This window comes from Schistocerca nitens, chromosome 5, assembly GCF_023898315.1.
Source record: "Schistocerca nitens isolate TAMUIC-IGC-003100 chromosome 5, iqSchNite1.1, whole genome shotgun sequence".
Taxonomy (NCBI): domain Eukaryota; kingdom Metazoa; phylum Arthropoda; class Insecta; order Orthoptera; family Acrididae; genus Schistocerca; species Schistocerca nitens.
This window is the reverse complement of record NC_064618.1, coordinates 95,400,011-95,544,189: the sequence shown is the minus strand read 5'-3', so window position 1 is coordinate 95,544,189 and position 144,179 is coordinate 95,400,011. Positions and strand designations below refer to the sequence as shown.

Below are 144,179 nucleotides of genomic sequence, written 5' to 3'. Positions count from 1 at the left end.
CACGCATCTTGGTTTGTATCGATTCAAACGACTGCCATTCGGGTGTGCATCCGCCCCTGCATTGTTTCAGCAATATCTGCAAACTGTTTGCGCGTCGGTCACTACTGCAGCAAACTATCTGGACGATATTGTGATCTCCGGAAAGACGGAAGAAGAACATTTAGCCAATCTCAGAACATTATTTCAGGTCTTGCGCCAAAATGGTCTTCGCTTGTGGAAGGATAAATGTGTGTTTTTTGCTCTTGCAATGTTAACCACTTCATTGTGTTACCTAGACAAATGTATTCCCGAAATTTCATTATTCAACATTAATTACACAGCTCTACAAAATAAAATTTTTTTTTCGTTGCCAGGGAAGTTTGAACGAAAATGGGATATTGTTATGATACTCATTCCGAGTATATTTGTACTTTTTCCAAATTGGCTCTGGTTTTTGAGATATAGGTTATTTGTGGAAATGAGAGTTTCATGTGGATAATATCGACTGCAGGGTCCATATATGGTGTAATTTATTTGCTACCTGTTTTTTAATTAGTGATATTGTACTATCTTTATTAAACAATTGTGCTCAGGGAGTGCATCTGTGTGGTTGAGGATTACATCATGCAAACATCACACTGTCAGCATGTGTTCAGTCCTGTTGTGCGGTGCGTGTGTTGAAGATATTGAGGGTTGTGCAGATTTGAATTCGGCGGTACTCGACATTCATTTGTTGGCCGAGGTAATCCCCGCAACAGCCGATAGGTAGCGTTCAGTGTAAACAAGAAAAATGGCGATGGTCGAAAGTCACACACATGTGCAGTGCAGCTTCAAGGAGATAGAACCTTTTCATCGTGACGTAGCAAATAAGAGGTGAGTATTCATTTCACACAAAACAATTAATGATGTTTGTTAGATGTGATTGACATGCAAATACAAGAAAGTTCTGCATAATATGTAGTATTTGTGCAATTTTGTTTTAGGAAAACATGAGTTCTTCACGCCGTCTTTGCGTGAACCATCCAGATGAGTTCTGCTACATTTGTGGTGAATACGTTCTTCAAAAGAACAGGAAGAATATCACTCCTTTTGTGAAGGAAGCGTATCTGGCATATTTCGGAATTAAACTTGGAGATCAAGACAAGGCGTGGGCACCCCATAATGTTTGTAAATGCTGTGTGGAGTGCTTACGGCAGTGGACAAAACGAAAAAGGAAAAGCTTAAACTTCGGATTGCCTATGGTATGGCGAGAGCAGAAGAACCATACAGATGATTGCTATTTTTGCATTGTTAATGTGAAAGGTTTTAATAGGTTCAAAAAACGAAAGTGGGAATATCCCGATTTGGAGTCAGCAAGAAGACCGGTGGTGCACAGCAACGATGTTCCTGTACCAACCTTCACAACATTACCCACGCTAACATCATCAGATGACGATGTGCACGGCGAGGAATGTACAAGTAGTGGTTCGGAATACGAAGGACGTGAGACACAACCCCAGTAGTTCGACCAGAAGGAGCTCAGTGACTTGATACGAGAACTCAATCTTTCAAAGCAAGCATCAGAACTCTTAGCATCCAGGCTTAAGGAAAAGAACTGTCTTCATCCAAGTGTTAAAATAACAGCTTACCGGACGAGAGAAGAAAACCTTCTTCCATACTTCAACCAAGAAGAGGTTATAGTGTATTGCAGCAATATACCTGGACTTTTACTTGAATTGGGGCTGCCGGAATATAGACCAGAGGACTGGCGTCTCTTCATAGACAGTTCCACTAGAAGTTTAAAATGTGTTCTCCTACACAATGGCAATCGTTACGCATCTATTCCAATTGCCCACTCAACAAAACTTTGTGAAGCGTATGCCAACATCAAGATGGTTCTGCAGAAAATTCAGTATATGCAGCACCAGTGGTTGATTTGTGTTGATTTGAAAATGGCGAACTTCTTGCTTGGACAACAAAGTGGATACACAAAGCACCCATGTTTTATCTGCATGTGGGATAGTAGGGCAAAGCACGAACATTGGAAGCAGAAAACATGGCCTCCAAGGGAACATATGGCTGTTGGTGAAGCAAACATCATTAATGAACCTCTGGTTAGTAGGGAAAATTCGCAGGCTCATCAACGATACCAATTTTACAAGTGTCATGACTGTCACTGAAGCATCGGCCTGGAACAGTTTTGTCGCTGTTGTAAAATGTTTTTTGGGCAATCATAAAGCTCCCAATTACGAGGAACTGGTCAAAAACATGCTCACTAACTTTCAAAACTTAGGAGCTAACCTGAGCATAAAATTGCACTTCCTTCACAGCCACTTGGATCGATTTCCTCGTAATCTAGGTGATTTCAGTGAGGAACAAGGAGAGCGGTTCCATCAAGATATGAAAGGAATAGAGGAAAGATATAAAGGAAGATGGGACAGGCAGATGATGGCAGATTATTGCTGGAATCTGCAACGTGACTGTTCTGAAGAGACCTATAAAAGGAAAGCGTGCAGGAAGCGGTTCGTCATGGACGGAAAATGATATACTTATAGATAAACTTTTCAATTATGTTTTATACGTGGACAAATGCCTATCAGGTTTTCATAGAAGCTATTTATAAAGATTATTTTCTTTTTTCATTGTAGTTTGTAGCGCTCGAGTTCAGTATTAGCAATTTTTTCTAATTTTTTGAATAAATTATGCATTACCTCCAAAACTAGAGCCAAACTGCATAAATGGTTGCTATATTCGTCCTCAGCACCACTAACCCATCCTAAAGCCACTCAAATATCCACGGCAAGAAAATGAGTGTTGACAAGTGTTATTTTTTGCTGTTGCGATTTTTTCCCGTAAGTGTAGTTCTGTCCAACACTACGTGCTGTATGAATGTGAGATTTTATTTAAACCCCTCCAGTTTAGTGTGTAAGTTCGGAAACTCAGTGATACGACCTCTAAACCCGCTGGGCAGAACAGGTGATCCGGATTGTGGAAAGGGCCAAATAAGGTGTCGGTCAGTTTCACTTCAAAATTGTGATTTATTGTATTTTAATAACACCTTTAAATCAAAACGCCACCGACAGTTTACAACTACGAGTTTCAAAATGCAATTTTTCATGGCTGAATGCCTCCAAACAAGAAATCATAAAAAGCAACAATTTCAAGTGACTGAAGACATGCAGTTAAAATTGTAGGTGCAAAGACTCAGGGAAAAAGTGAATAGAACAAACATATACAAGGTGCAATACAAACGTCTGAAGGGCACAATTAAATTTCAAAATTTTAAAATATATTACCATAATCTTTTAAGGCAGAAGGCAGCAATGTTAAGGGGAAATTTTGAGAATATGGCTTTAAGCGGCTGGAAAGCAACACAATGACAAAAACTAAATTTAAGAATAAGGCTTTAAGCGGCTGAAGGCCCACAACAGATTTACATAAATTGATTTACATAAAACACAATAAAAAATCTTTCCTTTTAAAGCATTGGCTATAATAGATTACCAACAGACCATTAAACACCCATGAAAAGGACAGTATAGACAAAGGCACTCAGACGTCTCCGGGGGGGGGGGGGGGGGGGGGGCTGCCCTCGAAACATTAACGTTCACTTAAGCGAGACAGGTGGTGGGCCCAACTACACTTGATTCGTCGGTAACCCAACCAACCAAGAGACAGTCACGGACCGACTGACCATACGACTTGCTAGCCACCCATCGGTACATAACAACTGAAAAAAAATTGTTCAAATGGCTCTGAGCACTATGGGACTCAACTGCTGAGGTCATTAGTCCCCTAGAACTTAGAACTAGTTAAACGTAACTAACCTAAGGACATCACAAACAACCATGCCCGAGGCAGGATTCGAACCTGCGACCGTAGCGGTCTTGCGGTTCCAGACTGCAGCGCCTTTAACCGTACGGCCACTTCGGCCGGCTAACAACTGAAAGACCAAATTGTCACAGGCGTGATTATCCAGAATGAAATATGTATTAAACTGTCAAAACTACACACAACATGTGAGGAAAGGACACTGCCTGAAATTACGTTACTGGCCAGGGCAGGTAACCGGAACACTAACGGCCACAAGGCAGAAAATTCCGCTGGTGCACTTGAATTGTAGTAAACCAATATATTTAATTCCACGGCATGGTGTCTCGATTTCGCCATTACAAACAGTGCTGCTCACAGGAAAAGCTCAACAGCGGACCACTGAAACGAACGACACAACAAGAACGGACGCGGCTTGGGTACTTAACACACCATTCAACTTTGACGTCCTGGGTCGGTGAGCCACGAAGCTCATAGCACAGCTCCAGACACGCTCTGACACTGCACGGAGACCGCCAGCAGACCCAGCCGACTGCACTGCACGGAGATATCCTCCCTGGTCTGCACCATCCGACCGACTCACTGCTAGTACGCAGTCAACATTTAAATCAAGTTGTCAGTGGAAATGACACCAACTACACACACAGTTTGACAAACACTTGCACGAAGACTTGAACGACACTAAGCAGTGGCTGTGCAATCACGAAGACAAATCGGGAGTCGATTCACACAAACAGCCAACCCATAAGCGATCGGCGAGCCAATTCACGTCGTCCGGTAGGACGACCGACCGATAATCGACGGTCGACGATGACCGTCCCCGGCTCAAGTGATGCGCGGCGGCAACGGTCGGGCGAGCCATGGACATGCGGGCCTCATTGCTGCTCCAACCCGACTGAACTAGTGCCGCGTTCCAACTCCCCGACTGGCAGGTCCGAACTGCACTCATGGCACATTCCAACTGGCTCCACGACAGACGACAGCCAGGAAGTAATTGCAGTGCAGCAAGGATAACACGTGAGGGCTATATCGACAGGCCTTGCTGCTGCCGCTGACGGGAAGAGAAAGCAGCAACTCAGTGACAACAGAAATTGAAACTAACATAACGAGGTGGCAACACGAAAAAAAAAAAAAAAAAAACAGGATGTAAAATAAGAGATGGCACGAGCGCGAGCCACGCACGGCTCACTCATTGTCACAGTTGGCGGAGTTTGATGCAGATAAATAAATATGATGTATTGTGCATAAATAGGTGAAGAGATCCATTACTAGCCGACTTATTATTTGCAATAAACCGCTGGAAACAGAAACAACTGTCAGTACGTGGAGTAACCGTCTGCCACTACCTGAAGTGGAAAGACCACATAAAACTGATTATTGAAAAACCATATGGCAGAATGGATTATTAGGTAAAAATCTTAAGGAAGTGTACGAAGCGGGGCTGAAAACTAATGCTTCCGAATTTTTTATTCTCGAAACAGTTGGGGTATCATATCAAATGGTTCAAATGGCTCTGAGCACTATGGGACTTAACATCTGAGGTCATCAGTCCCCTAGAACTTAGAACTACTTAAACCTAACTAACCTAAGGACATCACACACATCCATACCCGAGGAAGGATTCTAACCTGCGACCGTAGCGGTCGCGCGGTTCCAGACTGAAGCGCCTAGAACCGCTCGGCCACACCGGCCGGCTGTATCATATCTCAAGCACATTACTGGGTGGACTTTCTGATTTTGTTGATGCAAGTTGCAACCTCCTGCCGAGGACTTCGGCCTGTAGCGTGTAACGTGACGGTGCGTATAACGTAACTATGCCAGTGCGTGAGAAACAGAGTACTCTAATCAAGTTTCCAATTCGAAGAGTTCCTCCACTTGGGGAGCACCCTCTCTTTCAGCATGACAACACACGGGAGATGCTACGTCTGTAACAATCCGACACCTTGCTTCACTGTCATCTCTCATCCTCCATACAGTCCACACCTGGACCAACCCGATTTTTATGTGTTTTCAAAACTTATAAAACACCTTCAAGGACTTCACTTTCATAATGATGAAGCAGCGCAAGCAGAGGCGAGGTTGTGGCTACATCAACAGAATCAAACATTCTATGGTGACGGTACCAACAACTGGTCTCTCGTTGGGAGAAATGTGTTTATAGCCAGGGTGATTGTGTTGAAAAATAAAAGAGTCGACATGAAGAATAAAGATGTAGAGTGTTAATAAAGTTGCAAGCCGCCAGTCGCTTTAATCATAAATATATGTCAGAGAGATGCTAAATGTTATTATCTTTCCATTAAGTAAAGTATTATCTTCTCAATAATCTTCAAATCGTGATCTACATCTACAGTTTTTACATATGAAATTAGTGAATTTACTCATGGTACTTTTGTTGCCTATATCTGCGGTGACTTTCAGAACTCCAATTAATAATTAAATTAAGTAATTTAATGAGATTGAGCTTTGAATTGCTGATGTGCTCATATATCACCACAATTAAAAAATTCAGGCGGCAGCAGAAAATGGCGCGCTGTGGGCGAGGAGCGGAGTGTTGTGGCAACTGTAACGTTCTGACGCATCCACGAAAATTTGCTAACTACGTGGGCTGGCTTTCTGATTATTAGCACGCGGCAAACTTCCCTAGCAGAGCCCTGAAATCTCGGCAGATTTCAGTGTGAGCTGCCCCCGTTCACTGGTCTGGCAAAACCAATTTGACTCACAGGCACGACGATGCTTGCTGGAATTGTCAAACGTCAGACAGATGATCAGGACAATTAAGTTGACCCTCGTGACACACGATATGCCCGAAACGATATGCAGTTCCACTGTCGGTACAGTTGGAAACTGCCACTAGCACTTAGTCCCCCACAAATTAGAGCCCACAAGTCTCTCCCATTAGGAAAAGATATGAAGTTATCCATCGGAGGAGGACCAGAGGACAAAGGAAACAAACAATCACAATCAGTTTCCACCAAGCCTCGGTCCACGAGACTCAGAGGGCCATAGACACAGGTTCCCAGGTAGATGCCGTGTTTCTTGACTTCCGCAAGGCGTTCGATACAGCTCCCCACAGTCGTTTAACGAACAAAGTAAGAGCATATGGACTATCAGACCAATTGTGTGATTGGATTGAAGAGTTCCTAGATAAGAGAACGCAGTATGTCATTCTCAGTGGAGAGAAGTCTTCCGAAGTAAGAGTGATTTCAGGTGTGCCGCAGAGGAGTGTCGTAGGACCGTTGCTATTCGCAATATACATAAATGACCTCGTGGATGACATCGGAAGTTCACTGAGGCTTTTTGCGGACGATGTCGAGAGGTTGTAACAATGGAAAATTGTACTGAAATGCAGGAGGATCTGCAGCGAATTGACGCATGGTGCAGGGAATGGCAATTGAATCTCAATGTAGACAAGTGTAATGTGCTGCGAATATCCTTTATCATTTACCTACAATATAGCAGGTCAGCAACTGGAAGCAGTTAATTCCATAAATTATCTGGGAGTACGCATTAGGAGTGATTTAAAATGGAATGATCATATAAAGTTGATCGTCGGTAAAGCAGATGCCAGACTGAGACTCGTTGGAAGAATCCTAAGGAAATGCAATAAGAAAACAAAGAAGTTCGCCCACTGCTTGAATACTGCTCAGAAGTGTGGGATTCGTACCAGACAGGATTGATAGAAGAGATAGAGAAGATCAAACTGAGAGCAGCGCGCTTCGTTACAGGATCATTTAGTAATCGCGAAAGCGTTACGGAGATGATAGATAAACTCCAGTGGAACACTCTGCAGGAGAGACGCTCAGTAGCTCGGTACGGGCTTTTGTTGAAGTTTCGAGAACGTACCTTCACCGAGGAGTCAAGCAGTATATTGCTCCCTCCTACGTATATCTCGCGAAGAGACCATGAGGATAAAATCACAGAGATTAGAGCCCACACAGAGGCACATCGACAATCCTTCTTTCCACGAACAATACGAGACTGGAATAGAAGGGAGAACCGATAGAGGTACTCAAGGTACTCTCCGCCACACACCGTCAGGTGGCTTGCGTAGTATAGATGTAGATGTAGATGTAGAATTAGCAAAACCGAAACCGCCTCCACATTGTACAAACCAATCAAATTATCATCTCCACATTGAATCTCCCCTCTTGACTTTTCTTATGGTCTGGTAGCCAATCCAGACACAGCACCGGGGTTCCCACGCTGTGGAGCAAGCCTCTGCTTTCCATATCCTGATAGGAGGCCATCAGTGACAAATCTTGTTTGAAAAAAGAAGATTTTAGACTAGGTAGACGTCGTTCTCACGGCAAGCATGGCCAAGTTTTGCAAAAATGTCTACCTAGATGGAACCAAAGTCCCTCATATATGGAGAAATCTATTGTTTCCAGGCCGATTATTTCCAATTTCTGAAAGAAGGATGTTAAGCTTCCCAGACAGTCACGCCCATGAAATAATTGTTTTGCAACTTGCTAAAAGAACCTGGCGGCCTTCTGACATCAGGGGAGTTACAGCTGTCCTCCACTAAACATGTGCATAAGCTACTCTGTCCATATTGTCCCAACTTGTAACATGAGAATGTTTGCAGTTTTATGACCTTCCCACCATTTGCACAAAAGCTCAGATTGCAGCAGTCTCTGATAAGTGGTTTCCTCCACCCACTTTTCACCAACTGGCAACCTTTGCGATGGACTGCCACCTGGTCCAGATAAAATGTTTCGCAAGCCAGCGTCATCCCGCCCTTACCCTAAGTGGAAAGAGGGGAATGCCACAGCCCAAAGTCCCTCTGTAGGTACAATACACAGAACGCTGCTTCCCAGCTTCCCACAGCACAGTCACTGGACTCAGTGTTTATGGCCTGCAATCCATCTCTCTCCCTATTCTCCATCGCCTCCAACATGGCCCCTCGGGTACAAGTTCTCTACAGCCTACACATGCAGTTATATGGACATTATGTCCACAATTTCCTCATGTAAAATGTCAGAAACCACACATACCAACTGTAGTACTGGGGAACACCGAGATCATGACCTACAATATTAATATTAATCTGAATGACAGTGTTGTTAAAGTGAGAGACTGGCATGCCAGCTCTCAAAGTTCGTTTTATTTAAAAAGCTAGCAAAACGTTCAGGTCGAGTTTTGATAATGTGGATACCACTCTTTATTTCTATCGGTCAGGTTGCAACGTAACCATCCTACCTAATAGTACTGATAAAATTCGACTGGGTAGGATGTTTACAGTCGCTTATCGTGTCCTACTGCTTCTGCAAGTTACTCTCTGTACTACTGTTTTACCAAATTCGTGTGCTCCACGAAATTACAGGCCCCTGCGAGTTACTAATGGGGTATTAATAATTTCTAGCGGACGGGTTTAACCTACCGGTAAAAATTTGAAGGCAACGGATAACGCACCTGTGATTGTGGTCTTCAGTCCAGAGACTGGTTTGATGCAGATCTCCATGCTACTATATCGTGTGCAAGCTTCTTCATCCCCCAGTACCTACTGCAACCTACATCATTCTGAATCTGCTTAGTGTATTCATCTCTTGGTCTCCCTCTACGATTTTTACCCTCTACGCTGCCGTCCAACACTAAACTGATGATCCCTTGGTGCCTCAGAACAAGTTCTACCAACCGATCCCTTCTTCTAGTCAAGTTGTGCCACAAACTCCTCTTCTCCCCAATTCTATTCAATACCTCCTCATTAGTTATGTGATCAACCCATCTAATCTTCAGCATTCTTCTGTAGCACCACATTTTGAAACCTTCTATTCTCTTCTTGTCTAAAGGATTTACCGTCCGTGTTTCACATCCATATATGGCTACACTCCATACAAATACTTTGAGAAAAGACTTCCTGACACATAAATCTATGCTCGATGTTAACAAATTTCTCTTCTTCAGAAACGCTTTCCTTGCCATTGCCAGTCTACATTTAATTTCCTCTCTACTTCGACCATTGTCGGTTATTTTGCTCCCCAAATTGCAAAACTCATCTACTACGTTAAGTATCTTATTTCCCAATCTAATTCCCTCAGCATCACCCAATTTAATTGGACTACATTCCATTATCCTCGTTTTGCTTTCGTTGATGTTCATCTTATATCCTCCTTTCAAGACACTGTCCATTGCGTTCAACTGCTCTTTTAGGTCCATTGCTGTCTCTGACAGAATTGCAATGTCATCAGCAAACCTCAAAGTTTTTATATCTTCTACATGGATTTTAATACCTACTCCGGATTTTTCTTTTGTTTCCGTTACTGCTTGCTCAATGTACAGATTGAATAACATCGGAGATAAGCAAAAATCCTGTCTCACTCCCTTCCCAACCACTGCTTCCCTCTCATGGTCCTCGACTCTTATAACTGCCACCTGGTTTCTGTACAAATTGTAAATAGCCTTTCGCTCCCTGTATTTGACCCCTGCCACCTTCAGAATTTAAAAGAGGGTATTCCAGTCAACATTGTCAAAAGCTTTCTCTAAGTCTACAAATGCTAGAAACGTAGGTTTGCCTTTCCTTAATCTTTCTTCTAAGATAAGTCGTAGGGTCAGTATTGCCTCACGTGTTCCAACATTTCTACGGAATCCAAACTGATCTTCCCCGAGGTCGGCTCCTACCAGTTTTGCCATTCGTTTGTAAAAAATACTGATAGTCCGGTAATTTTCACATCCTTCAACACCTGCTGTCTTTGGGATTGGAATTATTATATTCTTCTTAATGTTTGAGGGTATTTCGCCTGTCTCATACATCTTGCTCACCAGATGGTAGAGTTTTGTCAGGACTGGCTCTCCCAAGGCTATCTGTAGTCCTAGTGGAATGTTAACACCAGGGCCTTGTTTCGACTTAGGTCTTTCAATATTCTTAAATTCTTCATGCAGTATCGTATCTCCCATTTCATCTTCATCTACGTTCTCTTCCATTTCCATAATATTGTCCTCAAGTACAACACCCTTGTATAAACCATCTATATACTCCCATCTCTCTGTTTTCCCTTCTTTGCCTAGAACTGGGTTTCCATCTGAGCTCTTGATATTCATACAGGTGGTACTCTTTTCTCCAAAGGTCTCTTTAATTTTCCTGCGGGCAGTATCTGTCTTACCCCTAGTGATATTGTCCTCTAGCCATCCCTGCTTAGCCACTTTGCACGTCCTGTCGATCTCATTTTTGAAACTTTTGTATTCCTTTTTGCGTGCGTCATTCACTGCATTTTTATATTTTTTCCTTTCATCGATTAAATTCAATATTTCTTCTGTTATACAAGTATTTCCACTAGCCCTCGACTTTTTACCAACTTGATCCTCTGGTGCCTTCACTGTTTCATCTCTCAAAGCTACCCACTATTCTTCTACTGTATTTCTTTCCCCTGTCGTTCCCTAATGCTCTCCCTGAAACTTTCTACAACCTGTGGTTCTTTCAGTTTATCCAGGTCCATATCCTTAAATTCCCCACCTTTTTGCAATTTCTTTCGTTTTAATATACAGTTCATAACCAATAGATTGTGATCAGTGTCCACATCTGCCTCTGGAAATGTATTACAATTTAAAACCTTGTTCCTATATCTCTGTCTTACCATTCCATAACCTATCTGAAACCTTCCAGTGTCTCCAGGCATCTTCCATGTATACAACCTTCTTTCATGATTGTTGAACCAAGTGTTAGCTAGGATTAAGTTATGCTCTGTGCAAAATTCTACCCGGTGGCTCCCTCTTTCATTCCTTTCCCCCATTACATATTCACCCACTACTTTTCCTTCTCTTCCTTTTCCTACTATCGAATGCGAGTCACCTATGACTATTAAATTTTCGTCTCCCTTCACTATCTGAATAATTTCTTTTATCTCATCATATATTTCATCAATCTCTTCATCATCTGCGGAGCTAGTCGGCATATAAACCTGTACTACTGTGGTAGGCGTTGGCTTCGTGTCTATATGGCTACAATACTGCATTCACTATGCTGTTCATAGTACCTTACCTGCACTCCTAATTTTTGTTCATTGTTAAACCTACTCCTGCATTACCTCTACCTGATTTTGTATTTGTAGCCCTGTATTCACCTGACCGGAAATCTTGTTCCTCCTGCCACCGAACTTCACTAATTCCCACTATTTCTAACTTTAACCTATCCATTTTCTGACCTACCTAGCCGATTAAGGGATCTGACATTCCACGCTCCGATACGTAGAACGCCAGTTTTCTTTCTCCTGATAACGACGTCCTCCTAAGTAGTTTCCGCCCGGAAATCCGAATGGGGAATTATTTCACCTCCAGAGGAGGCCAACATCATTTAACCATACAGTAAAGCTGCATGCCCTCGGGAAAAATTATGGCTGTAGTTTCCCCTTGCTTTCAGCCGTTCGCAGTACCAGCATATCAAGGCCATTTTGGTTAATGTTACAAGGCCAGATCAGTCAATCATCGAGACTGTTGCCCCTGCAACTACTGAAAAGGCTGCTGCCCCTCTTCAGGAGCCACACATTTGTCCAATGGCAAGGTCCATGGTTCATGAGGGGGGAGGAGAAGGCACCTGTGCAGGGCTTAATCGAGAGCATAGCGCTTTTATTTATTTTATTTGTTGACCCAGAAAGCGACTGAAGTAGGCACTAATTTGTCGGGGTTCGCCTATTATCTCTTAGTGATGTTCTATCAATCCTATTTTCCATTTTGTAGGGACGTTCGGATACTTTAGTTTTCACCTATTCTTGAAGTTGGTAATGATAAGGGAGGAAACAGTCAGTAGAGGATTTAGATTAATTGATATTTATTGACTACCTATAGCATTTGTACAGTTAGCCATGCATCTTCTGGAATAGTTACTGCCCATTCTTACGTAACAGCAGGAGCTCTCATATAATACATCATGCCAAATGGTCTCTCTAATTCAAAATGGTTCAAATGGCTCTGAGCACTATGGGACTTAACATCTAATGTCATCAGTCCCCTAGAAGTTAGAACTACGTAAACCTAACTAACCTAAGGACACCTCACACATCCATGACCGAGGCAGGATTCGAACCTGCGACCGTAGCAGTCGCGCGGTTCCGGGCTGAAGCGGCCGGCAGGTCTCTCTAGTCAACGGGATTTACTTTAATCACATAATTATGGAAAGGGAGAGGGGAGCACAGACCTGGCTTATGTAAGCACACAATTGTGCCTAAACCTTCTATTGACGTTACATGGCCGGCCGAAGTGGCCGTGCGGTTAAAGGCGCTGCAGTCTGGAACCGCAAGACCGCTACGGTCGCAGGTTCGAATCCTGCCTCGGGCATGGATGTTTGTGGTGTCCTTAGGTTAGTTAGGTTTAACTAGTTCTAAGTTCTAGGGGACTAATGACCTCAGCAGTTGAGTCCCATAGTGCTCAGAGCCATTTGAACCATTTTTGACGTTACATGTAAATACTATAGGTCACACAGAACAAGTTCAGCAAAAGACACTACAAGTGAACTCGGTCAGGGCGGAAGAATATCTGCCTAAATATTTCAAATTTCATTAAAACGTGAGCCGAAGAGGGGTAGCAAGTGGTCCATTTGAGTATGACTGCCAATTTTGTTTTAATCCTGCGTTCCGAAACGACACCACGTTCCTGAGCTGGGGGCGCAAGAACACTTACTATCATATGGCGGGAAAATTTTGCAAGTCTCCATCCCAACTATATGCATTAAAATCTGAACTTTTCATAGATACAAGAGTTTAGCCCGTATATTTCATGTAACGCACTTCACTATAATCAAATCAAATAGTTATGGGGGGGGGGGGCACAAGAAACATTTACTAATTATCACATTGATACTAGTTCACACACGTGGCCAAGTTGGGGTAGCCAACAGAAATGCAAGAATTCTGACACACGAGATTATTTCTTCCCTATCTGACACTCACGCACTATCGTATAATTATTTACTCGTACCTTGTATCTATTGATGTGCCTACCTGTCTATTAAGGACCGTTGAAACAGTTTCGCGCCAAAGTGATTCAGGGTTCTTATTCTCCGCAAAAATTTACTATTTCGAAATTGAACTATGCGAAACTGTAGTGAAACTACTGTACATTTTTGGAACGAAACTGCACTTTACTAATGTGGCGGTGGCTCCAACCGAAAACGTGGTGCGAAACCAAGTACACAAAGAAAACATATCAGAAATTTAAAAAAATCCCCAAAATATCACTGTGAAAGAAACACCACATTAAAATACATTAAATGAGTTAACTTCTGTTACCTTAGTAACGAACAGATTTGAAACATTCTAATACCTTAGATAATATTACTATAAAATCTAGAGGTAAGTCTTCAACGTCTGCACAACGCCGCTACCCAGGAACGAGTGACCTGTGGGCCACATCGCCTAACCGTTGCACCTTCAAAAGCGGTGGTGGAGGGGGTGGTTCGCCAACCTGACATAGCCAATACTCGTGCCTTCGTGACCTCTCTGACCTGATTTGCTCACTTTGTCCTTGCCAAAGTTGTTCGCGTTTAGGGGTTGGTACTACCCTACCACAAAAACAATCTACTCATGCAGTGCTACAACTTCTGACTAAAGCTTTGTGTTACTTCACATAGTTTCTCATTCATACAGCCCAGGTCTCACAAGGGAAAGAATGCAGGGAAACGTGGAACATACAAAATAAAATAAATAAATAAACAAATGCCGTTTGGTCCTTTCTCTCGTGCTTGTTACCAAGTGATTTATTTCTGCAGAGTGAAAACCTCTAGCTATTAATTCTCTTGTACCGGAAATTTATTGAGAAAAATATGGAATGGTACAACAAGTTCGATTTCAAGGTAAAACACTGCATGATAGAACCAGCTTTCAGCTACACCATTACCAAACACTATAAAGTGGATATCAGACTATGTTGGCCCTAATCGTAAGAGAGAAGTGGACGTAATGTAATAGATTCTCAGCTGCTCTAAGTTCTTAACACATAAATTAATTTAGAAAAGGTTATAGGGTCTGCCTTCTACTGAAATTAACGGTGTTCAGTGTGATTACACAGATTTATTGTCGAAAAAACAGGAGGATGAAATTCAATCAACAAACACAAATAACTAAAATTACAAGGTATACTAAAAGGGCTGCAGTGCAGTTGACAAAGTTAGGAATGGGGGAGTCCCACTTGGAATGTGTATATCGCTATAACATATAGTTCTGTAAATACAGTTCCAATACTTTTGCTAAATATGTACCAGGATTGTCACTGACAAAGATGTAAACTCTTTGCTTTGTATAGCATCTCTGTTCTTATTCATTGTGTGGAGACTTATTGGGAAGTGATGGTAAATGGAAGTCGAGTCGTTTCGTGATCCTGCAGAAAGCAGATGTATTTTTGTTATATTTGTTCAAATTGCGCTGCCGTAATATGTGAAATGTTGCCATATAAAAACGTTTAAAATTTCAGACCCTTCAATTACAAAGAACCCCTTGAGTGAGAGATCTTATCTACAAAGTTTCAGGCCGATTCCGCAGTTTACTGTGCAGCGCCAAGTTGGTGCTTTGTATTAAATTTCGCTATCGTACGTATTCAAATTCTGTAGTACTGTTTGAAGTTATGCTCCCATCTACTGTTTCCCTGGATGACCCTGTAACCTATGCTGTGCGAAATACAATACTGGCCATTAAAATTGCTACACCACGAAGATGACGTGCTACAGACGCGAAATTTAACCGACAGGAAGAAGATGCTATGATATGGAAATGATTAGCCTTTCAGAGCATTCACACAAGGTTGGCGCCGGTGGCGACACCTACAACGTGCTGACATTAGGAAAGTTTCCAACCGATTTCTCAAACAGCAGTTGACCGGCGTTGCCTTGTGAAACGTTGTCGTGATGCCTCGTGTAAGGAGGAGAAATGCGTACCGTCACGTTTCCGACTTTGATAAAGGTCGGATTGTAGCCTATGGCGATTGCTCTTTATCGTATCGCGACATTGCTGCTGGCGTTGGTCGAGATCCAATGACTGTTAGCAGAATATGGAATCGATGGGGTCAGGAGGGTAATACGGAACGCCGTGCTAGCAGTCGAGATGACAGGCATCTTATCCGCATGGCTGCAACGGATCGTGCAGCCACGTCTCGCTCCCTTAGTCAACAGATGGGGACGTTTGCAGGACAACAACCATCTGCACGAACAGTTCGACGACGATTGCAACAGCATGGACTATCAGCTCGGAGACCATGGTTGCGGTTTCCCTTGACGCTGCATCACAGACAGAAGCGCCTCCGATGATGTACTCAACGACGAACCTGGGTGCACGAATGGCAAAACGTCATTTTTTCGGATGAATCCAGGTTCTGTTTACAGCATCATGATGGTCGCATCCGTGTTTGGCGACATCGCGGTGAACGCACATTGGAAGCGTGTATTCGTCATGGCCATACTGGCGTATCACCCGGCGTGATGGTTTGGGGTGCCATTGGTTACACGTCTCGGTCACCTCTTGTTCGCATTGACAGCATTTTGAACAGTGGACGTTACATTTCAGATGTGTTGCGACCCGTGGCTCAACCCTTCATTCGATCCCTGCGAAACTCTACATTTCAACAGAATAATGCACGACCGCATGTTGCAGGTCCTGTACAGGTCTTTCCGGATACAGAAAATGTTCGACTGCTGACCTGGCCAGCACATTCTCCAGATCTGTCATCAACTGAAAACGTCTGGTCAATGGTGGCCGAGCAACTGGCTCGTCACAATACACCAGTCGCAACTTTTCATGAACTGTGGTATCGTGTTGAAGCTGCATGGGCAGCTATACCTGTACACGCCATCCAAGCTCTGTTTGACTCAATGCCCAGGCGTATCAAGGCCGTTATTGCGGCCAGAGGTGGTTGTTCTTGGTACTGATTTCTCAGGATCTATGCATCCAAATTGCGTGAAAATGTAATCACATGTCAGTTCTAGTATAATATATTTGTCCAATGAATACCCGTTCATCCGCATTTCTTCTTGGTGTAGCAATTTGAATGGCCAGTAGTGTATGATGTGAATAACGTAGTAGCTCAGTATCATGCTTGTTCTGTAAATTGCATGAGCGCCCTTGAAATGCGAAAACACTGCTCTTTGTAACAGGTACGCTTCGTCCTGACTTGAATATCCGTAGTTTTTCTTATACACTATGCGGTCTTATTGTAACGTACTTATTCGAAATTGGTTCGCAAATTTTTTTTTTACTAAGCTGCGAATGATCTTCCATGTACTTAATCATGTTTAGTACCCTCTCCTTGGAAAACAATTAACCTTTAGTGTGTTTCACTGGAGATGGGATTTGTGGCTCCCTCTCATACAGGGATGAACTACATGGCTCGACACCTATTTCAGATATTAAACATGTATCGTTGTCATTGTCCGCACAGTCGAGCGTATACGACATGAAACATTCACTGACCCGTCTTGAAGAAACGCTTATATTTCATCTGCCACTTATTTCTCACTCTGCGAAATTCCTTCCGTTCCTTTACGACGAAATGTCAACTTCGGCAACTTGTTGTTGTAGATATAATGCAATGTTTGCTTTGGTTATCGCTGCCATTGCTCTGCTTTGTATCAGCACCTCCAGAACTGGTCTCTGTTGTGATTTATTCGTTTACTAAGGTGTTCAACTACGCTCCGTAGCATCAATCTGCGCTCACCACTGAATACCTCCAGTCCCATCCCATGTTTCCATTAGCAGTCAATATTTTGGTTGCATGGTAGACTATAAGTGGGTTGTCGAACACCGTAAACATCACTGGATTTTAGTGATCTCACACTCGAGGGGTTCCTTGTTAGTATTTCAACAAACATCCGATTTTCACAATCCTTTCATCACATAATTTTCTCTGTACTAGAACAAAACCTGCAGACGTTATCACGGCTCCAAAGAAAAAAACGAAGCCAACATTAATATAATCAGGTAATTAAAATTTCATATTTTCTTATATGGATGTGCTCTTCGATGCAACGCACTTCAGAATGATGAACAACGACCGGTCTGCGGACAATTCACTGACTATGCAGCACTGAAGAGGCCCATTACACTAACGCCTTCTCTGAAGACAATGTGAACGCTGCATGGGGCACACAGAGCAGCCAGAATAGCGTATCCGTCGTGTATTGCTGTAAAATGGTGTAAACAGAAACAATGGGGTGAATAGAATCTAATCTTCCAACGAAGTTCTACGCTATCGCGCATATCACTCAAAGATTTGTTTATCTAGGTTGGTAGTGAACCATTATAACGAGGTAATTATTAATTTCAAAGTTGGTGACACTGTCAGTTGATGTGTTGTTCACTCTATGACAAACGTAGGATATGGTGCTGAATTTGCTTACTTCAGACTTCATCTGTATGTACCATTCTAATCTTTATTGTTTTAATTGAAGTACCTGTAAATTTGCAATTCCATTTCAGTAGCCGAAAGTTTGGTATTAAAGTATATTTTAATCTGACTTGTATTTCGATTGATTGAAAAACGTAACGTTATGTTTTAGGTATTTGTGAGATGGATAGAAACAGTAATCGTCATTGTTACTTCAGAAGACCAAAAATTTGACGGAAATGAAGAACAACCTGGCATTGTCCTCATCTCAGGAGATTTTGCTGTGATTCAAGTACATGAAAAAGTAAGCAGTCTTTTAGAGTGTATGCATGCAAAAATTGTTGTTTAGAAGCCAAAGGTTATATAATGTTTTTTTTTTCGAAGATATCGTGGCCGATTAAACACATTTATTTTGACAGATCACTAGTCATTTTTTAGCCAAGGAGATGTTCGAAAGCTCTCTGATCCTTCTGAGAGTACCTACAACTTGTAGATTGAAAGACATGACCATTTTTAATAACGATGTCTGTAATTTAATGCTTTAATAAACATATCAAGATTATCAGTTTAAAGTTAAAATAATGTAATTCAAGATACAACACTGTTTATTTGCAAAACTGAATTTAAAAATCATAATTCATACAGAGTTCTTACTTTTGTACCACATGAAACTTTTTTTGAACCAAATAAATTTTGTTTCTTACTCTCCTAGAACATAAAAGATTTTGAACTAGCCTTGTTCACCCAAAGAACCAATAAACAGAAACAATGTCTGCCTCTCTTCGTGGTGAATAGAAGTTTTTATTCTTTCTATGCTATAAAATCACGACGTATAAGTTTAAAATTAGACGCAAGACCCATATTCCATTCTGTTTTTAAAGTAATTAATTATTTACTTATAAGTTGACCAGCGGTATCAATTTGCACCTCTTGGAATTTATGCCATGAGATCACATATGAATAATGTATACTTCTATTTCCAACAGAAATTCTTTTATTTTCAACAGAAATCTATGGAAACAAATAAACCGAAAAGCTTTTCACAAATTTTCGGAATTTAAGGAAATGTTTTTTATTGCCATGTCATAGCACACTTTTAAAGTAGGAATTTTCAGTAATATTGTGTTTCATTTCTAATTTTACATATCTGCCTGTCATTAGTTTCTGGATGTGCCCAGTTCATTCTGATGTAATTATGAGTATACAACGTTTAGAAGTAAGAGAGTAGCTGTTATAAAGGAAATAACTGCTGATGTGAAGAGTAATAGATGTCATCAGGAGACAGAGAGTGTCCTAAGATAAGCTCCACCACTTGGTAGTACATTGCAATTGTGTGTACTTCCAATTTATCTTGAATTTTGGTGAATTGTGTGTTTATTAAAGGTTATATCAACGTTTCTGCTCGTGTACATTTCAATTGCCTGTACATCCAACTTATCGTGAATTTTGGGCAACTGTATATTTATTAAGCGTGATTGTTAATGTTTGGTTGGAATATATGAGTGGGCATTTATGTTTAAACTTTATACCTTCCTAGTTGGTCCGTTTGAGGGACTGTGTATTTTGTTGCTTAAAGGATTTTCTTGTTAAGAGGCTTATTAAGGGCATTGCTAAGTGGCTTTCCAACAGCTACAATCATTGGCGTGTCTTGTGATCATTCCTGTATTTGGAGGAATGTTGCCCAATTGTGTAATGGTTACTTAAGATTGCAATTTGTTAGTACATTTATCAGCTGTTACTGTAAGTCATTGAGTTGGTACAACTGTTTGTTGAACCTGCTAGCAGCCATGCCCAGTTGATGTGACTTTTCTTGTTTTTGGGAGCTCTGTACTTCCGATTTTCAAGTCCTGCTCTTAATGGTACAATTGTTAAGGTTTTTTTTAATGTTTTGAGCCTGGTCAAGTTTCGATGAAAATTCTGATTCCGTTAATAAGTTTTTAAGTTGTAATCCTAATGTTGTTGTTAAATATTAAATTGTGTTACATGATTCAATAAATCACAGAACATGTGGGTCCACCATCCATGTTTTTTCCCTTAAAGCTATCGAAAACCTAGTTGTGAGGTATCAGTGCGTTTCCACATGTTGTTATTATAACACTATTCAGCTTCCACATGGCACCCTTCCCTACAAGACGACGTAATAGGCAAACGCACTTACCTATGGTATCATCTCTGTCACTGGAAATTTCTATTTCTTACCTATACAGTTTCCATTTATTAGTTATTATCGCTAACACACCTTCAACAGCTCTTCTTGTTCCAGAGTGTATATAATTGTATAGACCTTTTCCTTTGTACAAATCTTTATAAGGAAATGGTAGCTTCAGTTTCTCCAAAAATAAAGGGTATCGTTCACCTTACAAAATTACCTGTGACAGCTCATTATGCATTCCTTGAAATTTTGTACGTGTTGGCAGTCAAAGTTCCGTACTTTAAAGTTTCCTATGCAGCATATTTTAAAAAAGGCTAATATCAGACTATTTACCACAGACCTCTATCTTTATTACTACCAATTTGTGGTTGACGTTAACAGCTGCTCGGAGTTCAATAGAATAAGACTGCCCATTATTTTAGAACACACTGACCGAATTCTTAGTAAATAGGGGAAGGCGGGGCAAGATGGGGAATCTAACTTTAAACCCTTACAGAAGGGACAAAAATAAACAAATTCAAGTAGGTTTGTTCCATTAAGTTTCGGGTGTGCAGCCGCAAGAAATCTCCTTCTTCTTCTAATATTTCGGCTGTATACCGTCCAGCCATCTTCAGAGTGAGTCGCAAGACTGCCGCTCCAGTCGCGCGGTACACGAGTATAAAGGGACGAAGCGAGCACTAGAGCGGCAGTCTTGCGGCTCACTCTGAAGATGGCTGAACGTTATACAGCCGAAATATTAGAAGAAGCAGGAGATTTCTTGTGACTGCACACCCGAAACTTAATCAAACAGTCTTTGCGCCGCCAAAACCTGAAGATTCACATAAAGTAGGTTTGATTATCATTTGTTTACTTAACCATTGAGTTACAATAGCATGCAAAGAAACCTGCAAACTTGTTACATTTAGTTAGAAATATCTCGATTTGAAACATAAACTACCAATTCCCCGTCTTGCCCCATATGCGGGGTAAGATGGGGAACTAGCATGAATTCATCTCTAAAGCTTAAATAAGGACTGGAATAACGAAACCATGTGACGATAAGGTTTCAAAACATGGTTCTGCGAATTGTAGAATCAGGTATTACGTTTTATTTAGGCCTCTTACTTTCACATAGTACACAAGTGTGGACAGCCTCGTCATCATCGCTTTCTATCCCTGCACAAGTGACGTGGGCCCAGCGTTCGCAGCTAACACACCGTATTCAGCTTCCTTCAGAGAAGTTGTAAGTAGGCTGTTTCTGTTTTCTTATTGGTAACGCCACGTAGCGCTCTGTATGAAAATCACTGGCTGTGCTGTGTGCAGTCTGTGGCTAGTTTGCATTGTTGTCTGCCATTGTAGTGTTGGGCAGCTGGATGTGAACAGCGTGTAGCGTTGCGCAGTTGGAGGTGAGCCGCCAGCAGTGGTGGATGTGTGGAGAGAAATGGCGGAGTTTTGAAATTTGTAAGACTGGATGGCATGAACTGCTATATATATCATGACTATTAAGGTAAATACATTGTTTGTTCTCTATTACAATTTTTCATTTGCTAACTATGCCTATCAGTAGTTAGTGCCGTCCGTAGTTTGAATCTTTTATTTAGCTGGCAGTAGTGGCGCTCGCTGTATTGCAGTTGTTCGAATAACGAAGAGTTTTGGTGAGGTAAGTGATTTGTGAAAGGTATAGGTTAATGTTAGCAAGGGCCATTCTTTTGTAGGGATTTTTGAAAGTCAGATTGCGTTGCGCTAAAAATATTGTGTGTCAGTTTAAGCATAGTCTTGTATAATTGTTCAGAGGGTACGTTTCAAAGTCATAGCAGTATAAACATTCTTCACTCTCTTCCTCGTTGTCATTCGACCTCAGTTTATTATCCCTTGAGCATGAAGGGGTGGTTCAGACGTCAGTAATGTTCGTCACTTTTTCGTTGTCATTACGTCCTTTTGGTGGTATCCCAGGTTTATTAAACCTCTTTGAGAAAAGTTTTCGTTTACATGCAGCACATTTGGGGCCTCCTTTTCGTTTAGTGTCTTCAGACAGTTCACTCCTATAAGGAGATTCGGTTAAAACAACGGGTTTTCCACACCTGTTAGATGGTTTCCTTTTGGTTTTTTTATCGACCTTTGGAATAGCTAACACCATTTCAGGGCTGGTAACCTGAAAGTTAGAGGCTTGATCGTCAGTTGTTAATTGTTCAGGTGTTTTTACGTCTTGACAACATCTCTGGTATTTGGTCTTCCGTTTCTGTAACGTCAGATGTGTGAGCTTGATGAATGTCTGTAGTTGAACAGGGAAGGTTATCACACGTTTCTGTTTACAGGCCAAATGCCTGTTTTCCGAAACCCGTTCACTGCTGTGGACATTGTAGCTGAATCAATGAAGGCTTTGCCGAATAAACTTGCGATCTGATGCAGCGTAACAACTTTTCCAGGATGGGTGCGAATTCACGATCTTACTTCATCTTCGTAAAATTTACTGAGAGGTTTCATAAATGCCACGTCCAATGGTTGAAGACGGTGTGAGCAGTGTGGTGGCAAACACAGCAAGACAATCCCATTTTCGCAGGCCACATCTGTCAGTTCTAAATTCTTGGTGTGCGTTTTGTGGCCGACCAATATGAGAATTATTCGTCTTTCCTTTGACGGTCCAGTAAATACAATAAACTTCTTAACCCAAGTCAAAAATAGTTCTTTCGTCATCCAACCAGTTTCTTGGACTTCTGCCCAGGCACCAGGGGGCAGGCCAGTCTCAAACGCTTGTTGCATTCGTTTTCGAGGATAAATTAACATAGGTGGTACGCCCCGACGCTGAAACACAGATTTCTGCAGTCACAGTCTGGCCTCTTTCTGCTGAAGTAACTGCTCCCACCTGTCTGCGCCCTTTCAAAGCAACCACCTTTGTGTGACCTTTTGCAATGACTGTTAAACCAGTTTTATCGCAATTGAAAATTCTGTCTCCCGTAAACTTGAATGTGTCTAATTGACTTTCCAACAGATCGAAAAACCGATCTACAGCAACTCGATTAAACCCCATTGCTCGTGCGACTGACGTTGCCTCTGGTTTTCGTATTGTTAAAGTAGGATTTCGTGCAAGAAACCCATTTAATCAATCTTTTCCAGCAGATTTGGCTGCAGTATTAAATGGATGTTTGATGTTGTTTCGTTCAGCTAGCTGAAAAGCAAGTTCACGAAGTTCTATAAGTGTTAGGCCAAAATACTGTCCTTCCATCTGTGTTAAGTAGTCGTTAAGTTCTGCCTCTTGTTCTGGGGTAAACACACTAGTGATTGGTCCTAACCTTTTCACAACTGTATAGCCAGGATTAGCACGTTTCTTTGCCACATGTCGTTCAATCGTTGTCTGTGGCACGTGGAACTGTCGAGCAGCCCTGAAAGAACCCATATGACCTTCTATAACAGCATTTACAGAGCCTTTCATTGACTCCAATGACCAATCTTGCCTAGACGTTAGTCGCCGATACTTGTGAACCATCTGAAATAAAGCACGTAGAACGTACTATTGAGTCAGATCATTCCTGGTAATCTATATTATATAGTAAATACCATATTTCCTAATAGTCAGTCGTTAAAGCATAGCAGGAATACTGACTTTGCACGTTTTGTGTATTTGTATTCATCATATAGCCTAAGACATACTCTGTAATTAATTAGGAAACGTTGGAATAACGAATACCATTGTATTTACAATTGTATTCAACTTATAATGTACGTGTTCAAAACCCGCAGCGAGGTAAACACATGAGACGATAAGAACGTAATGGTTGGACAAATAGTAGGGGCAAGACGGGGAAGCTCCCCATATTGCCCCACCCCGTCTTGCCCCCTACCATGCTGTCAGGTTATGTTACGCCTACATGAACACTATTTAGTGAACATTGACTACTGACACAGCAGTTTACTGTTAATGAGACGTACTATTCAGTGCTATATACACAGTCTGGACAAATGTTCACGAAACACTTGTTTTAGGACCTCGAAAGATGTAAAACATTGTAAAACAGTATAACAATTGTACGTACCTTGCAAAGCTCACAGAAACCGCCGCGAAACTAAGGTTCAGCAATGTCAACACACTAGCTTACAGCCCTTCCCTGTCTTACCCCACCTCCCCGTCTTGCCCCGCCTTCCCCTACATATGTTTTTCAGTCTATACGTCCTACACAGTTTGGCGACCTCTATTTCACATGCACTTTACTGGTAAATACTTGAAATCAAGAAACAGTGAGCGTTATTAAACGAACTGGAGTAAGTGATTCCCATCTATGATACTATCGAACCCTTAGTCACAATGAGGTTTCTAGAGCATGTTATGACACATCAGTAGATAGATGCCTGAGAAAAATTTCATTTGATTTACATCTCGAAGAAGGTGGTGTCGATTATTTTAAAGTTAAATCGGTGCAAATTTTTACTTAGTGCATCTGTTTTCATCAGGCTGCACCAATAGCCAAATAAAGGACCATTTTCTGCTATGCCCTTTTATTAATTTTTCAATACAGTAGAAAATCGTTGGGAAACACTTTAGAGACATTTTAGGCAAGGTGAGATCATGTAATTGAACTGCAATTAAAGTTGAACTTAGTTTCACCACACGAATCTCTTATAATACTTTATCTCCATGAGCTATGCACAGTTTCTATGCAGTCGAGACAGGATGTAATCATTCACAACCTTTGAAAGTAGGTCCTTCCAGAAAGATTAAATTGAAAACTACAGAAGGAAACTATTATATCTCAGTAATCTGACAGCGAGGTCAGTATCCTGTGATATCTGCTATCAACGGCTCCTCTAGCCACTGACATCTACACTGGAACCAGCCAGCTGCAGGACACTTCGAATCATACTGTACTGAAGTCTCTACCTTGTTTATACCGTTCTTTTGTGACGTGGCTATTTAATGTAATTCAACTGGACTATGTTTCGGAGTTGTGTTATTACTGATGGTTTTACTCGACCCTAAAATATCGGGATATTTCTCATGGTGTCTTCTCAATTTATGATAAATGGCGCAACAGTAAACTGTCAAGTGATTACAGTCGATATAGTGTCTGTAAAATGCGTTTCTCGTAGTGGTGATCAATACATTCCGTATGAGATTGCCGTAATTAAAGATGCTCTCTTATAAGCAGCCTGTTACACTGTAGCAGGTGTAATGGGAACAAGCAACTTACTTTGTTTTTGACATCAGCTGTTTTTCATCTCTAAGTGGAAAGCAGTTACAGAGGACAATGGATACGGTCCATCCACTGTAAAGTTCTAAAGAACCTCTCTCTGATTTGTCTGCTCTTGATAAAATGAGCATTAAATTGTAACTTCCCATCCTGACTGTGACCTAGGTATAGTGCAGACACATTAGCGCGGCAGTCGATCATAATAGTAAACAAACCAGACACCTCCTTCATGGGGCACTGGCTCTCTGCATCTGTGACTCGTACCTCGACGATCCCTTCTGTACACGAATTAAGACCAATTTTGCATCCAAATTCTCAGCCAGAACCACGAGAAACAGTCTACTGGAGGCTGGGCAACGTCTCACACTTCATCAACATACAGTGCTCTCTGAAGATTCCATCGTAGGTGTTTATCTTGGCAAATTATTAGCAACGAGATTCTCCCTATTTTTAGTGCTCATCTTGTTCGAGTTCAGCATCAACCAGAACATCAACAACTACTTCCAGAGCTTGTCTGGCAGTGATGTGCTTCAGAGCTGTGTAGTCACTGGGATCTATGTTAATCGCTGAGTGGGAAGCCCCAGATCACAATAGCTGCATGACTGATGTCTGTGGAGGAAGCAGTGGGCAATGCACAAAATTTACATATCCATGTAATTTTGCTGCCTTTTCTACAACGTTGGTGAGATGAGATGTTAAAGCAGGACAGTCATCTTGCACACAGACCTCTTTCACTACCGAAAACACTCATCAATATTTTCGACCTCTGCTGTCGGCACTGTGTTCACTAGAGCTGTACCCCTTGCTGAATAAATGTGTAATGCTAGATTAAGTGTTTTAAGTCAGTTGAGGGGTGAAGAAATGGAAGCTGTCGGGAAACGGTGGCGTTACAATATAAGTAATTCAACCTGGGGGAAAAGCAACTTCCAAAATTATTTACCGAATTTTTGGGAAAAATCTTTAAAACTAGAACAGTTTTGAAGTTGTTCTTCTTCATCAAAAAGAGTACAGACAAGACATAAAAAACTATAGATCGTTGGTCTACCTTCCGTAATATAGACTGTCTTCACTACAATTTTCACCAGCTGCAAAGAAAAAAATATCAGAAGAAGATACAGAAGAAAATAGACCATATGAAGTCACAACCGGAATTATATAACGGTGCAATGAATATAGTAAGCTGGCTTCAGAAAAAGTTACAGAACACAATGGACCCTATGAAAGTCACAAACGGAATTACATAGTGGTGCAATGAATATAGTAACTACATTGTCTGAGATCACAGATTTCAAGAAAGTGCTTCACTCGATTGTTGTGCAAAAATAGTGCAAAATTAAACAACAATCATTATTCAGAGTGAAATTTAGGGTGTCATCAGAAGTGGCAGGTACCATAGGTTAGTAGGTTTTGCAGAAAAGAACAGTGTACATCTGCTTAACACATTTTATCCATAGGAAGACAAATAAACACCTGACTTAGAAAGAGCCAATTAAATTAAAGCTGAAAATGAAGTTGAGTACCTTTCATCGAACAATAAAAAAATTAAATTTACAGGATGTAAAGACAGTACTTGTAAAAGTTGTAGTCTACATTTTGGCAGATACATAATGGTCATATTTGTAATTTATGGAAGTTATGGCATTTCACTGATGATTTATCTGAATACTCTCATTCATGGTGAAGGAGACTTGAATTAATATGAACCATTATGGACATAAAGAGTTGAATGAACTATATAAACAGCTGCTCTAGCATGTTGCAGCAGTAGGCCGTTTCTAAAGCAGTCTTACATGATATCTTAGTGAGCATAGAAATAGTGTGACAAAAAATTTTAATGAACGGGTCATAACTGTAAGAGGCATTTCCTCAAATTCAATCGAAACTAATTTATATACTTTAGCCACTAAACATCAATTATTAAAAACTATTTTAACTGTAATCTGCTACATTCTTGATCTTTGACTGCAGCACATTGAATCCTTTCGTTTATGCCACTGTTTTTAAATTCAGTGCAACTACATTGTACATTCAGTAGCATTCATTGTCACTTCCACATTTTAATATGATATATGCATTTTTGGTGTGTACAGATATTTATTTCATTGATTGGAATTATTTGCATAATTTCTGTTTTTCAGATGGGTTAATAAAGTTCCCCCAACTATTTAGTGAGTATTACACAGTGACACTGTGATGATAGAGGATAAATCAAGTAATATTTAACACTGTATAGGGTCTCATGATGACAGAAGTGAAGGAAAGGTACCTAAGTGTAGCAAAAATAAAAACGAGGGCAGTGCTGTTTCATCTCTCACTGCATAAAGCGATATAATAATTGGAATTTAAGACACAAGTGGTTGACTGTAAATAACATAAGGCACACGAGCTGCTAACAGAGATCTTTGGAAGTGCCTGTCATTGAAGTGGAAAATACTCTGATGTACTGACACTTGTCATTAACAGCTTAAGTTTAATGTGCTTATAATTATTTTGATAGATTTTTATTGCATTTTGCTTAATATTCATATACTTCAAATTTACATTTTTTTTATTCCTACATTAGGTATATATCATTTGATGATTGCCACTATTGCTTATTTCTGTTTTTGTGTTCGATGTTTTTAAGGAAAAATTTGCAATTTTTATTATATACCTCTCATCACTTCATATTACTTCTACCAATATACAGTTAAAATTTCACTTGTACATTGGCAACTGTTGCTCTTAAGGTCTGCCTCATTATTGATTTTCTGTTCAGATTACCTAAACTAATATTTTACTCACTATTATTTGCAGTTCCAGAGTAATATTGCATATACCAATATTATAATACCTTTAGGTAGAATATAATAAGCATTATTGTTAGAAAAAACGTCATTACACCATTGTTCAGCAAAGCTAAGTTATAACATTTCGTTTTATTAAAATAATAATAAGTTTGTGCAGTTAATAGTTTTGAGTAAATTCAACAGTTTACTAAGCTTGTTGCTTATAATTTAAATGAAAAACCATAACAGTTTATTTAATTTGTGTAGTGTCTGTGAACAAATCTAGCCTCCATTTCTAGAGATATAACATCCATCATAAAAATCTTCATCACTCAACACATGAGATCAAATAAATTGCTATCCACAAATCGTATGAACACAGTCATTGACTGTGATTCTTTTTCATAAATAAAGTTGTCTTACATGAATAATTTCATTTTCCTTTGTAAGTCAGTTTTATTACACTAAGTAATTAAAAGCTACATTTAAATAATGTAACTTAATTGTCCCAAAGTAATTATCGCATTCAACCAACTTTCTGTAAAAAAAAATCAACTTTGGTAGGTGTTATCTTTCTTTGAACAAGGTGTTTTAACTAAATTTAACAACTGCTACAATGGACAGGGGTACAAAATGTCGAAGAATAGTAAGGATTGACACATAGTGTGAGAAATAACAGTGTTATTTTCATGTGGAATTTTGTAATACTACCAGCATGAGGAATGATGTTGGTTGCTTCCAGAGATGCAGTGAATGTCACTGCTCCTACACAGTACTGGGAAGAACAGTTTTTCTTGAAACTACGAGCTCGTTTTACAGTGGTGCAAAATGAGTTAGCAGTTTTGTGTGATGCAATCTACAGCAGTAATGTTAAATCAAAACCAAAACACTGGATTACAGGTCAACTAGCACTTTTAAGCCAAGCATATGGCTCAGCGATGTAACATATAATTAAGACTTTTTGGGGAATTTTAAAAAGAAGAACAGGAACTAACAGTACAGGTGCAGATAACATTTTTCACTGTAATCTTAATTATTCAAGTGAGGATGACATCAGACACATTGCTGTGAATGTTCCTCATCCTACTGAAAGAGCATTTCAGTCCTTGAACAGTATAATACGACTGTCAAATATTTTAACGCAGAGCTTTGAATACTACTCAGGAGAGAGAAATGTTTACACAGTGGTGTGATAGATGCATCACACCTCGTTCATTTGCATCAAAAGTGGCATGGTTTTGCACTTCTGGTAAGAGAGTGTGTGCACAGCTAAGTACCAGAAGCGCCCAGCTGACCAAAGCAGTATCCATTCTATCCCAGTGGTTTCTAATATGTTATCTACATCTTTCTTGAGGTAGATTCATCTGAGAGCAAAGTGCAGAATTAACACAGTTACAGTTGATTCTTTTACTAACATATCCAAAACCTGCAGCTTGGTGCAAAGCCAAAGGTGCTAAAGAAAATTCATTTGCTGTCTTCCTTCACAAAATCAGAAGCTTCAAAAATAAAAAGGATAAACTTCTCATATTTCTTTGGAAAAATGAAATAATAAATGGAATAATGGCAGACTTGTTGTACATCGCAGAACATGCACTTGGAAATCACTGAAATTGAACAAATTCATCTTGATTGATTCAGGCTGATGTATACTGCTCTAGAACCAATAAGAAGGAAGAGGCAGTATATGCAGAAAATGGAGTTAAGTGTCAGGTTCCTCTGTTTATCAGACATACTGTTGAACAAATTTTTGAATTATATGCCACAATAATAGATCAGGAAACACACAAGTTCGCAGCACAGAATGTTTATAGGTCACCAGCAGGAAGTGTCTCAGATTTCATAAAGCATCTAGACTCCGTTTTAACAGGATTACACAGACTTAATCGAGAATCATATTCAGTGAAAACACTAATTTCGATTTTCTGTTAGATAGTTCTGCCTGTGGACACCAAGAAATTTTTATTTCCATTTTTTTAATATTTTGGTTCGTTGGTTTGGAGAGGAAGGTTGAATATTTTCCACAGAAAAACTTCCATTGAGGGTTTATTGACATTACAGTTTTAGTCCTATCAATCTGCACTGATGTGAATGTAACACAGATTTATCTGACCATTATGGTCAAATGATAACAATAAAATTTACTAACCTATTTGGTACAGACAATAGAAGAAATGTATTGTATTGCAGAATCATAAACTCGATCACAGCGTTTAATACAAACTGTGAGAAGAACGCTAGGGAGACAGTTATAAAGCAGACAGAATTGATGGAAAATCTAACTCATTCTTAAACATATTTCTACAGCACTTTGAATATTGCGTCCCTAAAACAAATAAGTGCAAAATTGAATGGAATCAAGGCTGAAGTGAGGATAGCTTCTGGGATTTAAGTATCTTGTGCTGGGAAGAGAGGGCTCTACATAATTCAGAGAATAAGTTTTAGTCAAGATTTGAAACCCCATTACAAACAATATGATAAAATCCTCCAATCCATCATTTAGAAAGCAAAACTCTTGTACTGTGAGCAAAAAAATAAAATGAACCGAAATATAATTGCCTTACGTTCTTTAGGACACAATTCAAGCAATAATTTTAATAAGGAAGCCTCTACACTTGTCTATTTCGATCTTATAACTTGTAATTTCAAAGTATTGGCAATAATGTACAATTTCTAACATTTTTGTTCAATAATTTGTATATTTTATTTTGTCAAACCATAAAACATCATTGTTTGTGTAATTTTCAATCAATCAATCAATCAATCAATCAATAATAATAATAATAATGTGTGTCATAGGTACCTCATTGATTTATGTCAATGAGACCAAATACAGATGCATTATGTTTATTTGTGCATATGCTTCATGTACCATCAGAAGTCAGTAGTTTCAAAAATACAATTACAGAATCATTAGATCACAAAAATTTCCTGACAGCCCTAAATATGCTCTAGTAGCATCCATCTACAAAACTGGTGATAATGAAGCCACCACAAATTACTTACATATTCCACTCCTTCCAGTGTTTTTAAAGGTCATACAGAGTAGATTGCTTTACTAAGCAGAACTTGTTAGCCACCTCCGTATTTGGCTCTCACAATTTGCCTTTTTTAAATATTCTTTTGTCATCTTTGTGTGTCTAAAGATTACTTCAATCCCATATCTAGTCAGTAATTCACTGATGTGATCTGTAATCTTTTTTATAAATGGGAGAAAAGCTTCCTCAGTTAGTGGTCAATGTTTCTAATTACTCATGGCTTTCTCTCTTCTTAGATAAAGTGCCTGATTCGCTCACTTACTGAAGTAACTATTTGTCTTGAAAGTGATTCAGTGATTCAGCTGAGCTTCTAAATTAACTGGCTCCCAAATATTATTAGCATGTCCACCAAGGTCTTAATGACATCTATTTTCTGTTTCAGGTGCTGGTAGGATCCCTTATTGAGATATCAATCAGCTGTGTACCTTTGTTGTGAAGCGTGTGGGCCAAAGTCCCTTTCACATATTTGGTCACTGGTGCACCCAGAAAATTAAGTTGTCCATTGTTTTCTTTCTCTATCCAGCACTACAGTATGTAGTTTAATCAATATTTCAATTGTATGTACATACTTACAGATGAATAATACATAGGAAAATAAGTCATGAATCCCTCAGTTTACCATGTCATATTTCTATATTTTCATGAGCAGAGTGAAAGATGATACTTGTCTTACTTGGTTCCTTATTTACTGAAACCATTTAATACATATTTTTTTGTAATATGGCAGACAACCAATGCAGAGGTTCAGTTTTCATATGAAGGTTGAGCTCTACTTATGTAAATTTTGTAACATTTGATCAAACACCTGTTAATTGATACCCAGGTCCACAAGTTACCTTTGTTGATGTGGCTTTGTGCAGGGTTACAGATACCTAGCTTTATTTGATGATACAGAGATTTGAATAACAAACACAAACTTTACCAAATGTTTGTTTATTAAGAACACTCAGCACCAACAAAATCATGAATCTTATCCACTCCATTCCATCTTTCATCAGTGTTATCACTACACCATTACTAATAACGAAAATGCAGTGTCATCTAAAGTGATACACCGTGTAAGCTGTCACACCAACCACTACTTTTCATTCCCAGTACTCTAGTGATACTCTCTGACACTCTGCAACTTTAACTGATGTAGCTACTTCTCAAATGGTGGCTTGTGACACTATTTTTATGGCATAAGTCAAGCTAATATCGTAGTTAAAAGGTCTGTCGAATTCAAATTACACTGAAGGCAAATTTTATAAAGATTAAGTGCATCAAAATGAGAATTAGAGTGCCTCACAGATTGTCATTTCTGCACATATTCAAACATGATGTCTAAACTGGGCTGTTATGAGGACAGAAAAGATAAAACCATACAGAACAAAAAAAAATTCAATAGAATATTGTTGATATGCATATCAGATCATTACATTTGCTTGGGATAGTACAAATCTGAAATCAAATTCTATCCAGACAGAGTATTTTGAAAGGAAATGATACTTTCTTTCTGAAGTTTTAATTAACTAATGTCAATTAAAACACCGTCTTTCAGACAAAATTCGCTATCTTAGTCGAGGTATTTTGAAAAAAAGCTTATAAAAATATGTCAAAAACAAGTAGAACGGTGGCGAAATTAGTTCCTTCACAAAACTAATTATGTCACTGTGGAGAAGAAGTGATCTAACTTTCAGTGTATTTTACCTGTATTGGGTACCATTTATAAAAAGGAAACCAAAACCAAAAATATGAAATCACATGTTGAGAGCTGATAAAGTAAGTATAAGTATAATGACTGGTATAAGAAGAGACAGACAATCTCAAGCAACTTTATGTTGTAGCCAAGAGTCTCTGGTATAAAACATCACAACAAACTTTGCCAGTGGCAAAATTTATTTGTAGATTATAGTGAACAAATAGGTTCTAGTCTGAAGTTAACGATTAGATTTATGTAATAATTATTTCTACTTCAGCTACTTTTTACCTCTATTTACCAGCATAACACATTTAATAGCATGCTGCTATCATCAGGTATTTTACAGTTACACGTAGATTACTCAGAAGAGTGATTAGTTTTATTTGTTGGGTGTGGGAACGAGGTTATGTATTAAAATTTAACCCTCTACAGAAAGAATCGTTTCATTCAGTGTAGACTTTGATGTTGTAATCACCTCATTTATGATATTACTCAGACACAGAGCACAACAATAAAAATAACACCATCACTTGACAGGTTCATATTCAGTTGTTTACATCCCAAAGGTTCGGGACCGTCCTGCAGTGTATTCGAAGGGAAGTGTTTGATCATACGCCATAAAGCCTGGACATGACTCCCTCTGTTTCTCATCTCTTCTAAAATGAGCCGCTGGCTGTGAAGACAACATTTTGGCACTGACAATGTACTGCAGACAAGCGTAGAAAATTTTCAGAAAGCTCAGGAGGCTGTCTTCTATGACAAGGGCATTGAAAAGTTGGTACTACGCCACGACAGGTGTCTAAGCCTGAGCGGCGACTATGTAGAGAAGTAGTTGGAGGTGTAGCTAACAGTAGCAAATCAAACAGTTTTGATTTTCACTGTGGTTTTCATTTCGTGACCCATCGTTCCTTACTTTCCGAATAGCTCTCGTATATACTCGAGACGATTGATGATGAAATTGAAAAACAACATTTTAGATACACTGTATAATTTCAAATAAATGCAGCAAAACAGCCATAAGTCAATTAACCTTAAATGACTGTCGTTTAGTGTATATAACATGAAGTTTGCAATGAAATACTCTGAATACCTAAAACACTGAAAAGCATTAAAACAAACACCACATCTGAAAACTACCTCACATAACATAATTATCACCCTAGTGGGATAAAATAAAAGTAAGCAGTGATAAAAATTCGTAGATCGCTAATGCCCACTCACCAGAAGCCAAAAAATATCCACAACAGGAACTTTAGCCATAAGATATATCACCGTTCGCAACTGTAAAAATTGTTTTTTGAGATAATAATTTACGCCTAAAATTTCCGGTAGTGGTAGTGACAGTCCATACACAGCTAAGTGGGACATCTTTCACAGTCCAAAAAAGATCCACAGCAGTAACTTTAAGTGTAAGATGCGCCATTCTTCTAACATTAACAAATTGTTTTCTTGAGGTTATAATTTTCGCTAAAATTTCCCATAAAAACTTTACCTCCCTGTAGTTTCCAACAAAGCAGCGATTTCAGTCCATAGAGTCCGACCTACATTGCGATCTATGATATTTTTCATCCTCAGGAGTCCACATACTGCTTCTTTCTTTGTATGAACCTGTGACTCTCTCACAGTATATACTTCGTGTGTGAAAACATTGAAAACATTGGCCGATTCTACTGAAGAAAATAAACTGATTTGAATTTAATTGATTGTCTTCGAAGTCTATGGACTTTGATGAAATCTACTGCATTGTGGTCGAGCACGTTGTGGCATAACGAGTTTTTTGTTTTTTTGTTGTTTTGTTTTTGTAATCCACTTTCTGAAGACCTGTGCAAGTGTGTAGCTTTTATTTGGTGTGAACTGACAACCTAAATGTGCTTCTGAGCATCAGAGTCACATCACTTACATGAAATTGAGAAGTCTTGTGCGCGTGAAAACTGATCTCATTCATAAGCATATAAATAAACAAACCGATAATTTCATGCTCAGTAGACTTGGTCACTGCGAACTGTTTCACGAAAACGTAACTGTATTTTAAAAAAATGTAATGTCGATGTATATAAGAATGTACCCTGAAACTCACGAAAATTTCTGCGCTGACATATGGCCTTGGTGAAATAAAGAAACTGGCAGAACTTACATTGCTTAAAGAAAACGAAACGATCACGTATTGTGAATCTCACCTGCTAAACGAAGTACTGGCAGAAGCAGCAAAACACAGCAAGATTCCCAAACTGCTAAAAAAATTCTGCTGAAAACTAACGACAGTTGGTCCAGGGAAACTAGGTTCATAATTGGCACAGAATGCCAATGAAACACATGACTCAACCTTTAAGTTCTGAAATTTTGGTTAGGAAGGAACTTATCAAAGAAAAAAGTTGTAGACCCTAATACGAAAATTCAACTAACCTAATCACTTCCATTGTACAGTAAATTAACTGAGAAGATCAATCAATAGAATAATTATCAAAAACTCGATTGTTATGAGGATGAAGTGGACCAACAGTACAAGTCTACAAAAATAAAATTTTTAACTCATCAGATAATACAGTGTTCTTCATTTTAAGACCTTTTTCATCTCCTTATGCTATCCCACCATTGTTCTGAAGCATCATTTCTCCTTATAATAAATCTACATCTCATATAGATGTAAGAGTGCGTCAAGTACTACACAGAAAACACAACGAATTACCGCCTGCTTTCCACTACTGACTGTCAAAGATTCTACGACTCCATAGTGCGACCATTGCAGACACAGATACTGTTGCCTAACAACAGCCTTTTCAGTAGCAGGGGCAACAGTCTGGATGATTGACTGATCTGGCCTTGTAACACTAACGAAAACGGCCTTGCTGTGCTGGTACTGAGAACGGCTGAAAGCAAGGGGAAACTACAGCCATAATTTTGCCCGAGGGCATGCAGCTTTACTATACGGTTAAACGATGAAGGCTTCCTCTTGGGTAAAATACTCACCCATACACATCTCCAGGCGGGGACTGCTCAGGAGGACATTGTTATCAGGAGAAAGAAAACTGACGTTCTACAGGTCGGAGCGTGGAATGTCAGATCCCTTAACTGGGCAGGTAGGTTAGAAAATTTAAAAAGGGAAATGGATAGGTTAAAGTTAGATATAGTGGGAATTAGTGAAGTTCGGTGGCAGGAGGAACAAGACTTCTGGTCAGGTGAATACAGGGTTATAAATACAAAATCAAATAGGGGTAATGCAGGAGTAGGTTTACTAACGAATAAAAAATAGGAGTGGGGGTAAGCTACTACAAACAGCATAGTGAACGCATTACTGTGGCCAAGATAGACAGGAAGCCCACGCCTACTACAGTAGTACAAATTTATATGCCAACTAGCTCTGCAGATGACGAAGAAATTGAAGAAAAGTATGATAAGATAAAAGAAATTATTCAGGTAGTGAAGGGAGACGAAAATTTAATAGTCATGGGTGACTGGAATTCGAGAGTAGGAAAAGGGAGAGAAGGAAACATAGTAGGTGAATATTGATTGGGGCAAAGAAATGAAAGAGGAAGCCGTCTGGTAGAATTTTGCACAGAGCATAACTTAATCATAGCTAACACTTGGTTCAAGAATCATAAAAGGAGGTTGTATACATGGAAGAATCCTGGAGATACTAAAAGGTATCAGATAGATTATATGATGGTAAGACAGAGATTTAGGAACCAGGTTTTAAATTGTAAGACATTTCCAGGATCAGATGTGGACTCTGGCCACCATCTATTGGTTATGAACTGTAGATTAAAACAGAAGAAATTGCAAAAAACGTGGGACCTGGATAAACTGAAAGAACCAGAGGTTGTACAGAGTTTAAGGGAGAGCATAAGGGAACAATTGACAGGAATGGGGGAAAGAAATACAGTAGAAGAAGAATGGGTAGCTCTAAGGGATGACGTAGTGACGCCAGCAGAGGATCAAGTAGGTAAAAAGATGAGGCCTAGTAGAAATCTTTGGGTAACAGAAGAAATATAGAATTTAATTGATGAAAGGAGAAAATATAAAAATGCAGTAAATGAATCAGGCAAAAAGGAATACAAACGTCTCAAAAATGAGATCGACAGGAAGTGCAAAACGGCTAAGGGGTGGGGGGGGGAGGGGGGGTGGTTGGCTAGAAGACAAATGTAGGGATGTATACGCTTACCTCACTAGGGGTAAGATAGACACTGCCTACAGGAAAATTAAAGAGACCTTTGGAGAAAAGAGCCACTTGTATGAATATCAAGAGCTCAGATGGAATCCAAGTTCTAAGCAATGAAGGGAAAGCAGAAAGGTGGAAGGAATATATAGAGGGTTTATACAAGGGTGATGTACTTGAGGACAATATTATGGAAATGGAAGAGGATGTAGATGAAGATGAAATAGGAGATAAGATACTGCATGATGAGTTTGACAGAGCACTGTAAGACCTGAGTCGAAAGAAGGCCCCAGGAGTAGACAACATTCCATTAGAACTACTGACGGCCTTGGGAGAGCCAGTCCTGACAAAACTCCACCATCTGGTGAGCAAGATGTACGAGACAGGCGAAATACCCTCAGACCTCAAGAAGAATATAATAATTCCAAACCCAAAGAAAGCAGGTGTTGACAGATGTGAAAATTACCGAACTATCAGTTTAATAAGCCACAGCTGCAAAATACTAACGCGAATACTTTACAGACGAATGGAAAAACTAGTAGAAGCCGACCTCGGGGAAGAATAGTTTCGATTCCGTAGAAATGTTGGAACACATGAGGGAATACTGACCCTACGAGTTATCTTAGAAAATAGATTCAGAAAAGGCAAACGTTCGTTTCTAGCATTTGCAGACGTAGAGAAAGCTTTGACAATGTTGACTGGAATACTTTCTTTCAAATTCTGAAGGTGGCAGCGGTAAAACACAGGGAGCGAAAGGCTATTTGCAATTTGTACAGAAACCAGATGGCAGTTATAAGAGTCAAGGGACATGAAAGGGAAGCAGTGGTTGGGAAGGGAGTGAGACAGGGTTGTAGCCTCTCCCAGATGTTATTCAATCTGTATATTGAGCAAGCAATAAAGCAAACAAAAGAAAAATTTGGAGTAGGTATTAAAATCCAAGGAGAAGAAGTAAAAACTTTGAGGTTCGCCGATGACATTGTAATTCTGTCAGAGACAGTAACAGACTTGGAAGAGCAGTTGAATGGAATGCTCAGTGGCTTGAAAGGAGGGTATAAGATGAACATCAACAAAAGCAAAACGAGGATAATGGAATGTAGTCGAATTAAGTCGGGTGCTGCTGAGGAAATTAGATTAGAAATGAGACACTTAAAGTAGTAAAGGAGTTTTGCTATTTGGGGAGCAAAATAACTGATGATGGTCGAAGTAGAGAGGATATAGAATGTAGACTGGCAATGGCAAGGAAAGCGTTTCTGAAGAAGAGAAATTTGTTAACATCGAGTATAGATTTAAGTGTCAGGAAGTCGTTTCTGAAAGTATGTGTATGGAGTGTAGCCATGTATGGAAGTGAAACATGGACGATAAATAGTTTGGACAAGAAGAGAATAGAAGCTTTCGAAATGTGGTGCTATAGAAGAATGTTGAAGATTAGGTGGGTAGATAACGTAACTAATGAGGAGGTAATGAATAGGATTGGGGAGAAGAGAAGTTTGTGGCACAACTTGCCTGGAAGAAGGGATCGGTTGACAGGACATGTTCTGAGGCATCAAGGGATCACAAATTTAGCATTGGAGGGCAGCGTGGAGGTTAAAAATCTTAGAGGGAGACCAAGAGATGAATACACTAAGCAGATTCAGAAGGATGTAGGTTGAAGTAGGTACTGGGAGATGAAGGAGCTTGCAATGGATAGAGTAGCATGGAGAGCTGCATCAAACCAGTATCAGGACTGAAGAGCACCACTACAACAACAACAGCGACTGTTATCTGAACACAGTTCCTCATATATATAATTTTCCTTTACACATATTAACACATACAATAATATCATAAAAAATAGCCATCTTACACCTGTTAAAATATGTGAAGCTGTACCATTCACGTAAACACGACATCATTAAGAAGGGGAAAACAAGTGTGCAGGTTGAAGCTGACAATAAACAAATGGAAACTCAAGGGAAATACACATTGGTCATTTAGAAAACAATGCACAAGCGAGGCATTATGTGCTGGGCACTTATTGTTGAGCTGTTGCATGAACGTTGTGATTTTTAACAGCACTTCACGTAGAAGATGAGGAAGTTTACATTTGGTTAAGTTCGTAACCGTACAGTCGTGTGAAATTCTTCACAAGTGGGCTGCAGTAGAAGAGTAGCTATTAAATTTTCTATCTATGGAATTATTATTTTAGTGAAATAAGTTATTGTGCTGAAGGTCAAGTACACAAATTGTATAAAGGAAGCATAAAGGAACTTTTCATTCAGATCATTAGAAAATGCCAGCCTGACCAGTTGAAGAAGAATGAGGAAGATAACGATTTGTTGTTGTTGTTGTGGTCTTCAGTCCTGAGACTGGTTTGATGCAGCTCTCCATGCTACTCTATCCTGTGCAAGCTTCTTCATCTCCCAGTACCTACTGCAACCTACATCCTTCTGAATCTGCTTAGTGTATTCATCTCTTGGTCTCCCTCTACAATTTTTACCCTCCACGCTGCCCTCCAATGCTAAATTTGTGATCCCTTGTTGCCTCAAAACATGTCCTACCAACCGATCCATTCTTCTAGTCAAGTTGTGCCACAAACTTCTCTTCTCCCCAATCCTATTCAATACCTCCTCATTAGTTACGTGATCTACCCACCTTATCTTCAGCATTCTTCTGTAGCACCACATTTCGAAAGCTTCTATTCTCTTCTTGTCCAAACTGGTTATCGTCCATGTTTCACTTCCATACATGGCTACACTCCATACAAATACATTCAGAAACGACTTCCTGACACTTAAATCTATACTCGATGTTAACAAATTCCTCTTCTTCAGAAACGATTTCCTTGCCATTGCCAGTCTACATTTTATATCCTCTCTACTTCGACCATCATCAGTTATTTTACTCCCTAAATAGCAAAACTCCTTTACTACTTTAAGTGTCTCATTTCCTAATCTAATCCCCTCAGCATCACCCGATTTAATTTGACTACATTCCATTATCCTCGTTTTGCTTTTGTTGATGTTCATCTTATATCCTCCTTTCAAGACACTGTCCATTCCGTTCAACTGCTCTTCCAAGTCCTTTGCTGTCTCTGATAGAATTACAATGTCATCGGCGAACCTCAAAGTTTTTACTTCTTCTCCATGAATTTTAATACCTACTCCGAATTTTTCTTTTGTTTCCTTTACTGCTTGCTCAATATACAGATTGAATAACATCGGGGAGAGGCTACAACCATGTCTCACTCCTTTCCCAACCACTGCTTCCCTTTCATGCCCCTCGACTTTTATAACTGCCATTTGGTTTCTGTACAAATTGTAAATAGCCTTTCGCTCCCTGTATTTTACCCCTGCCACCTACAGAATTTGAAAGAGAGTATTCCAGTTAACGTTGTCAAAAGCTTCCTCTAAGTCTACAAATGCTAGAAACGTAGGTTTGCCTTTTCTTAATCTTTCTTCTAAGATAAGTCGTAAGGTTAGTATTGCCTCACGTGTTCCAAAATATTCTACGGAATCCAAACTGATCTTCCCCGAGGTCCGCTTCTACCAGTTTTTCCATTCGTCTGTAAAGAATTCGCGTTTGTATTTTGCAGCTGTGACTTATTAAACTGATAGTTCGGTAATTTTCACATCTGTCAACACCTGCTTTCTTTGGGATTGCAATTATTATATTCTTCTTGAAGTCTGTGGGTATTTCGCCTGTCTCATACATCTTGCTTACCAGATGGTAGAGTTTTGTCATGACTGGTTCTCCCAAGGCCATCAGTAGTTCTAATGGAATGTTGTCTACTCCCGGGGCCTTGTTTCGACTCAGGTCTTTCAGTGCTCTGTCAAACTCTTCACGCAGTATCTTATCTCCCATTTCATCTTCATCTACATCCTCTTCCATTTCCATAATATTGTCCTCAAGTACATTGCCCTTGTATAAACCCTCTATATACTCCTTCCACCTGTCTTCCTTCCCTTCTTTGCTTAGAACTGGGTTGCCATCTGAGCTCTTGATACTCATACAAGTGGTTCTCTTCTCTCCAAAGCCCTCTTTAATATTCCTGTAGGCAGTATCTATCTTACCCCTAGTGAGACAACCCTCTACATCCTTACATTTGTCCTCTAGCCATGCCTGCTTAGCCATTTTGCACTTCCTGCCGATCTCATTTTTGAGACGTTTGTATTCCTTTTTGCCTGCTTCATTCATTTTTATATTTTCTCCTTTCGTCAATTAAATTCAATATTTCTTCTGTTACCCAAGGATTTCTATTAGCCCTCGTCTTTTTACCTACTTGATCCTATGCTGCCTTCACTACTCCATCCCTCACAGCTACCCATTCTTCTTCTACTGTATTTCTTTCCCCCATTCCTGTCACTTATTCTCTTATGCTCTTCCTGAAACTCTCTACAACCTCTGGTTTTTTCAGTTTATCCAGGTCCCATCTCCTTAAATTCCCACCTTTTTGCAGTTTCTTCAGTTTCAATCTGCAGTTCGTAAACAATAGATTGTGGTCAGAATCCACATCTGCCCCTGGAAATGGCTTACAATTTAAAACCTGGTTCCTAAATCTCTGTCTTACCATTATATAATCTATCTGATACCTTTTAGTATCTCCAGGATTCTTCCAGGTGTACAACCTTCTTTTATGATTCTTGAACCAAGTGTTAGCTATGATTAAGTTATGCTCTGTGCAAAATTCTATCAGGCGGCTTCCTCTTTCATTTCTTCCCCCCAATCCATATTCACCTACTATGTTTCCTTCTCTCCCTTTTCCTACTGACGAATTCCAGTCACCCATGGCTATTAAATTTTCGTCTCCCTTCACTACCTGAATAATTTCTTTTATCTCATCATACATTTCATCAATTTCTTCATCATCTGCAGAGCTAGTTGGCATATAAACTTCTACTACTGTAGTAGGCGTGGGCTTCGTGTCTTTCTTGGCCACAATAATGCGTTCACTATGCTGTTTGTAGTAGCTAACCCGCACTCCTATTTTTTTATTCATTATTAAACCTACTCCTGCATTACCCCTATTTGATTTTGTATTTATAACCCTGTAATCACCTGACCAAAAGTCTTGTTCCTCCTGCCACCGAACTTCACTAATTCCCACTATATCTAACTTTAACCTATCCGTTTCCCTTTTTAAATTTTCTAACCGACCTGCCCGATTAAGGGATCTGACATTCCACGCTCCGATTCGTAGAACGCCAGTTTTCTTTCTCCTGATAACAACGTCCTCTTGAGTAGTCCCCGCCCGGAGATCCGAATGGGGGACTATTTTACCTCCGGAATATTTTACCCAAGAGGACGCCATCATCATTTAATCATACAGTAAAGCTGCATGTCCTCGGGAAAATTTACGGCTGTAGTTTCCCCTTGCTTTCAGCCGTTTGCAGTACCAGCACAGCAAGGCCGTTTTGGTTAATGTTACAAGGCCAGATTAGTCAATCATCCAGACTGTTGCCCCTGCAACTACTGAAAAGGCTGCTGCCCCTCTTCAGGAACCACATGTTTGTCTGGCCTCTCAACAGATACCCCTCTGTTGTGGTTGCACCTACGGTACGGCCATCTGTATCGTGTCTTAGTACATGTATTTTTTTAATATTGCTAATTAGTATTTGTACAAAGTGCAACAGCATAATTACATCTGACAAAATCTTTTTTTTTTGGAGAAGTACCCTTTTTCAATTTTTTTTCAAAATGATTTAGTTTTTGCTTTTGTCTAAGGGTTTGTCAAGTATTCTTTTCAGTTAACTTCAAATCAGTTAAGAAGTGATTTGACTTTTCTCTGTTTTTTTTGTTTTTAATTCAGATTCTGACAGCCTTGCTATCTTGCAATTTTCTCATGAAATACTTTATATACGTGATTAGGGAACTTTGATTTCTGAAGTTGATACACTGCGAAATGTTGTAGGAAATACCCTGGGAGCTGCGTCCACTCCTAAAAAATTGATCAAGATCATCAGCAATATGAAGAATCATCGGACACCACCCTCCAATTCAGCGCACACTAGACACCTCTTTTTACCAGCCTTCAACTATTCAGACCACAGAAACCTACGATGATATTTCGTGAACACTTGTTTTACTGCATGTGCTTCTTTTCAAATTTGTAAACATTGAGCACGCCAGCGAGACTTTCCCTCGCAGTGGAAAGCGAGTGAAACTCTCGGGGGATGCGTAATGTAGAATAAGCCGTTTTGCCGGCCGAAGTGGCCGTGCGGTTAAAGGCGCTGCAGTCTGGAACCGCAAGACCGCTACGGTCGCAGGTTCGAATCCTGCCTCGGGCATGGATGTTTGTGATGTCCTTAGGTTAGTTAGGTTTAACTAGTTCTAAGTTCTAGGGGACTAATGACCTCAGCAGTTGAGTCCCATAGTGCTCAGAGCCAATAAGCCGTTTCGAGCGTATGTATTCTCAAATTTACGATCTTATCCTATTTTCGATCTTATTTGAAATGTTTTAAACTCAGACTGTATAATATGTCGTGCTAACACAATGAACCCTTGGAAAAAAATCATAAAATTACTGTACTACAAAAAGATAAATTTTTGTTTATGTGAATATAAAATGTGTGAATTCCTAAGGGACCAAACTGCTAAGGTCATCGGTCCCTAGTCTTATTCACTACTTTAAGTTAAACTAACTTATATTAAGAACAACAAACACACCCATGCCCGAGGGGGGACTCAAACATCCGGCGGGAGGGGCCGCGCAGTTCGTGACATGACGCCGCAAACCGCGCTGCCACTCTGTGTGGCATGTGAATATGTTTTTGTTGTGGTCTTCAGTCCTGAGACTGGTTTGATGCAGCTCTCCATGCTACTCTATCCTGTGCAAGCTTCTTCATCTCCCAGTACCTACTGCAACCTACATCCTTCTGAGTCTGCTTAGTGTATTCATCTCTTGGTCTCCCTCTACGATTTTTACCCTCCACGCTGCCCTCCAGTACTAAATTGATGATCCCTTGATGCCTCAGAACATGTCCTACCAACCGGTCCCTTCTTCTAGTCAAGTTGTGCCACAAACTCCTCTTCGCCCAATTCTATTCAATACCTCCTCATTAGTTATGTCGTCTACCCATCTAATCTTCAGCATTCTTCTGTAGCACCACATTTCGAAAGCTTCTATTCTCTTCTTGTCTAAACTCTTTATCGTCCATGTTTCACTTCCATACATGGCTACACTCCAAACAAATACTTTCAGAAACGACTTCCTGACACTTAAAATAATACTCGATATTAACAAATTTATCTTCTTCAGAAACGCTTTGCTTGCCATTGCCAGTCTACATTTTATATCCTCTCTACTTCGACCATCATAAATTATTTTGCTGCCCTAATATCGAAACTCATCCATTACTTTAAGTGTCTGATTTCCTAATCTAATTCCCTCAGCATCACGCGACTTAATTCGACTACATTGCATTATCCTCGTTTTGCTTTTGTTGATGTTCATCTTATACCCTCCTTTAAAGACACTGTCCATTCCGTTCAACTGCTCTTCCAAGTCCTTTGCTGTCTCTGACAGAATTACAATGTCATCGGCGAACCTCAAAGTTTTTATTTCTTCTCCATGGATTTTAATACTTACTCCGATTTTTTCTTTTGTTTCCTTTACTGCTTGCTCAATATACAGATTGAATAGCACCGGGGAGAGGCTAAAACCCTGTCTCACTTCCTTCCCAACGACTGCTTCCCTTTCATGTCCTTCGACTCATAACTGCCATCTAATATATGTTATCATAATTGTTCTATTGTGCTGTTGAGTGAATTTCATTTTCCGTAAATTATATTTGATTTAATGTCCTATGTTTCGATCTTAATATGACTATATCTTTTCTGATGTACTTTGGAACAACGTTAACTGTGTGGGTATTGGTTGTATGTTGCCTGGCGGGAAGGAAGGAAGGAGAGATGTAAAGTTTTTCTGGAGTTGAGTTCAAATGGGATGTATTTCGCTTCGTGAACATTGTTATTGATGGCAGCAGGGCATCTAGGATTGTTAAACATGAAAATTACATACGATTCAGTTTGTCGTCTATGTTATTTCGAGAAACACGTCAACCTATAGGGTTTCCAGACAAACAAGAGAATCTGGTGTCCAGACAGAAGAAATTCAAGCAACGGATTGAAGGAGATGTTTAAACAACAAGATAAGTGTTTTTTCTTTAAAACTACCACTAGACCAAGCCAATGTTTTTTACTCCATGAACATTTATTACAATTAACGATCATCAAATTGTTCTTAACAAAGGAGGTCGTTAAAATACTAATCCATTTTCTTCGTCACTGCGCCATCTTATTCGGCCGTAACGTACAAGGAGGAACCTTCTGCCAGCAGTGTTTCCTAGAAGCGTAAATGCATCTATTTATTTTGATACTACGCGTCAATTAGACACCACCAGGCAGTACAGGCATTGTTAACATTCAACTTTATATCATGTCAAGTTGTTTGCCACCATACGCAGACGGCACCGTCTATTTGAAATAGTCAGCGCGTTGAATCGTTTGATGCAACTTTCTCGAATGTGGTGTAGCCTTATGAGTGTTCGCCTGATCGATCTCCTGGTGCCATATTCCATGGACGCTGCACGAAGCCACTCTTGCTTATCTGAAAAAGTTCCGCAGCATCCGCGTAACTCTTCATCGGGTTGGTCAGTGTGTTTTGCTACCTGGGAGAATCACACTCTCGAAATTGCAGTGTCATGTTCCAATTGAGGAACGACTGAAGTCCAAGAACACTTTCCTCTGATGCACAACGAATTTAAACAATAATTACGAGACAGATCTTGACATAAAGAGGAAAAGGGAAGCTGCTCTTTAAATTTTATTACCCGAGCAGAGGTTAAAATAAAAATGAGTAAAGTTTAAGGTGTCGTTGACAAATGGTTGGGCAAGAGTGAGAGAGGAAATCGGCCGTGTCCTTTTCAGATGATTCATTCTGTCACTCGCAAGGAAACACTATGGCAAACGTAACTCTGGATGGTCGAACGGGGATCTGAATCTTCTTCCTCTAAAACGCGAATCCAATGTCTCTACCATTCTGCGACCACGCTCGATATCATAAGAACCTCTACACCCTGATGACCGGGAACTTTAACGCGCCTGGAAGGTATTAATAATGTTGACAGTTGTGTCAGTTACTCGTTCCCTACACAGCAGCAGGTTATTTCAGCAGTTGCTCTTCAGTGTTTCTGTGAGGCTCAGTACACACGCACACCAAGTACCACGCAGCCTCAACTGTCCTTCCCCTGTTACGCATGAAGACCACTTCTCTGCCTGTCTGACGCACCTAGTTCCACACTGTCATATAATGGACAGTTGTCGTTGACTCTGAAGAAGAAATTCTTCTCCGTAACTCTGACGACTGCCGTTGAAGAATGAAGTTTGATATTTAACATCTCATTTACTACGAATCTTAGAGCTGACACTTTCGAAGAGGAATGGTGGATGAAATGAGTCATGGCTTTTGCAGCGAATCGTACCAGTGTGTGGCTGAAGTGAAACTAAATTCACACTGTCTGACAAAAAAAGTGCGGCACCCACAAGGGGAAGGGTAAACGAAATGAAACCTCACAGATTAAGATGGTGTGTGACGTTATTTCAGTGATTACAAAATCGAGTCGAATTTACAAAGAACTTGACTTCACGAGCTAATTTATCTGTACAACTTTGTAGCCATCTGGCCTGGGTGTACGCAATGATTCATCTGGGAAGAATGTCGTAAAGTTGTTATATTGTCTCCCGCCGCATGCTGGCCCACAACCGTTGTATCAGTCCCTGATATCCTCGGTACTGACACTGAAACGGAATAGACGTCTGAGCTGGTCCCACACGCAATCTATAGGTGGGATAGGCCTGGTGACCTTGCTGACCACGAGAGTAGCTCAGAATCACGCAGACAGTTCATTCAGACACGTGCCATGTGTGGACGAGTATTTCCTGTTGAAAAATGGCACCACTGTACTGTCGCATGATGGGTAACACCTGAGACCGTAGGATGTCTGTGACGAACCGTCTCGCTGTCAGAGTTTCCTCAGTCACTACCAACCGTGATACGAACTCATACCTGGTGGTTCGCCGCAGTACGACACCACTAGTAACACCGCTGTGGCTATCCAAAACACTGGATGACTGGGACCTCTTTCCAGGCAGGTGCCATATTCGCCAAAATGGCCACAGGGGCTAGTGCTGAAGAACGATTCATCGCTCAACACAGTGCAACGCCATTTATCAGCAATCCATGGTTTCCCAGTGACGGAACCACTCGAAAAGCAGCAGTGAACAGTAATTCCCCAGTCCGGCTGCTGTTAGTCTCTGACCAGTGATGCGGGCTGACACAGAATGTTGCAGGGGGTCAACTAGTTGTTATCAGATGCAACTCGTAGATGTGAAGGGTCTGCGATGTACTCGGTGTAGGATACTGCGAACTCCGCTGTGTTGGTCCGACGAGGACGACTGGAAGACGGCGAGAACACTTGCGATCATGTTCCTGTGCAGTCCAACGTCTGGCCACCTCCTAAACCTATACAGGGTGGTCCATTGTTCGTGACCGGGCCAAATATCTCACGAAATAAGCGTCAAACGAAAAAACTACGAAGAGCGAAACCTGTCTAGCTTGAAGGGTGAAACCAGATGGCGCTATGGTTGGCCCGCTAGATGGAGCTGCCATAGGTCAAACGGATATCAACTGCGTTTTTTAAAATATGAACATTCACTTTTTTATTACATATTCGTGTAGTACGTTAAGAAATAAATAAATATGAATGTTTTAGTTGGACCACTTCTTTCGCTTTGTGATAGATGGCGCTGCAATAGCCACAAACATATGGCTCACAATTTTAGACCAACAGTTCGTAACAGGTAGGTGTTTTAAATTAAAATACAGAACGTAGGTACGTTTGAACATTTTATTTCGGTTGTTCCAATGTGATAAATGTACCTTTGTGAACTTTTCATTTCTGAGAACGCATGCTGTTGCAGCGTGATTACCTGTAAACGCCACATTAATGCAACAAATACTCAAAATGATGTCCGTCAACCTCACTGCATTTGGCAATAGGTGTAACGACATTCTTCTCAACAGCGAGTAGTTCGCCTTCCGTAATGTTCGCACATGCACATGCATGTTGTCAGGCGTTGTTGGTGGATCACGATAGCTAATATCCTTTAACTTTCCCCACAGAAAGAAATCCGGGGACGTCAGATCCGATGAACGTGCGGGCCATGGTATGGTGCTTCGACGACCAATCCACCTGTCATGAAATATGCTATTCAATACCGCTTCATCCGCACGCGAGCTATGTGCCGGACATCCATCATGTTGGAAGTACATCGTCATTCCGTCATGCAGTGAAACATCTTGTAGTAACATCGGTAGAGCATTACGTAAGAAATCAGCATACATTGCACCATTTAGATTGCCATCGATAAAATGGGGGCCAATTATCCTTCCTCCCATAATACCGCACCATACATTAACCCGCCAAGGTCGCTGATGTTCCACTTGTCGCAGCCATCGTGGATTTTCCGTTGCCCAATAGTGCATATTATGCCGGTTTACGTTACCGCTGTTGGTGAATGACGCTTCGTCGCTAAATAGAACGCGTGCAAAAAATCTGTCATCGTCGCGTAACTTCTTTTGTGCCCAGTGGCAAAACTGTACACGACGTTCAAAGTCGTCGCCATGTAATTCCTGGTGTATAGAAATATGGTACGGATGTAATAGAATGTTGATGTAGCATTCTCAACACCGACGTTTTTGAGATTTCCGATTCCCGCGCAATTTGTCTGCTACTGATGTGCGGATTAGCCGCGACAGCAGCTAAAACACCTACTTGGGCATCATCATTTGTTGCAGGTCGTGGTTGACGTTTCATACGTGGATGAACACTTCCTGTTTTCTTAAATAACGTAACTATCCGGTGAAAGATCCGGACACTTGGATGATGTCGTCCAGGATACCGAGCAGCATACATAGCACACGCCCGTTGGGCATTTTGATCACAATAGCCGTACATGAACACGATATCGACCTTTTACGCAATTGGTAAACAGTCCATTTTAAGACGGGTAATGTATCACGAAGCAAATACCGTCTGCACTGGCGGAATGTTGCGTAATACCACGTACTTATACGTTTGTGACTATTACAGCGCCATCTATCACAAAGCAAAAAAAGTGGTCCAACTGAAACATTCATATTTCTTTACGTACTAAACAAATATGTAATAAAAATGGCGTTTCTTATTTTTTAAAAGAAACGCAGTTGATATCCGTTTGACCTATGGCAGCGCCATCTAGCGAGCCAACCATAGCGCCATCTGGTTTCCCCCTTCAAGCTAGACGAGATTCGTTCGTTGTAGTTTTTTCGTTTGATGCTTAATTTGTAAGATGTTTGGCACAGTCATTATCAACCCTGTATATTGCACGGTTCGACCAGCTGGCAAAATGGAGACTCACAGTGAGGCCACTCTCAAATTCCGTCGCGTACTGATAACTTTGTCTGATACGAGTAACATGGCACATTCGTGTCCTTCGCAGTGATCTCTCAAAATCAGACGCTTTTCACGCTCCTTGTTTACCCTACCAGGCCGGGTATCAACCCTAGTGACGAAGACCAGTACCGCACCCTGGTAAACGTTGTTCCTGTCACAAAGAACTGCAACTCTAATCATTTAGATACCTGCCGGTGATGTATAGGTGTGCGAAGTTACACTGACAAGTGACAATGTCATCTGGTTGGTTCAGACAGTGTATTTCGCATCAGTTACTCTGCCCCAGTCAGAATCCGCGAACAGTGATGTTTCACTGTATTGAGACAAGTCAGGCATCTTTTTTTTTGGATCATCAGTCAGTCGACTGGTTTGATACAGCCTGCCAAAAATGCCTCTTTTGTGCCAGTCTTTTCACCTCTTCATTTCTTCATCTCCAGTATCCTCAACTTTCTGCTGTATGTGTTCGAATCTCTGACTTCCTTTACCGTTTTCATTCGTTATAGCTCTCTCAGGTACCATCCAAGCTATCCCATGACGACATCGCTTGCCACTATCATCCTATCACTTCTTCTTATCAATGTTTCCTCTCCTCGCCGATTCTTCAGAGAACATCGTCATTTTTTTACATGATCAATCCACCCAATTTTCAGCGACCTTCTGTAGCACCATACTTCAGATACTTCGATTCTCTTTTGTTCGAGTTCTTCCCACAGTCTATGATTGACTTCCAACTATGTACACCAAGCGTACATTGTCAGAAATTTCTTCCTCGAATTAAGGATGATGTTTGATATTAGCAGACTTCTTTTGGCTAAGAGTGCTGCCGTTGCCTCTGCTAGTCTGCTGTCTTTTCATCTCCTCACTACTTCGTCCTTCAGTTACTTTGCTCCCAAGGTAGCAGAAGTCCTTCACTTCGACTGCTTCTTGGTCCCCAGTGAGCCGTGGCGGGACTGGTGCCAGGGCTATCTTTGGTTAGGCACTATCGATTCCCTTTTGTCTTTGGAGCCCGCGCCGGCTCAGGATATAGCGGGCAGTACGGAGTGGGAAGGGACAACAACGTTGGGCACGGCACGCGGAAGTGCGCGTATTAGCGATACGTTGGAGAGACGACAGCGAGCACGGTGTGCCTGAGTACGGGCGGCAGTCAGCGCCTGATCGTACTGGGGTCAGTAACAGCGGGCCGGCGCTGTGGCTTCTTGGCAACCTCGTGAAGCTATGCATGTGCTCGCTTCCGTGAAGGAACACGCTGTTACTATCGGACTAAGCAACGTCTGGTGTCTTCGCTACATCGATCCAGCAGCTGACATCAAGTTAAGTAATTCAAGTCCTACCAACGATTAGTGAAATATAATGATGATTGCTCTCGAGGCAGCAAAGCGTTGCAACGACTGTGATCTGATATTTCATGCCTCTTATTAAGTGTGTGCTTCGCTCCTTAATAGTATTGCCGTGTGGTACCTTACAGACCCACGTAAGGTGCTCCATGTGATGCTTGGGTTTTAAAGAGCCAGTTCCGTTTGCATCATTCGTGTACGTAGTTCTGATTAAAAGAATGAAATCAGTTTTATTATTGTCAATTTAATCGAAGTAGTTTTCTGCATAAGATTTAGTATTAAGGTGAAGGAAGGGTTATTTGGTTCCCTGTTGTCGCTTCTGATTTATGTTTCAGAGATCGGAAGCAGTGGGCCACCGAAGTGCAGAGCCCCCCCTTTTAAATTACTAGCGGGCGTACGGGCGGTGGACTTTGCCTGAGCTCGCGTGTGCTGTTTGGTTCCGATTTCGGTGTTCTGAACGGGGTGGAAGTACAAACGGAGTCCACATCTTAATTCTAAGATAAGTACTCAGTCGCCTCCGCCGTTCGTGGCCAACTCACGGTCTCACAATCTCGGGCTTCAGTTATTGTACAAGCTGCAGTTTTCTAAAACTTGTGGTGCCTCTGCAAGGTTGCCCGGGTTAAATGTTTTACACATATGTCTTAAGAATTTTGAGGGACTTCTAGAAGAATGTGTCTTAATTGAAACCGTTTTCTAAAATTGCGGTGCAATTCAGCTTCAGTGGCGTATGTCAATTTTGATGGGGAAATGACTGGGTTATTATTGATCACACTCTCTACAACTTGTAAAGTTGTTTGGTAATATCTCGCCCGGGAGGGGCGGTTTTCAATCTATGTGGAAATAATTGATTTCCTGGTTATGTGATGTAAAGTTTATTTTAAATGATTTACTTGGCCCGAGTGGCGGGTTTTTTAAATGTTTTTAAAGAGATTAATTCATTAGTGGTTTTATATAACGAGCAGTTTGTAAAGTTAGCCTGAATGGCGTTTCTTAAAGAAATCATTATCTGATTTATGATTGTAATTCTCTTAATGATTTATCTATGGTGGAAATAAAGAAGGTTGAAATTAAATGGTCACTGTGTGGGTCAAGTCCTTCCACTCCCTTTATAGTAAAGGTTAAGGAATTTGCAGTTCAAAACAGAAATAACGTACCACCCAGTCTTGATGTTAAGCTTATCACTAATCTCATTTGAGCTGCTCCTTATTACTTTCATCTTTCTTCAGTTTACTCTAAATCTATTTTCTATACTCATTTAGACTTCATTCGATTCAGCAAGCCCTGTAATTTTTCCTCACTTCCACTAATGTCATCAGTGAATCTTATCATTGATATCCTTTCACCCTGAACTTTAATCCCACTACTGTACCTTCTTTTTAATTTCCGTCTTTGCTTATCCAATGTTTACAAGGGTAATCCCAAAAGTAAGGTCTCCAATTTTTTACGAGTACGTAGACCTGTTTATTTCTGCAATGATTTACATCAGTTTACAGATTGAACATTTAGCAATTTTTCGATTTAATCAGCATTTCTGTCGTTGCATTTTTGTAGACGCTGTGGCAGTTTTTGTATTCCCATGTCATACCAGCTCGCCCCCATGCTGTTCACAAAGTTATGAACCTCTTCTTTCATCTCGTCCTCGGAGCTGAATCGCTGGGACCACAAATAACGCTGACAGGTACTGTGAGACTCTGAAAAAACTCGAACGGGCAATTCAGAACCGGAGAAGAGGAATGTTGAGCAAGGGCGTACACATTCTCCTTGACAACGCTCGCCCACTCATCGCTCGGCAAACTGTTGCTCTCCTGCAACAGTTTCAGTAGAACATAATCACCCACACACCCTGTAGTCCTGACTTGGCGCCCAATGACTATCCCCTGTTCCCTAGGTTACAAGAACATTTGGCCGAAAATGGATTCAGCTCCAACGACGAGGCGAAAGAAGAGGTTCATAACTTTCTGAACTGCAGGGCGGCGAGCTGGTATGACATAGGCATACAAAAACTGCCACAGCGTCTACAAAAATGCATCGACAGAAATGGTGATGATGTCAAAAAATAGCTAAATTTTCAGGCTGTAAACTGATGTAAAGCATTGTAGAAATAAACAGATCTATGTACTTATAAAAAATAGGAGGCCTCACTTTTGGGATTATCGTCATAAACTGAACAGTAGGAGGGAAAGATTACACTCATGTCTTCTACCCCTTCTAATCCGAGCTTGGCCTTGCATTGTTCATTAAAATGAAACAAAACGTGTGACTGCCTGTACAGTAGTAAGCAGTTGATCAGTGTATAAAGCTGGTGGTTCCAGTTCACTGTCAGCCGGCCGCAGTGGCCGAGTGGTTTTAGGCGCTACAGTCAGGAACCGCGCGACCGCTACGGTCGCAGGTTCGAATCCTGCCTCTGGCACGAATGTGTGTGATGTTCTTAGGTTAGTTAGGTTTAAGTAGTTGTAAGTTCTAGGGGACTGATGACCTCAGAAAGTTAAGTCCCATAGTGCTCAGAGCCATTTGAACCAGTTCACTGTCACTATTACATTGAAATCCTGTTGTCAGTATGTGTGTACAGAAGAGAAAATGGAGATATGGAACCAGAAGGGAAAATGGAAGTTGGAGAAAAAACAAAACTGGAACGATAAAATACTGGGGAAATAGCTGAAAACCGGTGTTTATTTGGTAGTTTTAGGTATAACCGTCATGGTCAGTATGTGGTCTCCCCACTGTGCCAGGTCCCGGGCTCTCGGGCTGCGCCGCCGCCGCGAGGAGCCTTGGAGTGGAACCTGCACGCTGCAACAGAAGAGACGAAGCAGGTGAGAGGGTGTCTGGAGAGAGGGGGGGAGGGAGGGGGGGAGGCTACTGGCGGCCTCGGCGGCGGTACTCACGCCTCTTGAACTGGCAGACGTCGCGGTGCCACGTGCAGCAGTTGACGAACGTCTCGAGGCGGCCGTGCTCGCACGTGGCGTACACCGGCTGGATCTCCATCGAGCACTGTTCGGGGCACGGCCACTTCAGCCGCGACTCGTCGCACTCGTCGTTCGAGATGGACAGGTAGGCGTCGGGCGACACACCTTCCACGGATGCCACGGCCACTGACGCACCTGTGGGCAGCCCAGCCCATCCATATATAGTCGCGAAATAACGTGTGCTATGCCGAGATCAGTGAGGTACACAGGTAGTCTACATGATGGGCTAAGTAAAACTGGCCCGGAAACTGTTTCATACAGCTCAAACAGGCAGTCAAACCTACACCATGTGCCCCAGGTGCAGATAGCGTCAGTTGGGCTGCCTGTCTTAGGTGTACGAAATGCTTTCTGGGCCAGTTTTATTTTTTCCGCACTGTGCAATATCTCTGAAAAAAGGTGGCAGTTTTCTTTCATTTGTGTCAGAACCATCAGAATACAAATTAAAACAAAACCAATTTGTGGCAATAACACAGTTTTGCAGGTATGGAACTCATAAAACACAGTATGAAAAAAAAAATTGTTCATCTTGAAACACGACGTCGATTTTGATCCGTTGATGGCATATGCCACTTGGGGATTAGTACACTACTGGCCATTAAAACTGCTACACCACGAATATGACGTGTTACAGACGCGAAATATAACCGATAGGAAGAAGATGCTGTGATATGCCAATGATTAGCTTTTCAGAGCATTCACACGAGGTTGGCGCCGGTGGCGACACCTACAACGTACTAACACGAGGAAAGTTTCCAACCGATTTCTCATACACAAACAGCAGTTGACCAGTGTTGCTTGGTGAAACGTTGTTGTGATGCCTCGTGTAATGAGGAGAAATGCGTACCATCACGTTTCCGACTCTGATAAAGGTCAGATTGTAGCCTATCGCGATTGAGCTTTATCGTATCGCGACATTGACGCTTGCGGTGCTCGTGATCCAATGACTGTTAGCAGAATATGGAATGGGTGGGTTCAGGAGGGTAATACAGAACGCCGTGCTGGATCCCAACGGCCTCGTATGACTAGCAGTCGATATGACAGGCATCTTATCCGCATGGCTGTAACGGATCGTGCAGTCACGTCTCGATCTCTGAGCCAACAGATGGGGACGTTTGCAAGACAACAATTATCTGCACGAACAGTTCGACGAACCGCTGCAGTAAATAGAATTTTACGAAAGACCAGCCATGCTATTGTGAAAGAGAGGATACGTCATACCAGGTATGAACTAGACATGAAGGCTCGTCTGTTATTTAGTTGCCATTTACTTCTGGCCGGAGTCCTCTCACCATTGGACTGGGAATGGGTGGATATGACTTTGGCGGCACACCAACGAGCCAATTTAAGCAGGACTACGGTGAAACAGGCCGATAAATTTGAGCGGCTTAACCGTGATCAAGAAACTACTGGGTCCAACGGCATTCACCGCACTGTTATCAACTTCTCTGACAAGGAACTTGATGAAGCTACCATCTCGGCTCTCAGTAAAGGATTGAACTTTGCCCCAGCTCCACGTAAGTTACCGGTGGTTGAGATTATTAGTGGAGTGGAACAAGCAGTTCGTCATCTTCCTCAAGAAGCAGCGGACGATGTAAGGCTTGCTACTAGCCGGATTTTAGCGACATCCAAGCCGCCTAAGTCAAACATCAGCAGAGAGGAGAGACAAGGACTGAAATTGTTGCAGAAAGATGAAGATCTAGTTGTTCTACCTGCTGACAAGGGGAACGCCACGGTAATCCTCAATGCTACAGATTACCACAAGAAAGTTGGATTATTACTGGAGGATAGCACATACCGGATTCTCAGACGGGATCCCACATCGGCGCTCAGCAGGAAGACAAGGGAGCTACTAAAAAACTCTGGCCTCTCCGACGAACTGGTGAAGAACTTACGGCCGAGAGCACCTAGGCCACCAAGACTGTACGGTTTACCAAAGGTTCATAAGGAGGACGTCCCGTTGAGACCGATTGTTAGCGCTATTGGCTCTCCTACGTACAGGCTTGCAAAACACTTAACTAAATTGTTGGCGCCTATAGTTGGTCACTGCCCACATCATATTAAGAATTCAAAAATGTTTGTTGATATCATAAAACAGATGAAGATAGGCCCAAGTGATATCATGGTCAGCCTCGACGTGGTTTCTCTGTTCACCAAAGCACCTGTGGATGACACCTTACAACTGTTGGCTGCTCATTTCTCCTCAGAAATTTTGAAGTTGTTCCGGCACACCTTGACGACCACTTACTTTTTATACAGTGGAAATTATTATGAAATGACGGATGGAACAGCTATGGGTTCGCCGTTGTCACCAGCTATAGCGAATTTTTTCATGGAGGACTTTGAAGAACGAGCGTTGAACAGTGCTCACCTCCGCCCATCATGCTTCTACAGATACGTCGACGATACTTTTTTAATCTGGCCACACGGCAGCGACACGCTGCAGCAGTTCGTCGAACATTTAAATGGTGTACATCCAAACATAAAATTTACATTGGAGGTAGAGAAGGAAGGGAAGTTACCTTTTTTAGATGTGTTGGTAGAGCGAAAGCCGGATGGACGACTGGGCCATTCTGTGTACAGGAAGCCAACCCATACAGACTTATATCTGCATAGCCATAGCTTCCATCATCCGTCTCAGAAGAGAGCTATGCTGAATACTTTAATACACAGAGCCAGGACTATTTCCGACAAGGACCACCTCGTTCCCGAGATTAACCATTTGATGACTGTTTTCAAGAGGAATGGTTATTCTGCCGGTGAAATTAAATCAGTTTTGTCCAAGAAAGTAAGACACGATGCCAGCCATATACAAGAAGAGGACCAACATATAGCGCGGCTTCCTTTTTGCGGTGCTACAACGAGCAAGACAGCCAGAGTCCTGAAGAGGCAAGGAATAAAACCAGTTTTCCGACCACCTAGGAAAATTAAGGAAGTGTTGAGATCAGTCAAGGATAGCCTCGGCTTAAGAGTGCCGGGAATTTATACTATTCCTTGCACTTAGCAACACTTGAAAGAGTGCACTGGATAAAGAAAAATCGCAGAGAAAAACTTCCCGCACTTTACCTCCTGATTCAAGGGATGGCGCTGCAAGCAACGCAGGATAGAAACTACATATATGGAAGTAGAGGGCACCACTTCACTACGCGCCATATCGCTGTTGCTATGACGTATTCCAGCCAATCAGAAGCCGTCCTTGGCATATAAAAGTGGGAACCTCGCTAGCTCACGACAGTCAGTTTTAGCCCTGACGACGACCATGGAGGTAGTGGTCGAAAGCTTGGAGTTTTATCCAGAATTGACGCGGCATGTACACCGAGAGATTTTTATTCAAAGTAGCAAGATGTTTATCTACACGATATGTCGGAGCACCAATATTAGAAACAACAGGCCTCAACGGAACAGCCTCTTTGTGGACCTTAGGGAAGCCATATAATGTAGGTGGTACTGCACAGTAAGAATTAAGACTCTTGATAGTCTCCTGTGACAATGAACTTTTCTTCAGGAGGTTATTTGTCTTTCTCTCAACTCTCTTAGTAGGGTCAGCACCGATTTTGCGATACGCCGAATCAGAAAGTAGACACTGCATCTTTTGAATGTAATCGTGCTTGTTCATCAAAACGGTGGCGTTTCTCTTGTCAGCAGGTAAAATAACAATATCAAGATCCATTCTGAGTGAACGTAAAGCAGCCGCCTCAGCTGCTGTAATGTTACACTTGGGTGGACGGGACACCAGTCAACACACGGCAAGTTTCCCTACTAACCTCTTCCGCAGCCTCGGAACGTAGTTTATAAATATCCTGTTCGATAGAACTAATAAAATCAACGACTGGCAGACTCTTAGGAGTCGGTGCGAAGTTCAAACCTTTCACCAGCACAGACAAAGCTGCGTCGTCAAACGTTTTCTCCGTGAGATTGATCACTGAGCCAAGGAAACGTTCAAACTTCGCCGAATGACGAGCAGTTACAGATTGAAATTCCCAGTCAGACTGCGACCAAGAGGCACCATCCACCCAATCCCAAGAAAATTCAGAAACATTAGACGCCATCATTAAATGAAGCTGAAACAATTCCTTAGAAACAAAATCTAATTGACGGCGAGTATAGTGGATCCTTTCACGAACAAGAACTAAACCAGCACGTTGCTTGATGTGATTGGCGGCAGGAGAATTAATATGATGCACAACCTTAGCAAACGTTGGAACCACACTATGATTTCGACACTTCAGTAAAAACGATAATGCACATTCCAACCTTTCTCTACTGCTGCGAAGTTTATCCAACTTCCGCAAGCAACGATACATTTCCTTCCCGTACAGGTAAACAATGTGAGACCTTCCGCTATTGTAGAACATTGCCTTGGCACCGGTCATCCTATGGAATACAACAACACGGAGATTCTGGCTTGCACGTCCAGTTATTGGGATAGTGTTATTAAGGAGGCTGTTGAAATCAAACTATCAAGCGACCTTATTAACAGAGATGCTGGATTTTGTTTAAATGCTGCTTGGAATTCGGCTCTGTCTCTCATAAAAAAAAAACAGAGGGACAGAATTAGTGCTACCTCACCTGTTGATTAACAGTAACTATCGATATTTCTGATGTTGGTTATCTTTGTTTGTGTTGACATTTGTTCTGTGTGTGGTATCTCCCTTGTTTCTCCTCTGTGAACCGAGGTATTAAATTTCCTTGCACATTTCTTCCTTCTTGCATTTGTGCCTTGAGAATGGTAGGGTGTGCTCCTGTCGAAATATCGGCGGTGTTCGACGACGTCACGCGGCAGCAAACACGTAAGTTATTTGAAATGCAATATTCTGTTTGTATTTCAGTATTTATGATTATTATCAGTACGATTTTCTGTGTATCTCTACTATTTTCTAGAAATAATTGCATTCAATATCTTGTTGTTGTAGGCAACATCAGCGAGCTAGATAGACGGCTCCAAGGAGAGAATGAAATACTGGAGTGGGTGGGCAGCGGTTGAGGATGCTGAAAGGCATGGCCATCCTGCCCTTTTGGATGAGGAGGAAATACGGGTCTGGGTGGGAAAACTACTAGAAAGCCCGACTGAACTGCTCAATCCTTGGACCCAGAGTGTAAAAGGTGATCATAATCCAACCGTCCTCACTACAGCACATAATTATTATTCTGGAATGTCAGTGTACTTAATTGTTGTTGTTATTTGTTTACAGCATATATTAATAAAATCTTGAGCAGTGTACTTTTTTTTGTTATTCGTCTGTCAACATCGCCACCATAACAGCTAGCTGCATTACGGGTGGTTGCGGGGGCGGGAACCTAACGCATCCTAGTGGCGTGAACTGCTTGTGGCTGCAATAGAGGCGATCTCAGTCACCATGGCTGACCCCCAACAACAACCCGTCGCTGCTGGCAAACCATTGCATACACTGTGGCCCTGTGGGTGGTTCAGTCGGAGGTAGAAGAAGAGCAACGACTTCCCACCCCTCAGGCCGGTAGTGGTGAAGGCTCCATCATGCAGCAGCAGCAGCAGCATTAACCTGGGTGGTCCCACTAGGCCTCACTGCCGCCACCTCCTCCTTCTCCAGCCCACACTGATCGCCCTCGTCAACAAAAGGTATGTGTCCATCGGCGCATAACCCTCATCCCAGCAGACGCCTCCTCCCAAATGCCATCATTAACTGGCTGGACGCAGTCATCGGCTTCATTTCCTAGATATAGTATTAATGATAGTGTTAATGATAGTGAACCTGTGGCTATCATCAGTTCCCTGTCCTATCCTTTTAGTGAAGGACATCAGGTCTGTGATACCATACTGCAGCTAGAATATTCGGTGATTGTGTGCCTCTCTGTCATGGAGCTCCTCAAGGTTGTTAATGATACTCTGTATTCCGCCATTAAATGTGGTAATGGGATGCGGTGCTGTGCATCAAACTGTCGCATCTCCCCCCCTCCCTCCCCCTCCCCCCCTCCCCCACTCCCCATGCCAAAGTTACTTCTGGTATTGAGGAGACAAGTCTTCATTGTCTTTCGGGGGAAATGGCATGGTAACATGGAGCACATCAAACGCCAAGTGGTTTCGTGAATCAACCTAGAGAGCTATACTGGTCCTGGTTTCCAAGATGGAAATTACAGGTTCAGTTAAAGCACTCAGCTGAATACTACACTTGGACATCCGTATACATGACTATGATCTGATAAATGGAAGGTCCAGCTAAATCAATTTTCCTAAGAATATAGCTTATAAAAGAGCACCTAATAATGTCGAAACCGAGTGAGATGGCGCAGTGGTTAGCACACTGGACTCGCATTCGGAAAGACGACGGTTCAATCCCACGTCCGGCCATCCTGATTTAGGTTTTCCGTGTTTTCCCTAAATCGCTCCAGCCAAATGCCGGGATGGTTCCTTTGAAAGGGCACGGCCGACTTCCTTCCCCATCCTTCCCTAATCCTATGAGACCGATAACCTCGCTGTTTGGTCTCTTCTCCCAACCAACCAACAAATTAATGTCGAAAATAAAAAGGATAAATGTTGACTGGAATACTCTCTTTCAAATTCTGAAGGTGGCAGGGGTAAAATACAGGGAGCGAAAGACTATTTACAATTTGTACAGAAACCAGATGGCAGTTATAAGAGTCGAGGGGCACCAAAGGGAAGCAGCGGTTGGGAAGGGAGTGACAGGGTTGTAGCCTCTCCCCGATGTTATTCAATCTGTATATTGAGCAAGCAGTAAAGGAAACAAAAGAAAAATTCGGAGTAGGTATTAAAGTCCACGGAGAAGAAATAAAAACGTTGAGGTTCGCCGATGACATTGTAATTCTGTCAGAGACAGCAAAGGACTTGGAAGAGCAGTTGAACGGAATGGACAGTGTCTTGAAAGGAGGATATAATATGAACATCAACAAAAGCAAGCCGGCCAGTGTGGCCGAGCGGTTCTAGGCGCTTCAGTGAGGAGCCGCGCGACCGCACCGGTCGCAGGTTCGAATCCTGCCTCGGGCATGGATGTGTGTGATGTCCTTAGGTTAGTTACGTTTAAGTAGTTCTAAGTTCTAGGGGACTGATGACCTCAGATGTTAAGTCCCATAGTGCTCAGAGCCATTTGAACCATTTTGAACAAAAGCAAAACGAGGATAATGGAATGTAGTCGAATTAAGTCGGGTGATGCTGAGGGAATTAGATTAGGAAGTGAGACACTTAAAGTAGTAAAGGGGTTTTGCTATTTGGGGAGCAAAATAACTGATGATGGTCGAAGTAGAGAGGATATGAAATGTAGACTGGCAATGGCAAGGAAAGCATTTCTGAAGAAGAGAAATTTGTTAACATCGAGTATAGATTTAAGTGTCAGGAAGTCGTTTCTGAAAGTATTTGTATGGAGTGTAGCCATGAATATTTTGGACAAGAAGAGAATAGAAGCTTTCGAAATGTGGTGCTACAGAAGAATGCTGAAGATTACATGGGTAGATCACATAACTAATGAGGAGGTATTGAATAGAATTGGAGAGAAGAGGAGTTTGTGGCACAACTTGACAAGAAGAAGGGACCGGTTGGTAGGACATATTCTGAGGCATCAAGGGATCACAAATTTAGCACTGGAGGGCAGCGTGGAGAGATGAATGCACTAAGCAGATTCAGAAGGATGTAGGTTGCAGTAAGTACTGGGAGATGAAGAAGCTTGCACAGGACAGAGTAGCATGGAGAGCTGCATCAAACCAGTCTCAGGACTGAAGACAACAACAACAACAACAACAACAAGACTTATTTTGCATGGTCGATCTTGGCTTGTGAAAGAAATTACACGAAAGACCTGCAGTGCATGTCTCGGTACAGTAGGTACCTTGACATTCACAAGTGTTGTAACTTTGATGGTACCGAGCTCCCCATTAAACTCCAGGACAAGCCGAAATTTGAGGCGCAGAATACCGGAGTATCGGTTCATGTTTATGGCCTGGAAAATAAAAGCAAGTCAGATGAGCAGGACAAGCATACAGTCGTCAGCCTCCTCCATTTCTCAAAATTTGGCAGTGAGTGTAAGATGCATGTTGAGATGCTCTTATTCTCCGATGACAAAAATAAGAAAAATAAGGAGAAAGTAATTATCATTATGTTTGGATCAAGGACATTTCTCGCCTGCCAGATGAGTTAACGTGAGGGTATAGAGCATAATTTGTTTAAGATGCCTCACTAAATTTTCCTCAGACAAGTTATTACCAAAGCATCTAGTAGATTGCGCTTCCAAGGACCTGGTACCTGTTATTATACCTACTGAGGAAAACAAATTCATAAAGTTTAAAAATTTTCACCGTCAGGATCGATGCCAGTTTGTGGTGTACGCCGACTTTGAACGAGTGGAGTGCAGTCTTGGAGAGAGAGAGGAGGGGTCGAGTTGTATCTTGTGATGGAGTAAGATGTGTTTGGCCATGCGGTGTGCCGGCAGTTATTTTCTTATATTATTTTTCATTTATGGAGAGATATTTTGTAAATTCATTCAGAAGACTTCAAAAGGTAGTGTAATAGTACATTTGTCAAGACATCCAAGGGTAGTAATTAATTTGGTCAGGGATTTAAAATTGGAGATTTTTATGATAGCATAACAATGTGTGACTTACTGATTTTTCTTCAAAGATGGATAGCGTACATGGTTGTACGAAAGTAAAGAAAATTTGTTCAGGTTTTTCCTCTATTAATGCGAAGTTTTGATATTCCAAGTGTTAAAATATTTTGTCTTAGTGATGTTACGTTTTATTAATACAGCTACTTTACTGTTTTTCCATCAATCAGCATTCGTCTCTTTATTTCAAGTTTCACTTATATAACTTTGCTTTCTCGAGTTTCTCAGTAACAGAACTTTAATTGACAATGATCACTGCAGCAATGAAATTTATTAGCACAGAAGTTTTGTGGATGTCTCTACAGTTTAAAGCACGCCTTGCAAAATCGCGTTGCTAGTAGTTTGAATTTTTATTTTTTTAACTAGCTTAGCAACAGCAGCTGCAGTAGTTCGGAGGTAGCAGCAGCACAGCATTTATTCATTGGGCAAACAGGCAGGCCATTTATAATTTGCGTATGATACGGTTAACATTTCAACACTGACATACTTTTCAGACAGGGGATTTTTGGTAGTTATATATTTTACTCACTGTCAGATTGCTCGCATTATTGCTAACAGGATAGTTTTCTAAAATTTAACACAAGAGACTCTTCTCTCGCCACGGGCGTTGCAGTACACAGTTTAATGTTGCGTTTCTGATTAACTTTTGCATTTCCGATAGCTTTTCAAGAATTGCGAGATGACTTATGAACTTAAATACGAGCTTAACTGTGCCTCTAATCGCGAATTTAACTTAACATTACCAGTAAATATAACTATACATTACAATACAACTAAAAAAAATCAGCCACATTCACCGTAAGACAGTGAGGCGGAAACTCCTCGTAGGGACCAGTGTCATCGTACGGGGGAATTCTGTGGCGCAGCTCACAACACGTGCAATTTGGAGGGCCGGTTGCCAGGACACATACCAGTCTTCCATAATTTCAGCGGTATGACGCTCACTTTCTTGTTGAGCACTTGGCTGCTTTCGGCATGGAGAAAGATCAGGTCAGTGCCCTACCTGAGAGTGTCGAGAAATATATTTCATTTTCCAAACGAATGACGCCGAGAATTACACTCCGCTTTCTTAACATGCTACGTTTCCTGCAGGCACCACTCCAGAAACTCGTTGGAAATCTACCTCGGGAGGATATGCACATTACTAAAGCTGTATTTCCCGACGAGTAAAAGTTTCAGTTTGTGACTAGGAAGGGGAATTTCCTCTACGAGTAATTGGATCGTATAGCAAAACTCAACGAAACCAGGATGTCTTCTGTGTGCGCTACGAATGCAACATCTTTCAATTTGAACTGTCTAAATTCATCATTATAGAAACCCTGTGAAGCTGCTAGACGTTCACACCTTGAGATACCACTAAGGAATGCGCTGGATAAGGCGCAGCACCTGTTCATTTATACAATCACATAGTCATGTAGAACTAGAGCATACGCTGCAATGTGTTCCGGGCTATTTGACGTAGATTCAAATTCAATTCGTACATCCATAGGTCCAGATTTAATTATCTCGTTCCGTTTTGAGCAGTCTATTACGTTCTTTGGCGCCGGCTCCTTGAATTTCCGTGGATTAAGTAGACATCCCTCCTCTTCATAGTACGAAGTACGGAACCTTACATAAGTTACATGCCATGTGCTACATTTTCATCCCATTGCAGGAGTAAATTATCATACGGGTAGAATTCGGAGTTCAGGTAGACACTGGGAATAGTTAACCTGCAATTATCAAATTTGGTGGTATCATTTGCTGTATTCTCTCGTCTATTGGTCTGAAGCGCAAGTATGATGAACCTGGGCGTCTCCAGCTGAAAGGACGTTTTGATAGACTACTTCGTCTGCTTACAGATGGTAGCACTGCGTACTCGAAAACTTCCCACGAAAGACAACGGTAGAAATTCACCGGCATTCAGAACTTTTGAAAGCTTCAAACGCTGCTCTTCCGATACTGCGATGTGCGGTATCGTCCATATTATTTTATTGATGGTGTTCTCGTTCTCCTCTTGAACTCCTTGAATGTATGTGTTATCAGTTGCACTCCGTATCAAAAAAAGTTCCTGTTTAGCATTCAGAACAATTCGCCGCATGTCCTCAATGTATCCCATAAGCAGTTTTAAAGGCATACAAGCAGTAAATCTCTTGCGCTCTTCCACTGTTCTATTCACTGGTTCGTCAATAAACCGTCCAGCATTTTATAAATGGTTTAATCCGAGGGACAAGAAGAGGCATGAGTTGATGACAGGCCTACATTGAGTCTACGGTCAATTTCGACTCCGTTGAGTTCATAGTATCTCATGAAACGGGAACGCTAAAGCATTACGAGTAAGATTCAATGCCATTGTTGCAGTACCATCCCTTTTCGTAAATGATCCATCAAGATATATGAAACTCTTGCATGGGAGGATTAAAGCGTCTTGGTGTTGGACGACAGTCCTAATTTCATCGTTCTTTTTAAATGTGGTTGATGCATAAGGACTATGCGTGAAGTATTTCTGGTGTATAATACATTCGTCATATGCCACCGAGCTAGTTATATCGACCAACGTCATTGCGCGGCTTCAGACCTACTGACATAAGAAATTCGTAGTTTGCACGTTCTGTTCTGTTGTGAAGTGCGTTGTGCACTTTGGTTTTATACCTTACGCCCATCGTACCTTCGCTGACAATACGATGTTCCTGTGACTCCTGACTGGTTGAAGCTTCCCGCCGACACTTCCGGTCTCTGCACGTTCAGTGTCACTGCTGGTCCCACTTTACGTGTAGCCGTACAATGATTTCGTCGCCGCGGAAATCGACAAGTTGATTATGATGGTTAACAATACGCATCTCCACATAGTCCAAATCCTCAACTGTTGCTAGGACGTAAATAGCGTTGGAAGGGGTCTCAACGGTTTTATACCCTGTTCCGACTTATAGGAAGAATCCGAAAGTTATATGAATCAGTCTGTTGTTGACATAAGAGTTTGTTACAATACTACACTCGACACGGATTCTACTGACAGGGGGTATATCCACGAACTGGATGGTTCTGTAGAATCTATTAGGCTCCTCCTTCAAAACCTGTCTTTTGTGAAACCCGGTAGCCGTCCTATTGGTCCTTTCTGGTTAAAGTCAGTCGTTGCACTCGTATTTATTTCAGATTAAAAAGTACTGATGTTTGCACTTAGCGCAATCCCTTTTCTAGACCGTTTTAAAGCTTCGTTTAAATCGTCAGTATCGTAAGCACCAGGTTCTATTTCCACGATTTCTTTTCCATTATTAATTTCCAGATGAAATTAATTTTTATTCTCTGTGATATTCGAAATGCTGTTGTATGTCTCCAGTCAGCGCAATACTCCACTCCCCTTTGCTTACATCAATCGGTGGGAAGTAATTCGCACGTCATACTGACGACCGTTGTTTTAAAGTCAGAGTATACGACATTGCATCTGAACCCCGACTGACGGATGGATGCTTAATGCACCTCCTCATATACGCGCTTCTTCGTAAACGTTAGGAGGAACGTGATTCACAGACGCCCGCATAAGTAGGTATTAAAGTCTTGGTAGCGATGAAAATTGCAGAACACACGCCGTCAGTCGTCGATGTATCGTTGTAACTCTCCTGGCTGCTGCAAGTCTCCAAATGTGTCGAAATAGCAGACTTTATTTGTATTTTCTTGATGTACGTACGCTGCCCAGTGGGTTCTTAACATAGGACACCCAGTGGGTTCCTGGTCCCCAAGCAACATCTAAATTCACCATTCCACATTCTCCGGATTTCCACATAGTCTTCGGTTATGCATCCCGCATAAACACACCACCGAATCTTGGAATGATGAATTTTTTCCCGACAAACTTGAGCAGATCTGTATTTATAAACGGTTTATTCAGTAGGATAGCTAATGAGCTTCCTTCTGTTTATGAAGAGACCTAGTCCTTTGTTGTACAGTTTCAGGTATAGTCCTTTTCCGATGGCTGCTGCGTCCATCATGTAGTTATGGAACTGTCTACTGACACACAGTCAACATAGGTTTAGAAAACATCGTTCCTGTGAAACACAACTAGCTCTTTATTAACATGAGGTATTGAGTGCTATTGAGAAGGGATTTCTGATCGATTCCGTATTTCTGGATTTCCAGAAGGCTTGTGACTCTGTACCACACAAGCGGCTCGTAGTGAAATTGCGTGCTTATGGAATATCGTCTCAGTTAGGAGACTGTATTTGTGTTTTCCTGTCAGAGAGGTCACAGTTCGTTGTAATTGACGGAAAGTCATCGAATAAAACAGAAGTGATTTCTGGCGTTCCCCAAGGTAGTGTTATAGGCCCTTTGCTGTTCCTTATCTATACAAACGATTTTGGAGACAATCTGAGCTGCCGTCTTCGGTTGTTTGCAGATGACGCTGTCGTTTATCGACTAATAAAGTGCAAAGCAATTTAGAAAAGATATATGAATGGTGCGAAAATTGGCAGTTGAACCTAAATAATGAAAAGTGTGAGGTCATCCACTTGAGTGCTGAAAGGAACTCGTTAAACTTTGGTTACATGATAAATCATTCTAATCTAAAAGCCGTAAATTCAACTAAATACCTAGGCATTACAATAACGAACAACTTAAATTGGAAGGAACATGTAGAAAATGTTGTGGGGAAGGCTAACCAGAGATTGCGCTTTATTGGCAGGACACTTAGAATATGTAACAGATCTACTAAGGAGACTGCCTACACTACGCTTGTCCGTCCTCTTTTAGAATACTGCTGCGCGATGTGGGATCCTTACCATATAGGACTGATGGAGTACATCGAAAAAGTTCAAAGAATGGCAGCACGTTTTGTATTATTGCGAAATATGGGAGAGAGTGTCACAGAAATGATACAGGATTTGGACTGGACATCATTAAAAGAAAGGCGTTTTTCGTTGCGACGGAATCTTCTCACGAAATTCCAATCACCAACTTTCTCCTCCGAATGCGAAAATATTTTGTTGACGCTGACCTACATAGGGAGAAATGATCACCAAGATAAAATAAGGGAAATCAGAGCTCGTATGGAAAAATACAGGTGCTCATTCTTTCTGTGCGCTATACGAGATTGGAATAATAGAGAATTGTGAAGGTGGTTCGATGAACCCTCTGCCAGGCACTTAAATGTGATTTGCAGAGTATCCATGTAGATGTAGATGCCTTCTTGCTTCCTCTAGCTGTTCCTGGGAGTTCTGCGTGTTCTTCGTCGTTCTGGCAACAACCCATCAGCCAGTGAACCCTTCGCTGAGAGACCCGCGAGGGCGGGAATGAGGAAGGGGACAATTCCACCTGATCTCTTGCGTATCGGCAGAACCCTGGGTAACGGGTCCTCTACGCTTCAGGGCACTTTCAGCTGCATACATCGCTGTCAGGATACAGCTTTTTAAACTGCCGTGGCTTCTCCTTCTTGTGTTCTCTGTCAGTGTCCCATCCCATTGCTCACAGTCATCTCATTTTCTGACAGATACATCACGTGTCAACGGAAGACTGAATGGTTGAAGGGGACAGAAAAGTAACTACATAGGTTTATCTTCCCCACAATGTTCCCCGAAATTAAAAGAGAAAATAAATAACCTGTAAAAGTTTTCATTGTACTTTTTACTGTCAAGTAAGGATGCAGTGCCTTCCTAGCTGCCTTGAAAAGAAATGAGTGTGCTTGCATTATTAACTGACACTAAGCTATATAAAGACTGTGTACTTTTACATTCGGCGGTACTAGACAAAATACGTGATAGGTATTTTGTAAATGGAAAGATCGAGTGAGTTTATATTTGACAGCTTTAACTAGTTCATTCACTAGATATATACTGTAATTCTTTTATACTGAGGGAGAGAGAGATACAAAGCATTGGCTATAAATTATATAGATAAAATTATTTCTCATAATGATTAGATATTACAGAGATACACAGCATTGACTAGAGACACATTTTTTTTTGTTTTCTTAATCACTAGATACATTCCATATGATTATTAACTTCGCCTCCCACGGCAATCGTTTTTCAATAGAAACAGTTGCCGTCTTCCACAACATTTAGAGAGAATTCTTTTACATGGTAGTATACGTAGGTTCTTTGTAATGTGTTTATCGTCTTTCACATATAAAAGATGACGGAATACGAATAAAAAAAATGTTTATGTACACTAATAATACTGGTACAGCTAGCAGCGTGTGAAGAAATAACTACACACACACACACACACACACACACACACACACACACACACACACACACACACACACACACAAGTGAACTCCATAAACACACCTGTTTACATAACTATGACAAACGGTTCATGCAACTGTTCCACATGCACACATAATATCTATAGATAAATACCACTCTTAATCACTCAAGCGAATAGTGTGAGTACAGGAGAGTCTCGATCTTGTTCTCACAGATAAATCGTTTGGCGTCATGGTGCGACAGACCGATTTTAAGTTGCGAGATAGTGTACACCTCTGATGGTCTTGCAACTGAATGCTTGCTTAGCGCTCCGTACGTGGAGAAGAAGAATTCTCAGCAGGTAGGAGGCGCTCCAGGTAATTATCTATCATGAGAGCCATGGGCGTTGTATGACACACATCCTTACCCTGCCTGTTTCTGTACAGTACACATACGTTTTGGATCTAAGGCTCACAAACTCTACTATCTGCAAACCTTTCGCCTAGTCCTTCACGCGGACGATAACCTCCTTGTTTTTAGGTATAATACCATAAGGATTATTGGATGCATGGCCAGATATGTGGAGTTCTTATGGATAGTGCCCCACATCACCCCTCCCACTAAATGCCTTGGTCTTTTAAATTCCACACGGTAAAAATAGCATTATTCATTACTTTAAAAAAATCTTTCACGACGTCACATGTCGCGAGAGCCCTCTATTTGGTATTAACATCAGCATACTCTTTCAACCAGCACGTCTGCTTGAAGAAGATGCCACGGATGACTTTAAGCAGTATCATTCCCAAACGAATGCACTGATGGAGATTTTTATAGTTCATGATGTATCTCTGCTTTGCCCCCAGCATTGTCATCAGTTTGGGGATGGAACCGTTGAGCAGGAATGTGCACTCTGGACATCGCTGTGAAATCTAGGAGGATACGCTATGTTTACCTCCATGACGTATCCTTTACCAGAATCAGCAGCCACACCCATGCAATCACATAATCTGAGGATGTCGTCATCAAATAGCCACGATTACCGGCCGTGTTGGAGATTTTCTCGGTCCGGGGACTAGGTGTTTTTGTCCTCATCATTTCATCATCATCATCATCATTCGTGACAGCGGGAGTTTGTACGGGGGCTGACCACAGTGCAGTTGAGCGCCCCACAAACCAAACACCATCATCATCATCATCAAATATCCGTTGAAAGTCTCCAACAGGTAGTTGTTGTTATATGGATTATTCCTATAGGTTATTGATGTCAAGGTACATGATGTAACTCTCATCCTCAGATACTTTCAACTGTCTGTCCAGTCGTCGATAATTTGGCTTGGCCTGCCTGTGGACATATTGGCAAAGTCCTCCATGAATCCAGTGTTCGAAAAAGAGTAGCATGCCGACATTGGCTAATAATTCAATTTCGACATGTTTTCTTTTAACATAGCATCCCACAAAAGATCTGGTACAGAGTAGTAGAATGCAGGTTCCAGAATGTGTGTGGTCAAGCATACACTCAGGAATTTATCGAAAAAATCTACTAGTAGTAGTAGATCAGTGTCCATATATAGCTTTGCATACTCCCCTAAATCAGAGATGCTGAATTTCTGCCAAACATTCACTGCATGCCCATAATCCGCATCCGTTATGACAATGCCTGTAGGGTTACTGCTGAGCACAGTTACGCCGGGGAAGGTGTTTCGTTGAGTCTCTGCAAAGAAATAAGCTATTTGTAAGGAAAGAGCACCCCCCACCCCCTCTTTGTCGCATGACCTCCTGTTGCATCGTCTTAGCATGTTCCTGTAGTGGTGAATGCGTGGATGGACGTGATTCCAGAAACTGAAAGGTGATGTTCAGTGTCATCCGCTTGGAGAACAACATGCTTTCACGCAGAACGCTAGCCCGATTGTTGTGTAAACAGAAATTATTCAAGTGCTGCGTGATGATATATGCATTATACCTGCACAAATTGTGGAAAAAGATGGATATGTTATTGGCACTTGGTAGTTTAAGTTGTGTGCATTGTGTTGCACCGCAGAACTTTTCCATTACATGGCAGTGGTCTCTACATGGAGTTTCCACTTTTCTGTCTAATGGCAGCCCACAAATATGGCCAGTTTTTCACACATTTAATGCTTCTTAATGATTTAGGAGTCTCAACAGTTGCGGAGAATGTTTCAATTACACACATAAAGTTTCTAAAAGCTAGAAATACCAGATCTTGATTCACGTACTCTCCAGAATCATCCATGAACACTTGGGTGTCAGTAATAATATTCACACTCTGAGACTGCATCTTGAAACGATGCTGGTGTTATGTATCACTCTTTAATTTATACCGCTTGCTGCGCTATTCCAGCTAGCGGACAATAATTCACCTCCCTATCAAGTAACAACAACGTGAATGCGGTAAGATTCTTTGGCGAAATTGTCTGATGACTCAAATTCTATATGAATATCAATGGGTTTGCCTTTGATGAACTCTTTTGTTTGTTGTATCTAAAAAAACGATCGGCGCTGATACCTTAAACTTTTGCATCCGGATTCATCATCCGACTCGTAATAGGAGGGACGAAACTTTGAATACATGTCATATAACAGACTGTCAACTGTATTACTCCAGTTCAGCTGTAAGTAATCGTATGGGTGGAATTATTCATTTAGAAAGACCTTAGCATTTGTTCATTTACAGCTGTTAAATAAAACTAATTCTTTTTTCAAGTTTCCTTTATGTTTGGTCCGAAACGCCAGTATAATGAACTGCTGAGATTCTAGTTGAATACTCGTTTTAACTGCCCAAGACTGACGTCGAGTGCTCGGAAGAACTGGTTACTCATATATTTCTCCATGAGCAGAAAGATAATGGCAGCGTATGCATACACTAAAGTGGTCGTATTCACTTATCGATCCATCTACGAGCCATCCTGCATTCTGCAGACAATTGTCGTCACAAGTTGATGCGGAAACATTATGTCTTAAGTGTTGATGTGATATCCACCTTGTGACTGTGGTTGATACCGATTCCGTTCAGTTTGCATCTTATTTCTTAAAATAGAAAGGCGAATGCATTATGCATGAGTCGTTAAGACGATGTGGGCTCTCCACCCTTCTTTAAAAAGCTTCCTTGTAGATAAAGGAAATTGCTGCATGCTGGAGTAGATATGAGTCAACAGCTTCTTTTAATCAGTACAACGAAAAATCGGTCCAAACTTGCAAATTTTACTTTTTTTATTCACTCGATGACTACTTTCGGGGCGAGGCCCATGTTCAAATCATCGTAGCATAGACAAACATGGTTTTTCCGTAGATGTGAAAACCATCTCAAAAATATGGAACCAACGGTTACTGTGTATACAGATAACTGCCTCAGTTATCCATATGCACTGTGGCTGTTCATTTCACATTTTTGACATGGTTTTCACGTCTTCGGGAAAACCATTTTGATTTTGTTACGATGATTTGAAAATGGGTCTCAGCCCGAAACTGTTCATCGAGTGAGTAAAAAAAGTTAACTTTGCAACTTTGGATTCGTTTTTCGTTGTACTGAAGTGCAACATTTCCTGGTACTGAATCAAAATTCGTATTTCGTCTTTACTATTAACCCTGTGTATAGACTACGCCAATCACAAGTGACAATATTTTGTAACATTCCAATGTTGTTATACAATTGCGAGCCCATATCTATTGCTTCATCTAACGTAAGTTGTGTTATCATACGTCCAAATGAGCAGCTTTAATATAAAATAAACCGCAAGCTAGACGAGACAAAATTTACGATCCAAGCAAGAAAATGACCCGGATTCCAAGCTAGCATGTCGGTCCGTGGGACCAGGCACAAAATCGGCGTTCCAATACATCCCAAAGGTGTTCTATAGGATTCAGGTCAGCAGTCTGTGCAGCCCAGTCCATTACAGGGATGTTATTGTCTTGTAACCACAGCGTGTGCCACAGGCTGTGCATTACAAACAGGTGCTCGATCGTGTTCAAAAATGTTCAAATGTGTGTGAAATCTTATGGGAATTAACTGCTAAGATCATCAGTCCCTAAGCATACACACTACTTTACCTAAATTATCCTAAGGATAAAAACACACACACACCCATGCCCGAGGGAGGATTCGAACCTCCGCCGGGACCAGCCGCACAGTCCATGACTGCAGCGCCACAGACCGCTCGGCAAATCCCGCGTGACTCGATCGTGTTGAAAGATGCAATCGCCATCTCCGAATTGCTCTTCAACGGTGGAAGAAAGAAGGTGCTTAAAACATCAGTGTATGCCTGTGCTGTGATAGTGCCACGCAAAACAACAGGGGCTGCAAGATCCCTCCATGAAAAACACGACCGCACCGTAACACCACCGCCTCCGAATTCTACTGTTGCCACCACACACGCTGGCAGCTGACGTTCACCGGGCATTCGCCATACCCACACCCTGAGATCGGATTGCCACATTGTGTACCATGATTTGTCACTCCACACAACGTTTTTCCTCTGTTCAGTCGTCGAATGTTTACGCTCCCTACACCAAGCGAGTCGTCGTTTGGCATTTACCGGCGTGATGTGTGGCTTATGAGCAGCCGCTCGACCATGAAATCCAAGTTTTCTTGCGTCCCACCTAACTGTCAGAGTAGGTACTTGCAGTGGATCCTGATGCAGTTTGGAATTCCTGTGTGATTGTGTGGATAGGTGTCTGCCTATTACACTTACGACCCTCTTCGACTGTCTGTGGTGTCTGTCGGTCAACAGACGAGCTCGGCCTGTACGCTTTTGTGCTGTACGTGTCCGTTCACGTTTCCACTTCACTATCACATCGGAAACAGTGGACATAGAGATGTTTAGGAGTGTGGAAACCTTGCGTACAGATGTATGGCGCAAGTGACACCCAATCACCTGACCACGTTCTAAGTCCGTGAGTTCCGCGGAGCGCCCCATTCTGCTCTCTAACGATATGTAATGACTAATGACAAGGGAGCTTCCCCATCGCACCCCCCTCAGATTTAGTTATAAGTTGGCGCAGTGGAGAGGCCTTGAAAAACTGAACACAGATCAATGGAGAAAACAGGAAGAAGTTGTGTGGAACTAGGAAAAAAATAAGCATAATAAACAAATTGGGTAGTCCATGCGGGAGATAGGCAGCATCAAGGATAGTGGTCCCGTGGTAGGCTTGAGCAGCTGCGGAACGAGGGGTCCTTGGTTCAAGTTTTCCCTAGAGTGTAAATTTTAATTTTTTTTTTCAGACAATTATCAAAGTTCAGGCACTCACACAAAATCAACTTCACTCTCCAAAATTCCAGGACATGTTCAGATTTGCTTGGACATATGCAGGATTTGACGGTCTACACACGGAAAAATTTGAAAACGTTAAAAACATATGTTTTGACAGAGCACAGGGAAAACTGAGCGACTGTGAAACTGTTGCATTCATTTGTTGCAGTTTATGTGACAAACTCTTGTGTTTTCATCACTTTTTTGGGAGTGATTATCACATCCACAAGAAAACCTAAATCCGGCAAGGTAGAAGAATCTTTTTACCCATTCGCCAAGTGTAGAAGTTAGGTGGGTCGACAACATATTCCTGTCATATGACGCACATGCCGTCACCAGTGTCGTATATAATATATCAGATGTGTTTTCCTGTGGAGGAATCGGTCGACCTATGACCCTGCGATCAAATGTTTTCGGTTCCCATTGGAGGGGCACTTCCTTTCGTCTACTAAACGCACGGTTTTGCGGTGCGGTCGCAAAACACACACTAAACTTATTATAGTTAACAGAGACGTCAATGAACGAACGGACAGATCATAACTTTGCGAAAATAAAGAAAGTAAAATTTTCACTCGAGGGAAGACTTGAACCAAGAACCTTTTGTGCGGCAGCTGCCCACGCTAACCACGGGACTACGGCGATTCTGAGATCAGCTATCCTTGATGTTGCCTATCTTGCGGATGGACTAGTCAGTTTGTATATTTTGCTTATTTCTTTCATAGTTCCATACAACTTCTTCCTGTTTTCTCGAGTGATCTGTGTTCAGTGTTTCAAGGACTATCCACTGTGCCAACTTATAACTAAATCTGAGGGGGGTGCGATGGGGAGGTTCCCTAGTGAGGTCGCTGATATGGAGTACCTGGCAGTAGGTGGCAGCATAATGCACCTAATATAAAAAATGTACATTTTTTGTGGTGTCCGGATACTTTTGATCACATAGTGTAATTAGTAATCAAATAAGCGAATGGCAGGGATCTGACGCAAATACACTGTTCAGTGCTTCGAGCAGATCATTACTGTGAGGTAACACTACAAGTGCTGTAACAGACTGACATAATGAAAGGTTTATTTTTATTACTGTTTAATTGAAAAGTGATTTAGCACGTACAAGTTTATTTTATCGTTGTTTAGCCGAACTAAGATTAAACTGTGATTTTGCTCATAGATGTTTATCTTGGCAACATAAATACATCCATCCCTTACATGTGTTCAAAGTGCACCACTTGCCCGCTAGCATTACAAAAAACGGCGCGCCCATTCCGGGGTTAAATGTTGCTGAAGCAAACATCAAAGATATTCCTGAAGGATGATCCATTAACCATGTTGAATTGGGGCTGTCATACTGAGCGACATCATTATGCAGTTTCAAAGCTATCGGCTTCAGAAACTTAAAATCATCCAATGTTATTGCACTATGCTTCTGTTTCGAAGTGATTTACCGACTACTGTGGGAGTCACATTTATACCTGATACGCATATTGCCTCAGGTGGAGACATGCAACTACCTCTGACCACGAAAATCAACTAAATTTCCGTTCTGATCAGGAATTATTAATCTCGAGATGGTCTAATGTCTGGACAGTCACTGGAAGAGATATCGGGTTGTGAGGAATGCGTACAATCTCGTATCTTGAGCCTTTGTAGAACCCATAGATACTATTTTTTAGCTGGTCATTCAAGTAGGAATTCTTCACAATATTCCACTTGACACGGATTGTGTTTACTGGTAATATATTCATAAGTTCTGCTGACTCATAAAATTTATTGTATTTCTTCTGCAAACCTTTAAAACTTGTCTCCTTGAGAAAACAAGCAGTAGCCCTATTGAACCTGTCTGGATAAAGTTCAGAGTCTACTGTGTCGTTTTTCTTTCTGTTTTAAAAGAGCTAAAAGCGTGCTAACGTCTTCATGTAACTGAAACCGTTTTCCAAATCATTTTACATACACATTAAGATTGTCAATATCGTATGAGTTGGGAGGTATTTCCATTACTCCGCCTACTGCTAAATGAAGCTTGTTGTTCAGTGATATTCGAAATTCCGTTTTATGTTTCAAGTGCGATCAATGCAATACAACATTCTCTTTTGCTTAGGTCAACTGGCAGAAAGTAATTAACTTTTAATAACAAGGATCATTCTTTCAAAGTTAAGGTGTATGACATATGTGTATCAACTGACGCATAGAGTACATGCACTTTGTTTTTATGCGTTCGTCAGGAGAAATATTATACAGAAATCTTCACAGAGATATGAATCGAAGTCTTCTTAACGTCAAAAACTGTGGAGCATATGGTTGTTGTTGGTAATCTAATAGTGCAATTCTTTTGGCAGGCGTAAATCACAGTACGTGACAAAGCAGTACACAATATTCCTGTTCTTCTTAACATATGCGGCTTTCAGTTCGTTCTGCAATACCGAGGTTCATATGCCGCCTTTTCCACTTTTCCACATCATCTTCAGGAGCGTATCTCTCATAAAGATGATACGGAGTCCCCGGATGCACGATTTTTTTAAGAATTTAAGCTGATCTGCATTTGTAAGTGGTCTCCAGTTAGTTCGGCTATGTGTTTCTCCCTCCTCATGAATAGTCCAAGCCCTTCCGTGTGCACTTTTAAATGGAGTCCGTTCCCAATACAATAGCGATAGATTCCATAACCTTGTCATGTCTTTGCAGCCCCAGAAGTTGCCATTCTGCACCCAGTGTCCCCACTTTGGCACCACCGCCGCTGGACAGAGACCCGACGGTCCACAAGTTGGCTAGGGCTGCGATTAAAAATGGGGTAATTCCACCCAGTGTCTTAGGTAACGCTAGAATCCATGGCGTTTTAACCCGTCTTCTCCTTATTTTTCTTCTTCTTCTTACTCATTCATGCTTAAGAACACTTTAGCCACCGGCAGCAATGACTGAGTGCAATTTTTTTTAAACATGCCACAGGTTTCTTGACATCTTAAGGGGCCGATTAGCAGTGTTCATAACTGTTTGGAATTCAACCCAGCACCCAATGTAAGTTTGGCATGCATTGCCTTATACAACTGCAAATGCTGCAGTGTCTTGATCTATGCCTCTGTCCCTTCTTTCACCTACTGTTTAGCTTTATCACCTATCGCCTATTCGATGTGTGATGTGACGTTCTGCTCAACCTTTATTTGCAGAGTAGGCTCAATCATGACCCGGTCTAGTAGATTAATGCACTTTTCATCATGCAGCAGACGCTTTCGTAATTTTGTTCCTGGTCCACAATATTGATACCCTGTCATTCGCAATTCGATTGGCTGACTATCGGGAATACTCCCTTTACTGTGCATGACGCACATCCAAAGATACACATTGTGATAGTGTGTGCTTTGAAGATTTGCACGCATTATTGTATATCATATCTTCAGTCTCCACTCAACTTTTATGCTTTGAAGAGAAACCCAGCTATTTCGCTAATGCCATGCTACCTCGACGTCTGATAGTGCTCTATGAGAAACAAGTCGCGTAGAAACTACTGGTAATTTCTTCACCTTCACCATCTTTTAAAATATAATTCATTAGATTTGTACATCGCACTTTGGAAACTGCAAATTTCTCTATTTACCATTTCAGTAGGAATGATTTCTCAAATACCGTCTTGTATTTTGAAACATGTGTGGAATCGCCTACATTAAATTTCTGTCTGCATGGATCCAGCATTTTAATGTGATTGTATAGTGTATTTAGAAGACCAATATCACGGACATCTATAGGGCGCATTTTGTTGGTGATATGTTCAGAGCAGTTATACTGTGCAATGGTTTGTAGGAGAATACAGAGCCACTGATAATATCTTCAAAGATGAAACTAAACCCATATACAGTTTTATATCGTCCTGTTCAAACACTCCACAATACTCGTTTTCAAGTGAGTGAATGTCGAGCAGTGATGTATTCTGTGCTTATCCATTAGTAGTCTGAAATAGCGGTTGTAGAATTCGCCCCCATGATCAGTTTGAAGATTGTCAGGGCAGCGATTCATCCCTGTCTGGAGCAATTGTTCAAAAATGTCTGCAACTTCCTTACCAGTCTTCACCTTCACAGCTAGAGCCCAGGCGAATTTTGAATACGTATCTACAACCATTAAAATATACGTCAAACATTTATTTGTCCGTGAATATTGTCTCATATCCACAAGGTCTGCCTGCCATAAATCACCCAGACCACGTTTAGTACACGTCTAAATTCAAATGTCTTTCACGCTGATTTGTGGAGCTCTTGGACAACTGTTTCCATAATTATCCCATAAGTCTTTCTCTTAGTTCGGAGATGACTGAAGCAATTTCGTTTATGTGCACTGTATTCCTGACGATGCTGTGAGCGGCTGTGACTGTTCTATGATTTCGTTAGGGATGTCGCAGTGTATGTACTCCACAGGTCGCTTGTTCACTCTTTTATGCTCGATGTCGATACTTCTGCCCACACCACGCACAGCTCCTAATGCAGGTCCAACAATATTCACGTATTTCTTGCTGTTCAGGTTTTTTATTTTCCCATCTGGCATGTTTTTTAGCCTATGTGAATTAGTTGGGGGTTGGGTTGTTTGCGGGAGAAGACCAAACAGCGAGGTTATCGGTCTCGTCGGATTAGGGAAGGGTGTGGAAGGAAGTCAGCCGTGCTCTTTCAAAGGAACCATCCCGGCATTTGCCTGGAGCGATTTAGGGAAATCACGGGAAACTTAAATCAGGACGGTCGGACGCTGGATTGGACCGTCGTCCTCCCGAATGCGAGTCCACTGTGCTAACCACTGCGCCACCTCACTCGGTGTGGATTAGTCATACGTAATATCTCAGCCTGCCATCATATTTCTTCGGGAAGATATGTGCTAGGATTCGAAGTTTTTAAGAATATCACATTCACTAAATCAGTTGTTCACCTAGATTCCTTCTCTCTAGTAGGTATTAAGTACAGCATCCTGGGTGCTTTGCCAACATATATGTTTTATCCCAGGTGACTCCGTACGTCCTATATATTAGGGAACACTTTGATATTAATGTAATCGATAATAGTATACCTCACACCTTCCTCCTCTTCTTCACCACTTTTTCTGCCTCCATCCTTCATGTGTGAGACCCTTTTAACTCTTTTGGTTAGTGGCCTAAACGACTCTGAATGACTATTATCTCACTCCAACCGTCCTAATTTCGGCCATAGTAATTTAAGGCGAATAGCCTTTAGCGCCTCAGCGACTGCGATTTGTTGACGTAGTGCTGTGTATTAAACTGACTTCAAGGTTCAAATGGTTCAAATGGTTCTAAGTACTATGGGACTTAACATCTGAGGTCATCAGTCCCCTAGACTTAGATCTACGTAAACCTAACTAACCTAAGGACATCCATGCCCGAGGCAGGATTCGAACCTGCGACTGTAGCAGCAGTACAGTTCGGGACTGAAGCGCCTAGAACCGCTCAACCTGACCTCAAGGTGGTACACAACTTATATACATATGTTAATGCATAGTTTTTCCCTTTCATATCTCTAACACTTTCTCAATCTCGTTAACCTTTGCATTTCCTATCCTGATTAACCTCAGAATGGTTCTGATGCTTTCTTCTCGTGCATTACATTCCTCAGGAGTTATTGGTACACAAGCAGAAGAGCCTCAATATTTCGTCTATATTGGTTATCATTCAATCACCTACTTTAATCGTTAACTAAAAAAAAATCGTTCTACAAATTATTCCAGCAATCGCCACATATGGTGACGAATTCATGGAATGGAATGCTGATTCATACATGAGCTTGGTAAGTATTCTTTAAAATTAGATTGTCGTGCTTGAAACCGGTAATAAAGTTCGGCATTATCGTGCTGCAACTTGAATATGCTCCATGGCAGTGGCAATGTTGCTCGAATGAGGTTCACATTAAGAATGACAGTCTTGGGGGCATCAAGGGGCAATGGGGGCGGTGGTGGTGGCAGGAAGACGACCAATTGCAGTACACTGGTGATGGTGAGGTCATCATACCTTTTATGTCATAAATTATCATCATTAAAAATGACAGTTATGACTTGAGACTAAACGCATTGCATAAAAAGCCAGGGCCATCATCTTGCCCATATATTATCGTAAGTATAAGGATAGTCATTGCCTATTAATGGCCATTATCATGTCAGTAGCTGCCTATTAATTACGGCCTAAAAGAAAGCATCTGCCCGAACGAAGAGTGTGTTTACATAGCGGCTATTAAATTAGTCTGTCGCAAGTGGCTGGTTTACTTACTTAAGGAGAACAATGTCTCCTTTGTCCTCTAAATCTTATTCACCCATTATTACCTCCTACTGACACCTCCTCCTTCCGCCCCATCTGCATCACCTCTATGAGTATAGACCTCTTTGGATCCAACCTCTCCCGACATGTCCCTCAACACTTGAACCAACACTACTCCCTTCCCGTCAACCAGTGTCGATCCTATACGTTTCTCCCCTGATGACCAGCTCGTGCACCTCACCCACCTCCCATCAGCTCAAATTCTGTGAATCCGCTGTTTGGTCTCCCTCGAAGCAGGGAAAGCCTACGACCGTGTAGGGCATTCTGTTCCCCTTTTCAGAGTCCAGACCTATGCATTTTCAGTTAACCATGTCTGCCTTATTGCATCTTCGTATCCACTCGCCCATCCTTTGCCACTGTTAACAATACCAATTCCCGTACCTTCCCTTCCACTGCAAGGGTGCCCCAAGGTTCTGTCCTCTCTCCTCTCCTTTATCTCCTCTACACCGATGATATGCCGAAACTACTCCCACCAGTCCACATCCATCAGTGTCCTGATGACACTGCTTCCCTCGCTCTTTGTCCAATTATCCAGAGATACCAAAAATCTGTCCAAATCCACTTCAATCAGTTTAATTACCACTCTCATCTCCATAGTATTCCCTAGCCCTGGACGCTATGGAACATATTCTTTCCTCCCAAAATACTTTTCTCCCCATGTAGATCCTAAGTGGAAGTGCAGTACTTCAGTGCTTTCGCCTAGAGGAGTTTCGTCATTGTGTAATATCGTTTTAAAATGTGTATGTTTTTCGTTTTTTTAGATGGCTGTCTCTGATTTTTTAAATTTAAAATAGTAAATAAGTCGTCACGTTGTTTATCTAATCCACGTCGTATTTTTAAAAATGCTCTTGGCTGAATAGCAGAATACAGGCGACAGCCCATCCCTGCCCATATGGGGCAAAGGGAATGAATTAACAGTAGAAAAAAAAATGTTTGGGGACACTTATCGATATCTACCGATCAAAACCAAGATGACAGAAAAAGTCGATAAGTTCGTGCCGTTGTCACAGATTTTCTGTAGAAAATGACTGCGAGAAACAGAGTAAAGCACCACATTTTCATAATTTTATAATTACTGTTTTGAAACTTTTTTCAAAATTACCACGTCATGTGTTGGCTTAATAACGAGTTTTAACTTGTCCATGATAATTTCTGAATTATTAAACGTGATGAACAAGCAGAGAACGCGCACAGAATGGAAATATCCCTGTAATGCTATTGCCACTGCCCAGCTTCACCATCTCAACCAGTAGCTTATTAGCTAACATCGACATCTAGATTCGGGCGTGGTATATGAATTGCGTGATATTTGACACGTAAAAATCTAACAAGCATTCTGTGTAGGACGTGGAAACCCCATTGCGCTCATTGTCTCCAAAAGGTGCCGATGGTTCACCAAGTCAAAAGCCTTTTCAAAATCCAGTGATATTATTACACACGTAAGTCCATGGACGTCTGCTGTAGCTATGAGGTCAATATTCTCTATAGTAGCTTGACAGCATCCGGTGACCTCATGCATTATTGTTTCGAGCCTTTGTGCGAGTATACGGGGTATTATTTCATGGTCACTGTCAAGCCGTGTGATGGGTCGTAGGTTTCCGACAGCCACACTTCGTGGGACTTTAGAGACGAGCACAATCACTTCTTCCAAGAAATCTTTTGGGACTTCGAAGTCAGGATTCATATGTTCGTTATATGCTTGTAATAATTTATGTGTCGCTTGCGCCTGGACGGCCCGGTAAAACTCTGCAGTAATGCCATTTGGCCGACATGATTTGTTTCTCGGAGTATGATGAAGATGGTGCATGTGCCGCGTTAGCACAGTCTCCTCTGTAAGACTGTCTGACGCTGTAAGACGAAGTTCCCGTTGAAGAAATCGTTACAGTTCTACCTGTGGATTACCAACAGCATTGCGGGACATTCGTTGTATGGAACGTCTGTCTGTTCCTTCTTCAATCTAATTTTGGGTGGTTAAAACGATTGTAAAATTGGAAATTTGTGGTAATGGCTTATGGGACCAAACTGATGAGGTCATCGATCCCTAAGTTCACATACTATTTAATCTAACTTACGCTAACGACGACACACACACCCATGCCCGAGGGAGGACTCGAACCTCAGACGGGAGGAGCCGCGCGGACCGTGACAAGACGCCCTAGACCGCGCGGCTACCCCGCGCGGCGGTTAAAACGGTTCCATCATTCATTTTAACATCCGTAAGTATTTTCTTTTGCCCTCCTTCTTGGCGTTCTACATGAGAAGTTGTTGTTTCTTCGCGAGAAATAGTGTTCTGTCTTCTCGACCGAACTTTGTGGTGTTATAATTGTTTGTTTCAAAGCCAAGATTTTTGATTTCGCTTTCTTGTTCTGGACGTAGTTCCCGATCGCTGTTGTATCTACACTGGTGTCCAAAATTAAAGCAGCAATCAGAAATTTTGCAAGGTTGCGTATATTTTGCCTCCAAACAGTATAAACAGATGATAGTAATGTAGAAAGAATGTAAAGAAAACAGAACATGAACAACTGCAACATGCATAACGGTAGACAAAAATGTTCTTCGTGCTCTGCAGCATTCAGATCGGCAGAGCGAGCAGGCCACGCCATGCGATATATACTGTTTCCAAGAAAACATCACCACCCGTGAGTATTGTCGTCCATCAGTACGAAGTCTAGGCCGACAGCATACCGCAACAACTGCTCTGGAGATCCCAAGATATCGGCACGATACCTGACAGCAGCTAAACCTTGTCGATTCACCCGTAAAATTTCATGAAGAGGTGATTGAGTGGTCAACATAATCCCTGCCCACACCATCAGGGATCCTCCTCGATAACGGTCTCTTCCCACAATGTTTGGGTCTCAAAAGCGTATTCTACGTTCCCTCCAGATGCGAATCCGCCGAGAATGACTCTCCAAACAAAGTCGGGACTTATCTGTGAGAAGAACGTTGGCTCACGGTTCGACTGTCCAGATGCCATGTTGATGACTCCACTCTAGACGGTCCCTACAGTGAAGACGCGTCAGAGCTACACATACAGGAGATTTCCGACAGTAAAGACCATTCTGCCGAAGTCTTCTGTACGCCGTTTGCCTCGATACAATATATCCAGTGGATCCTGCGAGGTTAGATACCAGCTGCCATGCAGTAATAGGTGGTAATGTCGTGCCCTTACAGCCAAATAACGGTCTCCTCTTTCTGATGTCAAGCGTGGTCCGCTCTGCTCTGGTCTTCGGGATACAGTTTCGATCTCTACGAACTGTCGCCATATCTGCAAAGGGCCACATCCGTTTGCGACTGTCCTGCTTCCATTCTTCCTGTGGCCCATTCGGGGAATCTGGTAGGAGTCTTCTCTGTGCCATAGCGCAACGTCTGTGACTCTATAAACAATGACTGTGGATGTGGGACTCCACGGCAAACATTGCCCGGTTTGCTAGGTGCCATGACGTCGTCACTGGTGTGGTTGTCCGTTGACGGGAATGCCATCTACCGTGCAGAGCGCGATCGCGCGGGCATCTATGGACATTTTACATTATTATATCGTGAATTAGACAGTGGACAGGGAAATATCGGTTTGTTACTTTAATTTTGGACACCAGTGTAGTTAATGGATGTTCTGCTGACACTGGTAATAAAATTTTCCCGTTTTCAGTTCCAAAAGCTTTCTTCGTGTGAATAGTCCATTAAGAGTTTGATTAATTTCGGTTTGTCAAAGTGAAGGCTCCTTGTCAGGACAGAGTTATAAGAAGTAAATCTCCTCTGACATTCCTCCCAAATATTGCTATATCGCTGGCGACATGAGGCATCTTGTAGGTGCTCGAGCCCCATTTAATTTCCAATACCCCCGCGCTCGGTGGATACTTTGTCGTTCCATATTTAATGTGGTCATATAAGAGACATCCTCGGAGAAGCTTGTAGGCCGCATTGTATGTATGCAGAACCGTGTTCTTTTTTTCAGCTTCCTAGAGACGTAGATCAGGTATAGACGGCTCGCTGAGGTATTCGTAATAAAAGAGGAGTCAGGGGCCTCGCCGTTTTAATGCTCCCACGCGTCAGACTATGTATGCTGCGAAAGTGTTAAAATTGAGCAAGTCATGTCTGGGCGGCTCATGAAACCTACTGAGCACGTCCCTTGCATGTTTTAATGCCATAGCACTACGCCTCTACAAGCCCAAACATCACGTTAAGAGAAACGCGTTTCCCACGCACGGATCACATGTAGCTGATACTGGGTCTTTCGATGTCGAGAAAGTCAGCTGGATGTTGCTTGCTTGGGCCCACTCTGTTTAATGCTTCTTCATTAAGTTCAGAGGAGAAGCTCGCTTTAAATCTACTCTGCAGTTTCAGTCATTGCTTGTACCTTATGTAACGTTCCACACGTTCGTCGCCTTAGTGCTGATTTGTGACTTTATCTATAGTTGTTACAATTTTCCTGATATTTAATGCGCTCAGGTGTACATTAGCAGGTACTGGTGGATCTTACGGCGTACACAAGATTCTGAAATATTGGAAATCTTCCGCAATACGGATACACTGTAAGGTGACAACAAGATCATTTGTTGCTCTAGTGAAAGAAGTTCTATATTTTAATGCTCTCGACAGGTCTTATCCGTCGGCGTTGATAGCTCCAACTTCTCGCTGATCTAATGTCATGTGCTCAGTTTTCTTTCTGTTGAGATGCAGGCCATATCCCGTGAGCCGGTCGTTCCAGTCTTCTGTTTGGTGCTGGTGATCGAACTTTTCCTCTGCAGCCAACATGACGTCGTCAGCATAGAGCAGTGTCCATAATAGTGACACGTATAGGTCTCATGTGACAGAGGCCGCCACAGGAGTGAACAACAGTTGTGATAAGGCTGCTTGGACATAGTTCCTCTGTTCTACATACAAAAGTCGTATCCAGTTAACGAGGTACTCCGGATTGCCGTGGTCCCGAAGCGCTAACTGTATAAGGGGTTATGGTACGCGATCGCAAGCCTTTTCGAGATCTAGAAAAGCAAGATGCAGTGGCTTCTTCTTTTCGCGGTATTTTTCAGCAAGCAACCCCGCAGCATGAATTGCATCTGTTGTGCCACAATTTTCCACAAATCCGGCTCGGTTTCTTGTGATTTGAACTACATTGCGAATCCTTTTGTCAATAACACGTTCAAGGATCTTCATTGTGTGGCTCAGTAATCTGATCGGGCGGTAATCAGAACAGTAAGCAGGGCATCCTTTCATTTGGAGACCGGTACAGTGATGCTCCCCTGCCAGTCCTTCCCTATTCTACCTTCTTCGATGAACTGGTTGAAGAGATCTGTTAGCCAACCTGCCGCATTCCATTGCTGCGAGGTCTTTCCCTTTCTTTATCTCCTTGAGAGCAGCCTCGACTTCGGTATTGTTAATTTTCTTGACTGATCCTTCTACAGCTGACATAGTTGGTACTGGTGGATAGGGGAATTCCTAGGTCAAAATTCTCTCAAAGTAGGTCCGCCAGTGTGTCCTTGCTTTGTTCCGGTCGACCAGCAGCAGACCTATTTCCTCGTAGACGACATAAAAGTATTGGATGTCTTCCGTTTTCCCAATTTTGACTATTCGATAATGGTCACGCTCTCCTTCGCGTGTGTCTAGTTTCGTGTAGGGATCTGAAAACCTGCTTTTGTGACTGCAATAACCTTCGTTGCCTCTCTATGGGCTTATTTGTAGGCATTCCAATGGGATAGTGTTTTGTCTGCAAGAAACTTATACTACAATTTTTTCTTCTTGCGTACGGCATCATTAACATCCTCATTCCAAAGCCACATGTCTTTGCTGATCCTTCGTCGTCCTGGTTTCGTTGTTCCCGGAATAGAGCGTGCGAATTCATGAATAGAGAGATCTTGAATTTAGTCCAGCTCTCTGCAACTATAGGTAATTGGTGGCATAGTAATTTCTGTCAAGAGTAAAAGACGTATGCCCAGCAAAATTCAACAGTACCATACGTTTTCCCTTCCGGCTCCTGTAAGGGTTCTTCTTCTTGTATTTCCAAGACCTGGGTAGTCTTTTTCTTGAATTTTTTCTTCTCAGGCAGAATCTTATGGACTGCTCGTTCCATTGTTGATCTGTAGATTAGCAGGTCTTCTTCCGGGAGGGTGAGAAAGGAGTGCTGGGACCCTTGATTTCTTCAGTCTTCATACATCCCATACTGAACTGAGAAACAACTTCTACAAGACTCAGACGGTCTTTTTTCCCTCTACGACGTCTGGAGAAATAACACTGTGCAAACTTTTATTTACATTTTGTGTCTTGTCATGAGTTCATCTTCCCAGTAGTTCAACAGATACAGGCCTCTGATAGACCTTGACCACATTGGCACCTGTCAGTTGTAAGTAGGCTGTTTAGGTTCTTACATTGGTAGCGCCACCGCCACGTAGCGCTCTGTATGAAAATCACTGGCTGTGCTGTGTGCAGTCTGTGGCTGGGTGGCACTGTTGGAATTTGCTATTGTAGTGTTGGGCAGTTGGATGTTAACAGCGCGTAGCGTTGCGCAGTTGGAAGTGAGCCGCCAGCAGTGGTGGATGTGGGGAGAGAGATGGCGGAATTTTGAGAGCGGACGATCTGGACGTGTGTCCATCAGAAAGAGTAAATTTGTAATATTGGATATCATGGACTGATATATATACCTTAATAGTGTTCAAAAGTCATATATATAATGACTTTTGAACACATTATATATATATATACACTCCTGGAAATTGAAATAAGAACACCGTGAATTCATTGTCCCAGGAAGGGGAAACTTTATTGACACATTCCTGGGGTCAGATACCTCACATGATCACACTGACAGAACCACAGGCACATAGACACAGGCAACAGAGCATGCACAATGTCGGAACTAGTACAGTGTATATCCACCTTTCGCAGCAATGCAGGCTGCTATTCTCCCATGGAGACGATCGTAGAGATGCTGGATGTAGTCCTGTGGAACGGCTTGCCATGCCATTTCCACCTGGCGCCTCAGTTGGACCAGCGTTCGTGCTGGACGTGCAGACCGCGTGAGACGACGCTTCATCCAGTCCCAAACATGCTCAATGGGGGACAGATCCGGAGATCTTGCTGGCCAGGATAGTTGACTTACACCTTCTAGAGCACGTTGGGTGGCACGGGATACATGCGGACGTGCATTGTCCTGTTGGAACAGCAAGTTCCCTTGCCGGTCTAGGAATGGTAGAACGATGGGTTCGATGACGGTTTGGATGTACCGTGCACTATTCAGTGTCCCCTCGACGATCACCAGTGGTGTACGGCCAGTGTAGGAGATCGCTCCCCACACCATGATGCCGGGTGTTGGCCCTGTGTGCCTCGGTCGTATGCAGTCCTGATTGTGGCGCTCACCTGCACGGCGCCAAACACGCATACGACCATCATTGGCACCAAGGCAGAAGCGACTCTCATCGCTGAAGACGACACGTCTCCATTCGTCCCTCCATTCACGCCTGTCGCGACACCACTGGAGGCGGGCTGCACGATGTTGGGGCGTGAGCGGAAGACGGCCTAACGGTGCGCGGGACCGTAGCCCAGCTTCATGGAGACGGTTGCGAATGGTCCTCGCCGATACCCCAGGAGCAACAGTGTCCCTAATTTGCTGGGAAGTGACGGTGCGGTCCCCTACGGCACTGCGTAGCATCCTACGGTCTTGGCGTGCATCCGTGCGTCGCTGCGGTCCGGTCCCAGGTCGACGGGCACGTGCACCTTCCGCCGACCACTGGCGACAACATCGATGTACTGTGGAGACCTCACGCCCCACGTGTTGAGCAATTCGGCGGTACGTCCACCCGGCCTCCCGCATGCCCACTATACGCCCTCGCTCAAAGTCCGTCAACTGCACATACGGTTCACGTCTACGCTGTCGCGGCATGCTACCAGTGTTAAAGACTGCGATGGAGCTCCGTATGCCACGGCAAACTGGCTGACACTGACGGCGGCGGTGCACAAATGCTGCGCAGCTAGCGCCATTCGACGGCCAACACCGCGGTTCCTGGTGTGTCCGCTGTGCCGTGCGTGTGATCATTGCTTGTACAGCCCTCTCGCAGTGTCCGGAGCAAGTATGGTGGGTCTGACACACCGGTGTCAATGTGTTCTTTTTTCCATTTCCAGGAGTGTATATATAATGACTTTTGAACACTATTAAGGTAAATACATTGTTTGTTCTCTATCAAAATCTTTCTTTTGCTAACTATGCCTATCAGTAGTTAGTGCTTTCAGTAGTTTGAATCTTTTATTTAGCTGGCAGTAGTGGCGCTCGCTGTATTGCAGTAGTTCGAGTAACGAAGATTTTCGTGAGGTAAGTGATTTGTGAAACGTATAGGTTAATCAGGGCCATTCTCTTGTAGGGATTATAGAAAGTCAGATTGCGTTGCGCTAAAAAATATTGTGTGTCAGTTTAAGCACAGTCATGTATAATTTTTCTAAGGGGACATTTCACAGTCGGCCATGTTCCCTCGTACTGTCCATATTTAAATAGTTCGTAGATGTAGTTGTAATTCGAATGCAGCCAAATCTAAGAGTAAACACACCAAAGATGTGAAATAGCTGTTAATTTTACTTTATTTCAAGTTTTGGAGTGGAGCCCTTCTGTCGAGCGTAATGGTTTCGATTCCCATCCTTCCTTTGTGACCTAGGTGATCAAAAGGCTTTTTTGTATTAATATACTGTGTAGTAATTTACTGTAATTTCCGGATGTGTGAATCATCATTAAAGGCACGATACAGAATTATTCATTCGTCGATAGTTACCAGAAGTTGTGGTCTAATCCTTTTGTGGTGTGCCTATAATAAATTTCATTAATATTTCCTCTGTGTGTGTGTGAGTGTGTAAGGGACCGTAAAGAAACAATATTTTATGATACATTTCATCCAGTGTTAACCTTATAGCCTCTCATGCTCCACGTTCCCTTGCAATTTCTGGAAAGTCAGTAATCAAAGGCACCTAGCTGCAAACATATCTTCTCACCATACAGAATTCAGAAAGGTATAGGTGATCCGCTATGTATGATAAACCCTCACTATGTAATTAAGTCGAAGCCATAACGATTTCTGCCGCGTATTGTAAATAGTAGAGTATCAGTTTGGTAGTGCTTAAGAAGTAACCCACGAAGTATTGTGGAGTTTTCACTACGACATCCGACGTCTCGTCCGAGAACCATATATACAACCTCACGACAGTTTAGTAGATCGGATGTTCAATCAACATGGCGTAGTACGCCAAAGAACCTATACATGTGTTTTTTTTTAACACTGTGACAGGTTTATTTTCGGAAGTTTAAGTCAGTGACAGAATTAAGCGCCACAACCTTATCTTTACGATTACAAACCGATAGCGAACTTACTTGGCTAGGATTTACTGATTCTACTTTCTATATTAAAAACATAACGACATTGCTTGGCTCCTTTCGACAGGTTTTATTTATGTACTTTGCTAGTAAAAACGAATTCCTTAAGTTTGCTTTGTGATTTGGAGGCCTACTCATTACATTTTTATTTCGTTTTGATTATGAATAAAAATGCTTAGCAAACCGTCGAATCTTGTATGTATACACCAGAATGGCTAAAAGACTGAGGACTGTGCTGTGTCACGAATCCAGTGAAGATCGTGACTTGAGACTTGGCGAAACTAGAGAACATCAGGCTTTAACTCTCTGGAAAATCCGTCCGAAACTAGCGCGACGTAAGTCTCATCGAAAGTTTCATATACGAGGGTTGTCCAGAAAGTAAGTTCCGATCGGTCGCGAAATGGATACCACAGTGAAAACCAGAAACGTTTTATTTGCAACAGTTAGGTACACCTTCCACCTACTTCTCTACATAGTCGCCACTACGAATTTTGTCGTAGTGTTGTATCAACCTTCCAATATCCTCGTCATAGAAAGCAGCTGCCTATGATTTCGGCCAGTTATCTGCACTGATCTCCAGCTCGTTGTCCGTGGAAAAATTGTGTCTTCATAGGCAGCGGTTCTTGTGAGCAGAGATGAGGCTTAGGGGAAGCCAATTACGGACTGTATTGTGAGTGATCAAACACTTCTGATGGGAAACGCTGCAGGAGCGACTTCATTGCCCCTGCATTGTGCGGCCGAGAATTGGCATGAAGAAGGAACTGGTCGACAGTTGTGTTATGTGGGCTGCATGACACAGGCGAAATGTCTAACCAGGTCCTCATACTTGACGGTAGACGCTATTCCCTACGCGTCTTTACGTGCTCACTGTTCACTCAGAGCTGAAAAGGGCGACGCGACACGATTGACGGGAATATTAGAGACACTGCCCAACACATCTGAGCAAAGCTTTACCGGATTTTCCCAGTGGTTACCATTTCGCGACCGATCGGAACTTACTTTCTGGACAACCCTCGTACTATGTCGCTCCTCAGAATCATTGACTCAAAGAGGCTTGAAGCTGGTTCCCACCGACGTAACACCTTAGGAGTGGAAATTCCGACTCGAAGCGGTGCAGAGGCGTGCATGCCTTTATACCCTGAATAGCGCTAATTCCTAACAATTTACAATTTCGCTGTCAAAGCGTAAAGTTCCTGTTGAGCTTATGTTATGCCCTGACTACAAACAAGGCACAAGGCCAGTCTCCGTGACTCCATGCTAGTGAAGCAAACAAGGTCTTCGTTCATGTCTCCAGTCATACTACTTCGAACGTTGCGTACAAAGGAGCTCTATACGTCAAAAATAAATTCCAAGCATACGAAATCTTGGACATAGCTATAACTAAATACCTGGACAACGTCGGGTTCTTCAGTTAGTGATAATAATGATAATAATAATAATCGCATTATAAGTCGGTAATTAAACCAATAATGCTATATGCCAGCGAAACCTTGACACTTAAAAGGAAAACAGATATGGAAACCCTGAAGAAAGAGGAAAGGAAAATCATTAGGAAAATTCTGCGACCAAGATGGACCAAAGAGGGGTATAGATTACAGAAAAATTCTAAAATTGAAGAATATTCTAACATAGAGATAGACATGAGGAAGAGGCGTCTAAAATTCTATGGCCACATAATGAGACTTCCCGATCACAGACTTACAAAAAAAATAGTAAGATACGTAGCATCCCTTGTTAATGGAGGAGAATGGATCAAAAATGTAAAGAAAGATCTGGAATTAGCCAACATTACTACTGAAGACATGAACAAAAGAAACAATTTCAAACTTAAAGTTGACAAATGGGAGGTCAAACCAGAGATAAAAGCGCCGAGAACTGGAACAAAATGGAGCGAAGAAAGAAAAGCTGAATTCTCGCAAAGAATGAAGACCTGGTGGGCAAACAAGAAGAATAAGAAGCCCCAGAAGTGAACCATCTTTACTTAGCATCTTCCATGTTGGGAGCTTTACGACTAATAATAATAATAATAATAATCGCATGACGTTATTGGCCAGGAGACCGTGTGTAGAGTTGTTATGCCAGCTTGTCCAAACCTATTTGACGCCACATAGGTCACTCGCGCGTCTTTGTGATGAAGAGGAAATGAAATAATTAGGACAGCGAAGAAATCTCCGATCTGACCAGGAATCTAACTTGGGACCTCTCGATCCAGAGGCATCGGTGCTATCCAGAGACCAGGAGCTGAGGACAGTAATTGTATCTATTCTGTCTATCTATCGCTTGCGCCTTCGTCCCGCATTGTGCGCGGGATTGGCGTGGTTAATTCGGATTTGGCAAGTTAATGTGAAGGGGTGGCCGTATGCCCTTCCTGCCACCACCCGGGACTCCCCGGGACGGAACCAGGGTACCCCTTCTGTCTGTGTCTATTGGAAATCATGGAAATTGCGGAAGTGTTTCAAATGTCTGTGAATCGTGTAACTGAGGCGGGACGTGGGGACCAGCCCGGTATTCACCTAGAGGGATGTGGAAAACCGCCTAAAAACCACATCCTGGCTGGCCAGCACACCTGCCCTCGTCGTTAAACTGGCGGGCGGATTCGACCTGGGGCCGGCGCGCCTACCCGAGTCCAGGAAGCAGCGCACTAGCGCTCTCGGCTAACCTGGCGGGTATGGACAGTAATTTTATGAAACACTGAAAAACTAGTTTTTGTTGCCCCTGGAAGTCGTTAGATAGGCGCTCTGCAGCTGTGACCGGGAGATCAAATGGTTCAAATGGCTATGAGCACTATGGGACTTAACTTCTGAGGTCATCAGTCCCCTAGAACTTAGAACTACTTAAACCTAACTAAACTAAGGACATCACACATACCCATGCCCGAGGCAGGATTCGAACCTGCGACCGTAGCGGTCGCGCGGTTCCACACTGTAGCGCCTAGAACCGCTCGGCCACTCCGGCCGGCGTGACCGGGTGATCATTTCAGATGTTTAGTAATACAGATCCCACCCACACTCTGTATGCGAATAGAAGGGGAAGAACGCCTAATAAATGGTGCAGTGGAAAGTATCTTTTGCCACGCGCTTCACAGTGATTTGCATGGTACGGGGGTTGAACAGAAATATGGAAGCACAGAGAGCAATGCATGCTTGAATATAAACGAAGATTCTAGCCGAGTTAGCACGTTGCACTGTTGTACTTGACCACGAACGGCAACCGTGCAGTGCCCTCGATATGCTGGAAGTGCCAATCGTGGTCAGAATAGTGTTCTGTGTAGTTGCGAGGACTCTGTGTCGGAACTCAGTGAATGCGAACTTGGACGTACTCTTGGTGCTCGTATAGTAGGTGCTTTTAAGTAGCAAAAGTGTGGGGTGTTTCAAGAGACACCGCATCGAAGATTTATTCCGCGTACAGTGAAAGCAGTAAAACATTGTCCGCTAAGTCACAAAGTGAACAGAAGTGTGTGTTGAGTGATCGACACGAAAGGTCATTGAAGAGGACCGTGACGAATAATAAAAGGACGACAGCTGCAAAAGTCACTCCACAACACCATCACTACCAAGACAAAACGAAGCGAGCTCCTTAAGGTGGAAATTGCAGGGCGAGCTGGAACGCCAAAACCACACGTCAGCCACGTAACAGGAAAATGGCCGAACGGTTCTAGGCGCTACAGTGTGGAACCGCGCGACCGCTACGGTCTAGGGGACTGATGACCTCAGAAGTTTAGTCCCCTAGTGCTCAGAGCCATTTGAACCATTGGAACAGGGAAACGTGATGCCGAAGCCGTAGAACCTGGACTATCTACATATACATCCACGTGATTACTCTGCTATTCACAACAAAGCGCCTGGCAGAAGGTTCAATGAACCACCTTCAAGCTGTCTCTCTACCGTTCCACTCACGAACGGCACACGGGAAAAACAAGCACTTAAATTTTTCTGTGCGAGCCCTGATTTCTCTTATTTCATCGTGATTGAAATTTCATGAGAAGATCCCGTCGCAACGAAAAAAGCCTTTTTTTCAATGATTGCCACTCCAGTTCACGTATCATGTCTGTGACACTGTCTCCCCTATTTCGCGATAATACAAAACGAACTGCCCTTCTTTGTACTTTTTCGATGTCATCCGTCAGTCCCACCTGATAGCGGATCCCACACCCCACAACAATACTCCAGAATAGGGCGGACAAGCGTTGTGTAAGCAGTCTCTTTAATAGACCTGTTGCACCTTCTAAGTGTTCTGCCAATGAATCGCAGTCTTTAGTTTGCTCTACCCACAATATTATCTATGTGATCGTTCCAATTTAGGTTATTTGTAATTGTAATCCCTAAGTATTAAGTTGAATTTACAGCCTTCAGATTTATGTGACTTATCGCGTAATCGAAATTTAGCTGATTTCTTTTAGTACTCATGTGAATAACTTCACACTTTTCCTTATTCAGGGTCAATTGCCACTTTTCGCACCATGCAGATATCGTATCTAAATAATTTTGCAAGCCGTTTTGATCATCTGATGACTTTACAAGACGTTAAATGACAGCATCATCTACAAACAATCTAAGACGGCTACTCAGATTGTCTCCTATGTGGTTAATATATATCAGAACAATAGAAGGCCTATAACACTTCCTTGGGGAACACCGGATATTACTTCTGTTTTACTCGATAACTTTCCGTCTGTTACTACGAACTGTGACCTTTCTGACAGGAAATCACGAATCCAGTCGCACAACTGAGGCGATACTCCGTAGGCACGCAGTTTGGTTAGAGGACGCTTGTGAGGAACGGTGTCGAAAGCCTTCTGCAGATCCAAAAATATGGAATCAATTTGACATCCCCTGTCGATAGCATTTATTACTTCATGAGTACAAAGAGCTAGTTGTGTTTCACAAGACCGATATTTTCTGAAGCCGTGCAGACTATGTGTCAATAAATCGTTTCCTTCGAGGTACTTCATAATCTTCGAATACAGTATATGTTCCAAAACCCTACTGCAAATCGACGTTAGTGATATAGGCCTGTAATTCACCGGATTGATCCTACTTCCCTTTTCGGGTATTAGTGTGACTTGAGCAATTTTCCAGTCTTTAGGTACGGATCTTTCTGTGAGCGAGTGGTTGTATATAATTGCTAAATATGGACCTATTTTATCAGCATACTCTGAGAGGAACCTGACTGGTATACAATCTGGTGAATAAAGTGATTTAAGCTGCTTCGTTACTCCGAGGATATCTACTTCTATGTTTCTCATTTTGGCAGTTGTTCTTGTTTGGAATTCAGGAATATTTACTTCGTCTTCTTTGGTGAAGGAGTTTCGGAAAACCGTGTTTAGTAAATCTGCTTTAGTGGCACCGTCATCAGTGACTTCACCGTTGTTATCGCGCAGTGAAGGTATTGATTGCGTCTTGCCAAAGGTGTGCTTTATGTATGACCAGAATCTCTTTGGGTTTTATGCCAGATTTCGAGACAGAATTTCGTTGTGGAAATTATTAAAAGCATCTCGCATTGAACTTCGCCCCATATTTCCAACTTCTGTAAGACTTTGCCAATCTTGGGGATTTTGCGTTCTTTTAAATTTGGCATGCTTTTTTCGTTGCTTCTGCAACAACGATCTGACCCGTTTTGTGTACCATGGGGGATCAGTACCATGACTTATTAATTTATGTGGTATATATCTCTCAGTTACTGTCGATACTATCTCTTTGAAAACATTCCACAACTTTTCTACACTTACATGATCAGATCGGAAGGAGTGAAGACTGTCTCTTAAAAAGGCGTTAAGAGCATTTTTATACGCTTTTTTTAAATAGGTATACATTGCGTTTCTTTTTGATGGGTGTAGGTGTTACGGTATTCAGCCTAGCAGCAACTGCCTTGTGGTCGCTAATCCCTGAATTCGTCACAATACTCACTATTTGGGCATGATTATTTGTTGCTAAAAGGTCAAGTATGGTTTCGCAACCATTTACGCTTCGAGTGGGCTCATGAACTAATTGTTCAAAATAATTTTTTGAGAAAGCATTCAGTACAATTTCGGATGACGTTTTATGCCTGCCTCCGACTTTAAACGTATAATTTTTCTAGCATATTGAGGATAGATTAAAGTGACCGACTATTATTGTATGAGCGGGGTACTTATTTGAAATGAAAACGATACAATTAATAGTTTAGTCCGATTGTCAGGTATAACCTCTACCCATACTATTTCACACGAACTATCTACTTCAACTTCGCTACAAGGCAAACTACCTCTGACAGCAATAAATTCTCCACCACCAACTGTATTTAATCTATCCCTTCTGAACACTGACTATAAGCAATGGAAGAAATTAATTTTGTCGGATGAGTCTCGTTTCGCACTGTTTCCAAATTCTAGCCAAGTTTCCGTTTGCCATACGTCGTCCAAAGTCTACGATTCAGACTGCTTGCCGCCAAAAGTGAAATATGGCGGCCATTTGGTGAGGATTTGGGCAGCCAGTCGTGATGCTCCGTGGACGCCATGCATGCACTGTAATATAGCGTTACTGACAAGGATTTTGTGACCGGTTTGGCAGTGAAGGTCCATTTGATGGTACAATGTTTGTTCCCCAAGAGTGACGCTGTGTTCCAAGTCGTTAGAACCACTCCTCACGAAGATGTGAGCAGCTCCCCTGGCCACCACATACACTAGATCTAAATATTATTGATCTTCGTGATCTATTTTGGGGAGAAGGGTTGGTCATTGCTATCCACCTTCATCATCGTTACCTGAACTTGCGACAGTTTTGCAGGAGCAATGGTACAAGAGTCCCATGAATAGCATATGGGGTGGTCTATTGATCGTGACCGGGCCAAATATCTCACGAAATAAGCCTCAAACGAAAAAACTACAAAGAACGAAACTTGTCTAGCATGAAGGGGGAAACCAGATGGCGCTATGGTTGGCCCGCTAGATGGCGCTGCCATTGGTCAAACGGATATCAATTGCGTTTTTAAAAATAGGAACCCCCATTTTTATTACATATTCGTATAGTACGTAAAGAAATACGAATGTTTTAGTTGGACAACTTTTTTCGCTTTGTGACAGATGTCGCTGTAATAGTCACAAACGTATAGCTCACAATTTTAGACGAACAGTTGGTAACAGGTTGGTTTTTTAAATTAAAATACAGAACGTAGGTACGTTTGAACATTTATTTCGGTTGTTCCCATGTGATACACGTCCCTTTGTGACTTTATCATTTCTGAGAACGCATGCTGTTACAGCGTGATTACCTGTAAATACCACATTAATGCAATAAACGCTCAAAATGATGTCCGTCAACCTCAATGCATTTGGTAATACGTGTAAAGACATTCCTCTCAACAGCGAGTAGTTCGCCTTCCGTAAGGTTCGCACATGCATTGACAATTTGCTGACGCATGTTGTCAGGCGTAGTCGGTGGATCACGATGGCAAATATCCTTCAACTTTCCCCATAGAAAGAAATCCGGGGACATCGGATCCGGTGAACGTGCGGGCCATGGTATGGTGCTTCGACGACCAATCCACCTTTCATGGAATAGGCTATTCAATACCGCTTCAGCCGCACGCGAGCTATGTGCCGGACATCCATCATGTTGGAAGTACATCGCCATTCTGTCATGCAGTGAAACATCTTGTAGTAGCGTCGGTAGAACGTTACGTAGGAAATCAGCATCATTGCACCATTTAGATTGCCATCGATAAAATGGGGGCCAATTATCCTTCCTCCCTTAATGCCACACCATACATTAACCCGTCAAGGTCGCTGATGTTCCACTTGTCGCAGCCATCGTGAATTTTCCGTTCCCCAATAGTGCATATTATGCCGGTTTACGTTACCGCTGTTGGTGAATGACGCTTTGTCGCTAAATAGAACGCGCGCAAAAAATCTGTCATCGTCCCTTTCTCTTGCGCCCAATGGCAGAACTGTACACGACGTTCAAAGTCGTCACCATGCAATTCCTAGTGCATAGAAATATGGTAGTGATGCAATCGATGTTGATGTAGGATTCTCAACACCGACGTTTTTGAGATTTCCGATTTTCGCGCAATTTGTCTGCTACTGATGTGCGGATTAGCCGCGACAGTAGCTAAAACACCTACTTGGGCATCATCACTTCTTGCAGGTCGTGGTTGACGTTTCACATGAGGCTGAACACTTCCTATTTCCTTAAATAACGTAACTATCCGGCGAACGGTCCGGACACTTGGATGATGTCGTTCAGGATACCGAGCAGCACACATAGCACACGCCCGTTGGGCATTTTTATCACAACAGCCATACATCAACACGATATCGACCTTTTCCGCAATTGGTAAACGGTCCATTTTAACACGGTTACTGTATCACGAAGCAAATACCGTCCGCACTGGTGCAATGTTACGTGATACGACGTACTTATACATTTGTGACTATTACCGCGCTATCTGTCACAAAGCGAATAAAGTGGACCAACTGAAACATTCATATTTCTTTACGTACTACACGAATATGTAATAAAAAATGGGGGTTCGTATTTAAAAAAAACACAGTTGATATCCGTTTTACCTATGGCAGCGCCATCTAGCGGGGCAACCATAGCGCCATCTGGTTTCCCCTTTCAAGCTAGACGAGTTTCGTTCTTTGTAGTTTTTTCGTTTGATGCTTATTTCGTGAGATATTTGGCCCGGTCACTATCAATGGACCACCCTGTATACCCTATCCGAGATGACTGAAAGTTGTTTTGAGTGCCAGTGGAATACACCTTTTGTGGTGTCACCGCCAGACACCACACTTGCTAGGTGGTAGCCTTTAAATCGGCCGCGGTCCGGTAGTATACGTCGGACCCGCGTGTCGCCACTATCAGATTGCAGACCGAGCGCCGCCACACGGCAGGTCTAGAGAGACTTCCTGGCACTCGGCCCAGTTGTACAGCCGACTTTGCTAGCGATGGTTCGCTGACAAAATACGCTCTCATTTGCCGAGACGATAGTTAGCATAGCCTTCAGCTACGTCATTTGCTACGACCTAGCAAGGCGCCATTATCAGTTGCTATTGATATTGTAAATAATGTACAGACAAGAGCTACGTTCAACATTAATGGATTAAAGTTAAGTATTCCACCAAGTACCACCTTTTTTCTGAAGTCTAAATTCCTTGTCCTGTTCCAGACCTCACGCCAGCCTGCGTGAGCTTAAACGCGTGCCTTTCGGCTTCCTCTCAATTTAGTAGGTTGGTTCAAATGGTTCAAATGGCTCTGAGCACTATGGGACTTAACTTCTGAGGTCATCACTCCCCTAGAACTTAGAACTACTTAAACCTAACTAACCTAAGGACATCACACACATCCATGCCCGAGGCAGGATTCGATCCTGCGACCGTAGCGTAGTAGGTTGGTCTCCTGGCAATCCACAACACCTTTTATTTACTGAAAATGAGTTGTGTTTTGATGCTTCGATATATCTGCCCAACACCTGTAGATGTACGAGGGTGAGTTAATAAATAAGTCGCAAAAGCCAGAGTACCGCATATCGTTTTGAATTTCGCGCCTGTACGTATCTAGAAGGTGGCAGCACATGTTGCATGGAAGGTAGCCTATACACAAGCTTTTGACGCCTTGTCGATGGGGTAAGTGTTTATGTTTAGAAGGGTAGTATGCTGGAAAGGCTCGTACACGTGGCTCTGGTGTCTCTGTCCCAGTTTACGACTTATTTATTGACTCTCCTTCGTAGATGGCTGATATATGGACTATAGTCATTTAAACGCTTTGGCACCTATTCATAACTTGTATTGCTCAATTTCATGAAGATAGTCATCTATCAAGATGACTCATCGGTGCATTAATCACGTTCATTGAGAGGTTCCTCCTGTACCGTGCGAAATATAAAGCAGGACAGACTGTCGGAGTAAGGGGAGAGGGCCGAGGCGCTGCTGTACGTCTGAACTCACCGAGAACGAGGAGGATGCACGCCCTCATGGTGTCTGCAGGGACAGTGGGCGCGCGCTGCCGCCGCTGACTTATCTCGACGGGCACGGCTCGGTTATCACGCGTGCGTGACCGCCCGCTGTCGCACGCCGCCCGGCCGCTCGCTTTCGTAAGCCGCTCAGACATTGTTTTCTTTACGTTCTCATTATCAATCCGTGTTGTCTGAGAAAACTCAAGTATCACAGGCCACCTACAGCGCCTGATGAAGGAAATCTCGAAGTCGCAGGGGGAGAAAGAAGATGTGGTGTCCCTCAGGAATCAGTAGCATGGTCGCTAATGTTTTCCCCGTGTGTACAGTATCTGATCAAAAGTAACCTCTTTCTTATGAAGAATTGACTGTTACACTACTGGCCATTAAAGTTGCTACACCAAGAAGAAATGCAGATGATAAACGGGTATTCATTGGACAAATATATTATACTAGAACTGACATGATTACATTTTCACGCAATTTGGGTGCATAGATCCTGAGAAATCAATAGTCAGAACAACCACATCTGGCCGTAATAACGGCCTTGATACGCCTGGGCATTGAGTCAAACAGAGCTTGGATGGCGTGTACAGGTACAGCTGATCATGCAGCTTCAACACAATACCACAATTCATCAAAAGTAGTGACTGGCGTATTGTGACGAGCCAGTTGCTCGGCCACCATCGAGCAGACGTTTTCAATTGGTGAGAGATGTGGAGAATGTGCTGGCCAAGGCAGCAGTGGAACATTTTCTGTATCCAGAAAGGCCCGTACAGGACCTGCAACAGGCGGTCGTGCATTATCCTGCTGAAATGTAGGGTTTCGCAGGGATCGAATGAAGGGTAGAGCCACGGGTCCTAACACGCCTGAAATGTAACGTCCACTGTTCAAAGTGCCGTCAATGCGAATAAGAGGTGACCGAGACGTGTAACCAATATCACCCCATACCGTCACACCAGGTGATGCGCCAGTATGGGGATGACGAATACGCGCTTCCAATGTGCGTTCACCGCGATGTCGCCAAACACGGATGCGACCATCATGATGCTGTAAACAGAACCTAGATTCATCAGAAAAAATGACGTGTTGCCATTCGTGCACCCAGGTTCGTCGTTGAGTACATCATCGCAGGCGCTCCTGTCTGTGATGCAGTGTCAAGGGTAACCGCAGCCATGGTCTCCGAGCTGCAAACGTCGTCGAACTGTTCATGCAGATGGTTGTTGTGTTGCAAACGTCCCCATCTGTTGACTCAGGGATCGAAACGTGGCTGCACGATCCGTTACAGCCATGCGGATAAGATTCCTGTCATCTCGACTGCTAGTGATACGAGGCCGTTTTAATCCAGCATGGCGTTCCGTATTACCCTCCTGAACCCACCGACTCCATATTCTGCTAACGGTCACTGGATCTCGACCAACGCGAGCAGCAATGTCGCGATACGGTAAACCGCAATCGCGATAGGATACAATCGGACCTTTATCAAAGTCGGAAACGTGATGGTAAGCATTTCTCCTCCTCACGCGAGGCATCACAACAACGTTTCACCAGGCAACACCGGTCAACTGCTGTTTGTGTATGAGAAATCGGTTGGAAACTTTCCTCATGTCAGCACGTTATAGGTGTCGCCACCGGCGCCAACCTTGTGTGAATGTTGTGAAAAGCTAATCATTTGCATATCACAGCATCTTCTTCCTATTGGTTAAATTTCGCGTCTGTAGAACGTCATCTTCGTGGTGTATCAATTTTAATGGCCAGTAGTGTAGATCTCAGGAGAGTGCGACCGGTCTATATAAAAGGAAGCAGAGAGTATGCATCGTCGGCAGAATAGCAGACCGAATGGGTCGATCAATGAGCTCAGTTGGTGATGTGATTGTGAAAATGCAAAGAAACAACCACAGCCGAACCAAAACCATGCAGACTTCATGTACTGACATACAGGGACAGTCAAGCATTGCAGAAGACAGTGGGAAAAAAAACACATGAATCAGCAGACAGAACCACCCGTCAGCTTCAGTACGTCGCCCGTAGTCCAGTTACAGCAGTGTCTGTGCGTAGGCAGTTAAAATGAATGGGGAGTACAATACTCTGGCAGTTCCTCGTACGCTACACATTTGTGTAGTCAGTGCGAAGCTACGCTCTAGAAGGTGTAAAGGTCGACGCCACTGGACTGATGATGACTGAAAAAGAGTGATGTGAAATGACTGATCACGCTGCAGCCTCAGGCGATCCCATGGAAGGGTCTGGGTTTGGGGATTCACGGACAACGTTTTCTGCCGTCATAAGTAGTGCGGAGGAGGTGCGGTTATCGTACGATTTGGGAATAACTTCAGTGCTTGGGGTGTGACACCTTACTACACTTACGAAAACACTAAATTCGGAAGGATATGAACACATTTTACAGCAATGCGCTTCACGTACAGTAGAGTTCAGGGACCACGACTCTTTGCATCAGCATTTCAATGCACCCTGTCATAAAACAGCATCTGTGAGGCAGTGATTTCTGGAGTACGAGACTCTTGATATTGGCTGCCCTGCACACAGATCTGACCTAAACCCAATGGAACACGTTTGGGATGATTTAGAACGTCGACTCCGCTCCAGACGCCAGTGTATCTCCTTTAGTTCGATTCATAAACGTCAGTTGTCTGCCATTCCTCCACAGGCACTCAGACTCTTCATTGAAAGTGTCTGCGGCAGGGCTCAAGCCGCCATAAATGCGTTAAGGCTGGACACATCCCTTATCAGTTTCCACTAACAGGTATCCGGAGACGTTTCATGAGATAGTGTACGTCTGCCTCGGATGCTGCCGTCACCAGAACTACTTGAGTAATGACCTGGGTTTCTCGAGGCTGCGCACAGTTCGATTCAGATAGGTTGCCATCCGTGTCCAGTACTACACTGGTGTCCAAACTTAACGGAACAAACAGATTTTTTCTAGGTTGCGTTTATTTTTCCACAAAACAGTATAAATAGTTGATGGTAAAGTAGGAACAATGTAAAGAATACAGGACGTAAACAAGTGCAACGTGCCAAATGGTAGACGACAATGTCCGTTTTTTCCAACGTAATGGATCAGCACCCACAGTCTGACAACTTGTTAATGTGCTCAGTACGGGGTGTGACAACCGCTGGCAGCAGTACAGGCCTGACCATGACGGGACATGCTCTGAATGATTTCAGCCATCTCATGTTGAGGCAGTAGCGCCCATTCTTCCTGCAGAGCTGTTCGCAAGTGTTGGAGAGTGATTGGTGGATGTTGATGCAGTTTGTCTCCCTAGTGCATCCCAGACATGCTCTATGGGATTCAAATCGGGAGAGCAAGGGGACCACACTATGCGTGTAACATCTTCCATTTCCAAGAAAACATCAACCACCTGGGCTCTATAATGTCGAGCATTATCGTCCATCAATACGAAGTTTGGAGCCACAGCACTTCACAACAACCGCACCTGAGGTCCCAAGATCTCGTCGCGGTTACACTTTGCCGACACACCCGTACAATTTCATAAACACGTGTTCGGGCGGTCAACACAATCACTGCCCACGCTATTATGGATCCTCCCCGATATTAGTCTCTTTCCACAATGTTTGGGTTCCGAAATCGTGTTCCACGCTACCTCGAGATGAGAATCCGTCGAGAATCACTCTCCAGACCAAATCGAGGTTCATCTGTGAAAGTAACATCGGCCCACTTTTCGACCGTCCAGATGGCATGTTGACGACTCCACTGTAGACGTTCCCATCTGTGAAGATGCGTCATAGGTATACATACAGCAGGCCTCCGACGATAAACGCCACTCTCTCTAAGCCTTCTGTACACCGTCTGTCTCGATACAGCACGTCCCGTGGACGCTGTGAGGTCAGATGCCAGTTGCCGTGCAGTACTCAGGCGGTACCATCGTGGCCCTACAGCCAAATAAGGGTCCTCTCTTTATGATACCGCATGTGGTAGGGGTTGCCCTGGTCTTTGGAATACACTTTTGGTCTGTATAACCTGTCGCCACATCCAAGAAACAACAGAGCGGTTCGCATTAAGCCATCGAGCCACATCCGTTTCCGACTGTCCTGCTCCCTTCTATGGCCCCCCATCGCAAAGCGTTTGGTGGCATCTTCTCTGTGCAATACTGCACCATCTGTGACTGTGTACACAGTGGTTCTGGTTGTGAAAAAAAAAAAAAAGAGATTCAAATGGCTCTGAGCACTATGGGACTTAACTACTGAGGTCATCAGTCCCCTAGAACTTAGAACTACGTAAACCTAACTAACCTAAGGACATCACACACATCCATGCCCGAGGCAGGACTCGAACCTGCGACCGTAGCGGTCGCGCGGTTCCAGACTTCTGGTTGTGCAACAACCCGGAAAACACTTCCCCATTTGATAGGTGCCTACATATCATTGTTTGCGTAGCTATCCGTTGACCGGAATGCCATCTTCCGTTCAGAATACGATCGTACATCTGTTAATAGTTTGTATGATTATATCGTGAATTAGACACAGGACGGGGAAATAGCGATTTGTTGCTTTAAATTTCGACACCGACATATTTCCTGGCTAGGTTACCAGAGGAATTCCTCGCGTGTGAGACAAACGTTTCGTAAGGCTATAATGGTAAACAAAAGCACGAGAGCTGCTCAAAAGGCTTTTGATTAGTGCAAGGGTGAACAGAACTAGTAAGAAAATCCGTGAGCGAGGAAACTGCCAGTTATGCTTAGGCATCGCTCTGATTAGCTGAAAGTCAAATGTTAAAGAATTTAGGGCGGTGCTCGATACTGGGGAAAGTGAGTATTGAACCATGGCCCCTCCCAAGATGCAGGGAGCGTTCTGGGCTATTGATGTGCGCAGCAGATGTTTTTCGAAGATCCGAGAGATGACTGTTCCAGTCTACAGTGACCCAGAGAGTTTTGTATCATTCGCGGAGAGTTTGGGTGAAAACTCAAATGGTTCAAATGGCACTGAGCACTACGGGACTTAACATCTGAGGTCATCAGGCCCCTAGAGCTTAGAACTACTTAAACCAAACTAACGTAAGGACATCACACACATCCTTGCCCGAGGCAGGATTCGAACCAGCGATCGTAGCGGTCGCGCGGTACCAAACTGTAGCGACTAGAACCGCTCGGTCAACCCGGCCGGCGGTGAAATCTCAGTTATCTTGCATCTCATGGCCGTGGAATTGCTATTGCAAGGTTATATTCTCAGAAAGTGTTGTACCGGTAGGTTGGGACAACACTGTTACGAAGATGCTTCGGGAACCCAAATGGGAGTCCCTGAAGTGAAGGCGACGTTCTTTTCCGGCAAACATTAGTGAGAAAATTTAGAGAACCTGAATTTGAAGCTGACTGACGAATGATTCTGCTGTCGCCAACATAGCTCGCGCGTAAGGACCACGAAGATAAGATACGAGTAATTAGGGCTCATACGGCGGCATATAGATAGTCGCTTTTCCCTCGCTCTATTTGCGAGTGTAACAGGAAAGGAAATGACATGTAGTGTACAGGCACCCTCCGCCACGCACCGTACCATGGCTTGCGGAGTATCTCTGCAGATCTTGATGTAGGACTGTAGGAGCACACGAAGGTGATCCGGGTTCGCCAATTTTTTCGTAACTATTTGACGTAGTTACTCCACCGCGATCGTTTTGGGCAACGTTTTATCAGTGTCAAACCAAATTAGTTTGCAGCAGAATTCACTGAAAATGTCAAAAATAATATTTTCTACCGAGAAATTCTCATACAAATTTTTTAAGCCTTTCATGGAGAAAAAAGTGCTTGTGTCTAATTACTCACAGTTTCAGAAACGCGATGCTTTCGAGTAACTCTGTTTCCAAACATTCCAGTCCGGACACCTCCTGTGGTTGCAGATAAAGCACACCTGACGCTCTGCCACTTGCCGGCTATAAACGGGCAAACGCGACCGAAACTGTTGTCTGCGCTTGGCACATATAAGTCCAGTTTTGAGGCAGAGGGGCGCAACCAGTGCGTCACAATGGGTCCCTCTACACTGCTAGTGTTTGGTGAGTTGCACTCAGAAATTAGTGCTATAATAACCAATGGGGTAGTAAATTACCGATCAAAACTAGCATATCTCGGCGGAATAAAATGACTTTTCGGTATATAAAATATACACTGTGTGATCAAAAGTATCCGGACATCCCAAAAAACATACGTTTTTCATATCAGGTGCATTGCGCTGCCACCTTCTGCCAGGTGCTCCATATCAGCGACCTCAGTAATCATTAGACATCGTGAGAGAGCAGAATGGGGCGCTCCGCGGAACTCACTGACTTCGAACGTGGTCAGGTGAATGGGTGTCACTTGTGTCATACGTCTGTACGCGAGATTTCCACACTCCTAAACATCCCTAGGTCCACTGTTTCCGATGTGATAGTGAAGTGGAAATGTGAAGGGACACGTACAGCACAAAAGCGTTCAGGGCGACCTCGTCTGTTGGCTGACAGCGACCGCCGACTGTTGAAGAGGGTCGTAATGTGCAATAGGCAGACATCTATTCAGACCATCACACAGGAATTCCAAACTGCATCAGGATCCACTGCAACTATTATGACAGTTTGGCGGGAGGTGGGAAAGCTTGGATTTCATGGTCGAGCGGCTGCTCATAAGCCACACACCAAGGCGGTAAATGCCAAACGACGACTCGCTTGCTGTAAGGAGCGTAAACATTGGACGATTAAACAGTGGAAAAACGTTGTGTGGAGTGACGAATCACGGTACATAATGTGGCGATCCGATCTCAGGGTGTGGGTATGGCGAATACCCGGTGAAAGTGTTCTGCCAGCGCGTGTACTGCCAACAGTAAAATTCGGAGGCGGTGGTGTTACGGTGCGGTCGGAGACGGTTCTGCGACCGTGTGGGCTGCAGATTCCTCGACTTGCGCCATAGGGTGGTGGGGTTTCGGGTTCCGCTGGATAGGTCAGGAGTCCACTACACGCAGCAAGCGGCTACACGGGTAGCAGGGGTTGTGTGGCGTGGACTGGGCGTTTTTTTAGGTTAGATGGCCTCGGGTAAGTACAGAAAGGGCAGCAGCCTCAAAGGGTGCGGGGCAAAGTCAAGACATGCACTCCTTGTTGGTTTGCGTGACATTATCACAGCACAGGCCTACATTGATATTTTAAGCACCTTCTTGCTTCCCACTGTTGAAGAGCAATTCGGGGATGGCGATTGTGTCTTTCAACATGATCGAGCACCTGTTTTATAATGCACGGCCTGTGGCGGAGTGATTACACGACAATAACATCCCTGTAATGGACTGGCCTGCACAGAGTGCTGACGTGAGTCCTATAGAAGACATTTGGGATGTTTTGGAACTCCGGCTTCGTGCCAGGCCTCACCGACCGACACCGATACCTCTCCTCTGTGGAGAACTCCGTGAAGAATGAGCTGCATTCCCCAAGAAACCTTCCAGCACATGATTGAACATATGCCTGAGAGAGTGGAAGCTGTCATCAAGACTAAGGGTGGGCCAACATCATATTGAATTCCAGCAATGCCGATGGATGGCGCCACGAACTTGTAAATCATTTTCAGCCAGGTCTCCTGATACTTTTGATCACATATTGTACACTGCATTGCTTAAGACGTAGCTACCTGATAAAATGCTAGATATCCTGCGTAAGACACGAAAGGTTAAAGTGCCTTAGCGTACCTGTAATGCTCTAAGCAGCTTACTGACCACAGCTGGTTCATGAGTACCTGCAAGAATGGTGTAGCCTCAGTGAGTAACTGTAAGTTATATTACCCGAATTCTTATAGGCTAACCGAGCACCGTCGGAACATCGCGCCTCCGGCCGTGTGTCCTAGTACTCGGGATGGGCAACAAATCAGGCATCTGGCTTACGGCGGCTATCTGATTTGGTGAAGACTGCCAGTCTCGCTAGCGGGATGAAAGCAGAGCTCACCATCTGCAGCATCGTCGACAGGACTGACTGCGGAACTTTGGTACAGAGCCGAGTGGAGGGTCTGAATCAGAGGCTGAGACGGTTCTGCGACCGTGTGGGCTGCAGATTCCTCGACTTGCGCCGTAGGGTGGTGGGGTTTCGGGTTCCACTGGATAGGTCAGGAGTCCACTACACGCAGCAAGCGGCTACACGGGTAGCAGGGGTTGTGTGGCGTGGACTGGGCGGTTTTTTAGGTTAGATGGCCTCGGGCAAGTACAGTAAGGGCAGCAGCCTCAAAGGGTGCGGGGCAAAGTCAAGACATGCGGGGGCAAAGCAGCAATCGGTATTGTAATTGTAAACTGTCGAAGCTGCATTGGTAAAGTACCGGAACTTCAAGCGCTGATAGAAAGCACCGAAGCTGAAATCGTTATCGGTACAGAAAGCTGGCTGAAGCCAGAGATAAATTCTGCCGAAATTTTTACAAAGGCACAGACGGTGTTTAGAAAGGATAGATTGCATGCAACTGGTGGTGGCGTGTTTGTCGCTGTTAGTAGTAGTTTATCCTGTAGTGAAGTAGAAGTGGATAGTTCCTGTGAATTATTATGGGTGGAGGTTACACACAACAACCGAGCTAGTTTAATAGTTGGCTCCTTTTACCTACCTCCCGACTCAGCAGCATTAGTGGCAGAACAACAGAGAGAAAATTTGGAATACATTTCACATAAATTTTCTCAGCATGTTATAGTCTTAGGTGGAGATTTCAATTTACCAGATATAGACTGGGACACTCAGATGTTTAGGACGGGTGGTAGGGACAGAGCATCGAGTGACATTATACTGAGTGCACTATCCGAAAATTACCTCGAGCAATTAAACAGAGAACCGACTCGTGGAGATAACATCTTGGACCTACTGATAACAAACAGACCCGAACTTTTCGACTCTGTAAGTGCAGAACAGGGAATCAGTGATCATAAGGCCGTTGCAGAATCCCTGAATATGGAAGTTAATAGGAATATAAAAAAGGAAGGAAGGTTTATCTGTTTAGCAAGAGTAATAGAAGGCAGATTTCAGACTACCTAACAGATCAAAACGAAAATTTCTGTTCCGACACTGACAATGTTGAGTGTTTATGGAAAAAGTTCAAGGCAATCGTAAAATGCGTTTTAGACAGGTACGTGCCGAGTAAAACTGTGAGGGACGGGAAAAACCCACCGTGGTTCAACAACAAAGTTAGGAAACTACTGCGAAAGCAAAGAGGGATTCACTCCAAGTGTAAACGCAGCCAAAACCTCTCAGACAAACAGAAGCTAAACGATGTCAAAGTTAGCGTAAGGAGGGCTATGCGTGAAGCGTTCAGTGAATTCGAAAGTAAAATTCTATGTACCGACTTGACAGAAAATCCTAGGAAGTTCTGGTCTTACGTTAAATCAGTAAGTGGCTCGAAACAGCATATCCAGACACTCCGGGATGATGATGGCATTGAAACAGACGATGACACGCGTAAAGCTGAAATACTAAACACCTTTTTCCAAAGCTGTTTCACAGAGGAAGACCGCACTGCAAATCCTTCTCTAAATCCTCGCACAAACAAAAAAATGGCTGACATCGGAATAAGTGTCCAAGGAATAGAAAAGCAACTGGAATCACTCAACAGAGGAAAGTCCACTGGACCTGATGGGATACCAATTCAATTCTACACAGAGTACGCGAAAGAACTTGCCCCCCTTCTAACAGCTGTGTACGGCAAGTCTCTAGAGGAACGAAAGGTTCCAAATGATTGGAAAAGAGCACAGGTAGTCCCAGTCTCCAAGAAGGATTGTCGAGCAGATGCGCAAAACTATAGACCTATATCTCTGTCGATCTGTTGTAGAATTTTAGAACATGTTTTTTGCTCGCGTATCATGTCGTTTTTGGAAACAGAATCTACTCTGTAGGAAACAACATGGATTCCGGAAACAGCGATCGTGTGAGACCCAACCCGCTTTATTTGTTCATGAGACCCAGAAAATATTAGATACAGGCTCCCAGGTAGATGCTATTTTCCTTGACTTCCGGAAGGCGTTCGATACAGTTCCCCACTGTCGCTTGATAAACAAAGTAAGAGCCTACGGAATATCAGACCAGCTGTGTGGCTGGATTGAAGAGTTTTTAGCAAGCAGAACACAGCATGTTGTTATCAGTGGGGAGACGTCTACAAACGTTAAAGTAACCTCTGGCGTGCCACAGGGGAGTGTTATGGGACCATTGCTTTTCACAATATATATAAATGACCTAGTAGATAGTGTCGGAAGTTCCATGCGGCTTTTCGCGGATGATGCTGTAGTATACAGAGATGTTGCAGCATTAGAAAATTGTAGCGAAATGCAGGAAGATCTGCAGCAGATAGGCACTTGGTGCAAGGAGTGGCAACTGACCCTTAACATAGACAAATGTAATGTATTGCGAACACATAGAAAGAAGGATCCTTTATTGTATGATTATATGATAGCGGAACAAACACTGGTAGCAGTTACTTCTGTAAAAGATCTGGGAGTATGCGTGCGGAACGATTTGAAGTGGAAGATCATATAAAATTAATTGTTGGTAAGGCGGGTGCCAGCTTGAGATTCATTGGTAGAGTCCTTAGAAAATGTAGTCCATCACCAAAGGAGGTGGCTTACAAAACACTCGTTCGACCTATACTTGAGTATTGCTCATCAGTGTGGGATCCGTACCAGATCGGGTTGACGGAGGAGATAGAGAAGATCCAAAGAAGAGCGGCGCGTTTCGTCACAGGGTTATTTGGTAACCGTGATAGCGTTACGGAGATGTTAAGCAAACTCAAGTGGCAGACTCTGCAAGAGAGGCGCTCTGCATCGCGGTGTAGCTTGCTCGCCAGGTTTCGAGAGGGTGCGTTTCTGGATGAGGTATCGAATATATTGCTTCCCCCTACTTATACCTCCCGAGGAGATCACGAATGTAAAATTAGAGAGATTCGAGCGCGTACGGAGGCTTTCAGACAGTCGTTCTTCCCGCGAACCATACGCGACTGCAACAGAAAAGGGAGGTAATGACCGTGGCACGTAAAGTGCCCTCCGCCACACACCGTTGGGTGGCTTGCGGAGTATAAATGTAGATTTAGATGTAGACGCTACAGATGTCAGTGACTGAGAAGTCGCAGTGTGCACAATAATAACTTTACAGTATCTGGCAGCGATTTCCGTCACAACTAGAAGTACCAACTAAAAGTAGCATTTGAGCATTATAACGTTCAACGCCCAGTGACATCTGTTGACTGACGTTTGTACTTTGTTCTCACGCTATGGCTGTACACATATGATATACTTACGGTCGTAGAAATGAACCAAGAAGTAATCTGCTGTGAGAAAAATTTTACCCTTGTCATTTCATCTAGCAGTAGCGTTGAAATATTTGGCTATCGTGTGATATTGGACATATCCACTACCCCCCTCCCACCATCCCCTCACCACCAACCGCCATGAAGTCTTGGATGTGTAGCGCAGCCCAAGGTCAAGGTTAGATTGAAAGGTGATTATTCGCTTGAGAGTTGATGAAGCCAACGAATCTAAACGTCAAATAAAGATTGTGGTAACAGACTGACTTATAGCTTAGCCTAATATGTACGTTCGGTCCTTATTTAAACACACTTAAGTCTCTTTTCACCACAAAAACTGAATCTTCAAGATAAATTCAGGAAACGTATATTACATATTTGACAAAGCTCCGATAAGAATTTTGACGCGTACTGCACATATATATCATACATAAGCTACGAAAACTGCAAGGGGCATCCACCACGTAACTTTTTACCGAACTATTAACAGTAGTATATTTACAAGATGGATATTTTATCAACACTATAATAAACAATTAAGATTTGGCGTGGATCATCAACTATTGCATTTAAACTACTTCAGACGTCAACTGGAAAATCCGTACTTCCCACTCTTTTCAATTATATATCCTCAACCTTAGAACACCTCCCCAAGTCATTTATACGACTTGGCAGAAAATTTAGAGGTATGTGGCGGCTTCAACACGAATAAAATGGAATGTTCATTATTCACGCACAGTCTATTTCACAGTTATTTACCAACCCTTTCAAATAGCATAATGATTTCGATAACATACTGTAGATATACTCAGTTTGCATACTTTACAAGCGAGAACATATCACTTCCGTTGCATTAACACACACTGTTGTTGTTGTTGTGGTCTTCAGTCCTGAGACTGGTTTGATGCAGCTCTCCATGCTACTCTATCCTGTGCAAGCTTCTTCATCTCCCAGTACCTACTGCTACCTACATCCTTCTGAATCTGTTTAGTGTATTCATCTCTTGGTCTCCCTCTACGATTTTTACCCTCCACGCTGCCCTCCAATGCTAAATTTGTGATCCCTTGATGCCTCAAAACATGTCCTACCAACCGATCCCTTCTTCTAGTCAAGTTGTGCCACAAACTTCTCTTCTCCCCAATCCTATTCAATACCTCTTCATTAGTTACGTGATCTACCCACCTGATCTTCAGCATTCTTCTGTAGCACCACATTTCGAAAGCTTCTATTCTCTTCTTGTCCAAACTGGTTATCGTCCATGTTTCACATCCATACATGGCTACACTCTATACAAATACTTTCAGAAACGACTTCCTGACACTTAAATCTATACTCGATGTTAACAAATTTCTCTTCTTCAGAAACGATTTCCTTGCCATTGCCAGTCTACATTTTATATCCTCTCTACTTTGACCATCATCAGTTATTTTGCTCCCCAAATAGCAAAACTCCTTTACTACTTTAAGTGTCTCATTTCCTAATCTAATGCCCTCAGCATCACCCGATTTAATTTGACTACATTCCATTATCCTCGTTTTGCTTTTGTTGATGTTCATCTTATATCCTCCTTTCAAGACACTGTCCATTCCGTTCAACTGCTCTTCCAAGTCTTTTGCTGTCTCTGACAGAATTACAATGTCATCGGCGAACCTCAAAGTTTTTATTTCTTCTCCATGAATTTTAATACCTACTCCGAATTTTTCTTTTGTTTCCTTTACTGCTTCCTCAATATACAGATTGAATAACATCGGGGAGAGGCTACAACCCTGTCTCACTCCTTTCCCAACCACTGCTTGCCTTTCATGCCCCTCGACTCTTATAACTGCCATCTGGTTTCTGTACAAATTGTAAATAGCCTTTCGCTCCCTGTATTTTACCCCTGCCACCTTCAGAATTTGAAAGAGAGTATTCCAGTTAACGTTGTCAAAAGCTTTCTCTAAGTCTACAAATGCTAGAAACGTAGGTTTGCCTTTTCTTAATCTTTCTTCTAAGATAAGTCGTAAGGTTAGTATTGCCTCACGTGTTCCAACATTTCTACGGAATCCAAACTGATCTTCCCCGAGGTCCGCTTCTACCAGTTTTTCCATTCGTCTGTAAAGAATTCGCGTTAGTATTTTGCAGCTGTGACTTATTAAACTGATAGTTCGGTAATTTTCACATCTGTCAACACCTGCTTTCTTTGGGTTTGGAATTATTATATTCTTCTTGAAGTCTGTGGGTATTTCGCCTGTCTCATACATCTTGCTCACCAGATGGTAGAGTTTTGTCATGACTGGCTCTCCCAAGGCCATCAGTAGTTCTAATGGAATGTTGTCTACTCCCGGGGCCTTGTTTCGACTCAGGTCTTTCAGTGCTCTGTCAAACTCTTCACGCAGTATTGTATCTCCCATTTCATCTTCATTTACATCCTCTTCCATTTCCACAATATTGTCCTCAAGTACATCGCCCTTGTATAAACCCTCTATATACTCCTTCCACCTTTCTGCCTTCCCTTCTTTGCTTAGAACTGGGTTTCCATCTGAGCCCGGTATAGTGCAGTAACTCGGCGTGGCATGGACTCAACAAGTCGATGGAGGTCCCCTGCAGAAATATTGAGCCCTGCTGCCTCTATAGCCATCCATAATTGCGAACGCGTTGCTGGTGCAGGATGTTGTGCACGAACTGACCTCTCGATTAAGTCCCATACATGTTCGCTTGGATTCATGTCGGCGGTCTGGGTGGCCACATCATTCGTTCGAATTGTCCAGGACGCTCTTCAAACCAATCGCGAACCACTGTGGACCAGTGACATAGTGCACTGTGTAATGGTACTTGAATTACGTAACCATTATGGTACCTCACCTGAACCTCTCGATACCAGCGATATTCTACTCTGTTTCTGTTAACTACTTCACATATTTCTGAGACAACATTATGATTTGATTTCATTTGTGATACATCGATATGTTTATATTGCAATGATATTATTATTATGTGTATTCTTTCTTTTTTCACTATGATCTTTGACGTACTTGTAACTCTGATTTTTGGGCGCGTAAGCGATTATTAGTTAGTTGTTAGAGAGTCGGACCTTGAGAAGGTCAAGTCTTGGACATCATGTTGGAAAGACGCATATTGTAGTCAGCTTATAAAATGTGAACTTCAACAGTGACTGTGAGGAAGATGTTTTCAAGTATGTTTTGTATTGTGAAGTGATGTTTTGTGTGTTACGTGATATTGCAACAAAAGCAATAAAAAGGAAGTGTAACTTAAATTCGGAGTGCTGATTATTTTTTTTACATCACTATTGTGCTAACTTTGGAAGGTGTGGTGTCACCGCCAGACACCACACTTGCTACGTGGTAGCTTTAAATCGGCCGCGGTCCATTAGTACATGTCGGACCCGCGTGTCGCCACTGTCAGTAATTGCAGACCGAGCGCCGCCACACGGCAGGTCTAGAGAGACGGACTAGCACTCGCCCCAGTTGTACGGACGACGTAGCTAGCGATGCACACTGACGAAGCCTCGCTCATTTGCAGAGCAGATAGTTAGAATAGCCTTCAGCTAAGTCAATGGCTACGACCTAGCAAGGCGCCATTAGCATTACATAGCTTGTATCTAGTCTCACTTGCATCGTCAAGAGCGATGTATCACAAGGATGGATTAAAGTTAAGTATTCCAGGAGCTACGTACTTTTCTTTATAGCATTCATTACGTATCCTGTTTCAGACCTATCTACTAGCCTGCGTGAGTTAACGCGTGCCTTTCGGCTACTTCCGAGTGGCGTGGTTGTCTAAATACGCCACAACAGAAGGTTTAATATTAAAGAATGGTTTGTGAAGCGCATCTACAAAACTTTTGAATGTAGCAGAATAAAACCTAGGCCTCTTTGCATCCGAGCTTGGAATGATAACCACCTAGATTTTCGACGATTGAGCCACGATTTTACAACGAGACCAGCGCGGGAAACACGAAAACATGAGTGCCTAGTTTATTCATTATTACATGAAATACCTTTATTAACTGTGCCCTAATGACACCTGCCACACAATAACTTTGTTGTTGCCCGAAAATGCAGTATTTAGCAGCATGAGCAACACCACAATCATTATTAAATTTTGACCTTTGTTGTGGTAGAGTGGTTAGAACTGTCATCTACAAAAAAATCCATCGTTGTTTAGGAACATGAAGCCCATGAATGGCTCCAAACGGTCTCAAAGTAGCCCAAAATAACCATTTCCAGTCAATGATCGGTTCAGTTGAACCACTCCATGTAAACACAGCCCACACCATTATGGAGTCTCCAACAGCGTGCACAGTGTCTTGTTGACTACTTGGGTCCATAACTTCGTAGGATCTGCATCACACTCAAAGCCTGCCTTCATGTCTTACCAACTGAAACCGGGACTTAGGCCACGGTTTCACAGTCGTCTTGGCTCTAACCGATACGGTCGCGTGCACAGGCGCTGCAGGCGGTGTCGTGCTGTTAGCAAAGGCACTGGCGTCAGTCGTCTCCTGCCGTAGCCCATCGACACCAAATTTCGCCGCACTGTATTAGCGGATACATTCATCGAACGTCCTACATTATTTCGGTGGTTATTTCACACACTGTTGCTTGTTCAAAAATGGCTCTGAGCACTATGGGACTCAACTGCTGTGGTCATAAGTCCCCTAGAACTTAGAACTACTTAAACCTAACTAACCTGAGGACAGCACACAACACCCAGCCATCACGAGGCAGAGAAAATCCCTGACCCCGCCGGGAATCGAACCCGGGAACCCGGGCGTGGGAAGCGAGAACGCTACCGCACGACCACGAGATGCGGGCTGTTGCTTGTCTATTAGCACTGACAACTCTACGCAAACGCCGCTGTTCTCGGTCGTTACATGAAGGCCGTCGGTCGCTGCGTTGTCCGTGTTGAGAGATGATGCCTGAAGTTTGGTATTCTCGACACACTCTTGACACAGTGGATCTCTGAATATTGAATTCCCTAACGATTTCCGAAATGGAATGTCCCATGCGTCTACCTCCAACTACTATTACGCGTTCGAAATATCGTAACTGCCGTCGTGCAGCTATAATCATTTCGGAAATTCTTTCGCATGAATCACCTGAATACAAACGACAAATCCGCCAATGCATTGCCGTTTTATACCTCGTGTACGCGATACTACCGCCATCTGTAAATGTCCAAATCGCTATCCCATGACTTTTGTCACAGTATAATTCACATGGCCAGATTTGCCAGTTAGTAGCAGACGTTATTAACATTCTATATCTTTCCAGAATGAGATTTTCACTCTGCAGCGGAGTGTGCGCTGATATGAAACTTCCTGGCAGATTAAAACTGTGTGCCGGACCGAGACTCGAACTCGGGACCTTTGCCTTTCGCGGGCAAGTGCTTTACCATCTGAGCTACCCAAGCACGACTCACGCCCCGTCCTCACAGCTTTCCTTCTGCCAGTATCTCGTCTCCTGCCTTCCAAACTTTACAGAAGCTGTCCTGCGAACGTTGCAGAACTTGCACTCCTTAAAAAAAAATATATATATATATATATATATATATATATATATATATATATATATATATATATATTGTGGAGACATGGTTTAGCCACAGCACATGGAAGGTAAAGGTCCCGCGTTCGAGTCTCTGACCGGCACACAGTGTTAATCTGCCACGAAGTTTCATTCTACATCTCTATTCTTCATGTCTGCATATTTGTATCTGGACATAGTCACTCTGGCGACGAAGACATTTCTCCCATTGAGAAACCAGTTTGTTGATACCGTCACTGTAGGATGTACGACTTTGTTGACGGACCCTCAACATCACCTCTGCTCTACTTGCACTGCTTTATCACTGTCAAAGTGAAGTCCCCGGGGATGTTTTCTAAGTTTTGAAAGCAGATGAAATCGGATGGGGCCAAATCGGGAGTGTGTGGAGGACAATCGATGACAGTGAAGCCAAGGTGTCGGATCATTGCAGATGAGGCAACGTTCGCTTGTGGTTTGGCATTCCCATGCTGAAGGAGAGGGTGCTCCATGTGTGGACGAACTCTGCGAATTCGAAACTTGGTTACAGAACGCTGTTTCTCCCGCACCAGATTGGTTACGTTACACACCGCCATATTACGCGCTACAATGAGCCCTCTAGCGACACAGGGCTGCAAATATTCAGCCAGATACGTAGAATTCTAATAAAGTTTTCTTTATTTAAAAAGCCTTAAGAGTTTTCACATAAAAATCGGGGGAATTACTTTTCAGCTCACCCTCTTACTTGCTAACACCAGTGGCTGTTAGTTTCTTGACTACGGTGATAAGTAGCAGGCCGTGGTGGCCGAGCGGTTCTAGGCGCTTCAGTCCGGAACCGCGCGACTGCTACGGTCGCAGGTTCGAATCCTGCCTCGGGCATGGATGTGTGTGATGTCCTTAGGTTAGTTAGGTTTAAGTAGTTCTAAGTTCTGGGGGACTGATGACCTCAAATGTTAAGTTCCATAGTGCTCAGAGCCATTTGAACCATTTTTTTTTTTTTTTTTGTAAGTAGCAGAAATCGTATTTTAAGGTTGCGGAGAGATGCAAGTTGTGAATTCGTAAACTGCGATATTAAATTGTGACATAACGCAGTTACCGAAAACCAATGTCAGAAGTAAGTTTATCAAACATTCTTCAGCGTAAATTTTCGACGTCGTTCTTTGCTTATGGCTTCAGTCGATCTAAATGGTTTGACCGTTACGTACACACGTAGTCAACAACTGTTCTTGGTCATGCTTCCAACCATTCTGTTATTGTTGATAAGACGCCTACCAAGGCAAATCGAAAGAATGAGATTATGGGGCTTAGCGTCGAAACATCGAAGTAAGTCATAAATTTAAAAACGTGGAGCCTTCGGATCTAATCTTTTTCCATAAACCACGGTTCCCCATATACTAAATCGACGAGCTGGCAAAAACGTACGAGGCCTACAGTCATTAGGCCGCCACATTCTGACATGTCAATCCAAAGAGCTAGTAGAGACCGGGATCGTAGTTTTCGTCGCCAGAAGTAGTAATTTAAAAAAATACAATGTCTGTAGTCTAGGCACTCGGAACGAAGCTGCTGGGAAGTCATCTTATAAAAATACAGTTAATTTGCCGAGAGAGAGAGGTGTGACGACATCACAATTAAGAGTTTCTGTCGAAAGTTTTCTCCTTAACACCACCACCATGCAGGATGTGACGACGCTAGGTACCGCTTTCAGTCTTTTGTAACATGACGTAAGGAGGACAAACTTTTTGAAGTTTTTGGTCCTATTAATAATTTTTACCTCTTGTCTCTCGTAATACGACAATGTCGATGACGACGCAGCTGTCGTCTTTTTGAAGATTATTCCCGTGCATTCCGAAGATGGTTCGTGCTGCACGTAGAGGGGAACAGCTGTACCCGTAACTCGTAGAAATAAAATACTTTTCTTCCACGAGCTGTCCACTTTTATTTGTTAGGCACATATAGAACAAGATACGTCAATACTCCAAGACGGACGAGAACAGAAGAGCTATGTTACAATCATTACAACTAGAGAGGATATGTTAAAAAAGTTGAACGTACAGCGTTTTTAATTTTTTCGCCTCCCTCTCAGATTTCATTAATGCGGCGTAATATGAATTACTATATCTTCGGCGCATTCAACTGATGCCTGTTCAATTTAATACATTTCGTTTTTTCCTACACAGGTAGACCTTGTAGGTACCAACACAACCTTTAAGGAAGGAAGCCTTCAGTTATATGCAGTACGTCATAGGAAAAGCATGGCAGAATGAAACGATTGATTAAAAAAATGGAAATAGGAAATAATCACGTTATTAAAAGACAGCACTGACATTGTCGCTTGATGCTTCTGCTGTAGTGCAGAGGGTAATGTCAGTAGAGTTTTTTCCATTGTTATCACGAAAAAGACGTACAGGTGGATTCAGCTGAATGTTTCATTTGTGCAGTTTTTCATATACATGCATAGCAAAAATATAGTTACTTATATAAATAAATTAGATACACTGAGTTACACTTATCACTGTTGTTCAATTGTCAACAACATAGAAAGGGATGTACGGGGCACGCTGCGCCAACCTGTGTCAGTTTGCTTTCTGTCACTGAACTGTACAGTACGTTTACTTATGTAGAAAACGAGTGACGAAAAGAGGGATTACTTGAAGAAATTGAAAAAGAAAGAACATGAAATAAATCAGATTCAGTATCATCTGATAGTGCGAAGAGCTGGAGCATGAAACACATAGAAACGGATGGTGACGATAATGAAATAAGTTTTAAAAATAAAAAGTTTTACTTGAGAATAGACATAGCAACAAAGTGGATGAAGTAGCCTCGACCAAGGAGTGCAAGGAGACGACCTCAAAATGCTATTATTCATCTAAGAGGCGCGAGAGGTGCAGCCAGAACTGCAAAATCGATCTTTGAGTGTTTCCTTTTGTTTTTATGAACGTATGTTCGAAAGGAATGTGTGGATGTACTAATGTTGTTCGTAAGTAGCATTTTAAGGAATTTCGCCCAGAAACGAAACGCCAAAGGGACAGCTGTGACTGAAATTAAGCCTTTTGTCTGATTACTTATTTTGGCTGGTTTTTACCACTCTGCACATATAAACCTAGAGACCTGTGGGACACAAATGGTTCTGGAACTGAGAAATGACACACTAAGATGAGTTTGCAGCGGTTCTCGCTCCTGTTCATATGCATACGAGTACGGTTTAAAGGCGTTCAAAGCAGGCAAGAGGGAGAGAGAGAGAGAGAGAGAGAGAGAGAGAGAGAGCTGAAAGACGAACTCGCACCTATTAGGGAAGTATTTCCTTAATACGTGTGAGTTTATGCTCGTGTCATCTAGTGGTGTCTTGCAAAGTGGACAGGTCAGCTTGTCTAGTAAGGCTGCTCCCGTTGGAAACTTGATACCTTGGAGCACCAACTTGGAGCATCCGGTCCCTTTGTTAAGAGCGAACAGGTATTACATGGGAGATCCTGCAGCAAGCAGATGTGCCTCAGGCAGGCGAGTACCGCAGTGAGGGGAATGCATTCTACACTGTGTTCAAAAGAAAAGATACGAAACAACGCTGCGGATATAATTGAAGTTTTTATTGAAAACTAATCACCAGAAGCGTGAACACAACCATCCCACCGTTTCACGTGCAGAAAGATTCCTTGTTCCAATTCTCGTCGACGCACGCTTCCATGGCATGCTCTCCCGCTTTGTCTCTGGCTCGAAGTAATGTCTCACTATGTTATCCCAAAGCGGATTATGCAAATTTCGACCAGTCTGTTAGGGCGTTTCATACATTTTCATTTGAAGACTCCTGTATCTTGCCATAGGTTAAAATAACAAGTGGGGAGGTTTGTGCAATTTGTGAAGAATTACAAAAGTTTGTGTTCTTGTAATTCGCTTGAGTGGAAATAAGGGGAGGGTATTCAGTACTCTCGCATTATAAACTCACAAATGCCGCTGCAGGACTAGACGCCTGCAAGTTAATTGCGTACAGAAGTCATCGAAGTATGGTAGGGACTTCGTACGCCCTTGCCAAGGACATATACGTCGGAGAGCAGCCAGTTGAGCCTTACGATGTTTCAAGTTGACTGCAAGATGTGGTAGTTCGCCTCAGCAAGACAACTAGGGGCTGCTCGTAACATAATGGTAGGCAGTTGGTTTACTAGCTACAGTTTGACTAAAGAACTGCTGGAGAAGAAACTCACTTTGGATGCAACTCTTCGTAAAAATAAAACTGAACTTACTCCTGAATTTGTGAATGTGAAGCAACGTGAATTAAACAGTAGCTTATTTAGATTTCAAAAGGATACGACAACTGTCTCGCGTGTGCCAAAAGGAACGAGAACGCCACACTTTCTTCATCTACGTACTTACGCACTTCGATAATAAAAAAGATGACAGCACAGGAGATAAACAGAAGCCTGAAATTAACTCAGTGTACAATTCGATGCAAAACAGTGGTTCATACATTGCGTGAAATGTGTGCCACCTACTCAGCACCAAGAAAAACTACCATGAACTCTGCACACATGTGGAGAAGAAATGAGATCCGTTTATTGTTTATTTTAATTGTGATTAACTTGAGCCCCAACAAATAAAGTAGATTCTCAAATCCACAGCTCTTGTGAATATATTTAGCTTGTAGCCGTTTGGTGCTCAGAATGCAGATCCATGGCTTCCTATGTATTTTTGAGATGATCATGCATATCTATAAATAATAAACAAACACTTTCAATACTCTTGGCTTATAGTGTGCTGACATGAGGAAAGTTTCCAACCGATTTCTCTTACACAAACAGCAGTTGACCGGCGTTGCCTGGTGAAACGTTGTTGTGATGCCTCGTGTAACGAGGAGAAATGCGTACCATCACGTTTCCGACTTTGATAAAGGTCGGATTGTAGCCTGTCGCGATTGCGGTTTATCGTATCGCGAAATTCCTGCTCGCGTTGGTCGAGATCCAATGACTGTTAGCAGAATATGGAATCGGTGGGTTCAGGAGGGTAATACGGAACGCCGTGCTTGATCCCAATGGCCTTGTATTACTAGCAGTCGATATGACAGGCATCTTATCCGCATGGCTGTAACGGATCGTGCACCCACGTCTCAATCCCTGAGTCAACAGATGGGGACGTGTGCAAGACAACAACCATCTGCACGAACAGTTCGACGACGTTTGCAGCAGCATGGACTATCAGGTCGGAGACCATGGCTGCGGTTACCCTTGACGCTGCATCACAGACAGGAGCGCCTACGATGGTGAACTCAACGACGAACCTGGGTGCAAGAATGGCAAAACGTCATTTTTTCGGATGAATCCAGGTTCTGTTTACAGCATCATGATGGTCGCATCCGTGTTTGGCGACATCGCGGTGAACGCGATACTGGCGTATCACCCGGCGTGCTGGTATGGGATGCCATTGGTTACACGTCTCGGTCACCTCTTGTTCGCATTGACGGCACTTTGAACAGTGGACGTTACATTTCAGATGTGTTACGACCGTGGCTCTACCATTTTTTCGATCTCTGCGAAACCCTACAATTCAGCAGGATAATGCACGACCGCATGTTGCAGGTCCTGTACGGGTCTTTCTGGATACAGAAAATGTTCGACTGCTGCCCTGGCCAGCACATTCTCCAGATCTCTCACCAACTGAAAACGTCTGGTCAATGGTGGCCGAGCAACTGGCTCGTCACAATACGCCAGTCACTACTCTTGATGAACTGTCCTATCAGGCTGAAGCTGCATGGGCATCTGTACCTGTACACACCATCCAAGCTCTGTTTAACTCAATGCCCAGGCATATCAAGGCCGTTATTACGGCCAGAGGTGGTAGTTCTGGGTACTGATTTCTCAGGATCTATGCACCCAAATTTCGCGAAAATGTAATCATGTCAGTCTAGTATAATATATTTGTCCAACGAATACACGTTTATCATTTGCATTTCTTCTTGGTGTAGCATTTTTAATGCCCAGTGGTGTAACTGTTACACTTTACAATATCTAATTAAGAGCAAAAGGAGGAAAGGAGAAACAAATCAACATGAAAGAGACGTTTTGTATCACAGAAGTAACAGTCTTGGTTTTGCTAGGGGCTTCGTCAATGCATCTGCTCACTGACCGTCAGTTGAAATATGCTAAATGTCTGACTCACTTTCCAATACTTTTTCTTGGATGGAAAAATACTTCGACTTTATATGTTCTGTGCTATGATGGAACTCCAGATTTTGTCGGAGTTTAACTGTTGCCTGATTGTGAACCATAAGGATTGAAACTTCCGTCAGCTTTCTCATTCCCTTTAAAAGAGCACACAAATAACTTTTCTCCTAAACAGCATCTGTTGTATCTACCAGTTCTGCTTCTGTTGTAGATGTGGAAGTCATTGGCTGTCTTTTGCCGAGCCATGGGATAGCTTCGTTTGCATGTGTGTTAACTGCACCAGCTGTCGACCGTCCTGTTTTGTTGCACTTTCCAAAGTCCACGTCACCATAGCAATCTAATATGCCGCTGCGTAAATTTGGACGACAAATTATGCCAAGTCACATGTACTTGCTACATACTGGAATACCCGCTTTATTCCTACTACGTAAATCTTTTGTTGATGCCGAGTTAAGAGTTCGAGACAGGAAGCTCACACTGTAAGTGAGGTCAGGTCTCGTTCCAAGCGTCAGGTACATCAGTGCTCCAACTGCTTGTCGACAGGGAGAGCTGCACTTCTCTGCATTCTTACTTTCTGCTTGTAATGTATCAGGTTCCTTTAATAAGCCATGAAGCCTGAGACGGGACCTGTTGTGTCGTAGCCGAAAGCACTGTAAAATAGGCAACTCACCTCGTCTATGCCATACACGCGTACGTCCATCACTCGCACACAGACATACTCTCGTCACTGAAAACAACAGAGTGCCTCTTCACTCTCCATTCATCTCTTTCATGACACCAAAGTAGCCAGGCTTCTCAGTGTCATGGTGTCAGTTGTCGCCTGCTCAGAGGCACACGTGATCTCAGTCCTGCTGCAAGCAGACGGTTTCTGATGGTTCCTATGACACAGCAGGTGCAACATGTATGAGGGTAATCCCGGTCCTTTTTTTATGAGTACATAGACCTGTTTATTTCTACAATGGTTTACATCAGTTTACAGCTTGAACATTTAGCTATTTTTGGACATCACCATTTCTGTCGATGCATTTTTGTAGACGCTGTGGCAGTTTTTATATGCCCATGTCATAACAGCTCGCCGCCATGCTATTTCTGGACTCAACTGTCACGGGTGGCGAAACCTGGGCATACCACTTTACACCTGAGACCAAGCAACAATCACGCCAGTGGCGGCATCCTTCTTCGCCAAAGCCGCGAAAATTCAAACAAACACAGCCTGCCGGTGAAGTCATGACAACTGGTTTTTGAGATGGGAAAGGGGTATTGTTGGTCGATTTTATGCCCACTGGGACCACAATTAACTCAGAAAGGTACTGTGAGACTCTGAAAAAACACAAACGCGCAATTCAGAACCGGAGAAGAGGAATGTTGAGCAAGGGCGTACACATTCTGCGTGACAACGCTCGCCCGCACATCGCTCGCCAAACCGTTGCTTTTCTGCAACAGTTTCAGTGGAACATAATCACCCACCGACCCTATAGTCCTGACTTGGCACCCAGTGACTATCACTTGTTCCCTAAGTTAAAAGAACATTTGCCCAGAAAGCGATTTAGCTCCGACGACGAGGTGAAAGATGAGGTTCACAACTTTCTAAACAGCATTTCGGCGCGCTGGTATGACATGGGCACACAAAAACTGCCACAGCGTCTACAAAAATGAATCGACAGAAATAGTGATTATGTCGAAAAATAGCTAAATGTTCAATCTGTAACCTGATGTAAACCATTGTAGAAATAAACAGGTCTATGTACTTATAAAAAAAGAGGAGACCTTACTTTTGGGATTACCCTCGTACCTGGATTTCGTCCCTTGATGATGTTCGGTCGGACACCACTGGTCGCACACCGCGTCGATCATTACGAGCGTATGTACTGTTCGGACGTTGAGGATCTGGTCTACAGGTGTATGCATGTCCCACGGATCCCTATGGAAAGCGTCACCAGTGAGCAGCAGCCCGTTGATACATCCATCCAGGTTCTTGCAGGCCCATTGTGCGACCCTATTCAAGTGACTGAAGCTGTTCAACAGGAGTACGTACTCTTTGGTGAGGCATGGTTGCACCCTAGAATGAAAGTGGGAAGCATTGTGCACCTCAACGTTCACCACAACTACTGCCTGCAGAGTCAAAAGAGAGCACGTACAGACAGGTACCCTGGTGCCACTGAACACAGCCCTTGAGGTTTTGAATAACACGATGACGAACTAAAACATTAAGACAACCTGCTTAGTAGCGTTTTGGTCCATCCTTGGAAGTCAGAGCAGTGGATATTCTGTATTGTATGGATTCGACGAGTCCTTGGCAGTTTTCTGGATGGACCAGACGTATCTGGACAGGTGACGCAATTCCCGTAAATTACTGGACAATGGTTTGAGGGTACAGAGCTGGGGGCCTGGTAGTGTCCTAGATGTTATCAATTGGGTGCAGAGTAGACGAATTTGGGGGTCAAGGCATAAGTGCGAGTTCACTATTATGTGCTCTTCCAAACACTGGACCTTGATTCTGATTTTGTAACAAAGACACTAACAGTTATCCTGGTGAAGTACGGCGTCGTCAATGGGGAATAGATTAAGCGCGAAGGGATGCAGGTACTCCAAAATAATGTTTAGTCCAAGTGAATGTCTCCCATGGAATAGTACTGCCCCTCTGGTCTGCATCTACGAAGTGGTGCATGCTTTGTTTAGCCTGCATTATGGTATATCCGCGGACAAAGCCATTGATGTGGTGTAAGAAGAAACGTGATTCGCTCAACCAAAAACTCTTTTTCATTGATACACAGTTCAGCATCGACGATCCTATGTGCAACGCAATCTGATGATGTCATTCCATCCTCATGGGATTACGTAGCGGTGATCTGCTGTGGAGCCCACGTTCAAAACGGTGCGTTGAATGGTGCGCTCCGAAACACTCCTGTCTACAGCAGCATTGTTCTCTGCCGTGAGACGTGCCACAGATCGTCGCCTAACCTTCTTTACAGAGCGGGCAAGCTCCAGACGTCAAAGTTTTGTCATGAGGCACGGACGACCAGCGCCCTATCGTCTTCTCGTGGTTGGCCGTCCTACAGCCACTTTCCATAGATGTTCACAACAGTAGCAGACGACAAGCTGATCAGCTTCGCAGTTCCCGAGGCCTTTGTGAAACTTGCTTCTGTCACTGGATTTCTCCGTTAGCGAGATGAATCGTCGATATAATGATTCATCATTCGTCCTTGCACCGATTATAATATACGTAAGAGGTAGCTAGATGAAAAAATAACTAACTGTTTATTATTTCAAAAGTAATCGGTATAACGGCTAATACATTTATCCCACTGTGAGACAAGACAGCCATGGCGTTTATGGAAAAATGCTTGCAGTTGTCTACAAAACCACGATTGTATAGCTCGTTCAGGATACTGTGGCCAATGCACATTGACCAGTATTTTTCCAAAGCCCTGGGCGAGTTTGTTCGGAAGCGGAGGCCGATAAGTGTTTTCCATCTTTCGCCCAGTCAGCAATACAGAAACTGTTCGGTAAAAAAAATCATTTTTGCTTTACTTATAGCTTTATATGTCAGGTTCATGATGATATGCCCATCATTTCGTTAATTGCCGTAGTTAATGTGATATCTATGTGAAAGTAAGAAACTGCGAGAAATTCGCAGAAGTATGCAGTGTGAACTAGAGGTCGTTATGATTTTGGCTTTGGTGCATATCATATAATATGTAGCTGCGTATAAATTTTTCTTTAGACTTGGGTAGAGGTATCTATCTGTCACCAATCTCGACGAAATTGATCTGATGTAGCGCAATCATTTGCGATAGCGTCGCTGCAACGATAAAGCCAATACAACATTCCTCATATTTCGTAAACGGTTTCAGATATCGAAATGAGATTTTCGCAAATGATAGCACCCAAAGAGTACAGTATTGTACCACATCCAGAATGAGATTTTCACTCTGCAGCGCAGTGTGCGCTGATATGAAACTTCCAGGCAGATTAAAACTGTGTGCCGGACCGAGACTCGAACTCGGGACCTTTGCCTTTCGCGGGCAAGTGCTCTACCAAATGAGCTACCCAAGCACGACTCACGCCCCGTCCTCACAGTTTCACAACTGCCAGTATCTCGTCTCCTACCTTCCAAACTTTACAGACGCTCTCCTGCGAACCTTGCAGAACTACCACTCCTGAAAGAAAGGATATTGTACCACATCGTTATTATGTAAAACTTCATTGTCTACCATGTTACTTCAATAATTACAGATTTTTTTGGTGATAGAATATAATTTTTAAGGGCCATCTATAGCTGATGAAACGAGAAATGCTATGGGTTTTGCAAGAACATGTGTCAAGACATTACACGTTTACTTTTTACCGAAGATGTGCTTCCTCATAAGCTACTGACTTTACTTTTCCTCAATTCCTCATTTAATAATCTTAATAAAACACTGTTTCAAAATTCTCTCGCAGCTGTGTCTGCACTACACGGTAGTGTTTTGGCAAAAAGAGCAAATTTTGGCATGGCAACCAGAAAAATGTGTAGGTTTTACTCAAAATTCGCCACTCACGAAAGTTACAAATGGTTAACAAGTAGGCGAAAATAAATTTCTGCATTTTCGGCGGAATTCTTTGTATATACTAGAGGTGGGCAAACTGAAATACTTAACTGTTTCGAAACAAATGAAACAATACAATGTAATGTTTCGATACACTGTTTCGAAACAGTGAAACAGTTTGTGTTTTGTAATCTAATAAACCTACACATGTTATCATCTTGAATGTCTATTGTGTAAGTATGTCCATATAAAAACAAATGAGATGCAAGAGCGCTAATTATTTCGCAGAAAGTATGAAACTATCACTTGGGCGTCTTGGCAGTTTTGTGTTTCCTGCAGTAAATGCGCTGCTTTCGTGTTATGTGACTTTCATACTTTTCAATTGGCTGAGGACAGCCATAGCTGAAGACAGAACAACCACCACGAACGGAACTGGAGAACTGCAGAAACAACGGATATGCTACTGGGATTCCCACATTCCGTTAGTATGGGTAATATACCCATCCTGCTAATTTACATGCACACGAAGGGAATCATTGTGGATAATAGGCACAGTGACTATAGACTCATAAAAAACGCCAAATAATTCGAATAAATAACAAAATATAACAGAAAAAAATTTTATCTTTCAAGGTGTTTCGAACCGTTACCATAAAGTTACCATGCTTCCCAGCCCTTCCCGTTCACAATTACACTATCAGTGATATGCCAAACAGATTGCTTGAAATTATACCTAGATCAAATTTATGTATATGTCTAATAACTGTCACTCTACGCCTTTTTTATTCAAAATGTTGTAGGCCTACTTGCGTTTCTTAATACGATTACTGTGTATGAAAAGAGAAGCGTATGTTATAAAAAAAAGTGTAATTTAATCGAATGATTTTCACATATTGATTATTTTGAATGTGAATAGTATGTGTTGTTTTATTGTTTTGTTAGTGTTTATAAAGCAAATGTTACGCCATTTCGTAATAGGACAGTCAGTTAGAAACGAAGCTTTATTTTCGGATATCTTAAGCTTCATGCTATTGCTTGTCAAAAAGATTTCGACACTCTTGAAAGTGTTTCATGAAGTCTTATGTTGTGTTTCAGCATCTGTGCCGAGCCCGAATCTCGTACAACACAGAGCGGAATGAAACATCACTGTTTCGATACAATTAGTCCGTTCCAAGCGCAGGTGGACTGAAACAGCCTTATTTTGAAATAACGATAGAGTTTCTGTGTCTGGCTCGAGATCGAATCTGGTGCGGTTATCCGAGACAGGGGCGGAATGAAACACCACTGTTTCGAAACAGTGAACCACAGCCGTTCCGAAACACTGAAACAGTTCCACGTATCGATACACTGTATCGAAACATAGAAACAGTGGCCAAGTCTAGTATATACTAACGAAAGCAGAGGAGGCAGTAGATCTTTTTGAATGGTCACCATGCAAGTGTGGGCGTGGAAGGGCCCCATTTAATAGTTACGGAAAGTGTGAGTGTAGACTCCAGTTTAGAACGGCACCTTCCCGTCCAGAGCTCGGCACTTCCCCTTCAGCGTTCTGAGCGAGCCCCCACCACTGCCGCTCTCCCCACGCTTACCCAGCCGACCGCGCGTCGCGCGGTCACAGCATTTTGCGCGCACTAAACACAATCGATGCAATGTATGATGAGATAAAAGAAACTATTCAGGTAGTGAAGGGACGACGAAAATTTAATAGTCATGGGTGACTGGAATTCGAGAGTAGGAAAAGGGAGAGAAGGAAACGTAGTAGGTGAATATGGATTGGGGGTATAAGAAATGAAAGAGGAAGCCGTCTGGTAGAATTCTGCACAGAGCATCACTCAGTCATAGCTAACACTTGGTTCAAGAATCATAAAAGAAGGTTGTATACCTGGAAGAATCCTGGAGATACTAGAAGGTATCAGATAGATTATATAATGATAAGACAGAGATTTAGGAACCAGGTTTTAAATTGTAAGACATTTCCAGGGGCAGATGTGGACTCTGACCACAATCTATTGGTTATGAACTGTAGGTTAAAACTAAAGTAACTACAAAAACGTGGGAATTTAAGGAGATGGGACCTGATAAACTGACTAAACCAGAGGTTGTACAGAGTTTCAGAGAAAGCATAAGGGAACAATTTACAGGAATGGGGGAAAGAAATACAGTAGAAGAAGAATGGGTAGCTTTGAGGGATGAAGTAGTGAAGGCAGCAGAGGATCAAGTAGGTAAAAAGACGAGGGCTTGTAGAAATCCTTGGGTAGCAGAAGAGATAATGAATTTAATTGAATAAAGGAGAAAATATAAAAATGCAGTAAATGAAGCAGGCAAAAAGGAATACAAATGTCTCAAAAATGAGATCGACAGGAAGTGCAAAATGGCAAAGCAGGGATGTCAAAACAAAAATTCGGAGTAGGTATTAAAATCCATGGAGAAGAAATAAAAACTTTGAGGTTCGCCGATGACATTGTAATTCTGTCAGAGACAGCAAAGGACTTGGAAGAGCAGTTGAACGGAATGGACAGTGTCTTGAAAGGACGATATAAGATGGACATCAACAAAAGCAAAATGAGGATAATGGAATGTAGTCGAATTAAGTCGAGTGATGCTGAGGGAATTAGATTAGGAAATGAGACACTTAAAGTAGTAAAGGAGTTTTGCTATTTGGGGAGCTAAGTAACTGATGATGGTCGAAGTAGAGAGGATATAAAATGTAGACTGGCAATGGCAAGGAAAGCGTTTCAGAAGAAGAGAAATTTGTTAACATCGAGTGCAGATTTAAGTGTCAGGAAGTCGTTTCTGAAAGTATTTGTATGGAGTGTAGCCATGTATGGAAGTGAAACATGGACGATAAATAGTTTGGACAAGAAGAGAATAGAAGCTTTCGAAATGTGGTTCTACAGAAGAATGCTGAATATTATATGGGTAGATCACATAGCTAATGAGGAGGTATTGAATAGAATTGGGGAGAAGAGGAGTTTGTGGCACAACTTGAGAAGAAGATGAGACCGGTTGGTAGGACATGTTCTGAGGCATCAAGGGATCACAAATTTAGCATTGGAGGGCAGCGTGGAGGGTAAAAATCTTAGAGGGAGACCAAGAGATGAATACACTAAGCAGATTCAGAAGGATGTAGGTTGCAGTAGGTACTGGGAGATGAAGAAGCTTGCACAGGATAGAGTAGCATGGAGAGCTGCATAAAACCAGTCTCAGGACTGAAGACCACAACAACATACACAAGCGTGCACTTCTTCTTCAGATAGAAATCAGCGGCCATGAATGTCTCGCTTCGGGGCTACAAAAACGTGGAAATCGCATGGGGAGGGATCGAGGGTCTGTATGGAGGATCTATGAGGGCTTCTCAGAGAAACTTGTGCAGCGTAGTCGAGACAACCTGGCAACAAAGCGCCCGCCCAGGTGTTGCCTAGGCTGTTTCGACTACGCTGCACACGTTTCTCTGAGAAGTCCTTATAGATCCTCCATACAGACCTCGATCCCTCCCCATGCGATTTCCACGTTTTTGTAGCCCCGAAGCGAGACATTTATGGCCTTCGATTTGCTTGTCATGCACGCCTGAGTAGAATCGCAGTTCTGTAGGCAACGGGCAAACATTTTTCCGTCAAGGCACTGACCGTTTTGTCTCACAGTGGGATAAATGTGCTAAAAGTTACGGCGATTACTTTTGAAATAATAAACAGTTCAATATTTTGAAGAATCAGCCTCAGTTGCACAAATTTTCTGGTCTGTACCAGGTTTCGGCTAAATTACTCTATCCTTCTTCAGAAGCATAAAATTACTATAACATGCCTGAGTAAGGCACAGTCAACGTAAATTTAAAACCTATAGTACCGTGGTACCATGTCGAATGAAAACTGCTTAACTGAAGTCCAGCCCCGGCATCTCTTCACCATGCGGTTTAATGTTGACTGTCCCTTACTCAGGCATGTTATAGTAATTATATACTTCTGAAGAAGGCTAGATTAATTTAGCCGAAACCTGGTAAAGACCAGAAAATTTGTGCAACTGAGGCTGATTCTTCAAAATATTAGTCTAGCACAGTTGGTGACGGGGCTGCAATATACTAATTCACTTCCTTTCCATCTGTTCGAATCAAGAACAGCTAGCAAAATGAGTAACTTAGAAATAGACTTCCTCGAAGTAGTGAAGCAACTTAAATCACTTAATAAAAGCAAATCTTCCTGTCCAGATTGCAGACCAATTAGGTTCCTTTCAGAGTATTCTGATGCAATAGCTCCATGCTTAACAGCAACCGCTCGCTCGACGAAAGATCCGAAACCAAAGACTGGAAAGTTGTACACGTCACACCAGCATTCAAGAAAGGCAGTAGGAGTAATCCACTAAATTACAGGTCCATATCATTAACGTCGATATGCAGCAGGATTTTTGAACGTATATTGTGTTCGAACATTATGAACTAAATCGAAGAGAATGGTCTATTGGCACACAGTCATGCCTGCGTCATTTAGAAAACAGCGTTGTTGTGGAACACAACTAGCTCTTTACTCATTCGAAATGTTGAGTGCTATTGACAAGCGATTTCAAATTGGTCCCCTATTTATAGATCTCCAGAAAGCTTTTGACACTGTACCTCACATGCGGCGTGTCCTCAAATAGCGTGCTTGTGGAATATCGTCTGAGTTACGTGAGTGGATTCGTAATTTCCTGACACAGAGGCCACAGTTCGTAGTAACTGACGGAGGGTCTTTGAGTAAAACAAAAGTGATTTCTGGCGTTACCCAAGGTACTGTTATAGGCCCACTGCTGTTCCTTATCTATATGAACATTTTAGAAGACAATCTGAGCAGCCATCTTAGGTTGTTTGCAGATGACGCTATCGTCTAGTAAAGACATCAGAAGATAAATATAAATTGCAAAACGATTTAGAAAAGATATCTGTATGGTGCGAAAATTGGCAATTGATCCTAAATAATGAAAAGTGTGATGTCATCCACATGAATGCTAAAAGGAATCCGTTAAACTTCGTTTACATAATAAATCAGTCAAATCTAAAGGCTGTAAATGTAACTAAATACCTAGAAATTACAATTGCGAACAACTTAAATCGGAAAGAACATATAGAATTTGTTGTGGGGAAGGCGAACCAAAAACTGCGTTTTAGTGGCAGAACACTTAGAAGATGCAACAGACCTACTAAAGAGACTGCCCACATTACGCTTGCCCGCCCTCTTTTGGAGGGCTGCGCGGTTTGGTATCCTTACCATGTAGGATTATCGGGGAACATCGCGAAAGTTCAAAGAGGAACAGCACATTTTGTGTATCGAGAAATAGGGGAGAGAGTGTTATTGATATGAAACAGGATTTGGGATGGACATCGATGAAACAAAGGCGTTTTTCATTGCGGCGGAATCTTCTCACGTAATTTCAGTCACCAGCATTCTCCTCCGAATGCGAAAATATTTTATTGACGGTGGCCAACATAGGGCGAAACGATCATCATCATAAAATAAGGGAAATCAGCGCTCTCAGGGAAAGATATAGGTTTTCGTTTCTTCAGCGCGTTGTTCAAGATTCGAATGAAAGAGAATTATTGTGAAGAATTCAAGACTCAGTTTATAGGATCTGATCTGAATATGGCATATGGAATGTGGAATCTAAATGGAATATGGCATACTGCGATGTGCCGTCTGCGAAGTCCATATTTGCAGCATCGAAGAAACAAAGTTAATCGCCGGTCCTTGTGACCGAACGGTTCTAGGAGCTTCAGTCCGGAACCGCGCTGCTGCTACAGTCGCAGATCCGAATCCTGCCTCGGGCATGGATGTGTGTGATGCCCTTAGCTTTAAATAGTTCTCAGTCTAGAGGACTGATGACCTCAGATGTTAAGTCCCATAGTCCTTAGAGCCATTTGACCCATTTGAACAAAATTAATCAGCAGATCCAAAACAACAAACATTTAAAGAACACTGAACTTCCCCACTTTGCATGTCGCAAACTAAGCAAATTACTCCGATACGCGCCTTCACTTCATGTTCTGAAAAACAACGGTCATTGAACTAGTTTAGTGCGGATCTTTCCGTGGTATTTGTCCAGCCAGGAACTGCAATCCACAAGGTAAACAATCTTCCTGTCAAATCTTTCGTTGAGAAGTACATACGAAGATATTGACTCGGCGAGAAAGTTAGATACAACCAATTGATGAGAACGTTTCAGAGAAAATAAAAGAGGTAAACGGCAAAAAGGAAATGGGATTTGTTTCAGATGAAATTACTGATCAGCTGCACAGATATATTTTGAATGTGTTGGTTTTTTTCATTACCTGGTGAATGGGTAAAACCCATGATTTTTAAAGTGCACCAATTCGAGAAGACAAATGCCCGCACGATACAGTGAGGTGGTAAGAATCAGAGTATAGCGATTTGCACATATACAGATGGTGGTAATACCGCTACACAAGGTATAGAAGGGAAGTGCGTTTTCGGAACTGTCATTTATTCTCAGCTGATTCATGCGTAAAGATTTCCGAATTGATTATCGTCGCAAGAGAGGAATCAACACACTTTGAACGCGGTGTGGTAGTTGCAGCTAAACGCATGGGACATTCCATTTCGGAAATACACTCCTGGAAATGGAAAAAAGAACACATTGACACCGGTGTGTCAGACCCACCATACTTGCTCCGGACACTGCGAGAGGGCTGTACAAGCAATGATCACACGCACGGCACAGCGGACACACCAGGAACCGCGGTGTTGGCCGTCGAATGGCGCTAGCTGCGCAGCATCTGTGCACCGTCGCCGTCAGTGTCAGCCAGTTTGCCGTGGCATACGGAGCTCCATCGCAGTCTTTAACACTGGTAGCATGCCGCGACAGCGTGGACGTGAACCGTATGTGCAGTTGACGGACTTTGAGCGAGGGCGTATAGTGGGCATCCGGGAGGCCGGGTGGACGTACCGCCAAATTGCTCAACACGTGGGGCGTGAGGTCTCCACAGTACATCGATGTTGTCGCCAGTGGTCGGCGGAAGGTGCACGTGCCCGTCGACCTGGGACCGGACCGCAGCGACGCACGGATGCACGCCAAGACCGTAGGATCCTACGCAGTGCCGTAGGGGACCGCACCGCCACTTCCCAGCAAATTAGGGACACTGTTGCTCCTGGGGTATCGGCGAGGACCATTCGCAACCGTCTCCATGAAGCTGGGCTACGGTCCCGCACACCGTTAGGCCGTCTTCCGCTCACGTCCCAACATCGTGCAGCCCGCCTCCAGTGGTGTCGCGACAGGCGTGAATGGAGGGACGAATGGAGACGTGTCGTCTTCAGCGATGAGAGTCGCTTCTGCCTTGGTGCCAATGATGGTCGTATGCGTGTTTGGCGCCGTGCAGGTGAGCGCCACAATCAGGACTGCATACGACCGAGGCACACAGGGCCAACACCCGGCATAATGGTGTGGGGAGCGATCTCCTACACTGGCCGTACACCACTGGTGATCGTCGAGGGGACACTGAATAGTGCACGGTACATCCAAACCGTCATCGAATCCATCGTTCTACCATTCCTAGACCGGCAAGGGAACTTGCTGTTCCAACAGGACAATGCATGTCCGCATGTATCCCGTGCCACCCAACGTGCTCTAGAAGGTGTAAGTCAACTACCCTGGCCAGCAAGATCTCCGGATCTGTCCCCCATTGAGCATGTTTGGGACTGGATGAAGCGTCGTCTCACGCGGTCTGCACGTCCAGCACGAACGCTGGTCCAACTGAGGCGCCAGGTGGAAATGGCATGGCAAGCCGTTCCACAGGACTACATCCAGCATCTCTACGATCGTCTCCATGGGAGAATAGCAGCGTGCATTGCTGCGAAAGGTGGATATACACTGTACTAGTGCCGACATTGTGCATGCTCTGTTGCCTGTGTCTATGTGCCTGTGGTTCTGTCAGTGTGATCATGTGATGTATCTGACCCCAGGAATGTGTCAATAAAGTTTCCCCTTCCTGGTACAATGAATTCACGGTGTTCTTATTTCAATTTCCAGGAGTGTAGTTAGGGAATTCAGTAATGTGAGATCCACGGTGTGAAGAGTGTCCCGAGAATACCAAAGTTCAGGCATTACCTCTCACCGCGGACAATGTAGTGGCCGACGGCATTCACTTAACTGCCGACACCAGTGGCGTTTGCGTAGAGTTGTCAGTTCTAACAGACAAGCAACAGTGCGTGAAATAACCGCAGATATCAACATGGAAGGTACGACGAATGTATCCGTTAGGACAGTGCGGCGAAATTTGGAGTTAATGGGCTGTGTAGCGGACGACCAACGCGAGTGCCTTTGTTAACCGCACGACATCGCCTGCAGCGCCTCTCCTGGACTGGTGACCATATCGGTTGGAACCTAGACAACTGGAAAACCGTCGTCTGGTCAGATGACTTCCGATTTCTGGCCTGGTCAGATGAGTTCCGATTTCAGTTGGTAAGAGCTGAAGGTAGGGTTGGAGTGTGGCGCAGACCCCATGAAGCCGTGGACCCAAGTAGTCAACAAGTCACTTCGCAAGCTGGTGGTTGTTCCATAATGGTTTGGGCTGTATTTACACGGAATGGAGTGGGCCCTTTGGTGCAACTGAACCGATCGTTGACTTGAAATGGTTATGGAGACCATTTCCAGCCATTCATGGTGTTCCCAAAGAACGATAGAATATTTATGGATGACAGTGCATCGTGTTACTGGGCCACAGTTCGTTCTGGACAATTCAAGCAAATGATTTGGCTACCCAGATCGCCCTGCGTGAATCCCTTCGAACATTTATCGGACATAATCGAGAGGTTAGATCCTGTACAAAATCCTGCACTGGCAATACTTTCAGAATCATGGACTGTTAAAGAGGTAACATGGCTCAGTATTTCTGTAGGGAATTTTCAACGACTTGTTGAGTCCATGTCACGTAGTTGCTGAACTACAGCGCGGAAAAGGAGGTCCGACACGATGTTAGGAGGTATCCCATGATTTATGTCACCTCAGTGTAATGCAGTCATTCGCCGACTCATGTACGAACGGGTGGTCAGGGGAAACACAATACAAACAAGTGAGGCATGGGGCGACTGATCAAGCACGCTACAGGATTTCGGCTTTCCAGCGCTTAGAGAGTACGTACCCCAACCTCAGCAAAGTGAGATGTATTGCATTTGGTCTACGCCGTGTTTTGGAAGTATCAGGGAGAATTAATGCGTGGTATATGACTTCACTGCTGCTCTGAAGAAGATTCTGGTAAATGCTCCCAGTCGTCAAGTTTTCTATCGAGAAATGACAGGGGTGCACCTTCCACAGTTTCCTGTGATCACAACCTGGGACACGTGGATAAGATGCACAGTCTTCTTGTGCGAAGACTTCGATAAAATCAAACACTTCCTATGTGCCCTTTGACTCAATAAACGCAGTAGTCATCAAGCAGAACCAACAACTGGTTAACAACAAAGGCCTAGAGTTACAATTTTTTGCACTGCATGGCTACAAGTATCTGCCTGACGTGATTCAGAGTTTGGAAGATGAAGGTACGTAGTAGGATGCACAATGGCAGAGGTTGAGGCATCTTACGAACATACTTGATGGTTTGCCTCTGACAAATTCGAATTAAATTTGAAGACAATCCAGCTGTGGAAGTCTTGGGAACCCTCACTGAACTTCCTTTACGGATGCTGACAAGATATGCGCCATTGGTTTCTATGAAAGCAGAGCTGAGTTTCTCCATACATTAGCAACTGTTGAGCTCAACGCACTAGCGACTCAGCGTCAAAAAACATTGAAATGATGTGTGATCCAGTGTAACAGAACCATGTAAATGGGATAAAGAAAGTTAATGTGGCTGGTTCAAATCTAAATAAAGAAATTTCATCAACAGCTTTATCGCACCCTTTTGCGTGTTTCAGAACCTTTTTCTTACCTTAGCTGACCACAATTTGCACCTTAATGCGCCAACTCTCGCGCTAGGAACACTGCTCACAGAAATTTTAAAACACTCGTCATTTTGTCAACAATGCGCATAGGATTCTCGTTCCCTCAGCAGCTGGGCTTCATACGTCTCCCATACCGCGCAAACTTGTTACAGTTGTTCAGTATACGCGTGTCACTCGCTGGTTATCGCCTTGCGACGTTTAGCACATGGCACGGTTCTCGACGTAAGTATTTATTTTGCTATTCATATTTTTTAAAATGTCATTTTGTGTCTATTGCTCTTGGTTTATTGTGACTTGTTTATTACACACATCAAAAAAAGTTTTGTATCACCTCGGTGTCGAGAGTTCCGGAACCTGTACAGAAAATTGAAATAGAGATCGACATAAACATAATTTCCGCCATCAAAATATCCACGGGTGTACTGCCGGTCTAGTGTCCAACGGGCACAATATTTCGGCGATCAAACATGTCGGCATCATCAGGTGAACTGACGGACTGAGCTCCTGTGAACGTGCCGGCACGGAGATCCGTACGCTATGGCTGCCCAGGGGGAACTGGGTTCGGTCGCGGCGGCGGCCGATTTAAATACCCTCCGCCCGCGGCGCGCTCTCCCCGCCGTCCGCGCCCCGCGCCACGGTCGTGCGGTGGAACAGATCGCGACGGTGTCTGAGATGACGTCAGTGTGATGGCTCTGTCCACCGTGGTCGTCACAACTATACGTTTGCTCGATTTACTCTTGATTACGCGGGCGGAGGGTATTTAAATCGGCCGCCGCCGCGACCGAACACAGTTCCCCCTGGGCAGCCATAGCGTACGGATCTCCGTGCCGGTACGTTCACAGGAGCTCAGTCCGTCAGTTCACCTGATGATGGCTACATGTTTGATCGCCGAAATATTGTGCCCGTTGGACAGTGTAGACCGGCAGTACACCCGTGGATATTTTGACTATCAAATACGCCGGGAGAAACTCACGAATCACATAATTTCCGCCCTTTTTATTGTTCATGAAAACCACACATTGCATGTTGTGCCGCCATACAGCGAGACCTTCAGACGTGGTGGTCCAGACTGCTGTACTCACCAGGTACCTCTAATGCCCAGTAGCACGTCCTCTGGCATTGATGCATGCCTGTATTCGTCGTGGCATACTATCCACAAGTTCATCAAGGCACTGTTGGTCCACATTGTCCCACACCTCAAAGGCGATTAGGCATAGATCCCTCAGAGTGGTTTGTGGGTCACGTCGGCCACAGACAACCCTTTTCAATCAATCCTAGGCATATTCGATATGGTTCATGTCTGAAGAACATGGCAACTATAGTCGAGGGATGTCGTTATCCTGAAGGAAGTCATTCACAAGATGTGCACGATGGGGCGCGAATGGTCGTCCATGAAGACGAATGCCTCGCCAATATTCTGCCGATGTGGTTGCATTATCGGTCGGAGGATGCCACTCATGGTGCCTTCCATGACCTCCAGCGACGTACGTCGGCCCCACATAATGCCACCCCAAAACATCAGGGAACCTCCACATTGCTGCACTCGCTGGACAGTGTGTCTAAGGCGTTCAGCCTGACTGGTTTGCCTCTCGGACGATTCTCTGGTTGAAGGCATATGCGACACTCATCGGTTAAGAGAACGTGATGCCAATCCTGAGCGGTCCATTCGGCATGTTGTTCGGCCCATCTGTACCGCGTTGCATGGTGTTGTGGTCGCAAAGATGGACCTCGCCATAGACGTTGGGAGTGAAGTTGCGCGTCATGCAGCCAACTGCGCACAGTTTGAGTCGTAACGCGACGTCCTGTGGCTGCACGAAAAGCATTATGGTGGCGTTGCTATCACGGTTCCTCAGAGACATAATCCGTAGGTAGCGGTCATCCGCTGCAGTAGCAGCCCTTGGGCGGCATGAGCGAGGTGTGTCATCGACAGTTCCTGTCTCTCTGTATCTCCTCCACGTCCGAACAACACCGCTTTGATTCACTGCGAGACGCCTGGACACTTCCCTTGTTGATAGCCCTTCCTGGCACAAAGTAAGAATGCGGACGCGATCGAACAGCAGTATTGACGTCTAGGCATGGTTGAACTACAGACAACACGAGCCGTGTACCTCCTGCCTGGTGGAATGGCTGGAACTGATCGGCTGTCGGGCCCCCTCCGTCTAATAAGCGCTGCTCATGCGTGGTTGTTTATATCTTGGGGCGAGTTTAATGACATCTCTCAACAGTCAGAGGACTGTGTCTGTAACACAATATCCATAGTCAACGTCTGTTTTGAGGAGTTCTGGGAACCGGGGTGATGCAATACTTTTTTGATGTGTGTATTTACGAGGGCTAACAATATATGAAATGAATAATATAACATTATTGTGTATTCTTGGAGATGGATATACAAGAAGACAGAATTTCGGCGGAGGACTACAATCCAAAATCTGTCTTATCCTCTACAGCAAGTTATAAAACGATTTACCCACTAACTGAACTTCCAAGCGCTGCAAACCAAGTGGTGTATGTCAAATCTGTCCGAGAACCAAAAATCGGAAGACAGAGATGTTCAGGGTGACAATTATTGAAATGAACAGACAAACACGTAGATTAGTTTCAAACGAAGGCGTGCATACACGTCACTGCAAATATTCGGACTTAGCTTATGACATGTTCGATACGCCTGCGATCATTGGCGACGATGTGGAGCTGACGAATGGCGAATTTCTTCACGACACGCTGAAGTGTCGGGACATCGATGCTGTCGATGACCCCTGAATGGCTGTTTTCACCTCAGCAGTGATTTTCAGATTACTGCTCTACACCTTGTCTTTAATACAGCCCTACAAAAACGAGTCGCAAGTGTCCTGATCCAGATAATATGGCACCCAATCGAGGCCATGCCGCTGGCCTCTCGGTATCCCAGAGCCAGAATGCGGTCCACAATGTGTTCTTCCAGGACATCAAACACTCTCCTGCTTCGATGGGGTCAAGCTCCATCTTGGATGAACAACATGTTCTCGAAATCAGGGTGACTTCGGATAACGGGGATGAAATCATCTTTTAAAACCTGAGCGTACTATTCGGTAGTCACCATGTCATGAAGAAATATCGCACCGGTTATTCCTTGACTGGACACTGCACGCCACACACTCACCCGTTGAGGGTGAAGAGACTTCTCGATCGCGAAATGCGGATTCTCAGTCGCCAGATGCGCCAGTTTTGCTTACTGATGAACCCATCCAAACGAAAGTGAGCCTCGTCGCTAAAGCAAATAATACAGCGCATACTAATTCCCATCGTGCCCCGCGGCCAATCGAGTAGTTTGAATGTCCTAACGCAAAACGTTCAGAAGTTGTGACGATCTTATTCCATATATTGCAATATTTGTCATCCTGTGTGTATTCACTGTCAAAATTTTTTGTGTAATGGACAGGCTGTAACGTTATGTGATATGTGTAAAGCTCAGATGTACGACGAAGATCAAGTCATAAAAGTTAAATAATAAGAAACACCTGTTCCTTTTTTTGAATTTTTTTATAAGTGCCTTGAAGACTGGCGATTTGCACTGTTCTAAGATTACCGTGGACAATAGAGATGTATTGATCATTTTATATTGCTAACGAATTTTTTAAGTAGTAAAATATGAGTGCTTTATTATAAAAATAACAAAAAGATACTAATATAACAACGCAAACAATCATTTTTTCACAAAATTATGTAATTGAATAGATAAAAGAATCCACTCACCAAGCGACAGCAGAACACACACATAAAAGAAGGTGATAATTAGGCAAGCTTTCGGAGCCAATGGCTCCTTCTTCAGGCAGGAGGGTTGAAGGGGAAGGAAGAGGGATGAAGGAAAAGGATTTTCCTTCTCATCCCGTCTGGTAAGTCTTCCCTAACCTGTAGTTCTTTTCCCACACCTTTTAGTGCACCCCTCTTCCTTCTCTTTCAACCCTTCTACCTGAAGAAGGAGCCAGAGTCCGAAAACTAGTCTGCTTATAACTTGATTTTATGTGTATGTTCTGCCGCCGCTTGGTGAGTAGATTATATATCTCTCCAAAACACATACTAATTTACACACATTGGATACATTTTAGACTGCTTATTGAGTGTGAGCAAAAAGCTCGACGGGCGACCGGTGAAGTAAGTTTTAAAGGCGCGAGTTCTATCAGGTTGAAATCCTTTCAGTAGTAGTTACGAACAGACACTACATTTGAAACAACAAATAATAATTTACATAATTCGTTACCGACATAACTGAAGTACAACATGTTTTTCGTTAGACTGTTATTGCAAAAGGATAATTCTTTTTCCATTACTCTGTTACTGTGTGTGATTAGTTTCATTACTGTACATGTAGCACGTACAAGAGTACAATCTGCTTTGGGGTAATCTGGTGCCCCCTCGGTAGGCCGCGCTACTTTTCTACACTACTGGCCATTAAAATTGCTACACCAAGAAGAAATGCAATGATGAACGGGTATTCATTGCACAAATATATTATACTAGAACTGACATATGATTACATTTTCACGCAATTTGTTTGCATAGATCCTGAGAAATCAGAACCCAGAACAACCACCTCTGGCCGTCATAACGGCCTTGATACGCCTGGGCATTGAGCCAAACAGAGCTCGGATGGCGTGTACAGGTACAGCTGCCCATGCAGCTTCGAGACGATACCACAGTTCATCATGAGTAGTGACTGGGGTATTGTGACGAGCCAGTTTCTCGGCCACCATTGACCAGACGTTTTCAATTCGTGAGAGATCTGGAGAATATGCTGGCCAGGGCAGCAGTCAGACATTTTCTGTATCCAGAAAGGCCCCTACAGGACCTGCAACATGCGGTCATGCATTATCCTGCTGAAATGTAGGTTTTCGCAGGGATCGAATGAAGGGAAGAGCCACGGGTCGTAACACATCTGAAATGTAACATCCATTGTTCAAATTGCCGTCAATGCGAACAAGAGGTGACCCAGACGTGTAACCAATGGCACCCCATACCATCACACCAGGTGATACGCCAGTATGGCGATGACGAATACATCCTTCCAATGTGCGTTCACCGCGATGTCGCCAAACACGGATGCGACCATCATGATGCTGTAAACAGAACCTGGCTTCATCCAAAAAAATGACGTTTTGCCATTCGTGCACCCAAGTTCGTCGTTGAGTACACCATCGCAGGTGCTCCTGTCTGTGACGCAGCGTCAAGGGTAACTGCTGCCATGTTCTGCGAGCTGATAGTCCATGCTGCTGCAAACGTCGCCGAACTGTTCGTGCAGATGGTTGTTGTCTTGCAAACATCCCCATCTGGACTCAGGGATCGAGGGATCGAGGCATGGCTGCACGATCCGTTACAGCCATGCGGATAAGATGCCTGTCATCTCGATTGCTAGTGATACGAGGCTGTTGGGATCCAGCATGGCGTTCCGTATTACCCTCCTGAACCCACCGATTTCTTATTCTGCTAACAGTCACTGGATCTCGACCAACGCGAGGAGCAATGTCGGGATACGATAAACCGCAATCGCGATAGGTTACAATCTGACCTTTATCAATGTTGGAAATGTAATGGTATGCATTTCTTCTCCTTACACGAGGCGTCACAATAACGTTTCACAAGGCAACGCCGGTCAACTGCTGTTTGTGTATGAGAAATCGGTTGGAAACTTTCCTCATGTCAGCACGTTGTAGGTGTCGCCACCGGCGCCAACCTTGCGTGAATGCTCTGAAAAGCTAATCATTTGCATATCACAGCATCTTATTCCTGTTGGTTAAATTTCGCGTCTGTAGCACGTCATCTTCGTTGTGTAGCAATTTTATTGGCCAGTAGTGTAGTTCGGTATGCAGGAGGCTTACACTGGGTGTACCAGCTGCTGTTGCACGTGGCCTACGTTGCCGCAGGAGCGCTGACGTGCTGCGCGGCGGCCCGCGTGGACGACTCCGCCCCGCCGTGGTTCTACGGGTCGGCCCAGCCGGACTGGGAGTGCCCTGCGTACTGTGGCAGCAAGTGCGGCGCCGCGTGCGTGCGTGCGCTGCGAGTGCCCGGAGCAGTGCGTGCAGAACTACGGCCCGGTGTGCGCGCGCTTCGAGGGCGGCCAGCCGCAGACCTTCCCCAACTGCTGCGCCTGGCACAGGGCCGTCTGCCGCTTCCACAGGCGTGAGTACCGCCCGGTGTATTTTTTTTCCTTTATTGTGATTTCATTCCCCTGCCCCATATGGGCAGGGGAGGGCTGTCGGCGGCACAATGCGCCACTCTTCAGCCGAGGGACATGACAACTAAGACATGAATAAAACGTTACATATATAAGGCGATTAAAAAATGGGAACATAAAACAGAGTAGCCGGCCGGAGTGGCCGAGCGGTTCTAGGCGCTACAGTCTGGACCCGCGTGACCGTAACGGTCGCAGGTTCGAATCCTGCCTCGAGCATGAATGTGTGTGATGTCCTTAGGTTACTTAGGTTTAAGTAGTTCTTGGTTCTAGGGGACTGATGACCTCAGAAGTTAAGTACCATAGTGCTCAGAGCCATTTGAACCATTTAAAAACAGAGTAAGGGGAGACAATGGAGGTAAAAATACACTGACATGGAGACGTTCATGGGGGGACAATTAACAAAGTCATCATGAAATTAACTAACACAGTTGGCGATTCTTAAAACATAAAGAAGACACTGAATGCACATGCACAGGTTAAAAGTCGGCCACAGTATTAAAAACACTCCAGAACAACACACATAAAACCCACTTGGAGCACACACAACGAAGAACAAAACTGCCAGATGGGACCTGACGAGGGAAAGGTGAGAGAGGATGGAAAAGGAGGGGAGAGCAAGAGCCAGCAGGGGAGGTGGCAGGATGAAAATAGTACGGGCGTCAGCAGGTACACCAAGAGGCAGGAGACTGGTGGGGCAGGAGATGAAGAGGGAAGAAAAGGCAGGAGGGAGTGAAGAGACACTGAAAGGGAGCACAAGAGAGGGGGGGAGTAGAAGGGGGAAGCCGCTCAAGAGAAGGGAGGGGGAGGAGAGGGAGCGTTGACGAGGAGGCAGGAACGTGGGGTTAGAGTTCGTAAGAAGTGTAGATGTCAGGGCGAAGCTCATGATCCGGGAGAGGTAGATGGTGGAAGTTGCGTTGGGAAAGGAGGCGGAAGGTGTGGAGATGGAGAGAGGGTGGGACAGAATGGTACAGGCGCGGCAACAGGTTGGGGGTGGAGAGGAAGGGAGACACCAGGGGGTGAGGGAGATCAACGCGGCGGGCAATATATAGTGTGCGGATGTGTTCAAGGAAAAGGAGACCGCCCAGTGTAGGACTGGTGACATTCTTTAAATATTTTGCCTTCGATATATCGATATTTTGAAGTAGATCATTATTGGCTATGGCTCTATCGACATACATGCCTATAAATATCTCTGCTCGACATTGTAAATATACTGCCAGTTTTAGAGTTGTATATGTAAGTTTTGACTCAT

At 43.0% G+C, this 144,179-nt stretch overlaps 1 protein-coding gene across 1 annotated transcript; it reads right to left on the bottom strand.

The window, feature by feature from the left end:
- Nucleotides 1-53,490: 53,490 nt before the first annotated feature.
- LOC126260935 (uncharacterized) lies at nucleotides 53,491-99,399 on the bottom strand. Its single transcript, XM_049958439.1, has 3 exons — nucleotides 99,370-99,399; nucleotides 53,725-53,940; nucleotides 53,491-53,629 (listed from the first exon to the last, which is right to left on the bottom strand). The coding sequence occupies exons 1-3, from the start codon at nucleotides 99,395-99,397 to the stop codon at nucleotides 53,544-53,546; spliced, it is 330 nt and encodes a 109-aa protein (XP_049814396.1). The 5' UTR covers nucleotides 99,398-99,399; the 3' UTR covers nucleotides 53,491-53,543.
- Between the last annotated feature and the right edge of the window lie 44,780 nt (nucleotides 99,400-144,179).

Bases quoted from the DNA above. Each gene is read 5' to 3' on its own strand.
- LOC126260935 (XM_049958439.1), bottom strand. From the start codon at position 99,397: ATGAGGGCGTGCATCCTCCTCGTTCTCG. The intron at 53,941-99,369 runs GTGAGTTCAGAC...GGCTGCCCACAG, and splicing joins GTGCATCCTCCTCGTTCTCG to GTGCGTCAGTGGCCGTGGCA. The intron at 53,630-53,724 runs GTGAGTACCGCC...CTTCTGTTGCAG, and splicing joins CGTCTGCCAGTTCAAGAGGC to CGTGCAGGTTCCACTCCAAG.